Below are 144,179 nucleotides of genomic sequence, written 5' to 3' on the forward strand. Positions count from 1 at the left end.
TGATTTGATTCCAATGTGATGGTCAGCCACTTAGAGTTCTGAGCAAAGGAAGGACATGATTTGCATTTTTAAAAGATTTCTCTGGCAGCTATTGTGCAAAAAGACTATACATAGAAGAGAATCAGAGAAACCATTTAGGAAGTTGTGGCAGCAGGGAAACGATACTGGCTAGGAATGCAGTGGGATCAGAGGTTTCCGAATTGCTTTAGGCTTCACACAGCATTTCCCTCCAGCAGCCATACCTCATTACTTGCATGCTGTGCTGACGCCTCTATGTGTTTTTTGCTCTGCCATAAACTCCTTTCTCCTATCCACATACCTTGCCCCAAATAGAAAGAAAAAAAAAGCCTACTAGAATGATCTTTTCAGGAAGTCATCCGCAGTTCTAGGTTTGGGTTTGGTGTTCTGCCTTCACTGCATTGCACCTGTACTTAATTTACACACTGGATTGTAATTGTCTGTTGACATGTCTATTTATACCCCATCCACGTGCATGCTTCTTTTCAATCCCTCCCTTTCTCTCACACACACCAGATGTGATCTCTTTGAGGAAAGTGGCATATAGTAAACACGAAATACATTTTATGTTGAATAAATGAAGGAAAGAGCTTGCATGTTGAAATGAAAAGATTAGAAACTGGGAGCTATTTGGAGCCATACCTGGAAAGGCATTATGAAAACAGTGATATTTGGTCAACAGACCAATTCATTTATCCCTGATATGTGTTAGGACCTACTATATGCAGATATTTTACTAGATGTTGGAGATACAATAAAAAGACAATCAGCTTGATTGCTAGTCCAATCAAACACATCTCAATTGTGACTGCAAGAGTACATTATCAAAAACACCTAAAACAGGCAAACAAGGTGCACAGAGCCTCACACATTGTGAAATAATCCCAGATTTACTTTACAGAAAGCTCTCACTCCTGCAGTTGTGCTTCAATGATACAGAGTAAGTTTTTTAAGTGTATAACAAATATTCTCTATTCTATAAGGTATAGACAGAATTGATTTTGACAGAAAATATGGAAATGCATAATTATGAGTGACATGAAACCAAACCCAGTCCAGGTCAGGGACAAGCTATAAAATAAACTCCAGGCCTGTAATAGAATCAGGAATGTGCCCAGCATAATTTCATGTAATGGAACAGCAATAGAAAACAGTTTTTGTGTACGGACACAGCAAAGACCTAAAAGCAACTTACAGGCCAGGTGGCTTGTGGCAAATACTCTTCTCTTTTAAAAATATGAGACTGATGAAAAAACCATTCAGTGAACCCTGGATAAGCCAAGCTCCCAAGTGCATGATGAACCAGTCGGGGAGACTTGACCTTTCTGTTCTCACTACGACCAGGCTTTGCACAGGACTGTGGCCTTCTACTACCCACGTTGTCAAACAGCTTGCAGCTGGAGTAGATATCTTAATTACTGACATCCACAAATGCTATGGCCAGCAATTCTCCTGGGGATTTCTGAACCTACTCAGCCACAGATGGAAGAAAAGAATCTGCTGCAGGATAAAGAACTACTTGGGTTAAAAAGCATCAAGGCAATAGTGCATGCTGTGAAAACCATAACAGCATACTGCTCCTGTCTGTGGCTGCTAAGATGATAATTAATAGGGAGCCAGAAGGTGATTGCAGTCTCTAAGAATTGATTATTGAAGGACTAGAAATTCAGGGCAGTGCACTGCTTCAAAGCACAGACTTCAGAGTCAGACAAACCTAGGTTCTAATCATACAGCTTTGTGTTTTTTATTAACAGATTGTGAAATCTTAAAACCTTTGTCTTTCTTTTTTTTTTAGTAATGGACTTTAATAGCATTACATATCCTATCAAAATTTATCAACATTGTTTCTTGAATATAATAGTCAAAATATCTTTAAAATCTAAAGTTTCTTTCCAGCCCTGTTTTTCATCCATTTGTAATGCATAGTATTATAACATATTTCATGCTGAATTCATCCATATAAGATAAAATAATGAGCATGTTTTTTCTCTTTTCATTTATTCTGTTCCTACCCTGATTCCTTCAAATGCAAACAAAATACCTAGAAGAAATCTTGTGAACAAAGAGACTAAAAAAAGGAATTGAATTCAGACCTTTCGTATTCACGAAGTGATTATTAAGGGCATTTCAAAAGCATGTGTCTTCCTCAGCATTCTCTTAAATACCTTATGACAAATATCATCACCAGGCATCAACCAAACATGAGAAGTTATCAGTTTTATATTTAATCTACTTCTGGAAACTAACCTCTGACCCATTTTAGTACTGGTACTGGTGAGTGGGCACCTTTCATCATGCCCCAATTTCAATTTTTATCCTATTTCAGGTATTCTTTGAGGCTTAATTGTGTCAATTTCAGACTATTAGCCAACAGCATTGATTATGTCTTGAGATCATGTAAATGAATCTTTGAAACCTTTTCAAACCACTTGGGTGAACACTGGAGAAAACTGCATCATAATGAAAGAACATTGGATATAGATTATAACTATCTGAAATAGCATTAACAATAAAACTTGATATTCAGAGTATTTAATTTATTCTGGTATTTATTAACTTTGTATATATGAACAACTTATTTGAGCTCTCTGAATCTCAATCACCTATGACAAGGACACAGTACTGCCTCTCATATGGAGTTCTGAGAATTAAATGAGATGAAAATGCAGAAGTCAAGTGTCTAGTGTGGAAAAGGTTAAAGTTAAATGATCATTTTCAACATGGCATCAAGAACTGACCCTCTATAAATCTCAAAAAAAAGAAAAAAAATGACATGCTCTTTATGGTGGTTTACTTTAAAATTATGTGTCTTCAGACAATCTAATGAAGGCAAATGTCAAAATCAAGAACAAGGGATAGAAAAAGGAGGGGAACCAGAGTCCCGAAGTTAGATTTTAGGCACATACCTTCCGGTTACAGTATCTTGTACATTCATGTATATAAATGCTTCACAGAATCTCAGGGTCATCATAAGTATTCAAGAAATACTCTGGCTAATGCAACAAATGAATTATTAATATGTAAAAAGAGGATGAATTAAAAATGTTCATTGTATAACAGAGCTATAAGAAATAAGACTAGAAATATGAATTTTCAACATGTAGAAAGTTCTGAATTCTGGAGTCTTTACAAAAAAAAATAACCTACACAATGTATTTTGGTAGGCTATGAAGAGCAACAGAAGATTTCGGAGGCAGAGGAGGGTTAGCAGTTACTATTATTATTAACTGAACTTTGGAACTGATTAAATGATAGAACAAGATAAAATACCTAAACGTAACTCAAATTTCAAAACGGGGAGGTTGGTGATGCAATAAATACAAAGAGGGGAGTCAAGAGAAGGAACTGATTAAAGAAGAAATATGAGTCCTGTTTCAGTAACGTTGATTTTCATAGACTCAGTTGTGAGCTCAGAGATACAAATTTGGGAGTTAGCTTTATAAAAACTATGTATTCCAGCTGTATGAATATCCTGAGGAGTTATCCTTGTAGATTAAACAGGCCTGTCTTCATAAGGTCCATGTAACCACATACATTCACACCCAGTTTGCAGCAAAATATCAAGTCATCTATGCCAATGGCCCACACTGGCCAAGGCAGTGGCAGTTTCAGGGTATTCAGGGAATTGCCTGCCCATGCAGCAATGTGCCCTAGGCACCCGTGGGAGCTGTGATGGGCAGAGTGAGTTGATCAGTCAATGGTGTTTGTGGACTTCACTAAGGCAGTTGCATCTGTCAAATGCATCAGTGTGTGGGGAACACTAGGCAAGATTGGCTGTTGAGGGAAGTTTCCACAGATGATTCTTTCACTATATGAGGGAATCATGAAAAGGGATGCAGCTGTGAGAGATACCAAATCCATTTACTGTAACTAGGAGTACAGGCAGAGTGATAGCTCTCTGCTATTAACATAACGTGCTCCACACTGCCTTCAAGTACAGTAGTCCAGCAAGAGTAATCACTCTACACGAGGTTAGCAGTAGAAAGAAAGACAAATGTCCTACATTACAGACTCTCCATAGAATAATCATGCTGCAGGTGTGGTTACGTTTAGTGGCAGATAATTTGGTATTCTGGATTGCAGTGCAATGAAAAACATTTTTAAAAGTAGATGATAGGTCTCAGTATACTTTATAATTTGGAGAATTTAATTACAAGTATACATTCTTAGTCCAAATTCTTTTCCCAGTTTCCAACTTCCTTAAAGAACATCCAAAATCAATGTGCACATCAAATTCCACTTTTTCCTCTCCTGCTCCCAACATATATACATCCATAAAAAAAAAGAGTCTAATTTCCATTCTAACTCATTATTTCTGACCTATTGGGGAAGAGGTCAGAAATTCACATTGGAACTTTAATATGTGCAAATTGCAGCTAAGTTTAAAAATAACTCTTTCTTAGAGTTCAACCCCTGGCTTTTATACTGACACCCACATTTGAGCTCTCTGTGGTTTTTGAGTCCTAGCTTTGCCTGTGGAATTCTCCAAGACTGGCCACACTCCTTAGTGACAACCAGCTTTTTGAGACATCCTTGGATGCTTTCTTCTTGGTTGCATTTGTCTTTTCAGCGCTTAACACACATTGCCTCTAGAGAATACAGCAATGTTTCTCAAGGAAGGTTGACCTGGCTGGCATCTCTACACCTCTTAATTGTTCCCTGTAGATCTCATACATATCAGACATTTCATGAGTTAGCACTAACAGGGAAATGGTTCTATTATAAACTTTTACCAAAGTCAAAATCAGAAATCTCCAATAAGAAGATATTAAATGTATCAGGCAGTGGGCTGTAAAGAAATCATTTTTCCAGCATGGTAGAAGGTTGTACCAAAGATATTCCTCAGACATACCTATGCCCTAGCTAACCTTTCTCCTTGTGAAGCAACCCTCTCACATGCCAAGGATAACAACATGGTTTGGCTGACACTTTGATCCAAAATAAAATGTTATTTCACAAACATAACATTATATGGAAATCTGTAGATTGTATAAGTTCTTTATGAATATGCCAAAGTAGAAAATAACTGTGACACTCTAACAGTTGCCTTTGCCAGGTCTGTTAAGACCCTACCTTGTACAGAGTGACATCCACATGCTGCATGTCCTACATAGGTCCTCTGGAAACCATGCGGTCCATAAGACCACGTGCTGGAGACCAAGTGCTGCCACTTCCTCCTCTGTGTTGCCACTGGCTTCTGATTAGACACTGCAACTGTGTCTAATTAGGAGTATGGCTTGCTATCTGATATGGTTTGGTTTTTGTCCCCACCCAAATCTCATCTCAAATTGTAATCTCCACATGTCATTGGAGAGACCTTGTGGGAGGTGATGGGATCATGGAGGTGGTTTCTCCCACGATGTTCTTGTGGTAGTGAGGGAGTTCTCATGAGATCTGATGGTTTTTAAAGTGGTGGTTTCCCCGCTCTCTCTCTTCTGTCACCTTGTGAAGAAAATGCTTGCTTCTCCTTTGCCTTCTGCCTTGATTTTAAGTCTCCTGCACCATGAGGAACTGTGAGTCAATTAAAACTTTCCTTCATAAATTACCCAGTCTTAGGTATTCTTTTTAGCAGTGTGAAAATGAATACAGATACTTGGTACAGGCAGAGTGCAATACTGCTATAAAGAAAATCTGAAAATGGGGAAGTGAATTTGCAACTGATCAACAGGGAGAGGTTGGAACAGTTTGAAGGGCTCAGGAGACAGGAAGATGTGGGCAAGTTTAGGTATTCCTAGAGACTTGTTGAATGATTTTGATCAAAATGCTGATAGTGATGTGGACAATGAAGTCCAGGTTGAGGTGATCTCAGATGGTAATGAAGATGGCTTTACAAATGGCAGTTTCCCTTGGTCTCTCTCCCTCCTACCACGTTATGAAGAAGGAACTTGCTTCTCCTTTGCCTTCCTCCATGATTCTAAGTTTCAAGTCATGCAGAACTGTGAGTCAATTAAACCTCTTTTCTTTATAAATTGCCCAATATCTTTATAGCAAGTGAAAGGTATTCTTTATGTAGGTATTCTTTATAGCAGTGTGAAAACGAACAAATACACTATCTTCAATCTGTAATCCACCTAAAATGTTGCAGACACCCCGAAGATGCCAAATAAATACAACTATTGAGTAGCCTTCAAGACTCTCCACAGTACTATTCCAATCTCTATCTTTAGCCTTGCCATCTATAACTCCCTTGAGTGTATGTTATGTTCAGGTGCACTGGATTAAGGGTTGTCACTGATTACCATCCTCACCTTTCCACATCTGTGCCTATGCTCTGCTGCTCTGCTTGTGGGCTTTCTCCTTATGTCCACCTCTAAATTTCCAAGCCATGTCAACACTCATCTCAAAACTGCCTTCTTCACAAATCCTCAGTTATCCTTCCTCCATGCGTGCTGATGTGACTCTGATGAACCCCTCCTGGCACTTTATTAACATGGGTTATTACTGCATTTTCCTCAATCTGCTTTTGTATTACCATCACAGCCTCCTCCTAATTTCTGTCACCGGACTTAAATTCAGCAGTGTATCCTTTGGAACCAAAATGTTTGATAATTTAAATCATATATTTTCAAAAGGGGCAAAATCCCTTTTAAAAAATCAACACAGATGCTTCAACGTGAAGTCATAGCAGTGGTTCACAAACTTTAGTGGTCAAAGCCAAAAGGAACTTTTATGAAGTCTGTGATAGGTTCCGGAAATTGCATTTTTAACAAGCTACTCAAATGATTCTGATGCAGGTGGTACTAGTGCCATTCTTGGGAAATAACTGCCAGAGAGAACAATTACTAAAGGGAGCAAGGGCAGGTGGTAGCCAATGTGTAAAACAAACAATTATCCTCAATTTAAAACTTAACTAGTTCTGGCTTCACAGTATAGAAGGCTGGTCCAAGTACAGAAAGTGGTTAGCTGTCTACGATAAAAATATCATGCTTGAAAAGTGCAGTGAAAGGGAATTACACTGGACAACAGTTCCGCACAACTTAAGAAATAGAATGTAGAACTCTTTAAAAAATGAAATAAAATAAGTTTTATTCAACTGATTCTGTTGGCTTTAGGAATAGCAGACAAATTTCGCATACATACTGTAAGAGAAACTTACTTAGAAGCAGTCAATACAAACATCAAATTATATAGTATCTGTTTAGCGCTTAAAATAGCTAAAGTATCATAAGCTAGAGGAAGAGTTAAATATGTAGAAAATAATCGAATTTTATAATTACCTGCTTGCAAAGGAGGTATTTAATTGTACATAGGAATTATCTTTTAATTCTATTGTGATTTTCTGTTATTTAAAATCTAAAATATATGGAAAATAAAATTCACATTTATAATATAAAATATCAGCTTGTCCTAAGTTTCTTCGGGCCTAAAAAGGCTGTGAGAAGAAATAGAATCACAGTAATAGCAGTGATTCTAATTTTGCTCCTACTTGCACCGTTTGCAAAAGACTCCAGTCCCACTGCAAAGCCCTCTCTCCTACTTCTGGGAGAATTCATGGAGTGTCACACATGTGCAGAAATAGATCATTTTTTAGTTTGCACAGATGCTGAGTTGCTTGGCATCATCTGGGTACCATTGTGTTTGCCAAGTTCCTAACATTTTTTGTCAGTCATCACTGAGTCCCTCCTTGTCCATAAAACACTGTCATCTTTCACAGCCCAGTCATGGACACAACTAAGATGCTTAACATCCACGGTGTTTGCAAAATGGAGAAGGCTGATTCTCTTTTGGTTCACACTACATTAGAGTGAACTGTGAATACGCTAGCTTAGGACTGATGCTTTACAGAGTTTTCAACCCCTTTTGCTTACAAAAGCTTTAATTTTCATAGAAGTTAGATATGAATCTAAAGGTGGCTACACAAGGAACTCAGTATGAATTACACACATAACCACTGCCTCCCAGTGCATAAGTTTCTCCAAAAGCTTCTCATTTATCATGTGAATGAGCTTCTGTTCCTCCTCCACTACTAGCTATGGTCAATTTTGTTTATAACCCAACTAAACCAGTCACTAGCTATGTTTTGTTGTTTAAGAACTCTATTTTTATAATGCAAACATGCTACAGTGTGGGGAAAACATATTATATTGTATAAAATACAGACATCATACCTATGAGACATGGTCTTATTTTTTATTATAAAAGCTTAACTGAGGACCTACCAACCACCTGAGTATATTTACATACATTTTGTAGCTAATGGCAGAAATAAAATAATTTCCATAAGATTTAATCCTATTGCTCATTGGTAAATATTTTTATTTGGCCTGCACAGTATTTATAATTTAAAAAATAATTATTGAACAATGAGAATAATGATAGCTTATGTTCATTAAGTGCTTATTACATAGGGCGTCACATGAATTTGACTCTTTCAGTCCTCAGAAAACACTATGAGCCAGGCAGTATCGCAAAAGTGCACGTCTCCCAGGATAAAAATCACACTGCAGTCTTCACAGCCTTCGGGACAGCACTATTTTTAAACTCCGTTTTCGGCTGAGAACAATGAGGCCCTGAACAATTGAGTAACACCAGCATCACAGCCTAGTCAGTGGCAGAGCTAGGATACAAATGTAGTGTCTCTTGCTCCAAAGTTTGCCCTGTGCTATACTGCCCCTGGAATCAGAATATTTAACTTCACAAGGCATATTTCTAGCTCCTGTAGGAAAGTCAAATGATCTGGCAATAAGAGCCCATCATTTCTGCATGAGCCCAAAGGCTGAAGGGAATGATGGGTGCTCCCCACACCAGCACACACATAACCTTTTCAGCATAGCCTCTCCCTCTCGATCTCCTCCCTGACAGGGAGCCCTTCAGCATTATCCTGCCTGGTTGCCTTTCCTATAGGAAAACCAAAGGGCAAGTGGAAGGTTTCCCTATATGCGTGTCTCTACCCCAAAAGTTAGTTCTAAAGGCCCTCCCATCACACATCCCCACAGACCTTCATACATTATGTCACTGCTTGGCCCTAAGGGCATGTGAGTTTGTGAGTCTATCTAGGCTTTCAAAATAAGAGCTACAAAATAACAGCAAATCTCATGATAGTCTCTGTAGCTACATAATTTAGACTTCTAGACCAAGACAGTAAAGTATATAGGTTTTGATCACAAGTTTTGGATTAGACAGACACAGTTTAAGTACCAACTTCACCACCTAGTAGCTGTTACTCAGGATAATTAAATTTAAACCCTGAGCCTCAGTTTCTTTTGCTGCTCCATGCATTTAATAAAATAAATGACATGCCCAACACATTCATACTGAAGGGATAAATAGGTGATTAAAATACAAATGAAACTTTGTAAAGTGCTAAATGAGAACTGCTAGTTTTATTATTTTTCTACATTAGCTCTTAGGTTCATGTATGAGTCTTTGATACTTTAATTGGAAAAAGGAAAGCATCATTATTAATCACTCAAGTTTATCTATATGATGATGATTTTGCCCTAGGAGCTTCTAACCAGGATGTCATGAAACAATGGTTCAGTGACTTGATAAAAGCAAAGTGCAAGTTTATCAGTGCTAAACGCAAAGATTATCCTGCAGAGATAGCAGAGATACCTGGCCATTGATAGTTAGGTCCTGGTCCATGGCTTTATTCTTCTGAAGACTGTGATGACTAATTACTTAAATGTGCTCTCCCTCTAACATTAACCTGGAGAAAGGAACTATTTGCTTGAAAATATACTTATTGTTTCTTTCTTGACAAAGCACTTGTAGAAGGCGGAAGGTATCAAAAATGAAACTGTTGTTTCCATTATTTTTCCATGATACTTATCTGTTTGCATTATGATGCTGTGATATTTGACTGTTGCAATATTAGATAGTTGGAGCCTAATATTATTGAGGGCCCAGCTAAGTGTTTTACAGAAAGCCATCAATAAATACTTGCTCAAGTAGCAAATGAATATATAAATAATTGAATGCACTCCAGGAAGTTCACTATATTCACTCTCATTTGCATGAGATCACATATACAACTGGCCTCCACATCAAGAAAGGAAGAAAAATAAAACAGATTAAGTCATGGTATCAGCAGAGTACCCCTTACCTCACTAGACTAAGTTCCTTCTGCATTCCCAAGGTAAGCAATGAGATGCAAATCTGGCTTTGGCTATTCTTTTGAGCATATAATTTCTTAAAGGGAACTTAAAGGGGCCTCATCACTGTTTCCATTAAATATACAAAGATTTCCTAAAGTTGTACTCAAAAGGGGCATTTCTCATGGGAACTGGATATAAAATCAAACTCCAAATGTCTCCCTTATGCCACAGCATGGACCAGATGTTCCCAGAGAATATCTGAATATGTCAGGATCAAAGAGTAGTGTGAAGTAGGCATTAAATAAGAAGCCAAGTTCTGATGAAACATAAAAGGTTTTGATTATTCCATAAATGAAAAACCATCAAGAGATACATAAATGCACAGCTCAGAATACAGATTATATTTAGCAAAAATAATTTTCACAAATTCTTATATTTTTATTTAATTCTTAAAAACCTAGCATCTGTGAGATTTTTTCAGTAAATGTTGCCATTATTGACTATAAAATATAAAAATATTTAAGTATGTTCTTATCTAATGAAAGTGTCACAAATGAGTAATTTAGGGTAAGAAGACATGCCCAAATATAGCTTATGATTTGATGGTAAAAAAATACATGGTTTAAGTATTTCAATAAAAAATGAATTTTAAGATTTATTAAAATATGAATAATTAAAGAAAACTCTTTTACTATCTCCTGAGAAATCACAGGGATTCTTCATTGTTTTCTGAGAAACATCATATAAATGGATAATTGCTTAAAACAGGGAAAAATAATAACTTCCAATAATATAAAAGGGCTTAAAGCCAAATATATTTCATTCCTTTGCCTATGTAAAATAAATAAGCAAAAAATGAGATGAAAATTTTGTCTACAATGAGACTAAAAATGGCTATAAACCTCAAGTTATAGTCTGTCAAAAATGACTGCCAAATATTTTGCCATTTGGATTAAATCAAGGTAGAATTCTAAAACTCAACATAAAATATTTTATAGTTCAAATAGCACGTCTATTTTCCTGAAAGATATGCATGAGACTTCTGAGCACCTACATTTTAATTCTTTTCTTGAGAATATTAAGTCGAGTGGGATAGGAACATAAATAGAATAGTTGACAACCTATTATCAACATAATTAAATGAAGCTGGTACCTGCTGGAGCCCACTCATGCATTCTCACACCATTCATGGGCAAATAACAGACCTGCATAGACCCAAACCGCACTCAAAGTTAGGTATTTACCTGAAAAACTCCAAAATTGGACCTCCTAATAGATACTTTCAGGAAGAGGAAGAAACATACATTAAAAATCAAGGAGATAAATACCCCAGGAAGAATGAAGAAGAGTTATTTTAGAAATCAAGAGTATAAAAATCTAAGAACTACAGAAACATAGTCAACTTGAGTAAAAAAAAAAAAAGAGTTTAAAGAAGAAAAATATAATGTTTAAAAGGTAAGATAAGATAATAAAGAATAAAACCTCTTATTATATCTCACCATTTTGAGGGTCAGGAGATTCAGACAGGGTCTGCCTGGTCTTGTCTCTGATCTGCATATTGGACCTCCAATGAGAAGACTCAAATGTTTGGTGGCCCAAACAACTGGAGCTGGTTGGGTATCATACTTTCTATACATGGTCAGCTTAGTCTTCCTCGCAGCATGGTATTCCCAAGGTAGCTGTACTATATACAGTCCCCTTAAAGACTAGATCAGAACTGTCAAGTGTCACTTCCACTATACTCTATAGGTCAAAGTAGTCATGTTGCAGCCTAGATTCAAGAAGACAGAAAATAGAATTTCTCTCAATGGGCAGAATATTTTAAAATCGTGGATATCTTTATTCTGACAGAAGTGATGATATGCTTTTTGCCAGCAGTTAAGAACATGCCCTAACTTCAAAATTCTTAGAGTCTGCCTTCTCAGATGTCTCTCGGCATCAAGTGTTACAGATTGAGTTCTCCACAAATCTGATCGTGAGATAATTTGGGTGCATGAATCTTATTGTGAGGTGCTTTTGTGATCAATACCTTTTGGGAAATAAAGGAAGCAGTATTGAGTAGAGTGAGAAGTTGGGCTGTTCTGCAATCATAACAAGGGACAGAGCTGATCTTGTGTTTCAGGAGTTGGAAATTTGACCTAAACTGTTACAAGGAACTGGGCTTTTGTAACCTGACATTTCAAGTTGTTGAATGCTTCCATAGGAATTAGGCATTTCTCTCCAGCTGAGAGCAATTTCCACCAGTGCAGTGCCTCCAAAACTGTGAGAAAAAAGATTCTACTGTGTATACATCACCCAGTTTGTGGAATTCTGTTGTAACAACACAAAGAAATAAGGACAGTAATCTTAACTTTATCTTTAAGAAAATCCCTTTAGCCATGTAACATAATATATTTATGGGTTCCAAGGATTAGAGTGTGCACATCTTTGGGCGGCATTCTGCCCATTTGAGCACTATTTAAAGCAGCAACAGCTAACATCCAGAAGCAACTGATTCCCGTTATTATTTAATTTTTCTCAAAAGCACCGATCATAATCAAAACAATTTACTTATCATTTATGAACTCCTCCTAACATATAACTTCAAGGCAAAGGTTTTATGTTTTTTCATTCATTGCTATATTTCTAGTGTCTAAAAGGTGCCTAGCACATAATAGGTATTTAAGTATTTATTGGATGAATAGATTAAAAACTGATTGTCTATAAATACAAAGAAAAAAAGTAAATTGTTTGCATTAATGTATTTCAAATCTGGTGTAACACCTTAAAATTTGACAAAGATAGCTCAAATAGGAATAATATAAAATAATGGCTGAAGGTATGGACACTACACTATGGCCTTTATTTACCCCTGCAGCGAACAGCAGAATTAGTAGACAGGGTGAAGAACACATTTTTTTCTTTTTTTTATAGAGTCAAGGTCATATATTTCCCATGCTGGTCTTGAATTCCTGGCCTCCAGCAATCCTCGTACCTCAGCCTCCCAAAGCGCTGGAGATTACAGGTCTGAGCCCCTGCACCTGGCCTAAAGAAGTAACTTGATACTTCATTCTAAATAACCATTTGTTGTTTAAATGTTTTGCAACATAAAAGCATTTACTGAGGTAATTAAAATGTGTAAAGAGAATCATTTATTTCCTCAAAACGAAAAAGCAAACAAGAAAACTTCTGACCATAGTCAAATTGACAAAAAAACAAATTCTCACAAGAATCAGTGGGCCATTAAACATAATTTTAATGTTAATCTAATAACAATATTGGACAAATCACTGGAAAATACTGTAATCGGAAAAGTTGGGTGCATTAGTCATATAAGATATTATATTAGATAATACAGGTTTTATAAAAGTTGGGTATTGACAAATAGCAAGATTAATAGAATAAAATGTAAACTACAGAAATAGCACAGAATATGTATGAGACATTAACATATGAGAAAGAATTCAATTCAATCCTGTAAAGACTTTTCAGAGTAACATTTGAATACATTTGTGTGAAAAACGAATAAAAATGTGCCTGCATATTACTCCTCATACCCAAATAAATTCTAGGCGGCAAGTAAGTTTTAATTATAAAAATAAAAACTGTAATATTAGTAGAAAAACAAAGATAAATGTTTTACATTCTTGAGTTAGATAAGGCCTTTCCATGAAAGACGTAAATCCCAGAAGACAAAATGGAAGCAATTGATAAATGTAATTATGTAGAAATTTAAAATGTATGCACAACAAAATTTCAGCCTCATTAACAAAGGCAAAATATGAAGCGCAAATCTAATTAAAATATGACTCATTTGCATGTATTTTATACATAGATCATATATTTATAGGGCAAAAGGCTAATTTTTTAATATAAAATTATTTTTTGAAATGACCAAAACTCAGATATAAAATATAATCAAAGGAAATAAACAGCATTGCCTAGGAAATAACTTAAAAATAGTCAATTGACGTACAATTAAAGAAATGCAAATTTGAACATTTTTGGTAGCACTGTTCACCAATTAGAACACTAAATGCTAAGAAATGTTAATATACAAAACTCTCATGCACTGTAAGAGAGGTAATTTGTATCATCATTTTAGAAGGCATTTTAAATGTCTAGCCACCTATTTATCACCTGTCTATATGTATGTACATAGAGAATAGCAATTCCAGCAATAGCACAACATACCTGCAAGAATATAGCCATTTTAATAGGAATATGTTTGACCCCATTAGCTTCACTCGAATACGTATCATATACTCACACAATTGTGCAAAGACAAATTGAAGATTTATTGCACTACACTCTTTGTAATTACATAAAATGAAAAATAAGTAAATGTTCAGTAATAAAAAGTATTATAAAATAAATTGGTCTTCCATATGATAGCCTGCTACACAGCTCTTTTGAAGAATGAGGTAGCAAGAAATATTTGAACGATTTTGTATTTTTTTCCATTGTAAAATTCTCCCTTTCTATTTAAAAAATATCTTGGGGAAAATACTTCGCACTTACCTTGTTTCTCCTTTGTACTAGTCTGCTCTCAAGCTGCTAATGAAGACATACTCAAGCCTGGGTAATTTATTACAGAAAAAAAAAAAAAAAGAGATTTAACTGACTCACAGTTTTGCTGGGCTTCGGAGGCCTCAGGAAACTTAAAATCATGGTGGAAGAGGAAGCAAACAGGTCCTTCACACCACGGCAGCAAGGAAGTGCAGAGCAAAAGAGGGACAAGCCCCTTAGAAAACCATCAGATCTCGTGAGAACTCACTATCATGAAAATAGGATGGGGGAAACCGCACCCATGATTTAATTATCTACACCTGGTCCCTCCCACACACCTGGGGATTATGAGGACTACAATTCAAGATGAGATTTAGGTGGGTACACAGCCAAACCATACCATTCTCAAAGAGAGAAATATATTTACTAAGCAGAGTATAGCATTTTTGTACAGTTCTTATTGTCTTTACCCTTACACTATGCAGTCAAAATACTATTTTCCAAAGTTAATTATGTTAGTCCTGTTTTCCCTATTTCTTTCAACATGGTAACGTTAATGATCTGTAATCCAATTAGACTAATTAGTTATAGTTGACAGTCTATTTGGGGTTCAAGAAATGTCATGAACTTACGGTCTGTCTAGCTTTTTTCTTGTGCATATTTAAGAGTGACACTTGTTCCCGCTCTCTATATACCCAAGTGAGAACTAGAAGTTGTGATCTGCATTACTTTTCAAGTGAAGTGTTCTTTTAAATATGAAGAAAACACAAATAACTAATACTAAAAAAATCCCCAACTCATAAATACACATAAATAAAATCATGTCTAACACAAGTATTAAACTGAATTTTCAGGAAGAGACAATATTCTAAGTATATTACATGGATGTCCTTGGTTCCCTTGGTCTGCAAGCTTCCAAAGTTTTATTTAAGGGATACTCAGCCACATTTCAAATACTGCTCTCTGCTGTCTTTGTTGCCCTTTGGGCTCTCAATGATTCCCTCAACATAGTTGGGCCTCTATCAGCCTCAGTAATTGCCCAAGCTTTTTTGAGTTTAAAAAAAAAAAAAAAGGTAATTGAATGAATACAGTTCTACTGTGGCCTTCAGTGAACTTAGTTTCCTTTGTGGGTGTCCATTCAACTTCTTAACTAATGTGGAGCTTTAGGCAAGAATTTCTATGTTTGGGGAATCAAAGCAAGTGATTCTAAATCAGGCCGCACTGAGTTCATTTTAACTATAATTTACAGATGTGTTTAGATTTTTAAAATGTACAGCCGCATATATATAAGAACAGATTTTCTTTGTACTTAGGTTTAACTGTCACTCATAAAACACACATAGTACTGTGCTCTCAATAGAACGATTTGAAACACCTGACAACTGTTGAACAAACAGTAATTCATTAAAAGCTTGGAGAAGTTTTCTCTTCAGTGGTATGAATAGCTTTGCCTTTACTCCTGGACAGAATGCTAATGCGGAGAGCCTGTGATCAAAGTGTACTGGAAATGTGCTTTTAGGACAGGGATTCGCCCCACACTAGTGTTTCTGTTTGATTCTTTCTTTAAGTAAGAATGCCACTTGCAGCAGAGGGGAAAACTGACAATTCTGAATAAGGAAATTAGTCAAGGCTGAAATGTTTTCTGATATCTTGATAAATGTAAAGGTTTTTCTTTGTAGCCTAGCCTTTGCTACCTCATTTCTCTACTATGAACAGATCCAGTGGTTGGACAGCTACAGCTTCTCTTTCTAGCTGGCAGAAATGTTCCTGGAAGTTGACAAGCAGCCCACACAATATGGTGTGTGCTCTTATTACTGAAGACAGGCTGAAAATGCATTGCCCGCTCTGGTGCTCATTGTTGCAGCTGTTGCTAATGAGGGTTTTTTTTGTGTGTTTTTTTTTTCTTTTGTGTGTGTGTGAGTGTGATAATCAAATGAGACTCCTGTCCTACGACAAGTCACATATATGGTTGTTTCTTCAGGTGTGGATCTAGGAAACCCTTTCAGACCTGTCAGTCACAATCTTAATTATAAATGGCTCCATTTTGTGTGTGTGTCTTGATTTTACATTTTAACATTATTTCTAAATGCTTTTTAGAGGCACTTAACTCTCATTTAGCCCTGCTTAAGATGAAAAAAAGTGTATTTAAATAAAAAATTAGTCCACCTTCTTAATATCTCAATCTATTTTTTAATTTTATCTGTAACATGGAACTCTCACATGGAAATATATTTAATATTTAAAATTATCTTTTCAGATAAGAGCTAATAAAATGAGGAATATTTATATATAATAACAGATGTAGCAGGTTAAATCCAAAAAATGTAGTAGGATTTTAGGTCAGCGAAATCACATATACCTCTATTTGTATTTCAAAATGTTAACAGTTGGAACCAAATGGGGGCAGGAATTCCAAAAATAAACCCAAATGTATGGTCAATTATTTTACACAAAGGATCCAAGGTATTTCAAAGAAACCAAGATAGTATTTTTCAGAAAATTGTTCTGGATCAATTAGACATCTGCATGTCAAAAATTAAATAATAAAATTAAAAGTATTCTTGACTTCACCTCATAAAAAAATTATCTCAAAATCTATCATAGACCTGAACGTAACACCTAAAACTAAATACTCATGGAAGAAAACAGGACAAAATTATTATGATCTTGAGTTGGTCAAAGATTTCTTAGATGTGGTACAAGGAGCCCAAGCTATAAAAAAACTGATAAATTGGAATTCATCAAAATTAAAACCTTTGCTCTTAGAAAAATATTGTTTAGAAAATGAAAAGATAAGTCACATACTGGGACAAAATATTGCAAAAATAAACTCTCAAAAATCAATATTAAAAAAAAAACCCAGTGAAAGATGGGAATTAGTTTCTAACAGAAACTTCACTAAAAAGATGTCATATAGTTGGCAAAGAAGCACATGAAACATGTTGTCAACATCACTATTCATTATGGAAATAAAAATTAAAATCACAGTAAGATACCACTATATATTTATTAGAAGAGTCAGAATTAACAGAAGAAAAAATAACTTGTAACAGTCTCAGGATGCAGAATAGCTAGAACTGTTACACTGTTATATATTGCTGATGGAAATGCAAAACTTTGGAAATAAGTTTAGCACTATCTTATAATGTTAATCCTGGGACTCAGCAGCAGTCCTCCTCTAGGTATTATCCCAGAGAAACAAAGACATATCTCCACACAAACACTTATATTTGAATGTTCTTAGAAGCTTTATTCATAATTGCCAAAAATGAGAAACAAAGCAATGTCCATAACTGGTAAACAGGTCAACAAATTGTGGTACATCCATACAAAGGAATTCTACTCAGCAAAAAAGGAAGTATCTACTGATTCTCACAGAAATGTGGATCCTTTTCAAAAGCACTATGTTAAGTTAAATAAGCCAGATCCAGAAGGCTGCACATGGTACAGTTATGTTTATACGGCAACCTGGAAAAGCAAATCTATAAGGAATATAATTGTATCAGTGGTTACCAGGGGTGGGAGAGAAGGGGATGGAATTGACCATGAAATGATGTAAGAAAACTTTTTGGTGTTATTAAAATATTCTATATGTTAAGCATAGTGGTGGTTCTGTGATTTATAAATTTGACAAAATTCATAAAAAAGTACATCTGAAAAGGGTGAACTTTACTGTGAAAATTATATGTTAATAAACTATGGGAAAAAAGCAAATATTACTTATTTTAGGGAATATAATTTTATTTTCTATTTGCTGTTCTATAATTTCCAATTTTTTTTTGTTTTGTTTTTTGAGACAGAGTCTTGCTCTGTCCCCAGGCTGGAGTGCAATGGTGCAATCTTGGCTCACTGCAGCCTCCGCCTCCCAGGTTCAAGCAATTCCCCTGTCTGAGCCTCTTGAGTAGCTAAGATTACAGGCACCCGCCACCAGGCCCAGCTAATTTTTGTATTTTTAGTAGACAGGGCTTCGCCATGTTGGCCAGGTTGGTCTCGAACTCATGACCTCAGGTGATCCACCCACCTCGGCCTCCCAAAATGCTGAGATTACAGGCGTGAGCCACTGCACCTGGCCAATTTCCAAAATATTTTTTAAAATATTGTAGCATTTCAGCACTGGGAAGTTGCCTTGTTCTCAATATTGTAAAACAGTGTGATTGAGTGTAGAGTTTGAAGCAGTTTTCACTGTGCTGGTTGTTAATCCAATACACCTTTCACAGATGGAGAGAGGAAGAGGAAACTTTTCTTTGGAAGAATTCAAGATTTGTACCTAGAAGCAACTAAGTAGGGATACAAGAATGTAGAAATGAAGAATTCTCCAAAACCTGTCTATAACTCAGTGTGTATTTGACACACAAAAAAAACCTCTTCTTCATCCACTATCCCTCTAAGTTAACGACTGTATTCTCTTGTGATTTTTGAAAGACAAGAAGTCAAATAGAATATAATTATTTAAATTTTAGTATAAGAAGACTAGATATTGATCTATTATGGCCCTGAAGGCTTTTGGGAATCAAAGATTTATCCAGAGAAATAACCCTTGATAATCACTAAAGGGGCATTCACTCTTTCAGGCTGCCAGAGTATAGTGTGGGGGTCCCCAGCTCATACATGTATAGAGGCCAATCAACAACAGTAACGGGTGAAGCCAACTTGGTGGAACACATTAGGCAGGGTGGACAGTAGGACTGTCTGGAGAATGTGCTTCTTTCAAAAGCATCCGTATTGAAGTTTTAAACACACTGCAGTGTAAACAAAAAACTTCCTTCTGAACATGCCACCTCAATGCCCTTTTGATTTCTGGATTTATGCAGCATAATCAAAATTCAATGTTTTTCCAGGACACCTTTTTAGTTATTTTATTGTTTCTCTTTATTAGCATAAGTTCAAATTTTATGTATGCAAAATTATTCTTATTTTTCAGGTGACTCTCTGTTTCTCACACACACACATAACACACACACACACACACACACACACACTTTTACATGGAGGTCTAATCACAAAATCTTCCAAATTTCTTTAAAAATAGTCCTTAATTTGCAGATCCAAGAAACTCAACAAAACAGCAATAGGATAAAATATGAAATACTCATTAAAAACACAATAACCACACTGTTGACATCATAATACAGAGAAAATATGTAAAATGGTGAGGGGTTAAAAAAAAACAGGGCCAAGTGAAAGTTATGCTAGGAATGCAAGGTTAGTTTAACATTCAAAATTAATTAATGTAATACATATGTAATATTAATTGTATGAAAACAATCCCCATATTTTCAATAGAAAATGCATTAAACCAAATTCGATTACTGTTCATGATAAAAACCTCTCAACAAATTAAGAATAAAGTGGAAATTCCTCAACCAGAGAAGGGCACCTATGAAATATCTACAACTAACAAGTTGAAAGACTGAATGTTATCCATATACTACGAGAACAAAAAGGAGGAAACACTTTCGACCTCATTCTAAGAGGTCAGTATTACCATGATACCAAAGCCAAAAATATAACAAGAAGAGAAAACTGCATTCCTCATGAATAGAATTAAAAATATTTAATCAGATTATACTAAAGTCAATTCAACAAAATAAAAAAGAAGTTATCAAACAGAAGCAAATGAAGGTTGTATCAGGAATGTAAGATTGTCCAGGAAAGTAAGCATGTTCACTCTTCCCACTTTTATTTAACGATTTAGTTCCAGTAATTGCTATAAGACAAAAAAAAAATAAAATATCCAGATTGTAAAGGAAGAAGTAAAACTCTATTGCAGAAGATCTGATCCTATTTGTGAAAATAGGCACCCACACAATCAGAATGAATAATTGAAAAATAAAATTAGGAAAATAATTACATTCCAAATAGAACTTTAAAACCTTAGAAAATTTAAAGAAGATACATTTATAGAAAACTACAAAACACTGATAACTGAAATTGAGCAGTATTTAAATAAACCAAGAGATACTTCACGTTCAAGGAGTGGAAGTCTCAGCATTAGTCTAATGAAAATTCTTCAAAAATTAATCTAAACAATGTGATTCATGTCAAAATAACATTAGACTTTTATTTTCTAGACATTGACAGGCTTATCTGAACATGTATTTGTAAATGCAAAGGACTTGAAATTACTAAAATAACTTTGAAAAAGAAGAGTAAATTTGGAGGACCTGCACTACCCACTAACCAGTAATCACAAGAGTGGTTTACTGGTATAGTAATAGGCATATAGATGATGGAATGGAATTGTGAGTGCAGAAATAAACCCTTATGATCAATTAGTTTTTGGCAAAGGTTCCACAGAAATTCAATGAGAAAAAAATTAACAATGGCCTGAGACAATTGGATATCCATATGTAAAAATATAAATGTAGACAGTTACTGTGTCCCAAAATACAAATATTAACTCAAAATGAAACACAGACCTAAAAATAAGAGCTAAAATTCTAAATCTTCTAGTAGAAAACAGAAGAAATTTTTCATGACCATAGGTTAGCTAAAGAATTCTAAAATCTAACACCAAATTACAATCTATAAAATGAAAAAATTAATAAATTTGACTTTATCAAAATTTAAATTCTGTGACTTTTAGGCACCATCAGTAACAAAATGAAAAGGCGAGCACAGGCTTAAAGAAAACATGTTTTACTAATATATCCAACAATGGAATTGTAACTAAATTATATAAAAACTCTTAAAACTCAATAACAAGAAGACAAACAACATAATTTTTAAAAAGGTCCACAAATATAAACAAACATTTTACCATAGAAGATACATAAGGGAGTATTAAACATATGAAAATATGTTCATCATTGTGTGTCTTCAGGTAAATACAAATTAAATCCCAGTGAGCTATCATGATCCTCCCACTTAAATGACCATAACAAAAAAGAGAGAAAATAACAATTGTTAGTGAAAATGTGGAGAACTTTGCTCTTGCATTGCTGGTGAAACATAAAATGATAAATCACTTTGGGAAATATGTTGTCAAGATGACTTAGAAATCCTACTCTCATATACCTACCTAAGAGAAATGCAAACATATGTTCCCACAAAGACTTGTGTAACAAATGTTTATAGCCAAATTACTTGTTATTAAAAAAAAAACAGGAAAAAATTCAAATGTCCATTAACTGGTGCAAGGAAAAACAAAATGTGGTATACTCGTACAATAGAATATTATTCATGAATATGAAGGAACCAGCCACTGATACATGCTATTACATAAATAAACCTTAAATATACTATACTAAGTAAAAGAAGGCAGATGCAATAATCTACGTATTGTTAGATTCCATTTATATCAAAGCTTCATAAAAAGCAAAGCTATTGAGACAAAAAGCTGGTTCATGTTTATCTGAGAATGATGGTGGGTTCAGCGATCGACCTTAAATGAGCATAAGGGAACACTTTGGGGTAATGGAACTGTCCCTATACTGGATTGTGGTGATGGTTTCACAACAGTATAAATTAATTTTAAAATATTAATTTAACTATTATAATGTGTGAATTTATAGTATGTAATTTATATGCTTACCCCCACAAAAGTAAATATAAAAACAAATAAAAATAAAAGGGAAAATAATATATATGTCAGTATCGGTTATTTTCAAATTTAAAAATTCTGGATAAAAGAAAAACTAGATTCCTAAAATGTTAGAAAAAAAAAGCTTTTCTTTGCCTTTTTCTTTCCATTTGATTGCCTAGTTTAATGTTAACACATGAAAGAACTCGTAGCAGATTTTATTGGAACTCGTAGCAGCAGTTAGGTCTGCTGACTGTTTCTGTCCTACATTTATTTCTTACTCTAGTCTTTTTCCAGCATGTCTTGCTGAGCAATGGATTACGGCCTCAGAGCTATCAATTCAACAGATAGAATCTCACAAAGTGTGTTTCACCAGATGTTAATGGATGTGATTACCCCTCCTCACAATCTCAAAATATTTTAAGAACTGATAAGGGTGGATAACAGTGGCTAAAAATAAACAGGTTTCATTACTGCAGAGCCTCTCACAATCCTTAGGATGTTATTGTAATTTTGTTTTCTTTTTACAAAACATATATTAAAAGACCTTACAGGGTCACTCAGAGAACCAGCAATGCCAATTTCAATGGCCAATTTCAAAGCACAAGCACATGATGGAAATGAAAATGGAAAACATAATTTCAGCCTGCACTTCCCTAGTCAGAGCTCCATCACATGATAGCACTTAACTACAAGAAGGCTTTGAAATGTAGTCCAATACTAGGCACATGATAAGGAGGGAATGAGTGTGACAGACATCTAGCCGGTATCCCTGCTGAAAATGAGGAAACCTCAGCTGATTCTTTGGTTTGTGCAACTCATAAACTTCCCAGCGATAGATGGAATATGTCTACCAATAGGTATATACAATACAACACTACTTCTAGAGAAGGATATAATGGATCTGACATTTTTTCAAATCCCCATTTCTACTCTTCATCATCTCAGCCCTTTATCCTCTACTATCTATGTTTTTTAAAACATTTTGTCTGAACATGCCATATAAAATAATACCTTGTGGGTGGGGGTGGGGGGATGCTTCTTTTTAAAGCACTTAAAAATTTTTCTCTAAATGCTATCATGTTATCTACATTTCCTTTAGTAACATGACTAAAACTTGTGAAATGTTTTGTTTTTCACATCACTTTTACATGAAAAATTCCATTTAATCCTCATACTTTTCCTAGGAAGCATATATTATTGTCCCTATATTACAAATAAGCTGCAGATGGTGAAGCACAGTGTACTTTTTCACTGACACTGAGAGATTGTGTAATATATTTTAGGGAGTGTCTCATAGGTGTTTTTGGTACAAGTTTAAATCAGACAAGTTTAGGGGATATATCATCTTAGTAATTCAGTGGCAATTTTGAGAACCTGGGTATATGAAATGATGTCTACACTGAAAGGAAGGACTTACTTATGTATTCATTACATAATATCCCCAAATTCATAGAGTACTTCTTTTAGGTCCCTATGCTAAATACCAAGAATACAAAGAATTTTTAAAATCAACCTTTTATGTCCTACATGGAGCTTTAAATCTAACTTGAGTGCCAGAATTAGCATGGGCAACAATAAATGGTATGTGTGGATAATTGGGTTAATGCCAAATGAGTATGACAATAAGTCCTACAAGTGTGGATTTGAAATGATGCTTTGGGGTTGGAGTAATCAGGAATTGCTTCAAGAAGCTGTAAAATTGAGAAGAGATGAGGGCATTCTTTACTAAGAAGAGAGGGAGAAAGTAAGATAATCTAGGTAGAAGGAATGGCATGAACCTAAGCACAGAAGTAAAAAGTAGCATGGCATATCCAAACAGCATTGTGCAGACCTGTTTTACCTAGAAAGACTTCCTATCAGGAAAGTGAAGACGATAAGATTAGAGAAAAAACAGATGATGGAGGTCTCTGGATACCACAAAAAAAAAATGTTTAAATTTTCCATATGGGCAGTGAGAGACAACTATTTCAGAGTAATTTTCATATATCAAATTGTTCTATTTATTTTGTATCCTCTCACCAGTAGATAAGCTCTCTGTTCACTACACTTGGAGCAAAAACTGACACTCCGTATGTAATATGCACTCAGTTAGTGTTGACCATCTGGCTGATTGGCATTTAAGGTTTCTAGGCAAGCAAATTTCCTACACAATGTGGATGAATTTATAAGATTAACTTATAATGAGGCCTGAACAGATCTATATACTGAGAGACTATACAGAAAGGCGAGTTAGAAAGTTGTGGCAATAATTCAGGCATGAAGGAAGGTTGTAGCAGATAATCATAGACATTTGGGGACAAGGGATAGCTGAAAATCTTAAATAAGAAGCAAGCCTAATTGATACATAAGTAGTTTTAAATTAAAATACAAAAAGGAAATCCCAAACGGCAAATTAAGGACTCTGAATATCTCTTCTTCCATAGAAGCAACAAGAACACTGACAGTAATTGTTAAAATCCACGTTTTCAGAACTCTCAAAATTAATCAAATGGTTGAAAATTTATGGAGCATTTATTCTTTAAGAAACGGCTAAGTCTTGGTAAGAATTATGAACTGCAAACATTATACTCCCATCCCCTCTGCCCAGCTTTGCAGTAGTCTTGAAAAACAATGGGCTCACAACCACTATACCTGTGATAACCAGTTGCCCTGCAGCGACTAAAAGGAGCTCATCAGATTTGGAGCTTCATCCAAACACCATTTCTAGACAATTTTTACTATTTAATGTCTGAAAATTATCTGGAAAATCCCTTCACAAGGGTCTTTATTTGACTAGACTCATAGTACTCAGTGGGAAAGCCCTATGCCCAGGCTGTACATCAGAAATATTTAGGAGCAACTGTTTAATGTTTCAGCTTACTCGAGGTGACAAAACAAATTGGGACAAGAGGTCATCCAAAAAACTAAAAACAAAAACAAAAACACAATTAGAATGTAGTATCTAGAGAGAACTTTGAAAAGTTCTGAACTATTCCTGAGAATCTAGAAGACTATGTGCAAATAAAGGTTGTGTACATGCCCAAGAAATACCTAAAAAAGTCCTAATATCTTACCACTTTCTGACTTTGAGGTCTTTCTGTGCAACAATGAAGTGAAGGGCAAGGCAAAGTTGTAAACTGCTGGAGCGTTGAAGGCATGCCTCAACACAAATAAAGTGGCCCTGCCCAATGGGGACGAAATTTGTTACTTCAATGAATCTGAACAAATCTGTCCAATCATTACCTGACCATTAGGCTAATCGAGGAGAGAGTTCAGTGACTGCTCTTGACAAATAATATGGGATTTCCAGAATTCATTCAGAAAAACTACTAAACAAATAAGTAATCACAAAAAAACCTCTGGGATGACCAGGGTGGTCACATTATATGATATAAAATATCCAGTTTTTGTCAACAATGACAAAAACAAGATCTACAAAAAGTGGGAAACTATGGCCCATACACAGAGAAAAATATAGTCAATAGAAATCATCTCTGAGGAAGCCCATATTTTGAACTTAATAGAAAAATACTTAAAAGTAGATGTTATAAATATGTTCAAGCAACTAAAGGAAACTATGACTAAGGAATTAAAGATAGTGTGAGAATGCCGTATGGCCAAATAAGGATTGTCAATTAAGAGGAATAAATTATATAAAAAAATGAAATTCTGCAGTTGAGAAATGTAAGTGAATGAAAAATTTACTAAGGAGACTTAGTAAATTTGAGCTAGCAGAATAAAGATGAAGTGAACATAAATACATGTCAATCAAGATAGTCTACTATGAGAAAAAGAAAAAAAAATTATAAAATTGAATAAAGCTTCAGTTCATTATCCTTAGCAATCTAACGCAGGAACAGAACACCAAACACCACATGTTCTCACATACAAGTGGGAGCTGAACAATGAGAACACATGGACACAGGGAGGAAAACAACACACACTGAGGCTTGTGGATCAGGAGTGGGGAAAGGGAGAGTTTCAGGGTAAATAGCTAATGCATGATGGGCTTAATACATAGGTGATGGGTTGATAGGTGCTGCAAACCACCATGGCACACGTTTACCTATGTAACAAACCTGCACATTCTGCACAGGTATCTCGGAACTTAAAATACAATTAAAAATATTTTAAAGAAAAAAGCTTCAGAGACCTGTGATACGCCATCATTCATATCAACAGCCATATAATGGAATATCAAAAAAAATAGAGAAAGAGAAAGAGACAAAAATAATATTTGAAGAAGGAATAGCCACAAACTTCCCACATTTGATGAAAAACACTAATCAGCATATCCAAAAAGCTTAATAAACACCAAGGATGATAAACTCAAAGATAATAACATCTAGATTTACAATAGCTAACCTGTTGAAGATGAAGACATTACCTTCAAACTAACAAAAAAAGTAACTTATGTATAAGGAAGCCTCAATAAAATTGACAATTTTCAAAAATTGTCTTATTAAAAACATGGATGTTAGAAGCAAAGGGATGACATATTCAAAGGCTCAAAAGAAAAAAAATCAACCAAGAATTGTATGTTCAACAAAACTATACTTCAAAAATTAAAGAGAAGTTAAAACATCTCCAGATAAACAAAAATTGAAGGAAAGTGTCACTAATGTGCCCTACAAGAAATAGTAAAAGAAGTTTTTCAGATTAAAATGAAATGACACTAGACATTTATTGGGGAACCTGCCCCCGATTTCACATAGGTTCTTTTCTGTTTTCCCTAAGCATCGACCAGGTTGAGAAATAAAGAGACAGAGTACAAAAGAGAGAAATTTTAAAGCTGGGTGTCCGGGGGAGACATCACACATCAGTAGACTCCGTGATGCCCCGCAAGCAGTAAAACCAGCAAGTTTTTATTAGGGATTTTCAAAAGGGGAGGGAGTGTACGAACAGGGTGTGGGTCACAGAGATCACATGCTTCACAAAGTAATAGAATATCACAAGGTAAATGGAGGCAGGGTGACATCACAGGACCACAGGACCAGGACAACATTAAAATTGCTAATGAAGTTTCGGGCACCATTATCATTGATAACATCTTATCAGGAGATAGGGTTTGAGAGCAACCAGTCTGACCAAAATTTATTAGGCGAGAATTTCTTCTTCCTAATAAGCCTGGGAGCACTATGGGAGACCGGGGCTTATTTCATCCCTACAGTTTCGACCATAGAAGATGGCCACACTCAAAGGGGCCATTTTAGGGACCTACCCTCAGGGGCGCTTTCTCTTTCTCAGGGATGTTCCTTGCTGAGAAAAAGAATTCAGCGATATTTCTCCCATTTGCTTTTGAAAGAAGAGAAATATGGCTCTGTTCCACCCGGCTCACCAGTGGTCAGAGTTTAAGGTTATCTCTCTTGTTCCCTGAACATTGCTGTTATCCTGTTCTTTTTTCAAGGTGCCCAGATTTCATATTGTTCAAACACACATGCTCTACAAACAATTTGTGCAGTTAACACAATCATCACAGGGTCCTGAGGTGACATACATCCTCCTCAGCTTACGAGATGATGGGATTAAGAGATTAAAGTAAAAACAGGCATAGGAAATCACAAGGGTATTGATTGGGGAAGTGATAAGTGTCCATGAAATCTTCACAATTTATGTTCAGAGATTACAGTAAAGACAGGCATAAGAAATTAAAAAAGTATTAATTTGGGGATCTAATAAATGTCCATGAAATCTTCACAATTTACGTTCTTCTGCCATGGCTTCAGCCAGTCCCTCCGTTCAGGGTCCCTGACTTCCCGCAACAGACAGTCACATGCATCCATATGAAGTACAGAGCTCCAGAAAAGGAAACCACATAGATGAATACAAGACATTATAAATACAGTTTTGTTCGTAATCTTTTTTTACTATCTTATATGAAGAAAAAATGAAGCAATAATTATAATGTTGTGTTTGTCAGCTTATACTATTGTGAAGGAAAAGTTAAATTTGAACTCAATTGAACATGGACACAAACAATTATCACTAAGTCCTGGAACAGGTTGTGTGAGAGCCCCTTGAGGTGTTCATCCGGCACTGTTTTGGAGAAATCTCTATTTCAATCTATTCCAATACGTTTGTTATTGAAAAACAGTAGAAAATTGCAAAAACAAGTTGACCCTTTTGTGTTCCTTGAGTCATATATTTGTATGAAGGAAAAAGCCACATATATGGGAAAAAGCTGTATGTGTGTGTATATACATAAAATATACATGTGTGTATAGATATATGTGTATAAGTGTGTGTATACATGTATATGCATGTGTGTGTATGTATACACACACATACATATACACATATACACATACATATATGTATGCTGTGCATGCATACATATACACACATATGTATGTCTATGCATATGTATGCATAGATATACGTATGTATATATGTGTATATGTACATGTGTGTATATGTACACATATACATATGCATATGCACACATAGGCACATATGTACACACATACACATATGCACGCCATGTGCTCCATAACGATCATTTTTTCAACATTAGATTGCATATGACACTGGTCCCATAAGATTATATGTGTGTATGTATATGTATGTGTATGTGTGTGTATATGGGACCACTATCTTATGGGAGCACATACACACATATATGGTGCCTTAAAACAGTGGTCCATATATACACATATACACATACATATACAGCTATAACACATATACACATACATACATATGTATGCCATGTGCTCCACAACAAAAATTTGTTCAATAGTAGATTGCATATATGACAGTGGTCCCATAAGATTGTGTCATATTTTTACTGAAACTTTTCTGCATTTAGATATGTTTAGACACACAAATACTTGCCATTGTGTTACAACTGCCTACAAAATTGAGTATGGTAACATGCTGTATAGGTTTGTAGCCTGGGAGCAATAGGCTATGCCATATAGCCTAGGTGTGTAGTAGGCTATACTATCCAGTTTTGTGTAAGTACACTCTATGATGTTCACACAGTGATGAAATTACCTAATGATGCATTTCTCAGAACATATCCACATCATTAAGTGACACATGACTCTTGTGTGTTTGTGTAAATATAAACTTAAAAATCTAAAAGCACTAGAAAATATTTATTAAACACAGAAAATACATCAATGAAAAAATAGAGAAAACAAAGACACATAGAAGTATAATTTAAAAATCAGACAAATCTTACGTTAACAATTATATTGTAATTAATTGCTATGTAATTAATACGTAAATGTTTATACACTGTACACGGATTGTCAGAAATGATTTTTTAAAGACATTATCCAATAGCATGACATATACAATGGAAATGCTATAGATTCAAAGACATAAGTAGGTTGAAGGTAAAAGTATGAAAAAAGATATACCATACAAATAATAACCAAAAGAGAGCTGAAGTGGATACACTAGTAGCAGACAAAAAAAAAAAAAAAAAATTAAGACTGAAATGCCTATGCTAATATCAGAAAATGGACTTTAGAACACACTGTTAACAGAGACAAATAATGAAATTTCATAGTGATAAGAACATCAACCATCAATCAGGCATACTTAACAGTTATAAACATTCATGCACTTAACCACAGAATCCCAAAATAAGTGAAGAAAAGTTGAAGGAATGATAGGGAAATTGGCAATTCGACAATAATAACTGGAGACTTCAACTCCCCATTTCTTTTTTTTTTTTTGAGACGGAGTCTCTCTCTGTCACCCAGGCTGGAGTGCAGTAGCGCGATCTCGGCTCACTGTAAGCTCCGCCTCCCAGGTTCACGCCATTCTCCTGCCTCAGCCTCCCGAATAGCTGGGACTACAGGCGCCCACCAACATGCCCGGCTAATTTTTTTTTTTATTTTTTATTTATTTGTTATTTTTAGTAGAGACAGGGTTTCACTGTGTTAGCCAGGATGGTCTTACCTCCTGACCTCGTGATCCGCCCGCCTCTGCCTCTCAAAGTGCTGGGATTACAGGCGTGAGCCATCGCGCCCGGCCAACAAGGAAACAGAAGACTATAAAAACAATATGTAACAACTAGGCCTAAAAGACATCTATAAAACATTCTGCACAACAATAGCAGATTACAACTTCTTTTAATGTGAACGCAAAATATTCTATAGAAGAAAGCACAGTTAGGCTTTAAACAAGACTCAATAAGTGCAAAGGATTGAAATTATACAAAGTATGTTCTCTGATCACAATAGAATGAAAGTATGTATTGATAACAGAAGAAACTTTGGGCAATTCACAAATTTGTAGAAATTTGGTGACATCATTTTAAATAACTGATGGGTCAAAGAAATCAAAAGGAAAATTAGAAAACAGTTTGAGATAAATAAATACAAAGCATTGCACTACAAACCTTATGGAATGCAGCTAAAGCAGTGATCAGAGAGAATTTTACAGTTATAAATTTTACAAGTATAAATACCTAAATTAAAAAGAAAGATAGGAATTACATTGAATCTGTAGATTGCATTGGGCACTATGGTCATTTTTAACAATATTGTTTCTTCTGATGGATGAATATGGTTTTTTATTTTTTTCATTTGTCTTATCTATTATTTCTTTCATCCATGTTTTGTAGTTATCCCTGTAAATATCTTTCACCTCCTTGGTTAAATGTATTCCTATCCATTGTAAATGGGATTGAGTTCTTGATTTGGTTCTCAGTTCTCAGCTATATGTATTATTGGTGTGTAGAAATGCTACTGATTTTTGTGTACTGAGTTTCTATCCTGAAATTTTACTGAAGTAAATTATCAAATCCAGGAGTCTTTTGGAGATGTCTTTTCTAGGTATAGGATCCAATCATCAAGAGCTAAACAATGAGTACAAATGGACATATAGAGTGGAATAATAGACACTGGAGATTCTGAAAGGTAAGAGAGTTGGAGGAGGGTGAGGGATGAAATACTACCTATTGGGTACAATGTATACTATTGCGGTGATGGTATACGAAATGCCCAGACTTCACTAAGCAATATATCCATGTAACGGAACTGCACTAGTACCCTCTAAGCTATAACAATTTTTTTTAAAAGGAAAGACAGATAGAAAGACAAAATCAGTAGACTAAACTTCTGTATGAAGAAACTAGGAAAAGAAAAGAAAACTAAACTTAGAACAAGTAGAAAAAAAGGAAATAAAAAATACTAGAGTAGAAATTAATAAAATTAAAAAAAACAGGAAAACAATAGAGAAATACCAAACTTTGGCCTTAAAAGGGGTTAATGAAATTGACAAACTTCAGTTAGATTGAACAAGAAAAGGGAGAGAAAATTCAAAATAATAACATTACAATAAAAGAACAGACATCTTGACTAAATTTATAGAAATTAAAAGGATTATAAGGGCATAGTATGAACCATCATATGACAAGTTGAGTAAGTTAGATGAAATAGGTAAGTTCCTAGAATAACACAAACTATGAAAACTGGCTTAATAAGAAATAGAAAATCTGAATAAACTTATAAGAAGGAGTTGAATGAATTTAAAACCTTTCCACACAGAAAAGCCCACAGTCAGGTGGCTTAACTGGTAAATTCTATCAAATGTTAAAATATTGATACCTCTTGTTTGCAAACTAAAATAAAAAAAAAAGATGAGAAAAGAACACTTCACAAATAATTTTATGAGGTCAGCATCGCCCTAATACCATGACTGGACAAATATCTCACAAAAGAAGAAACTACAGAGCAGTATCTCTTAGGGATATAGACTCAAAAACCCTAATGTGAAATATTAGCACATCAAAAACAGTAATATATATATATATATAATTTATATAAGTAAGTAATATATTCCATGAGCATGTGTGATTTATCCCACTATTGCTGAATGGTTTAACATCTGAAAATCAATGTAATAAAAAAAAATAAAACAATAAGTGACAAAAGCACATAATAATCCCAATAGACACAGAGAGAGCACTTGATAACATTTAAAGTCGTTCTATGATAAAAGCACTCAAGGAACTAGGAATAGAAAGAAACATCCTCAGCCTGAAAAAGGGCATCTTAAAAAATTGACATCTAACACTATATTCTATGGTTTAAGACTGAGTGCTTTCTACCTAAGATGAAGAACAAGTATTTCCACTCAAATCACTTTTATTCAACCTTGTAGTAGAGGTTCTACCCAGAGCTATTAAGCAAGAAAAATAAACAAAAGATATCCAGATGGAAAGAGAGAAGTTAAATTGCATCTATTCACAGATGACATGAACTCATATATAGAAAGTCTTAAGGAATCATTATATTTTTTTCAAGGGAAAATCAACTATCAGACTGAGAAACAAGTTCATGAGGCTGCAGGATACAAGATCAATCTACAAAAATTGATTTCTATATGCTAGCAATAAATAACCCTAAGATAAAATGAAAAATATAATTCCACTTAAAATAGCATCAAAAATAATAAAATACTTATGAATACACTTACAAGTGCATTTTACTATAAAAATTACAAAAAAACTGATGAAAATAATTGAAGACCTAAATAGATGCAATAACATCCCATGTTTATGAATCAAAAGAGAATATTCTGAAAATGGCGATGCTCCTCCAATTAATCTACACATGAAATGCAATCACTATCACAATCTCAGCTGGATTTTTTTGCAGTAATTGACTAACTGATCCTAAAATTTATATGAAAATACATCGGTCCCAGAATAGCTAAGACAATCTTGAAAAAGAAGAAAATGATGGAAGAGTCACATTTCCCAATTTCCAAACTTACTACAAAGCTACAGTAATCAAGACTGAATCATATTGACATAAGGATAGACATGTAGATTATTGGAATAGAACTGAGAGTCCAAAAATAAACCTTTACATTTATAGCCAATTGATTTTGACAAATGATGCCAGTACAACTGGATATCTAAATACAAAATAATGAAGTTAGACATCATACCTCAAACCACATATAAAAATTAATTTAAATGGATTTACACCTAAAAATAAGAGCTAAAACTATTAAATTCTTAGAAGAAACATAAATGCAAATCTTTGTTCTCTTGGGTTAGGCAATAGTGTCTTATAAGTGACACCCAAAGCAACAAGAAACAAAGAAAGATAAATTAGACTTCATCAAAATCAAGAACTTTTGTTTTAATGGATACCAGAAAGAAAACATTTGTAAATTACATATTTGATAAAGGACTTATATCCAGAATATATAATGAATTCTTACAATAAGTATAAAAAGAACTCAACAATAAAAGGACAAAAAGCCATTTTTTTGAATAGCCAAGGTTTTGAAGACACATTTCTTCAAAGAATGTATACAAATGGCCCATACTCTCAGGAAAAGATGCTCAGTATCTTTAGTCATCAGGGAAATACAAATCAAACCACAATAAGATACTACCATGATATAGAGAAGGCTTAACTTTGGCAACTGCCTAACTCCCACTTTCATAGTGTTTCCTTCCCCTCCTGATCCAATCCTTCATTTAGTCTACAAAATATAGTTCAGAAAGGCAACAGAATTGTACAAATGCAGAGGGCACCATTTACATTACATTCTATTGTAACAATGCTCCCTGGATTAGTGCAATGTCTCAGTATTGCCTCCATACGTATGAAATTAGAACAATGAGAAAACCTTAATGGATACCATGGCATCAAATTCTGTTGACCTGATAACATCTAATTCCTCTGGAGGAGTAGATGTGCCAATGGCAGTTGCCAATTTCAACATCTGGATTGTGTTGAAGACATGGTGAGGAATCTAAAGGTCATTGGTTTCCTTTTGTCCAGGACATCATCTTTCTATGGTAATATCTAGTGATATTTTGACCATAGAACTATTGATTAAGTTATAACTTTATTCAGGCAAATGAATAAATGTCTTTCTACATAGCTAGCCAGGAACCAGTCATTTCATAGGGTTACTTCTAGAGGTGGCTAAGCTCATTAAGTTTGGTTCTACTACTTTCACAAACAGAACATGGCTTTTGCCTTACAATTCACCAAATATACCGATTCCTTTATTATAGCAGCTGTGGATGAAATATCAGCTGGAGAAGAGTTTGATCTCAGCAACTTGTAATATTAAGGTAGTAGCCATAATGATGTCAGTGAGATTCATTAGTAGAGCTTGCTTAGAGGCATTTATCTCTTGGACCCCAATCACACATGAGGGAATTTTGCTGGGAGAGTTTGGTCCATTTTATTTAATTGGATTCCCGGTGATGTGTAGCATAACTTCCCTGAAAATAAAACTATGAAAATTCACATCTCACTACTTCCCCTTCTCTAAGTTCTAGATTTTTATTGGTTTAGCATCTTCTTAGTTTTCATCAGAAATCCTGGAATTTCTTAAAATTTACAGAATACAATTACACCTTCTAAATGTATACAAAATGAATGGAGATGATGGAAAGAACTGTACTACATAAAAGCATTCCTAAGACTTTCAGCTGACACAGGGTTGGGGCTTAGGATTCTGGGAACTTAAAAGTCCCTAGAAATTAAAGTGTTTGAAATATTAACATGTTATGTCTATGATACCTAGGTGATTTTAAATCCTCCAGTTGCAACGTGTTAATATAATCCATTAGTAAATTTCTGTTAGGACATGTGCTTTATCATTGGGAAGGCTGGCCTTTAAATAATTCTCCACCACTCTACACTAGGCATGAGTGAATTATATTTCAGCATAGGGGATCTTTTTTAATTTAAAAGTGTTTTATGTTACTGGATGGCTGGTGAACTTTTGAGACTTGGAGATTATCAGAATTCCAAATAGCATATCTCTCCTTTCAAATTGTTGACCTAAGGTAAGTCATTCAATCTGTTAGACTTCAGTGATCTCATCTTCAGAACAGGGTGGGGTATACATACCTCACAAGATCATTCGAGGCTTAAATAAGATAATGTATCTAATGTATGTGAAAACAACTAGCAGAGTAACTTACACGTGAAAGGGCATAATAGAAGTTAGTTAAATATTAATAAATATTAGTTTCAAACATTCATCCAACAGTGTTGGTCAAATGTCCATGAGATATTTGATAAATAAAAATTGACTTTGGGTTGAGGAATGTAATTGATTGTTCCTGAAGGTTTTTTGAAGGACTAAGATTAATTGTTAATAGACGTATCTCACATCAGCACATAGAGAGCAAATGAAGACCTAAGTGACTAAAATATTTCAGACTTCAAATCCATTATTAGTTCTGGAGTCTGAGTTTTTCATATCCATTTTCTTTATTACAGAATTGCAATACACAGTGGTTAGCAGCTTGAGCTCTAAAATCAGACCTCAAGGAGTCAAGTCAAGGCTCTGTCTCTTTCTAGCTGTTTGACCTTGGGCAATTTACTGTGATTCAAGGTTTGCATTGGTAGGGTAGTAGTACTAATAGAGCGATCTCCTAGGGTTGCTGTGAGGTTTAAATACATTAATTCATGTTAAGCCTGGAACATTGTAAGCTCTTGTTGACTTATTGACTGCTTTTGCTTTTATTGCATGAACTTACTTAGGCCTCCTCTTGATTTAGCTATAAAAATACAGAGTAAGGTAGTAAAAAGCACTATTTTAACTTCCTAAAAGCTGTTTAGTTTGACTCTTAGAATTTTTTTGCCTTTAATCTTCTTTGATGAAGGCTTTAAACATTATTGCAGCTTTGGAAGGCATTTTTTAAAAAACAATTATAATTTTTCATCTTTTTTTATAATTCACAAAGATTTCCAAATCTCTTGAGAAAATTTCTCACATTTTAAATCAGAAACAGGGTGGGGAAGGGAACGTGAATCTTTAACAGGTTGAGAGACAACTTTGTAAAGAACAGATTCTCTGACAATGGGAACAAAACACCATAATAGACAACCAGAGTGTCGTCTTTCATTTTTTGACCTTTAATTGAAAGATTGAAGATAAGTAGTTCCTGTGAGACAGCAAAAGGCTGATTCACTTACCCCATAGCCTAAAGTAAAAAAGCTTCCTGGAAGCCTTACTATATATTATGAATCACCCTCTTGTCACTCTAAGAAGTTCGTAGCTAAGTAAAATGCTAGAAATGGATTGATGGTGCTGTGACAGGCACCAGAACTGGAGGAAGAGGTGAAAGTCCTCTAGATAATACATCTGGGTCTCCCTCAGGCATTTTTTTCTGTAAAGCTGATGTTTGTGACCTGAGGCTGTCCTGTCTCACTGTATCAGGAATGATTGCTCTTTAAAATTTTTCACTGTTTTAGGGCATACCAATCTGTACGGTAAGGTTCTGAAAAGCCAAGTACATTTTATTGTCCTTTCAATTTAAATATTCCTGTGCCTTTTGGAATTATCTGGAGGGCAGGAGCATCCAAAAATAAACCCTAAAGCACTACTGGTCTTTGTTAAGGAGGTCATTGAAAATCTCATAATAATCTAAGTCTGGAAAAGAAACGACTGAAGAGAAAAGACTGGATTCAAGGCACTGTTTGACATGTCACTTTAACAACTTACACAATCACCTATCATTTTTTTGTCACCTTTCCTCTAAGCCAATGGAACTTATGTGTCTCTTTGTACAGTATTCAACTATAATTTAGCCATATTTGTTGCTAGTCCTTTACAGATTTTAAAGCTTTCATGAAAAAGGCCTACTTAAATGTGGCATAGTTGATAGACACCTCATCATGCAAATTAAGGGATCATTTGTTCCCTCCCCCAGATTTTCCTAGAATATTCTGGACTCATATAATATGCAAGGCATTATGATAAATGCCTTATACTGAGTGATACAGGAATTAAGGAGTGCATCTAGGTGATCAAAGATAATCAAAGATGTATGCAAATTATATAATAAAAAGCAGCATAAGGTTGGTACAATGTGAAGGTGCAAAAAATTTCAGTGGGGTCTACTTAAGGGACAGTTCAATTGTTGTGGAGAATTCTAGAAAGCTTCCTGGATCTTGAATGCTATCAGAGAACTGGAAGAGATAAGGACAAAGAGAGAAAGAAAGAGAATCCTAGGTCTATGGATCTTAAGATGACATTATATAGAGGAAGGAAAATCCAATCTGGTTTTTGGAAGTGTGAGCAACCCCATACGGCTTAAAGGTGGAATAAGAGAACTGAAGTAGGCAATAACTTTAGAGAAAAGGGTTAAGTAAGGGCAATGGTGCTGTATCTGTGAAAAAAAAAAATACATCTTGGGGCCCAAGAATCACTAAGCTAAAGGGAAGAGTCAAGCTGGGAACTTCTTAGGGCAAACCTGCCTCCCATTCTATTCAGTCATTCCTCTACTCCCTAAGATAAATGCATATGTGATTGCCTCATTTGGAAAGGCTAATCAGAAACTCAAAAGAATGCAACCATTTTTCTCTCACCTACTTGTGAGCTGGAAGCCACCTCCCTGTTTCCAGTTTCTTTCTGGAAGTACCAATGTACATCTTACATATATTGATTAATGTCTCTTGTCTCCCTAAACTGTATAAAACCAAGCTGTGCCCGACCACCTAGGGCACATGTCATCATGACTTCCTGAGGCCATGCCATGGGTGCATGTCCTTAACTTTGGCAAAATAAACTTCCTAAATTGACCCTGACCTGTCTCAGATACTTGGGGTTCACATATTTAATATTAAACATGCTATTCAGCCATATTTAGCCATATGAACCATACAAGACAGGTGACATGTTGTAATAAAAATTGCTTGGGTTATGTTATTAGATAGATATAATGGGTCTAATGTGGAAGACTAAATAGTCCCGCTACTTACTACTCACTGATTCCCAATACTTTCACGATGTTAATCAATTTACTTAATCTCTGAGCCTCAGTTATCTCAGTTATAAAATGAGAATCATGCCTCATTGAAATGAGAAAGTTCCCTGACCCCCACTCACAGGATGTGTGACAGGGGTGTAGCTCATCTCTTTGGCTGACATGTGCACTCAAACCCCTTACGGGAGGGGTAACACACAAACAGGCAGGTGCAGAAGCTGGGGCAAGCATCCGCGGGATCCGCCATCATGGCAGCCTCCAGGGATGGGAGTCTGTGACTCCCGAAGCCCAAGTTGGCATATGTTACAGTGTGCTCTATTAGCCTTGCTGTCCATGGACAGCTTAAGTGTTAACCAGCTCGGTGCACTCTTGGTACCCAGCTCCTTGTCTGGCGACCAGGAAGAATCAGTTAGCACACGGACGTAAAGGATGAATGCGGGGGTTTTACTGAGTGGTGGAGGTGACTCTCAGTGCGGGGGGCGGGGATGGATTGCTCTCAGGGGGAGCTGGAAGGGAAATGGAGTAGGAAGATGATCTTCCCCTGGAGTTTGGCCATCCATTGGCCAATCTCTCCAGCCATCCCCAGTTGAACACTTCTTGGCGTACAGACACTCCTCTTCTCTCTGCTCCACTGTTCTGCTCTTCTTCTGCTCTTCTGTTAGTCCTATCGTCTTCTTGTCTGCTTGTCTGCTCGTGGAGCCTGGGGTTGGGGTTTATATGGGTACAGGATGGAGGGACATGGCGGGCCAAAAGGCAACTTTTGGGCGTGAAAACAGAAATGCCTGTTCTCATTTAGGGTCATGGGTTTCCCAGCTTGAGGGTGGGCCTTTGCCAGGGAACCACCCTCTTCAACCCAGTATTTTCCTGTTTTGTTTCCTGTCCCTATCATCATTTTAACAGTTGCCTAAGGTTTACAGGTAATATATAGGAAATACATGAAATATGGTTGGCAATATTTAGGCATATGTCAAGTATGATTAATAACAATAAGCATTCACACTAGAGCTTGTTATTTTATAGAAATGTATCAAGTTGTTGTTTTCTGTATAATTATTATGCTCATCAGAATTTCAGCTCCTTCAGGACATAGACTTTTATTATATTTACTGCTATATCCTTAGTGATGAGAACATTTTCTGGAGTATAACAGTTGATTGCTCAATATTTGTTAAATTAATGAATGACTAATAACCATACTCAATTTATTAGGAGTGATTATATTCATCACTGTCAAAATAAAACTTTAGGAAGACTAAACTGGAAGTTCTATGTAGGAAGGATTAAAGGGAGAAGTAGTAGGGACCTTTATCAGGATACTGTCAGAGGAACCTAGATGAGAATGAATGTATGATTGTTCTAAAAACAGATAGAATTAAGGGGAAATATTCAAGAGACATTATGGTGGATGAATGAAATGCTGGAATTTAGCAAATGATCATATAAAGTTGGGATGAGGAGGGGGCCGTAAAGGGATAGGCTGTCTTGATGTCAATGAAGGAGTCCATGATGCTTAAGGTTTTGAGCCTCAGCCTTTAGAGGGATATTGATCTTAATTTACCAAAATGAGAATGTCAGGAGAAAGAGCTTATTTGCAAAGGAAGGCAAGCAAGTCAATTCTAGATGGCATATATGTAGATATACACTTATTGTGTGTTTTCTAAGTCAGATGCTATGCAAAGAGCTTCATATTCATTATCACTTTAAGTCCTTCTCAATGGTCATATGAGGTGGGTATAAAGATTACCAACTTTTTACACAAGAGACCAAAGCATACATTACAGTGACTGAATAACATTTCCAGGTCACATAGAAAGGATGTTGGGATTGCTTGTAGGCTGTCTCAACTCCAGAGATTCTAACCAAAAGGCTCCTTGCATAGTTTGGGTTTGTGACGCTATTGGGACATCAGGGAGAGGAAGGAATATAAGTAGTCCAAGAACTCAAGTGAAAGATTTGTCATTTCACCTTTGTAATAGTGTAAAATGTGTCCTGATGAGTTTTTATTAAGAAATTCCTTTCAAATTATTTTTGGAAATTATTACACCATAGAATCCCTTGCCAAATATTCCGTATTTATTTGCTCAATTACACACATTTATTTAATTCTAAGCAGGAGTTTGCAAAAATAAGATTCAGTTAATATCTGCAGTGGATGTGGTAGAGGCACCAGTGGAGAAACAGACAGTAATGGGAGGAATCCTAGGTGATACTGACCTTTCCCCCAGGCTGAAACTGACAACACTCACCTGATATTTTACCATCAGCTTTTCAGGTTCTTATTTTTCACATGAGTTTCCTCAGAAACTATTAGATATATAATCATCTCAATTCTCAGTGGTCAATTTTCAATTTTAAAATATAAATGGTGGAAGCAGTTTTTAGGTTGCACTTAGTTGATTCATGAGATGAACATTAACAAATGTCCCTGAGAATACACCTTCTGTCTCTATTTATCCAATCAAGCAACTCATTATCATTCTAGTGACGTTTACAACTTTAGCAACATTTCTGATTTATCAGAACTTTCCTCTTTGCTTACATTTTTGCTATCATGTTATATCCCAACAAATGCTTAATTGTTAATCAAATTCATTTTTAGAGCATAGTGTTTTCAGTATCAAACTGGATGCTGCTGTCCAGGCCTGAATATCACCTACCAAATTGATGGAAATATGATTTCAGGAGCCTGATGACCGAAGAAATAATTTACAGTTGATTTTACTAGACAGGAAGTAGTTCTGTGTTCCATAATCTACAGTGACACTAAAGTAGTCTCTATTTAGCTACAAGGCCTTATGGGTCATTTTTTTTAATGGATTTTGCATTATTCCCTTAATAAGTAGACAAAGTTAGTCTAAAACAGACTATGGGGTTGTATCTGGAATATGTCTTAAGTCAGGGGCTCAATTAAAAAACCATTATTGTTAGACATTCAGTAGGCTTGAATATGAGGCTGGTTGACAATACAAAAGCTTTTTTGTATAATTATATGAAATTTTGCCTTTCTCTTTTTAATCTCATGATTTTTTGAGATTTTTGATTTGTATCAGAGTAAAAACAAAGGCATGCCTTCTTCAACTCTGTATCCTTCACAGTCTGTAGACAGATCCCTGCCCCTGACATGTCCTCAGTGAATGTTTATTAAATTTGGTGGAAGTTGAGATTCTGAAATAATTTAAACAGAAGAGCACAGAAGCTATGTTTAAAACATATACTATGATCTGTCTCAGGTGAGGCATCTTGTCATCTAAGAATACTTGGCTCTGGTGCAAATCAACATTGAAGTAATTTGGTTGGCATGCAATACTCTCATGTTCCTTGACTCAAGAGAACCTGAAAATTGCCAGCACAGAGGAAGATGTCAGCATGAAGCAAGACTATTGAGCAGGGAGCACACATATATTGAGGAGTGCTGGTGAGGAAAGTCAGGATTCACTTCTTAGGAGTCATGTTTTTCATTTGTTTTCCCACCAGAAACTCACCAAATATTGTGACCCTAGCCTTCTGCTGGAACTTCGAAATGTGGCAAGATAGACCCTAAACTGGAGTTTGCTAAACAGCTTCTTTTCTAGAACATTTTAATGACTTTAATAATGACAGCAATAGTTTCTTCCAGTAGAGTCAAGAAAAGGGGGATACAAAGGAAGATCCTTTAGAGAAATGGATTTGATTCACGGTGGTAACAGGTCCCCAAGTGTCTTTGAGGCTCTTCTTTGACTGCCATGTTAAAGAGGTTCATCTTGACACCTTACCAAGCTCACTACTTCCTAGGTGCAGAAAGCATAAAGCATATTGCAGAGCCTGAGTATGATGCCAAAACACAGTGGAGGCATGTGGGTGTTTAGGGGCTAGATTGTTATTACTCCAGCAGCTACACAGTTATTGGAGGAGGTGCCCTTTTCCTTAGGATTAATTGGGTTTATATCACAATGGGGGTGAGTGAATGAGTTAGAATCTTTAAGCTTTTTCTAGCTTAGTGAAAGCTTGCTTTGTCCTGGAAAATGAAACTGAAAATTAAAAAGGCTTTCTCATCTTTGAAAATCTTTTTTTTCTCTATTTTTCAGTAAATGGCAGAGCTACTCAGCAGAACTGACATTCTAAAAGGGTGGTGACAGTAATAGCGCATAAAAAAATGAGGCAAAAATCTCTATTTGAACTCCATTCATTTGGAATTTATTATTACATCCAGACAGACCAGACATAAGTTTACTTTTAGAAAGGGTTACTACTCAAAAACATAATAATATACAATAAAATGTTATCATAGATGGCTCTCACCAATTTAGGTTCCTTTTCAACTATCTTAAGCAAGAACATTTGCCAACAATTAATACAAACTTTAAATAAATAGAAAACATAAAAAATAGAGGTGATGTTGATAAAATTATTAATATGTCAGAATGTTCCCCATTAAAAGGTTGATTATTTTTTATTAATACCCATGTTGGTACCAATTATTTTAAAGACAGTATCATAGAGAAAGGATTTGTATCAATTACTTAGAGGGAAGGTACTTGATGCCAATCTGTATGAAAACGACTGACATTTATTGAATACCTAATATATGCCAGCACTATGCCTACATTATTGAATTTAATTATTACAACAAAGATAGCAGGTGGGTACATTTTTATTATGTTTTATAGACTAAGATACCATAACTTAAAAAGTTAAAAGCAGTTTGCCCAAGGCCAAATGGCTAATATGTTGCTGAGACAAGGCTGGGAGCCAGGTCTGTCTAATACTGAATCATGTGCCTTTAACTCCTTTGACACAGTGATTCTTGATTTCTGCTTACAAAGTGATTTCCAGGTACAATCCCTAGCATAGCAGCATAAAGACAGTAATAAAGTAGGTTAAAGAAAGAAATGCTGTATAATGTACATATGCACATGTAGCCTGGCTGAATATTGGTCAGATTTTAAAATCCATGTTATTATAATTAAATATGAGGATTTGTTTATGTGTGTGTAGTTGGTTTTGAAGCACTGAAGTCAAAAGGGCATAAATGTAGTAAATAAATGGCCAGTGCAAACGTGGGTGAGGCAGGAGGGAAGGGTCACTTATACAGATAGTGGAATTAGAAAGCAAAAGTTCAATTTCACAGTCGTTAGCCTCCTAAGACCCTGTACACTTTAGGCCATTACTTACTGTTCAGTACTGAAGACATTGGAGACCACATTCCAAAAGAATTTACATAAAGAACCTAAAAGTCTGATACTATTTCAAAATCTAAAATATTTCTCCATTGCTGTATTTTTAAAAATCAGATGGAAGAGGTAACTTTCTTTTGCTGTGTTTTCATTTAAAGATGATTTTATTTTGTTGATGGATAAAATTAGAAACTTTACTGGGCTGGTAATAGCCATAAACAAAAAATGCATTTCTTTAAAATAGTATAAAATCAGATACTCACTAATTCGGACTTTCATACCCCCCAATAATTATGAGCTAAATAAACTGTTACGTTGCTACTAAGTAGAGTCTGGCTCTAAACTTCTTTGGCATAGCATACTACTGTTGAACCACACATTTCAAAACTCCACTTAGGCTTTTACCAGATAGACTGTAAGAGCCTCAAAGGACACAAGACTGGCCTTGCTGTCAATAATTCATGCACTAAAGTCTACCCATATGCTTTCATTTGATAGACTGCAGGATATAAATGATCTAAAAAGTGTGAATTAGTGCATTAAAAGAAAATTCAATCTCAGAGTAGGATCATTTTTACACTTTTCTATTTTAAAATTTAAGACCTGATCACAGTTACGGGAAAAGTTGATTCATTCATCTCCCTGAAGACCTCCACACACCCCTTTTAAAGACAGAAAACTAAAGAGAAGCGAGGGGAGGGCGGCTGATGAAAACCAAAGCTGGACCTTATTTATCACTGGCTAACAGAGGACAGAGGGAAGAGTGCATGAACACCTATGCCCATCCTCATAAGAAAATTTAGGACTGAATAGGATTTAATCCTTAACTCTTAATGCTAGTCATTCATCAAGCTAAACTATCTGAGTAATTAAGCATGCACCATCTGGAAATCTAAACCTGAACGTCACAGGTTTAGAAAATGAGAGCCAGCAAAGTGGAAAGGGATGAGTGGAAAGTGCATGCTAAAGAAGTGACTTGGTGCTACTCTTTCATCCAATGTGTATTTGTGACTAGATACCCAGAACTTGATAAGAAATACCGAAAAGGAGAAGAAACAAGTATATAGCAGAGACTCTGTCTTAGAGGAACTCAAATCTAGCTGAGGTGATAAGACATACGTAAATATAACACAGTTAAGTGACTATATGCTATGGAGAGGGTTATGTCCCACAAATTTTGTATGTTGAACCACTAACCTCTAACATGACTGCATTTGGATATCAGGTTTTTAGGAGGAAATGAATGATGTCATAAAAGTGGGATCCTAAGCCAATAGAATTGGTGGCCTTATAAGAAGAGGAAGAGCAAGCTCTTTTTCTCTACACACACACTAAGGAAAGGGCTTGGTGAGTGCACAGCAAAAATGTGGCCATCTGCAAGCCAGGAAGAGGGCCGTCACCAGGAACTGAATTGGCTGGTACCCTGATCTTTGGCTTCCTAGTCTCCAGAAGTGTGAGAAATACATTTCTGTTAATAAGCCACTTGGTATGTGGTATTTTGCTTTGTCAGTCCAAGCTGACTAATACACTATATAAGGCAGCAAATGATTTCCAACCCATATAAATGTCATAGAGAATTCGATGAGAACCATTGCTGAGGCAATCAGGAAAGCCTGGTTCTAAAGGAAACAGAATGCTTTAAGAAGCAAAGCAAGGGCTTGGGTAGGTGAAAGTTAGACAATGTGAACACGAAAACAGAGAAGTAAGCTGATAATGGATGCTCTGAGCATAGCCAAGTGGAGGTTCATGAAGAGGAAAGGAGAGAGAGAGATGGAGTCACAGGACTGAGTTGGAACCAGACCATGGGATTTTTCAGCACCAGGCTCAGGAATCTGATGGAGCAGTGAAACAAACTACAATTTTAGGATTTGATTTGGAGCTGTTGTGTATTGAAAGATTGGAGAAGGGGTAGATAGATATAAAGCAGGAAGACCAATTTCAATGTTTTAGATTAGTCTAATCAGGTGATGAGGAGAGTCTTACCTCTGATGGTGACAGCTAATCAGAGGTTTTATCATCTTATGAATTAGGAAAGAGTAAATAGAATTATTATGTTGGCAGGGCACCCAATTCTGAGTGGGCTAAAAAGGGCAATTTAGAACACAGCAATGATTGAGCCTGAATAGTTCTGAAGGAAAGCACAGGGCCATACACAGAGTGACATTTAAGTTTGTTGTTGAATGGGACTACTGGGACTTCAGTTAACTGTCGTAAAGATTGACGACTAACTAATTTGTTCTTTAATCCAGACCTGTATCTTTGACTGCTGCAGGAGTGTTTTTCCAGTGCCTTACTGGATGTGCCATGAGTATGTCAAAGTGAAAAATTGCCCAACTGAAATAAACTTCTATACTCTCGATCTCCACAAATACAACCACTATGAGCTCAGGGGCCCAAAATTATTCTTCTTCCTCTTCCCATCCCATATTAAAGGGGTCAGGTGATTAAATTATGCCAGAAACCTCAGTACAATGCTGCCCTTCCCTGCTGTATGATGTTCCACAGACATTTTCAATGACATGAGCTATTAAAAAACTAACCTCTTGGTCTTCCTGCTTCTAGCCTTACCCCCTTTACAACTTTCTCCAATATCACAAAGGCTTATTTTTCTAAAATGCAAATCTGCTCATGACACTTCTCTGTTTAAAATGAGTCATTTTTTCCTCATTATTTGCAAAATAAACACAAACACCTTAGCATGACATTATTCAAATCTGGGTTGACTACCTTTACAGACTTACATCTCTTCAGTGTTCCTCTTGGTACATCGTCCTATCATATAATTGAATTAAAAGATTTTTAAATCCATGAATATATACGCTATTGGATGAATTGTGACTCCTCAAAATTCATAGGTTGAAGTCCAATCCCAAGTACTTCAAAATTTGACTGTATTTGGAGATAGGGTGTTTAAGTTCAAATGAGGTCATCAGGGTGGGCCCTAGTCCATTATGACTGGTGTCCTTATTAGAAAAGGAAATTAGGGCACAGACACATATGGAAAGAAAATGATGTGAAGAGACAGGGAGAAAACAGCCAACTACAAGCAAAAGAGATTGGTCTCAGAGGAAACTAACATTGCTAACTTCATGATCCTAGACTTCTCACATCCAAAATTGTGAGAACATAAATTTATGTTGTTTAGGCCACACATGGTGTTTTGTTATGGCAGCCTTAGAAAACTAAGACAAAATTATACTCATTTAAGTGCCTGCTATGGTCTGAAGGTTTGTTGCCTCCCCCAAGCTGCTTCCCACCTAATTCATACATTGAGATCCTCATGCCTGAGGTAATGGTATTATAATAGGATATGGGGACTTTTGTAGGTGATTAGTTCCTGGAGGCAAAGCCCTCATGAATGGAATTAGTACCCCTATAAACGAGGCCTGACAGAGAATCCTCATCCCTTCCACCACGTGAGGAGGATACAGCTAGAAGGTACTATCTATGAACAAAAAAGTGGTCCCTTACCAGACAGTGATTCTGCTGGCACCTTGATGTTGGACTTTCAGCCTCCAGGATAGCAAGAAATACATTTCTGTCATTTATAAGCTACCCAGTTTATAGTATCTGTTAGAGCTGCCTGGACAGAACAAGAGAGTGCCCACATAATACTTATGACTCCAAATAATGGACCCTGGGTTTCAATCCTTTCTACAAATTACTCGCATTTACTTTTCCACAGTACAAGTTACAACTTTCAACTCCAGCAGTAGTCCCTGCTTTTCCTAAAATGTGTCTCCATAGAGATAAAGGCTGTGATAAATTCCAACCCACTCCCCTTGTTTCTTACTAACAGAACCCCAAATTTATTCAAGGTAGCAGTGAACCTGGCTGGCTAAGAATATCAAGTTCTAAGCCACCTTACAACTAGAGTGGCCATATGATACTGTCTGGCAATAACATAAAATCTGAAGAGGCTGAGTGAGCCTTCAGGAAAAGTTTTGTGAAGATACCACTTTGCTGTCTACTCAAGAATCTCTATCCCTTCTTTCTTGGAGTAAGGATGTGATACCTAGAGAAGCTGCACCCATCTTGCAATGATAAGAATGAAACACTTGCAAAGAATGGCAAGTAGAAATCTGAAAAGAGTCTGGGTCTGATGACACCCTTGAGCAGAAGCACCTGCCTTGGTCTGCCTAAATCTGGATTCTCCATTATACAAGAGAAGTAAAACTCTGTTTAAACTAGTGGTAATTGGACTCTGTATTTTTTTCTGCCTACATTTCAAACTAATAAGATGAGTGAGGAAATCCATGCTTGTGATAAACATATGAGAAAACAACTGTATTAGTTTTCAGGATTGCTATGGCCTCAAACTTAGTGGCTTAAAACAACACAAATTTGTTACTTGCGGTTCTGTATGTCAGAAGATTGAAAGAGTTCTCGCAGGGCTAAAATCAAGGTGTTGCTGAATTGTATTTCTTTCTGGAGGCTCTAGAGAAGAATTCCTTCCCTTTTCCTTAGTCCATGCCCCTTTTCCTCCATCTTCAAAAACATTCTTCTGTAGTTATATCTCTCTCTAACTCCAGAAGGAAAAAGTTGTCTGTTTCTAAGGACTCATATGATTAGATTGGCCCTGCTTAATCCAGGATAATCCCCCTAAATTCTGGTCCTTAATCACATGTGCAAACTCCATTTTGCCGTGCAAATAACATATTCTTAGGATCTAGAGATTAAGATATGGACATCTTTGGGTGACTGTTATTCTCCCTACAACAAAAACACAAAGAAAACTATAAAAATTGCGAATTGCATTACCTTGTTTCCTGATATAACACAAGTTTCTTGTGCAGAGCCATACAAATAGTAGAAGGACAATGAAAAAATAGGTATTTTAAAAGACATGGGAAGAATTATATCAATTTTGGATGTTCCATACTACAGTAATACCATTATATCAGCAATAATCTACCTTTCCAGGATGGATAATGAGCCTGAACATCCCTTAAATTGGGAAAGCTAAAAATTGAATTAGGCAGAAATAATGAAAAATTTCTATTATTCACACATGGGTTGTTGCAATTTTTCAGCAGGACAGATTACGGAGGTAGAACGTTTTTTAGAACAAATGGCTGCTTTTCAAGAAAAGAAGTAGTTTCAGAAATCAGAAGGAAAATTTTATACAAAAACTTATGTAATGATAAATATTTAAAAATCCTCTACAATTTATCATTGCGTTTTTACCTTTATTGTCCAATTTAATCCTACATTTCTCTAGTAATATGGTACAACATTAAAAAGGCATTTTTGATTATTATCTTTTAGTTTATCTTGCAAATATGTTAAACCAGTACATCATTTGGTTCTTTTGCAAAAATTCCTTTTGGTTTCCATGCCTTTGCCATATCTGCTGTCAACAGACATGCTTGGGTTCTCATAATTTAGTGTTTAGATTACCTAGTTTATTTGATTCTAAGCTCTCTTTCCTACAATGCAGTCTATATGCTGCTGCTAGAACAACCTCAGAAACAAAATTTTACAAGTATTCTAAATTTGTAATGAATACATTCATTTAAGGGAAGCTTGATTAATCATCCACACTTTGCTTTAGCACTTCCCATGACAAATAATACTACGTTTTGCAAGGTTCTCCATACTACTTTTTGACTTTTTAGAAAATGTCCATTCTTATTTTTATTTAACTTTCTATTTTCACTTGAAATCCACATACATTAAATTAAGTCTCTCTTCTACATACTAAATTTTCAGATATTTGAAGAGAGTTCTCATGTCTCTCCTAAATCTTGTCTCAGTTAAGCATTTTCTGTTTCTCCATCTCTTCCACATTACAGCTGGAAATTCAACATCTTTCTGCCCCCCTTTTTTGGATATATCATAGTTCAGTAAAGATACACTGAAAACTTTACTGCTTAAGTTGAGTATTCCTAAAACCAGGAGAGTGCAGTGTATAGGGGAGAAGGTAGTAGCTCTGGTCTTAGTTTTTTATATTGTCTTCAATTACTGAGTTCTGTTACTTTCATGTTATATTTTCTTCCATGACTTTTCTTATAACCTACAGAAAATATAGTCCCTCCAACACTGATCCTTAATAATTTTAAATATTTTTTTCTTATTGCACATGTAACATCTGTTTACTATAAATAATAAAGATGTTTAAAAATAAAATAAAAATCATAATCTCAGCATTCAAAGAATTATCAACCACTAGAAACTAAGTGTAATAATCACATTTCCTAATTACATTAATAGCAATGATAATAATATCACATTAATAATCAATTAAATGATTTGAATTAATCTTCTCACCAAGGACAACTAGAATTGATAAGGATCAATGACAGAGCGAGTGAGAAAGAGAGATAGGTACAAAGAGGTATAAAGACATATAGATATCCTTGACACTAATAAGATGAAGAATATTTTACTGGGACCATATCCAAAAGAACATAGAAATCAAAACAGGTTAACCAGCATTTGGGGTGGCATTTATTTTGGTAGTGTTTGACAAGCACTTGTGACAACATACTGGGGCATGGAAAAGAAAATTTTTGGAGTCCAGGGATCAAAAAGCATGGAATTGCAGTAAATTCAACGATTTGGGTTGGGATTCTAAAGGGCTACAGTTTAGGATAAGAGTGAACTGGAAATAGAGGCTCTCCCAGACACTGCAAAACAAAAACAAAAATAAAATAAAACACAAGAAAAACTTTAAATATTCTTAATTCCCAGATTGCTGATATCCTTAAATAATCAGCAAGAGTAAATGTGAGTTATTTATACTGGATAGTAAAATTATTCTAATCTTCAAATTATATCTACAAATAAATTTCTTTTTAAAATTTATTTTACTTTAATTTCCAGGATTCCTGTGCAGAACTTGCAGGTTTGTTACACAGGTATACGTGTACCTTGGTAGTTGGCTGCACCTATTGACCCAACCTCTAAGTTTCCTCCCCTCACCCCCCACCTGCCAACGGGCCCTAGTGTGTGTTGTCCCCTTCCTGTGTCTGTGTGTTCTCATTGTTCAACTCCAACTTATGAGTGAGAACATGCGGTCAAGTTTGGTTTTTCTCTTCCTGTGTTAATTTGCTGAGGATGATGGCTTCCAGCTTCATCCATGTCCCTGCAAAGGACATGATCTCATTCCATTTAATTGCTGTATAGTATTCCATGGTGTACATGTACCACATTTTCTTAATCCAGTCTATCACTGATAGGCCTTTTGGGTTGGTTCCATGACTTTGCCATTGTAAATAGTGCTGCAATAAACAGCTGTGTGACTGTATCTTTATAGTAGAATGATTTATATTCTTTTGGGTATATACCCAGTAATGGGATTGCTAGGTCAAATGGTATTTCTGGTTCTAGATCCTTGAGGAATTGCCATACTGTCTTCCACAATGGTTGAACTAATTTACATTCCCACCAACAGTGTAAAAGTGTTCCTATTCCTCCACAGCCTCGCCAGTATCTATTGTTTCTTGACTTTTTAATAATCACCATTCTGGCTGTCATGAGATGATATGTCATTGTGGTTTTGATTTGTATTTCTCGAATGATCAGTGATGTTGAGCTTTTTTCATGTTTGTTGGCTGCGTAAATGCCTTCTTTTTAGAAGTGTCTGTTCCTATCCTTTGCCTACTTTTTGATGGGGTTGTTTGTCTTTTTCTTGTAAATTTGTTTAAGTTCCCTGTAGATTCTAGATATTAAATCTTTCTCCTATGGGTAGCTTGCAAAAATTTTCTCCCATTCTGTAGGCTGTCTGTTCACTCTGATGATAGTTTCTTTTGCTGTACAGGAACTCTTTAGTTTAATTAGATCCCATTTGTCAATTTTGGCTTTTGTTGCAATTGCTATTGGCGTTTTCATCATGAAGCCTTTGCCCATGCCTATGTCCTGAATGGTATTGCCTAGGTTTTCTTCTAGGGTTTTTATGTTTTTGGGTTTTACATTTAAGTCTTTAATCCATCTTGAGTTAATTTTTGTATAAGATGTAAGGAAAGGGTCCAGTTTCAGTTTTCTGCATATGGCTAGCCAGTTTTACCAGCATCATTTATTGAATAGGAGATCTTTTCCTCATTGCTTGTTTTTCCAGGTTTGTCGAAGATCAGATGATTTTATATGTGTGGCATTATTTCTGAGGCCTCTGTGCTGTTTGATTGGTCTATATGTCTGTTTTTGTACCAATGCCATGCTGTTTTGGTTACTGTAGCCCTATAGTATAGTTTGAAGTCAGGTAGCATGATGCCTCCAGCTTTGTTTTTTGCTTAGAATTGTCTTGGCTATATGAGGTCTTCTTTGACTCCCTATGAAATTTAAATTAGTTTTTTTTCTAATTCTGTGAAGAATGTCAATGGTAGTTTAATGGGAATAGCATTGAATCTACAAATTACATTGGGCAGTATGGCCACTTTCATGATACTGATTCTTTTTATCCACGAGGATGGCATGTTTTTCCATTTGCTTATATCTTCTCTTATTTCCTTGAGCAGTGCTTTGTAGTTCTCCTTGAAGAGGTCCTTCACTTCCCTTGTGAGCTGTATTCCTATGTATTTTATTCTCTTTGCAATGATTGCGAATGGGAGTTCATTCATGATTTGGCTCTCTGCTCGTCTATTGTTGGCATAAAGGAATGCTTGGAATTTTTGCACATTGATTTTGTATCCTGGGACTTTGCTGAAGTTTAAGGAGTTTTTGGGCTGAGTTGATGGGATTTTCTAAATACAAAATCATGTCATCTGCAAAAAGAGACGATTTGACTTCATCTCTTCCTATTCAAATGCAGTTTACTTATTTCTCTTGCCTGATTGTCCTGTCCAGCATTTTTAATACTATGTTGAATAGGAGCAGTGAGAGAGAGCATCCTTTCTTGTACAGTTTTTCAAAGAGAATGCTTCCAGCTTTTGCCCATTTAATATGACACTGGCTATAGGTTTGACATAAATAGCTCTTATTATTTTAAGATATGTTCCATCAATACCTAGTTTATTGAGAGTGTTTAACATGAAGAGATGCTGAATTTTATCAATGGCCTTTCTGCATCTACTGAGATAATCATGTGGTTTTTGTCTTTGTTTCTGTTTATGTGATGGATTACATCTATTGATTTGTGTATGTTGAACCAGCCTTGCATCCCAGGGATGAAGCCAACTTGATCATGGTGGATAAGTTTTTTGATGTGCTGCTGGATTAGGTTTTCTAATTTTTACTGAGGATTGTCTCACTGATGTTCATCAGGGATATTGGCCTGAAGTGGTGTGTGTGTGTGTGTGTGTGTGTGTGTGTGTGTGTGTGTGTGTCTTCCTGGTTTTATTATCAGGATGATGCTGGCTTCATAAAATGAGTTAGGAAGGAGTCCTTCCTTTTCAATTGTTTTGAATAGTTTCAGAAGGAATGGTACTAGCTTCTCTTTGTACCTCTGTTAAAATTCAGCTGTGAATCCATCTGGTCCTGGGCTTCTTTTGGTTGGTAGGCTGTTAATTACTGCCTCAATTTCTGAACTTGTTATTGGTCTATTCAGGGATTCGACTTCTTCCTGGTTTAGTCTTAGGAGGGTGCATGTGTCCAGGAATTTATCCATTTTCTAGATTTTTCTAGTTTATTTGCATAGAAGTGTTTATAGTACCTCTCAGCAGAAACTCTACAAGCCAGAGGAGATTGGGGACCAATATTCAACATTCTCAAAGAAAAACATTTTCAACCCAGAATTTCATATCCAGCTAAACTAAACTTCATAAGCGAATGAGAAGTAAAATCCTTTCCAGACAAGCAAATGCTGACAGATTTCATTACCACCAGACCTGCCTTGCAAGATTTCCTGAAAGAAGCACTAAATATGGAAAGGAAAAACCGGTACCAGCCACTGCAAAAACACACCAAAATATAAATGCCAATGGCACTATGAAAAAACTGCATCAACAAGTGTGCAAAATAACCAGATAAGCATCATGATGACTGGATCAAATTCACACATAACATTTCAATACTAACCTTAAATGTAAATGGACTACATACCCCAGTTGAAAGACACAGATTGGAAAATTGGATAAAGAGCCAATACCCATCAGGTGTGCTGTGTTCAGGGGACCCATCTCACATGCAAAGACACTCATAGGCTCAAAGTAAACGGATGAAGAAAAATTTACCAAGAAAATGAAAAGCAAAAAAAAAAAGCAGGAGTTGAAATCCTAGTCTCTGACAAAACAGACTTTAAACCAACAAAGATCTAAAAAGATAAAGAAGAGCATTACATAATGGTAAAGGGAACAAAGCAGCAAGAAGAGCTATCTATTCTAAATATATATGCACCCAATACAGGAGCACCAAGATTGATATAACAAGTTCTTACAGACCTACAAAGAGACCTAGACTCCCACACAATAATAGTGTGAGACTTTAACACCCCACTGTCAATATTAGACAGATCAATGAGACAGAAAATTAACAAGCATATTCAGGACTCCAACTCAGCTCTGGATCAAGAGAAACTAATAGACATCTACATAACTCACCACCCCAAATCAACAGAAAATATGTTCTTCTCAGTGCTACATGACACTTATTCTAAAATAAACCACATAATTAGAAGTAAAACACTCCTCAGCAAATGCAAAATAAGTGAAATCATAACAAACAGTCTCTCAGACCACAGTGCAATCAAATTAGAACTCAGGATTAACAAACTCACTCAAAACCACACAATTACATGGAAATTGAACAACCTGCTCCTGAATGACTCCTGAGTAAATAATGAAATTAAGGCAGAAATCAAGAAGTTATTTGAAACCAATGAGAACAAAGAGACAATGTACCAGAATCTCTGGGACACAGCTAAAGTGATGTTAAGAGGGAAATTTATAGCACTAAATGCCCACATCAGAAAGCTAGAGAGATCTCAAATTGACACCATAACATCACAATTAAAAGAGCTAGAGAGGCAAGAGCAAACTAATTCAAAAGCTAGCAGAAGACAAGAAATAACTAAGATCAGAGCAGAATTGAAGGGGATACAGACATGAAAAACTCTCTAAAAAATCAATGAATCCAGGAGCTGTTTTTTTTTAAAAAAATTAACAAAATAGATAGACTACTAGCCAGACTAATAAAGAAGAAAAGAGAGATGAATCAAATAGCAACAATAAAATATAGCAAAGGGGATATCACCACTGACCCCATAGAAATTGAAACTACAAAAAAATTTCTACGTATAATATCTGTTAGACAATCAAAATAAACACATCTATCATCTGTATGATTAGAAACTTTAAAAAGCAACAAATAAACAGAAAAACAGAGCTCTAGATATTGGATATAACATATATTTTAATTAAGATGTAAGCTGAGAATTTTGAAAGATAAATAGGAAAAATATAGAAGGGATCATAACTGAAAGATAAAATAAATTCTAGAACTGAATAATACCAGATATAAAGTTAGGAACCCAGTAAATCAATTTAACAAGCTTATCTCTGTCACAATCATAAGAGAAAAAATCCTTAATAAAATACAAGAATATCAAATGCAACTATACATAAAAGGGATAACACATCATGAAGTATGTTGTATTCACAAGGTTGATTTAACCTTTGAAAATCAATCAATGTAATTCATACCATCCCCTTAACAAAACAAAGGAGAAAAACTATGATTCTTTCAATAAAGGCAGAAAAAGCACCAGATAAATTTCAACACCTGTTTACTGTAAAAAATCCCAACAAGCTAGGAATATAAGGAAATTTTCTTAATCAGGCAAAAAGTTCTACAAAAAATCCTACATTTAAAAAGTTCTACAAAAAATCCTACATTTAACAGCATACTAAGAATATATTTAACAATTTCCCCCTGATACAGGAACAAAACAAGAATGTTAACTAACTTGATTGGCTTTAGGTATTTTACTGGAAGTCTTGGTGAGCAGAAAAGTTATTCATCAGGATCAAGTGAGATTTATCTCTGGGATTCAAGGATGGTTCAACATGTATGCCAATCAAAAAATGTAGTACACCACACTAATAAATGAAGAATAAAATTTACGCTATCATCTCAAAAAATTTAGAAAAGAACATTTCATACAATTCATCCTCCTTTCGTGAGAAAAATTTTCAAAAAATGAGGTGTAGGAGGAATGTACCTCAAGATAATAAAGGTCATATATGAGAAGCCCACAGTTAACATTATACTTAATGATGAAAAGCTGGAAGCTTTTCCTCTAACACCAGGAAAAAGATATAGATTTCCAACTCATCACTTCAACATAGTACTGGAAGTCTGAGCCAGATAAATTAGGCAAGAAAAATAAATAAAAAGTATCCAAATGACAAAGGAAGAAGTAAAATTTGTTCTATTTGCAGATGATATGGTCTCAATAAAGAAAACCCTAAAGTCTACACCAAAAACTGCTATAACTTATGAACAACTCTGTAAAGTTCCAGGATGAAAAATAAAAATGCAAAAATCAGTAGTGTTTCTACACACTAACAATAAACTATCTAAATAAAAATTTTTTAAAAAAAATCTCATTTTCATTAGCCCCCAAAATACTTAAGAATAAATTTAATCAAGCAAGTGAGAGACTTGTACACTGAAAACTATAAAAGATTAATAAAGGAAATTAAAGGCACAAATAAATGGAAGATATTCAATGTTCATGGACTGGAAGAATTAATACTGTTATAATGCCTATACTACCCCAAAGCAATCTACAGATGTAACCCCTATCAAAATTCCAATGATGTTTTTTGTAGAAATACAAAAACAATCCTAAAATTCCTAAGGAACCACAGAAGTCTCCAAACAGCCAAATTAGTCTTGAGCCAGAGGAACATAGATGGAAACATCACACTACCTGGTTTTAAAATATACTATAAAACTATTATGCTCAAAACAGCATGACACTGGCATAGAAACAGAAAATATACCAATGAAATAGAACATAGAGCCCAGAAATGAATACATGGAATTACAGGCAATTTATCTTCAACCAAAGTGCCAAGAACACATAATGGAGAAAGGACAATCTCTTCAATGAAAGGTATTGGGAAAACTGGATCTCCACTTTCAGAAGAATATAACTGGACCCTTATTTCACAGCCTATGCAAAAATAAACTTAAAATGGATTAAAGACTTAAACATAAGATCTGAAAACTATTAGAAGAAAACACAGGGAAAAAAACTTCTTGACACTGATTCGGGTAATGTTTAGTTTTGTGGGGTTTTTTTTTTGGATATCATATCAAAATCACAGACAAGAAAAGCAAAAGTAAATAGGATTGCATCAAACTATAATGCTTCTGTACAGTAAAGAAAACAATCAACAGAAGGAAGAGACAACCTACAGAATGGAAGAAAATATTTGCAAACCATATATATGATAAGGGGTTAATATCCAAAATACATAAAGAACACAAGTAAGTCAATAGCTAAAAAACAAATAATCTTTTTAAAAATGGGCAAAGGACCTCAATAGACATTTTTCCAAAGAAGAGAAACACATGGACAACAGCTGTAAGAAAAGGTGTTCAACATAATTAACTATAAGGGAAATGCAAATCAAAACTGCAATGAGATATTATCTCACATCTGTTAGAATGCCTATCATAAAAAAGACCAAAAATAAACTCCAAGAATTGTAGACAATGATATGTAGAAAAGGGAACTTTTGTATACTGTTAGTGAAAATATAAATTAATATAGCCATTATGGAAAATAGTATGGATTTTCCTCAGAAAATTAGAAATAAAACTACCATATGATCTAGCAACCCTATTCCTGGGTATATCTCCAAAGAAATTGAAATCTATATTTTGAAGAGATGTCTGTGTTTATGTGCTCATTGAAGCAGTATTCACAATAGCCAAGATATGGAATCAATTGAAGTGTCTGTGGACATATTAATGGACAAAGAAAATGTGGTATATTGTATACAGTGGAATATTATTCAGCTTTAAAAAGAAGAAAATCCTGTCATTTGTAACAATATGGATGAACCTGGAGGACATTATGCTAAGTGAAATAAGCCAGGTGCAAAAAGACAAATACTGTATGATCTCACTTATAAGAGGACTCAAAAGTTGAACTCATAGAAGCAGAGCATAGAATGGTGGTTTCTAGGGACTGGAGGGGTGTGGGAAATGGAGAGATGTTGGTCAAAAGGTATAATGTTTTAGTTAGATGGGATAAATAAATTCTGGAGATCTAACATGCAGTATGGTAATATATATATAAAATATTATCTATTATATATATAATATTTTATATATTATATATTATACATATATAAAATATTATATATAATATATTATATATATATTGCTCTGTTACCCAGGTTGGAGTGCAGTGGCATGATCTTGGCTCACTGCAACCTCCACCTCCTGGGTTCAAGCAATTCTCATGCCTCAGCCTCCCAAGTAGCTGGGATTACAGGCATGCACCATGACACCCGGCTAATTTGTTTATAGTTTTAGCAGAGATGGAGTTTTGCCATGTTGGTCCAGCTGGTTTCAAACTCCTGGCCTCAAGTGATCTACCCTCCACAGATTCCCAAAGTGCTAGGATTACAGGTGTGAGCCACCACACCCAGCCATGAATATAATTAATAATACTGTATTATATACTTGAAATTTGCTAAGAGAGTAGATCTTAAGTGTTCTCAGCACCAAAAAAGATAATTAGTGAGGTGATGAATATGTTAATTAGCTTAATTGTGGTAATTATTTCAAAATGTATACATATGTCAAAACATCACATTTTATACTGTAAATATATACAATTTTTAATCGTTAATTATACCTCAATAAAGCTGGAAAAAGTAATAATGGCTCTTCTTGATGTTATCTCTCTCTAAAGATTACTAGGTCTTTTCTGAGAGGCAGAAAGACCTCTGGAAGAACAGAGTGATCCTAGGGAGGCATGGCTTTAGACTTCCTTAAATGCTGCTTCTCTTAGGATTTCTTTTTCTTACACCCAGAATATGATACTTATTCCTTTTGTGGGCCATTCCTCCTAGGACGTGACCTTTCTGGAGTCTCATCTGAAAGCCCAGGGTATTCATGAAAGTTCCTCCACCTTTGAAATGCTTGAGTACCAACCTCTGTCTTTACAGCATAACAGATATGTTAAAATTTCCTCTCAGCCTTTTAATCTTCTAGATGTTATGTTCTATTGTGTTTTCTGTTGTTGTTTTTGGTTTGGTTTGGTTTGATGACTTTCCCTGTACACACACAATTTAAGTATTGGTCAAAGACTCATAGGAGTAGGCAGACAGATTTTGGAACTCCATCATTGCATTGCCTTTCTGTCCAGGACTTGGCCTGTAAAATGCTAGAAGATCCGAACTCTGTCTTCTCAGCCAATTAATTCTGCCAATCTCCTTTCTCCAGCAACAAAGTTCTGAAAATGTCCTCAGAAGAAAAAGCTTAGATGAATATGAAGCTCACCTACTGTGCTTGCCTCCTCTTGAGGATCATAGACTGAAACTCTACCTGCACTGGTTATGCTCCAGTGCCTTCCACTAGCTTTTTTATTTTCGTTTTTTACCTACTTTTTCCAGCTTTTATATTCCCACCTCCTACTACTCTTCCAAGACCCTCAATAGGAAAGTTAATCTGACATAGACTGTTATGTCATAGCTAGAACTCAAAGTCCATTTGTTTTCTTTACATACGTAGTGTAAGAACCTTAGGGCTGAAGAAACACATCATCTGTTGCCTAATTCATTTCTCAGGTCACAGTTTCTGCTCAAAGTGTTTTTTGATTGCTTCATTTAAACTTGAATAAAAGGAAGAAAAAATGCAGACAACAGTTGTATGTGAAAATCACTTTGTGATAGTGAGAGAACTTCAGTTAAATCCAATATTTGGGTCGTGAGGAATTGATCCAGGCATTCCTTCAGGTAGTTGGATCCATGGGAATCATCCCTCAGTGAATTGTGATTCTCCGATGTCTGTGTTCCTTTCATAAGCAGTGTTGGGCAGCGATGATAATCCCTTTTGTCATTTTGACATTGTGAATTTGTAGAATATATATAGTAGAAATAGCATAAATATAGATCTACTTCTCTAAAGTGCTTTGGAAAATTTTATTCATAACAGATGAGAAAACTTAGAATCAGAAAGGATAGAAAAGGTAGAGAATGGAGCCAACTTTCATGGAGTCTCTGCTGAGAATCATTACAGAATCATTGTCCAAGCTTCTGACACACAATATCTTTTTAATTTTCACAGAAATCCTAAGAGTAGATGTTTAGTAATTTTTGAAGAGACTAATTTTTTTATTCCAGTTTCTCAGGTAATAATGCAGAGGTCCTGGAACTTGAATGCATCTTCTAACTTATACTTCAGTGCAGATTCATATACAATACTAACTAGGCACAGTGACCATAGAGCAAGGCAGTCAAACACCTCCTCCATGTAAAATTTGAGAGGACTAGAAACAAAATGCACAACAATAACAAAACTGTTGATTAAAAGCAAATTTAAGAAGCTCTTTACAATGCATAGTCATTAGAAAAGAATTGACTATGTGTGTGCTTTGGAAAAACTCTCTCAAAGGTACACACATTATTCAAATGCTATACTCAAGTATTGCATATAGAGCTTGGAGATTTCTTGGAGAAAGATACTATAAAACTAGAAAATATAAATCTGACACCACCTGCTGTCCAATATTTTTCTCATATGTTCTATGCTATTTAATGGGAAAGTGTTCTCATTTGACTTAGATCAGGGCTGTGAATTGCAGCAGAAACCTTCATTAGAACAACAGAAATAAAAAAATACATAAAAAATTACAAGCTGTTTTAAAATATGTTCACAGAAGTCAGCTGGTCAAGGGATTTATTGCATTACAATCCTGAGATTTTGGCCTTTGAACAAAACCATAACCAACATGAAAATGGGAAAATCTTTTACAGTGCATAAAAATGATTTTGCTAATTCCAGGTAATGGTATCAGTAAAGGTTGTGCTCTTTGCATGTGAAGCAGCATAAGGATCTTTGAATTTTTCACCTGTATTTTAACTGCAAAACTAGATCTTTATTAGGTTTGAATATGGAGGACTCTGGGGAGAGCTAGACAGAGAGATGAAAAAGTGTGTCACATTCTGGCCCTCAAGGCTGATTTGCTCCTCAGTGTGCTTAGTAAACATCACGATGGGAGAATCACCTTCTCTGGGGAATCCCAGACACAATCAAGTCTGTAATTTCACCAGGTTAAGCAAGGAATCTTGACTTTTAGTAGAAAAAGTGTTTTTAAAAGCCATATTTTTCTTCTAAGGTTTAAGACTTTTCTGTTGAGATACATACTTCAAATCCTAAATTTGTTGACACTGAACTCCTTTGTGGAGCTGACTATACTTGCAAAAATCTAAGGCTATCATGTCTGTTCCAAATGAATGCAAAGTAAGCACAATAATCTAATAAAAAAAACTAAGATTTATAGTGTCTTCTTCAAATAAGTTGTAATTATCTAACACATTGCCTCATTTATCACAACACATTCAAATAGAAAAAAAAGTTTTCTGAGGGAGAAAACAAATTCAAAAACATTCTTGCCAACACATTAAGTATTTATGTAAATTCTAACCTACCACACTTTCTAGAACTTATCCTTTAAATATCAACAGTAATTAATGAAATACAACAGAGTGACTGGTAAGATGCTTCCAGTCTCATCTTTAAACATTTGCTGGAGAGAGTTAAGAAAGTGGGATTGGGCAAAGAGAGAAAGCGAATCATGATCTATTCCCAGCAAAAGGTCCAGCCCATTCTTCATGGTTCTCCAGAGCCCAGAAAGCCCTTCAAGGTTTTTCTGACTTGGGGAAACAGGGAAGGGCTTATTCCTCTTGCATTGGATCAGTCATTAGATAGGGGTTGTCCCCAAGAAAGTGATATAACCTTGAGTAGGGCTGTTCTTTTCAACCGAGGGCAAGTCCCAGAGAGAAGTTGAGCTGAGGTCTGTCAGCCGGCAACACTGCTGAAGCTGAGGGAGTGATTTCATCCTGGGCAGCCCTCCCCTACCCATAGCCTTTGTTTCTCTCCAATAAACTACATGTACTATATCCTTGCCCCAGGATCTGCTTCTGAGGGAGCCCTCTCTGCAATAGTTATGTTGTAAAGTAGAAAGGATTCCCAAGATGTCTGCCATTAATCTCACTAGCATTACAGGAATGCAAAGAAATTCAGTGGAAAGCACAGAAGCCTGGAGTCAAAAGAGCTGGGTTAGAGATGTCTCCATAGCTAAGTGCTTCAGCTTGAGTACAGCTGCTGATCTTTCTATCACTTTTCTTATCTGTCAAACTAGGAATAACAGTAATTCATCTCAATCTATCTCATAGTTGTATTAAGCTATCAAATGAGATAAAATTTGGCAGAGCTTTTTGCATTACATAGTGCTTACACATATTATTTAAACATAAAAAGCCATTACAGCAAACTCTATGAAACAAACTAGGTAGTTTTTAAAATAATTGGGTTGGATGAGTGCCTGATAGAATTTCTATTTCCATCCTATAAAATATGGAGATAGTGAGAGACGTTCGACGTCTTTGTAGAAAATTTAGAAACAGAAAGCTCTGTAAGAATGAAAATAAGATAAATTATGTTTGAATCTTAGCTCTACCACTTTAAAGCTGACCTTTAAATAAACCACTTAACTTCTTAATAGCTAAATATCCTCATTTATAAAGTGGTAAAATAATATTAAGTTGTTTATGTAAGATCCACTTTTACATATAAGAAGTGTTCAATTATTAATCATTAATTCATCAAATATTTATTGAGGACCTATGTGTGCCAATCATAGTACTAGCTGTCATTAGCTATTTTTGTTTTTAATCAATGATATTGTTACTATTGATACAGGAGGGGGACAGGGAAGTGCTGGGTTCCCTGAGAGAAAGGCGAGTCCCTGGCTAGGGCTCCACCCCCACGAACGTAGGTGAGGACAGGCACTCCCGCTTTCACGCCCAAATGTTGCATTTCCCAAGACCACCCTGGCCCACCAGGCCCCCATCCTGTGCTTATAAAAACCCCCGATACCCTAGCAGGCAGACAGAAGCAGGTTGACAGCGAGAGGAACACATGGGCGGAAGAAAACAAGCGGCTGGAAGTTGAGAGGATGTCAAGGGGGGCATGCCGGGGAAGAGCACACCACTAGATGCCGGCGGCCACGGACTGGCCGAATGAGGCGGAGTTTGTTTGGCTGGAGCCGTTGGAGGAGAGCCAGGACCGCCAAGCGGCCCAACTCCAGGGGAAAACCATCTCCTCTCTGGATCCCTCATTGGCTGAGAGCTGCTGCCACTCAATACAACTTTACACTCATTCTACAAGCCCATGTGTGATCCAATTCTTCCGGTACACCAAGGCAAGAACCCAGGATACAGAAAACCCTCTATCCTTGCGACAAGGTAGAGGTTCTAATTTAGCTGGTTAATACAAGCCACCTATAGACAGCAAACTAAAAGAGCACCCTGCAACACACACCCACTGGGGCTTCGGCTGTAAACATTCACCCTGAGACACTGCCGTGGGGTTGGAGCCCCACAGCCTGCCCATCTGTATGCTACCCTAGAGGTTTGAGCAGCGGGACACTGAAGAAGTGAGCCACACCCCCATCGCATGCCCTGTGAGGGGGACAAGGGAACCTTTCCTGTTTCACTATCATCTTTATTATTATGCTACATTAATCCAGAGAGGAAAAGGAAAATATTACACCATTACTTATCTCCTGGTGTCCCTTAAGCCTCCAATGCTTTAGCAGGTTATTTTCTGCAAAGAAGTTCTTAAATTTTATTCTAGTTGAGCCACAATATTACACGAAATTGAACAAAGTTTTCTGCTTATTCAATAATTAGTAATTGTTAAAACTGAAAAAAGTCACATTTATCTTCTGTTTGTTTTTCTGTTTTTTCTTAAATCTTGGGCAGTAGAGAAGGCGTAGTGAGAAGGCCTAAAGCCTGGAGTGAAATGATTTGATTTTATTTAAATCTTCTGCTGTGCAGCCTTGGAAAGGTTATTTCATCTCTCTCTGCTTCTGTTTATTTATCTGTGAAATGGGATAAAATACTAGTACCTACTTTCTAAAGTTGTTGTGGGGCTGAATGAGTTACTATGTACACTGTGATTAGAAGAGAGCATGGCTCGTAATCAGCACTCAACAACCGTTTCCTCTTCTTATTGTTAAGTACAGGAATGCAATGTTGGATGGTCTCTAATTTGCCACACATGTAAATACTGTTATTTTAAATTTACTGCATCAGTATTCCATTGAGTCCTACAAAAACTACTATGACCTCCGGATAATCCATCATGTTTTCTTCAGTTAACAATTAGAAAAGAGTTCAGACTTCCTTTCTCCCTGAGCAATGCAAACAACACAGAATCATGACCTTCATCTTACAGAATGAAGGTTACATGGACAGGAATGAAGGTTACATGGATAATAACCAGCAAAAATATTTATTCAACATTTTCTGTGGATTTTTGTGTAAATGACATTTTTATGGGACATAGATTGGAAAGTGACGTAACTTTAATTACGTATCTGTAATGAGTGTAAAGATTTTACAAAACAAACTGAAAACTATCTGATAAAATATTCCAGTGAATATTATAAATATTTCAACAGTATTAGAATTCACTATCTCTCAGTGTTGTTTTTATTCTTCTTCTTTGCTAACACTATTTCTTCATCACTATGTTAATGAAATATTTTTTCACTGATTCTTTGTTCCACTGCCATGTCTTTATTTAATCATTCAGCATTAACTTTTATTGACCTCAGAACTTATTATCTCTGTGCTCTCCATAGTATAAAGTACTGTACTACTGTAATTATAAGCTATAATTTGATTCAGTATTTCAATCGCTTTTTAAATTGTTATTTGCAAACTCTTAGTCTCATTATATATAAGTCAACTGTTAAAGTTAGTCATAGCTAACTTTTATTGAGTTTATATTATGTGCCAAGTATTGTACAAACCACTTTACATGCTATTTATTATTCACCAAATCCTCTGAGGTAAGTATTATTACCTTCCATTTACAGAGAAGAAACTGATGCTCAGATAATTTAAATAACTTTTTTTTAAATTAAATAACATGTTTTTATATCTGGTAAGTGTCAGTAGTTCTACTCAAATCATCTTTAACTGAAGTTCAGGACTGTGTGGTCCTCTTGAGATTTCAATACTTTATTACACATAAATAACACTTAGATTATGTCTGATCCTAATTTTATAATATCTAATTTATTCTAGCAAATTGTCTATTTCCTCATAACAATATAAATATACACCATGGCTGAAGGGACTTTGTTATACTCATCCTTGTTTTTCCAGCAAACAGCACACTGCCTGGTATATAGTGGAAACACAATAAATATGTATTAGATGAATAAAAGAACAATAACTGATAAAATTTTAAAAATTACTTTTTGCCTGAAAATTGGTATCTGAAGAGGTAGAAATGCTGTGCTTCTGCCATCTGTCTAAAGGAGCAGTCACAGCTTCTGTTGTAAGCAGATATTAACAATACAGGGAAATCCATCAAAGCTGATAATTAGTGCAAGATTTACTTTAAAAACAACACTTTCTATTCTGAACTAATTGTAGACACCTAGGAAATTGCAAAAAGAATACATAGAGTTCTATGAACTTTTTTAAACACATAATATATAATAACTGTAGAGAATGTAGGGAAAAATAAAGATACAAAGTTAAAAGTAATGACTTTTTCCATAATGAAAATAGTAACCATTGCTGACATTTTAATGCACTGCCTCCCACAATTGCCTATGTTGTCTATGTACAGGCATTTCTAAAGGATTGGAATCAAATTGTATATGATTACTCTCCTAATAGTTTCACTTGGTATTATGATATGAGCATTTTTCTATTATATTAGGTAGCCTTGAAAAATGACACCATGACTCCTAACTCCTATTGCTTTAAATGAATTTACCATAAATAATTTAATTACTCTATTTGAGTATTTGATTTGTTCTTAATATTACTATCATAAATAATGCTGCAATAAACAGAAAAATCATTTATGACAGAGTTGTTATTGACTTAGGATACATTCCTTCATGATAAAATATTTAATAAATAATATAATTATTTTAAATATTATTGATTCATGCCGACACATTTATAACAAAAGAGAATTCATTGACTTTCATACAAGAAAGTTTATGAGTATGATATTAATTAACTCTTATCAAAAGTAGATCTGTCTTTTTAAAAAGCTTTGCTAAGATGATAAACAAAAAGTAATATTTTAGACATTGTTACTTGGAAACCATACTGCCACTGGCGGGGGCCTGCCTTGTCCTGGAAAACATCTGTTAGTGCATCTGGGGCCAGATAGCTAAGCCAGACCTGGGACTACAGAAGCCCAAAGACTTCAGGCTTCCTTTCAGAAACTACTTCATCATACTTCTCTAAATACTCATATTTGATGGACAGCCCTGAAGAACGTTCTAGGGAAATTAGACACCAGGGAGCCATCTTATGGCACTTGATAGAATCAGACCAGTGAGTAGAAGCAGATCTTCCCACGTACAAAGATATCAAGCCATCATACCATCTTAACCAGGTCTTTGTGATAAGTAGCTTTCAGCAATGATAGGCATAGCTGTATTTTAGGAATAAATACTTCCGGGAAATGCCGTCAAGTCACACAACCCTCTAAGGGATTCCATATACCTTCAGCTGTCTCAGTCTTCTGGGGAGCCAGGGGATCTTTCTTAGCTTATGTTTCTGCATGGGGGATCCACCTATAATCAACCCAGGCTACTGATCTGACATGCAGACTGCCTATGTCATCCATCCATGGATGGTATTTCAAAACTCAAGCAGCTCAGCTCCTTAATCTTTCATGTGGGGCTATCTTGCAGACAATCTCTGGGTGGGACGTATACCCCAGCTACCTCAGTCCCTTTAATCTCATAAACGACACCTCCAGACATTGTAGTACAGCAAGATGCCAGTCTCCTACTAAACGAACCTCTGGCACTTCAACGAGAGATTTATCCAGAGTAATTTCTCACGTAAGGGGTAATAATGGCTATCAAAATTGGTTTCTGAGTTTATACCCAAGCTTTCCTGCCATCCAAAACTATGCCCTCTCAACCTTATTTTAGCCCATTCCCAATTCCTCTGTGCCCCCAGCCACAATGTGATTGCTGCTGCCACAGTTTTGAACACTGATTTACCTCCCCTCCTACCGCAAACTACTCCAATAATTAAAGAACTATGTAGTCTAATGAGCCCTTCCTGCAAGTTCTGCCTGGAGACAGTCATGTTTTAAATGTAACTTTGTAAATGTACCCCAGGTATACTTACTGAATTGAATAACACATACTTTTCTAGTTCACAGTATTCCTATTATCTACCCAGGCAGGGCTTCTCCTTTGCTTTTTAACTCTTTATTCCCCAAACAGGCTACATTTTATCGAAATCCATAAGGTATGTTATAGGAGAACTTCAGCTTCTCTTGTGTTAGAATAACTAGCATCAGACTTGCCTTTCTGCCATAAACAACTAGACTACTAGATAAAAGTATATTGAACAACTCTATTAAACATTTGACTACGGAAAGCCATTTTAGACATTAGACTTGTATACACGGCTGCCATCCCTGAGAGAAAGAACATACATGAGGTGAGTTCTGTGATTATCCTAATGTTTTACACATAGGACCATTCTAGTGTACCAGAGGAAGACAGGCAGCCCAAGCAGAAAACTTTAGTCACACTGAGTTGAGGAGACAGAGATTAAAGGTGGGGAGAAGAGACGAAGGTGGTCAGAAGGTATGGGGCAAAGTATAGCAGAGGAGGAAGATTGGCAAATTATCGTTTCAGATATCTGCACAATGATCCCCTTGAGTCTCTTCCAGACAATAAATGGTAGCATACATAATAAAACTCCACAAAGTTAGGCGAGGCAAAGAATAATCAGATGAACAATTCTGAGAGCTGATAGTAAAATTCTGGCAATCCAGAGTGGAAAGATCTTGTAGAATACCCAGGAAATTCATGAGGTACCCCCAAAGAGTAAGGCAAAATTAGTAAGGCTAATCTAGAATTGCTGTAATAATTTTCAAAACAAAGCCTCAAAATGATTAAGCTAGTCCACAAGTTATACAACTGCTACCCACAAAAAAACTTAACTCTCTTTTAAAAGGACAACAAAGGCCGGGCGCAGTGGCTCACGCCTGTAATCCTAGCACTTTGTGAGGCTGAGGCCGGCGGATTGTCTGAGCTCAGGAAATCCAGACAAGCCTGGGCAACACGGGAAAACCCTGTCTCTACTAAAATACAAAAATGTAGCCGGATGTGACGGCGCGCACGTGTAGTCCCAGCTACTCAGGAGTCTGAGGCAGGAGAATCGCTTGAACCCGGGAGGCGGAGGTTGTGGTGAGCCGAGATCGCGCCACTGCACTCCAGCCTGGTGACAGAGCGAGCTTCCGTCTCCTTAAATAAATAAATAAGTAGACAACAAAACACACTCAAAAATGTAATATTCTCAATGACAAGCATCTAAGAAACATAGTAAACAAAGCAGCTGAAAAAAGCCGTAATCTAGAGAAAAATCAGTCATTAGAAACAGACTAGTCCGGGCGCGGTGGCTCATGCCTGTAATCTCAGCACTTTGGGAGGCTGAGGTGGGCGTATCACCTGAGGTCGGGAGTTCAAGACCAGCCTGACCAACAGAGGGGCGACACCGTCTCTACTAAAAATACAAATTAGCTGGGCGTAGTGGCGCATGTCTGTAATCCCAGCTACTCGGGAGGCTGAGGCAGGAGAATCACTTGAACCTGGGAGGCGGATATTGTGGTGAGCAGAGATCGTGCCGTTGCACTCCAGCCTGGGCAACAAGAGCGAAACTCCATCTCCAAAAAAAAAGAGAAAAGAAAAAAAAAGAAACAGACTCAAACATGACAGAATGATTGAATTAGCAAAGAACTTTGAAAAAGTTATAAATATGTTCAAGGACTTATTAACACAATGAGTAAAGAAATGAAAGATGAGAGACAAGACCAAACAATCTCTAAAACTGAAAATTAGCATATTTGAAATTAAAAAGAAATTACTGGTTGGACTTAACAGAAGATAAGACAGAACCGAAGAAATAATCAGGTGGGTCTTATCCTAGAAATGCAAAGCTACTCTAACATTAAAAAGTAAATATTATAATTCACCATATTGACAGGATAATGGGAAAAATATTACATGCTAATCTCAATATATTTCTAAAAGACACTTGGAAAATAGTAACGCACATTTATAATAAAACTATCAGTAAACCAAGAATAGAAAAGAACGTATTCGTCTGAAGACCACTTAGGGAAAACATATAGCTGACAGATGGAATGCTGAAGGGCTGAACCCTTTTGTTAATGAAACACTTGTTTCTCTAAGACTAGAAACAAAACAATGGCTTCCGTTTCACCACTTTTATTCAACATAGTACTAAAGAATCTAGCCAATAAATGAGGCAAGTTAAAAAATTCACATAGATTTAAAATGTAGAGGTAAAACAATGTAAAGATTTCATGGTAACATATGTAGAGAATTTAAAAACATCTACAAAGAAAGCAAATGGAATTAATAAATAAACTTGTAAAGTTTTAGGATACGAGATTATTATACAAAAATCAATTATATTTCTACATACTTGTGACAAACAAATGGAAAAAAATTTTTGAAAGAATTGGTATATATAGTGGACACACAACAAATACGTATTGGATTAATAAAAGGACATTAACTGATAAAATTTTATAAAATTTATATATATTTATAAAATTTGATCAGTTAGTGTCCTTTACAATGGCATGAAAACCATAAAATGTGTAGAAATAGGTATTACCATGTGCAAGATATGTGACAACTCTAAAACTTAGCTGAGAGAAATTAAGCCCTAAGGAAACAAAAAGATATGTCATTTTTATAGATGGGAAGATTCAATACTGCTAAGATATTAATTCTCCCCAAATTTATCTGAAAATTAACACTGGGTAGTTATTTAACACTACTCAGTTCAAAATCTCAAAAAAATTTTGTGTAAAGATTTAAATGGAAATGCAAAGGACTAAAATATACAAACTAACTAAAAAAAAAAAAACTAGAAGACAGAGTTTACTCAGTGTATGGATCTATTTTCAAGACATAAAGCTACAATAATGAAGGCAATATAATGTTGGTAGAAAGACAGGCATACAGATCAATGAAACAGAAGAGAGAGACCGAAAATAGATCCGTAAGTATATTATTAATTACTTTTTAACATTTTGACATGAGTAGCAAAAAAAATTAATGGAGAAATGATAGTGTTTTTCACAAATTGTGCTGGAAATCCTATATTCATACGGCATAAACAAATGAACCTTCACCTTTACCTCACACCATACACAAAAATCAACTCAAAATATAATTAGCACAATTAATCTTTAGAGATAGAAAGTAGGTGAATGAGTGTCTGTGGTTGAGGTGGGGGAAAATTGACTGCAAAGAAACATAAGGGAACATTTTGGCATTGATTGAAATGTTCTATATCTTTATTTTAGTGGTGCTTATATTCTTGTGTATATCCGTCAAACACATGAAGCCATATCCTTAAAGTGACTGACTTGTATTGTTGTTCATAAATTATAGCTAGAAAGTTAATTTTAAAAAGCTAAAATGATGTGCATACTCCTGTAAAATATATAAAGGTGTTTTAAGTGTATCTTTCAAATTTGCCTAAATGAGGTTGTGCTGTAAATCTCATTTTAAAAACTTTTTTGTCATGCAGTAGTTTTCCAAGACCTACCCTATGTTGTGTTTATTGTTTATTTTGTCTGGTTATTTAAATTTATAGGAATAAAATTATGATATTTCTACCATATTTAAAAAAATTTGTTATTTCTCTAATTATGTTCCTCTTCTGTCCTAATATTGTTTATCTGCGCCTTCCCTAGGTTAAAAAAAAATCTCAGTTGAGTTTTTTATTTTACTATCTTTCAAGAAACAAGTTTGTCTTTTAATTATCTTCTCTTGAATATTTTGTTTCTCTTGTTATCTTTATTTTCTTCCTCATTTATTTTGGGTTCACTTCCATTTCTTACTTAGCAAGCCATGTAGTTGATAAGCTTTACCCTTTATTCTTTTTTGATAGAAATGTTTTATAATATAGATTTCTCCCTAAAAATACATACAGTTTCAGTTGTACCCCATAGTTGTTATAGGTCATATTTACGTGATTGTATTAAAAAATCACTATTGAAGTAAAAGTCAAGTTTTACATTTGTCATAGAATTATAGTAAATAACTCTCATCAAAGCAAAATTACCTTTGGATTTTTACCTCTCTACTGATAAACTATACATATAATACTTTAATATCGATGATATAATGGAGTGGTAATTATAATTAAAATATAATAAAAATATAAAACTCACATATTAGACTTATATATTTAAAAATTTACCAAGAACTTTTTGGAAAATATAGTTATATTCATGTTTAATATGAACAAAAGAGTACTGTCTTGAGTAGCCACAGATTCTTAAACTGATAATTAAAGAGCAATAATCCAAGCTCATTTTCATGAAAGAGAAAAGAAGTCCAAAGATATTTTGGGTGTGATTCTAGAAGTCCAGCTAGTTTATTTAAAAGTTAAGTTAAACTTGAAGAAATCTTTTCTATTTTCAGAATTTGAAACTGGCATGATAAACAAGCCCATGAAGGAAAAGACGATTTCTTTTAATTAACTGTCCTTTGTTCTACTGGCAAGAATGAGCCTCGGATGGAGTTGGAAGAAAATGAACACACATTGACAATCTAAGTGAAAGCCTGATTTAAGAAAAATTAATGTTCTGCTTAACGTTTATTTATCAAATCATCAATTGATGGACACTTAGGTTGATTCCATGACTTTTCAATTATGAATAGTGCTGCTATAAACATACAAGTGCAGGTATCTTTTTGATATAATAATTTATTTTCCTTTGAGAAGATAGTAATGGAATTGCTAGATCAAATGGTAGTTTTATTTTTAGCTTTTTGAGAAATCTAGATACTGTTTTCCATAGAGGTTGTACTAGTTTACATTCCCACCAACAGTGTATAAGCATTCCCTTTTTTCTGCATCCTTGCCAACATCTGTTATTTTTTGTCTTTTAATAATAGCTATTCTGATGGTGTAAGATGATATCTCATGGTGGTTTTCATTTGCATTTCTCTAATGATTAGTGATGTTAAGCATTTTTTCATATGCTTGTTGGCCATTTGTATGTCATCTTTTGAAAAATATCTATTCATGTCATTCACCAACTTTTTAATGAGGCTATTTTTGTTTTGTTATTGTTGTTGATCTGTTTGACTTCCTTGTAAATTATGGATATCAATCCCCTGTAAGACTTATGCTTTGCAAATATTGTCTCTCATTTTGCAGATTGTCTGTTCACTGATTATTTCTTTTGTTGTGCAGAAGCTCTTTAATTTAACTAAGTCCAATTTGTCTATTTTTGTTTTCGATGCTTGTGCTTTTGGGGTCTTAGTCATGAATTCTTTGCCTACACCAATGTCCGGAAGACAGGAAGATATTCTCTTAGGTTTTCTTCTAATATTTTCATAGTTTTAGGACTTACATTTAAGTCTTTAGTCCATCTTGAGTTAATTTTTGTACATGGTGAGAAATGAGGGTGCAGTTTTATTGTTCTGCATACAGAAATCCAGTTTTCCAGGCACCATTTATTGAATAGGTTGTCCTTTCCTCGGTTTGTTTCTGTTGACTTTGTCAAAGGTCAGTTGGAAGTAGATATTTAACTTTATTTCTGGATTCTCTATTCTTTTCCATTGATCTAAGTGTCTGTTTCTACTCAAGTACCATGTACCTTGTACCATGTACATGTATTGGTTATATAGCTTGTAGTATAATTTGAGGTCAGGTAATGTGATGCCCCCAGCTTTATTCTTTTTACTACAAATTGCTTTGGCTATTCAGGGTCTTTTTTGGTTCCATATGAATTTCAGGATTTTTTTCTAATTCTGTGAAAAAATGACTTTGATATTTTGATAGGGATTGTATTGACTCTGTAGATTGCTTTGTGTATTATGGTCATTTTAACAATATTAATTCTTCTGATCCATGAGCATAGAATGTTTTTCCATTTGTGTTATCTACAGTTTCTTTCATCAGTGTTCTGTAGTTTTTCCTGTACAGATCTTTCACCTCCTTGGTTAAATATACTATCCGGTATTTTATTTTATTTTATTTTTTATAGCTATTATATATAGGATTGAGTTCTTGATTTGGTTCTCCACTTGATTGTTATTGTTGTATAGAAATGTCACTGCTTTTGTACGTTGATTTTGTATTCTGAAACCTTAAATAATTCATTTATCAAATCTAAGAGCTTTCTGAAGGAGTCTTTAGGGTTTTCTAGGTATATAATCATATTGTGAGCAAACTGAGATAATTTTGCTTTCTCTTTTCCAAGTTGAATGATCTTCCTTCCTTTCTTTCATTCCTTCCTTCCTTCCCTCCCTCCTTCCTTCTTCCTTCCTCCCTCCCTCCCTTTCTTCCTTTCTCTCTTCTTTTCTTTATCTTTTTCTTTTTTCTTTTCTTTCACCTAATTGCTTTGGCTAGGAATTTTAGTAATATGTTAAATAGGAGTGGTGAAAGTGGTCTTGTCTTTTTTCAGTTCTTTGGGGAATTGATTTCACCTTTTCCCCATTCAGTGTGATGCTAGCTGTGGGTTTGTTGTATATGGCCTTTATTATTTTGAGGTATGTTTATTCAATGCCTAGTTTGTTTAGGGTTTTTATCCTGAATAAACATTTAATTTTATCAAATGCTTTTTCTGCATCTACTGAGATGATCATGAGGTTTTTGTTTTTAATTCGGTATATGTGATGAGTCACATTTATTGATTTGTGTATGTTGAACTATCCTTATATCACTGGAATAAAATCCACTTGACCATGGTGTATTATCTTTTTGATGTGCTATTGGATTTTGTCTGCTAGTACTATGTTAAAGATTTTTGCATCTGCGTTCATCAGGGCTATTGTTCTGCATTTTTTGTTATTGTTGTTCTGTCCTTGTCTGTCTTTAGTATCAGGATCATACTGACTTTACAGAATGAGTTAGGGAGGATTCCCTCCTCTTCAATTTTTTGGAACACTTTTAGTAGGATTGGTACCAGCATCTTTGTATGTTTGGCAGAATTTGCCCGTGAATCCATCTGATCTTTGACTTTTTTGTTGTTGGGAGATCTTTTATTAGTGATTCAATCTCACCACTCATTATTGGTCTGTTTAGAATTTCTATTTCTTCTTGGTTCAATCTTGGGAGGCTGTTTCCAGGAATTTATCCATTTTCCTCGAGGTTTTCTAGTTTGTGAGTATACAGGTGTTCATAGAAGTCTCTGATAATCTTTTGCCTTTCATCTGTGTCAGTTGTAATGTCTCCTTTTAAAATTCTGATCGTGTTTATTTGGATCTTCTCTCTTCTTGGTTAGTCTAGCTAGTGGTTTAGATTGTTACTTTCTAAGATGGACTTAATTTTTAATAGACTTATTTTTTAGATAACGTTTAGATTCACAGCAAAATTGAGTGAGTGGCAGGTACAGAGATTTCCTATATACCCTCTGGCCCTACATATGCACAGCCTCCCCCATTACCAATATTCCCCACCAGAATGGTACAATTGTTACAATTAATGAACCTACATTTACATGTAATTGTCACCCATAAGCCATAGTTTGTATTTGAGTTTACTCAGTGTTGCACATTCTATGTGCTTGGAAAATTGTATAATGACATAGATCCACCATTACAGTACAATACAGAATAATTTCAGTGCTATAAAAATCCTTGGTACTCTGCCTATTTATTCCTCCCTCTCCTCAACCTTTGGCAAGAACTCATCTTTTTACTGCCTGCATAATTTTGCCTTTTACAAAATGTTGTATCATTGAAATCATGCAGTATGTAGCTTTTCCAGATTGGCTTCTTTATCTTAGTAATATGCATTTACATTTCCTCCATGTGTTTTCATTGCTTGGTACCTCACTTATTTTGGGGGATGTATAATATTCTATTGTCTGGAGACATCACAATTTATCTATCTACTTACCTACTAAAGGACACCTTGGTTGCTTCCAAGTTTTGGAAATTACGAATAAAGCTGCTATAAATATCCATGTACAGGTTTTTGTATGGACGTAAGTTTTCACTTCTTGGGTACATGTCAAGGTGCACAAATGCTATATCATATGGTAAGAGTATGTGTAGTTTTATAAGGAACTGCAAAAATGACTTCCAAAATAGTGGTACCATTTTGCATTCCAAACAGCAATGAACAAGACTTCCCATTGCTCCACATTCTCACCAGGATATGGTGTTGTCAGTATTCGACCTTTTTTTTTTTCTTGAGAGAGAGTCTCACTCTGTTGCCAGGCTGGAGTGCAGTGGTGCGATCTCGGCTCAATACAATCTCCACCTTCTGGGTTCAAGCGATTCTCCTGCCTCAGCCTTCTGAGTAGCTGAGATTACAGGTGCGTGCCACCACACTCAGCTAATTTTTGTATTTTTAGTAAAGACGGGGTTTCACCATGTTGGCCAAGATGGTCTCGATCTCCTGAGCTCGAGATCCACCCGCTTTGGCCTCCCAAAGTGCTGGGATTACAGGCATGAGCCACTGCGCCCGGCCTTTTTTTTTTTTCTTTTGACTACTCTAATAGGTATGTAGTGGTATCTCATTGTTCTTTTAATTTGCATCTCCCTGATGACATATGATGTCCAGCATTTTTTCAAATGCTTATTGTGAATAGAGCTATATTGTTATTATCTATCCCTATCTCTTCTCAAGTGAATTGTCTGTTAAGGTCTTTAACTCATTTTTAATTGATGTATTTGCATTCTTATTGTGGAGTTATTTGCATATTTGTAATAAGTCTTTTACTGGTATGTCTTTTGCAAATATTTTCTTAATCTGTGGCTTGTTTTTTCATTGTCTTGACAATGTCTTCCACAGAGTAGAAATTTTTAGTCTTAAAGAGGTCCAATTTATCAATTCGTTCTTTCCTGGATTGCTCCTTTGGCATTGCAACTGCAAAAATCTTCACCAAGCCCCAGGTCATCTAGTTTTTCTCTTATGTCATCTTCTAGGAGTTTTATAGTTTAGCATTTTACATTTAGGTCTGTGATACAGTTTGCATTAATTTTTGTAAAGGGGGTATTGACTGCATCTAGATTCAGATTTTGTTTTTTGTTTTGTTTTGTTCTGTTTTTTGTACGTGGATGTATAATTGTTCCAGCACCCATTATTTGAAAAGACTATTGTTTTTTCAATTGTATTGTCTCTGCTCCTTTGTTAAAGATTAGTTGATTATATTTAAGTTTATTTCTGAGCTCTCTGTTCTCTTCCATTGATCTGTTTTTCTGTTCTTTTGCCAATACAACACTGTCTTGATTACTGTAGCTTTATAGCTAGTCTTGAAGTTGGATAGTGTCAGTCCTTCAACTTTGTTCTTCTTTGATGTTGCATTGGCTATTCTGGATCTATTGCCTCTCCATATAATTTGTATTTAAGTTTATTTCTAAGCTCTCTATTCTCCTCCACTGATCTGTCTGTTCTTTTGCCAATATCAGCTTGTCTTGATTACTGTAGCTTTTTAGTCATGAAGTCAGATATTCTCAGTCCTTCAACTTTGTTTTTCTTTAATACTGCATTGGCTACTCTGGATCTTTTGCCTCTGTGCATAATCTTTAGAATCCAGCTTTTCAATATACACAGTATCAGTGGAGTGCAGTGTCTCACACCTATAATCCCAGCATACCAGGAGGCTGAGGTGGGAGGATTGCTTGAGCCCAGGAGTTTGAGAATAACCTGGACAACATAATGAGACCCCATTTCTACAGAAAATTTAAAAATTATCTGGGCATAGTGGTGCTTGCCTGCAATCTTGGCTATTCAGGAGGTTGAGGTGAAAGGATTGTTTCAGTCAAGAGCTCAAGACTATATTGAGCCATGATCACACCACTGCACTCCAGCCTGGGCAAGAGAGAGACACCTAGTCTAAAAAAAAAAAAAAAAAAAAAAGGAAAAAAGAAATCACAGTATTCACAAAATAACTTGCTGAGATTTTAATTGGGATTGTGTAAATTAAGATAAAATTATATTGATGAATATGGAATATACTCACATTAGTTCTTCTTTGATTTCTTTAATCAGTGTTTTTATAGTTTTTCTCATATAAATCTTGTCCATATTTTATTAGATTAACACCTAAGTTTTCACTTGGGAAGGTGTCGATGTAAATGCTATTATATTTTTAATTTCAAATGCCATGTGTTTATTTCTGATACATAGGAAACCAATTGACTTTTCTACATTAACTGTGTATCCTGTAATTCTGCTGTAATTGTTTATTGATTCCAGAATTTGTTTTGTTTATTCTTTCAGGCTCTCTACATAGATGATTATGTTGTCCGAACAATGAAAGTTTTCTTTCTTTCTTCCTAGTCTGTCTACTTTATTTCCTTTTAGTATATTATTGCATTAGCTAGAAACAATTTTTTTTGCACACTCCTTTGGAACAGAGCTAAGCTTGTCAGTTTTTAGATTTCCCTTGAATTTGTCCAAAAAGTTTTGGAGCAAGCTGTTTGTTTTTTCTATTATATAAAATCAGTTTCCAATGGACTGAAAAAGTCTTAGTAAAATCCAGAGAGCCATGTCAATACTGAGTCCCGCTGCATGCACTACTGTCTCACACAGTAAGCGATCTAAGCTGGAACCTGATGATGTGCAGCATCACGTGCAGGTGTCCAAGGATCAGACCAAAGTCAAGGTCAGCAGTGTTTCATAGCTTTTCCATGAGGCTGAAGCTCACCACAGAGCCCATCTGGTAGTTTTGGCTCAAGTAAACCACAAACTAGAGAAATATCTGAGAATATTTACTGAACCTAAATTATCTCAAACCAGAATGGATCATCAGTGGAGCTGAATAAATGGAAAAACAGCGACTGATTTAAAGAATTTGTAAATTCCCACATTATCTAATATTCCTTTTTTTCTTCTTTGCCTTAAATTTTTTATTAAAATATTTTATATTTTTAATTGTACAATATGTAATAAATGCAAGTATGTTCTAATTGTATTTATTTATAATAATTTATAATGTAGAAATATTATAAAACATATAAATAAAATTAGAAAAAATTTCAAATAAGTGGAAAGAATAGTATCATTGAACCCCATATTTAATAATTATTAACACTGTGCTAAGTTTTTTTTCTCCTCTCTTTGCATTCTCTCTCTCTTCTACACACACACACATATATATACACATATGTGCATTTCCTAAATCATTTCAAAGTAAATTACAAATTTACACTTCATCATGTATCTACAAAAAATAAGGTTATCTTCCTAGATTATAATACACCAGTATCACACATAACAAAATTAAAATATTTCTAATATAAGCTATAATTAAGTCTATTCAAACTTCCACAGTATACTCACTATTATTTTTTGGAATCGAATTAAGAATGAGCATTACATTTGGATGTTATATCTCTTGACTCTCGTTCTTTGCACATTTTCACTGGTGTTTTATATACATACTCTTGACTCTTTTCTAATTGAAACAGGACTCATCTATTATTTTTACATTTTATTGTTGCTGTTGAGATGAGACATACATACAGCAAGGTATACATAATCCCATAAATTTTCCTTTATTGACTCATCCAGCTATATCCAACAGACATGTTGCTTTGTTATTCATTCATATTATCACTCATTTTAAAGTATTTTATATTTTTCTTATGATTTTTTCTTTGAACCATGAATTATTCAGAAGTGTATTGTTTGACTTTATCTATTTTTACTTTTTAAATATTTTGAATTATATATGAGTAATTTAAATTATTGATTCAACTTACATATGAGGTTTACATATATTTTTATTGGAGAGTGCTGCTCTATATCTTTGTTAATTTTTTGACCATCTAATTTATCAGCTTAAGAGACATATGTGTTGGGCTTGTATAAAGTTAAGGAGTATTACCTGCGTTCCTAATTTTCTGAATATTTTCATTACAAATATTATTGCACTTCATTGAATTCTTTTTCGTCTATTGCAATAATCATCTTTTTCTCCTGTAGTCTAATAGAGTTGCAAATTATATTGGAAAAAAGTAATACCTCTTTGTTGTTTTAGGTTGAGTCTTAAATTTAACAGTGAAATTGAAAATTAAAGACAGAGAACGAGAATTTCAAGTGAGTGAGAAAATGAAACTCAAGACAGTGTGGAGTCACTGAAACCAAGGTTAAGGGTTGTTTCAACTTTATTAAAAGAGAATGATGAGTGATCAACTAAGCAGAGTACTAAAAATATGTCAGGTAAATCATAAAACCCAGAAGGCAAATCTAAAAAGTCTGATTTTACTGTGGTTTTATGAAATAATTCAAACTAACATAGTTTGAAGATAGAGTAAGAGGTGACAAAATAAGATCTAAACTTGATCGTCCTCACTTATTTTCCTCTAACCCAGAGGTTTGCTTTCTAAGCTAGAAGAAAATCTGCACCATGACATTTCTACCTTCTTTACCCTCAGAATCATCTATCAACCTCTGAAGACACATGCTCCAAAAACAAAATTTTCCTTCATCTCTCAGAAAAATAGCATATACTAGAGAATTAACTGGTGCAATTATAATTATTTGACTATTATTCTAACATGGGATATTAATGATCAGATATTACCTTTGATTTCAAGAAACTGTTGCTATAAACATAAAGCAGAAAATTCTGAAGGAAAAATGTTTATTGTTTTTACATATTAATATTATTTTGCAAAGTAAAGCTTCCTGTGATGTGACTTTTAGGCAGAGAAAAATATCACATTTCATAATTGAAGCTATTTTCCAATATCTTGCAGATAGTTCACTCTTATATTACTTCCCTATAACAACCTAATTCCCATTGATATTTTATTAAGCTATCTCCAAAACTGAGATGTTAATCAAGATTTGGATGGGAAAATGATGTAAATCCTTATGTTCAACACCATGACTATCTGGTTTATTTCTACATAATGACTTAAAAGATCTTACCCACAGGCTTCAGACCAGAATTAGTGTAATATTCCATTTTCAAGTCTACTGTGTAGCAACCCAGTCTTCATTCTGCATTAATGTTAGTGTTATAAAAAGAAGCATTTAAAATCAGTAATAGGATTTGTAATATTAATGAATAAATTTTCTACTCATTTGTATTTCTATAGTTCCATTAGAGTTCCTGTTTGTCCATTTATTTTCTCAAACCTAGTGATAATAGTTTTGTGTCATATAACGACAGGGATATGTTCTGGGAAATGCTTCACTAGGCGATTTTGTCATTGTGCAAACATCATAGAATGTACTTACATAAACTTAGATGGCATAGTCTACTACACACCTAGACTATGTACCACAGCCTATAGTTCCTAGGCTACAAACCTGTACAGCATGTTACTATACTGAATACTATAGGCAATTGTAATACAACAGTATTTGTGTATTAAACATAGAGAGGTTACAGTAAAAATACGGTATTAAAATCTTATGGAACCACCATCATATACATCGTCTATCATTGACCAAAATGTCATTATGTGGTACATGGCTGTAATTTGAACTTTGAAATATTAGATGGTGATTCACAAGTAGTTTTCCAATGTATCACTTTTTGTTCTTTTCCTTTTTAAATTTCTGGAAGACTTTTCTGCTTATCTGTTTTTAAGAATAATGCCTCATGTGCTTGAAATTACATAATCGAATAAGTAAAAAATAAAAGACCATAAATATTGTACATGAATCTTTCATTGTATCTAACAATTTATTGTGAGAACTAAGTTATTATTCTTAACATTAAAACAAAACGCAAGCTGGAATGCCTTTCCTTATTTTTAATTTTTATTATGTATAATAGAAAAAATTCCTAATCACCATTTAGAGTAGAATGTAATTGTATTTGTAGAATATATCTAGAAACATGACTTTTTGTGATTGATTTCATACTAACTTGCAAATAAAAATTTTCACCCTAGAAATGCATTTGTAGTATCTTTCTAAATTTTGGAGGCCTTACTTAATGGATTAAACTGTTAGAAATTATGATGTTATGTGGCCTATATTGCACTACTGAAATAACAGGAGCAAAATTATACAGAAATGAAAATGCCCAATTTGTTACCAAAAAAAAACCCTTTTAAACTAAAATTACTTACCTTGAGTTAATAAAGCAGAGTAAGCAGATATGTCACCTCTGACATATATAATCTAAATATACAGGAATGCCAGATTTTAAAAATGACAAAATATTATAAATATTACAGCTTGAAACCAAGAATAAAACATCTAATAACTCAAAGTGGTTTACTAATGTTTCAGAAGACAACATCCAGGACTTACAGTTTTATCCTCTGTATGCAAGAGGTGTTCAAGCTAAGGGCCTACTGTACACGAAGCCAGGATATCTCAAAATTACTCTACATAAAAATCTATGTACTAACTCATAAAAGCAACAAGGAGGCTGCCACCTTTCTGGAGCCATGGGTAGAAATAAACAAGGCCATTGAACCTGGCGCCTATGCTACACCCATGTGAGGGCCAAAACACACAGTTGTTATGATAATGGATCTCATGACAAGTACCAAACATAAAAATAGTCTATAATCAATAAAACATATGAGTCCTAACAGAGGCAAAATATTAAGTCATCTCTGTAAAGTCACTTCTATAACTTGGGCACTCCCATAAAAAAATGTCAGTGACGTTATCAAAAATCACAAACTGCCACTTGTGAAATACAAGATAATTCCAAATGAGAATTACAAGATTATTCTAAAAGTGACATTTAGACTAAGAATGTTTTAAATATTCAAAGATAATAAAAATGGAACAGAAACCATAAGGCAAAAACAGAACAGTATGTGATAAATTGATTTTCTCTGTACTTAGTGAAATATTTCATTCAGAAAACCTACTACATGTCCCAAAAGTCTGGGATGAGTTTCTGAATCTAATCTGGAAAATCATAAAAGGATGGAGATGAGTGGACCTCCTGATCTGAAAGTAGGTTGAAGGCAAAGTGCTACACCATTTTGATATACACTCTCATTATGTTTTAGGGCCAAGCATGTATCAGTGATTTCCTTGGGCCAGATGTAGGCGAGGTGGAAGAAAGAGCATCACTGGAGGAATAGACATAGTTAGAATTGGGAAGCTTAAGACAGGGACAGCAAAAAACTGCAATCAGGATACATTCTCCCTAATCTGGGAAATGCAGATGGGAGTACCCTACAAGTTAAGCAGGGTGGGGGAGAGAAACGGCAAACTACTTGAAGACCCATCAAAGTACCCAAAAGAGAAAGATTTAGCTGTATAAGCCTGCCCCTGTCTACACTCCTGAAGGCTTACCTGTAAGGATTGCATCAAACCCCTAGATGCTGGCTGGTTTTAGGCAGTGGAAGATCTTGGAGGGTAGAGTAAAAGAACCTGGTTAATTTATTCCCCTGGCATTCTCACAGCTGGGCTGCAGATTGGCAGTGCCTGTATTTCTCCACTTAAGGTCAAAGCTGTTGGGTGTGATCTCAGGGATGGTAGTGGCTTTACAACTTCACTGAGGATGTTTCACTTTCCCTTAGAAAACACTCCTTTCACTACACTCTTGGCCATCACTCCGTTTGCACATGTTCCCTGCCAGGACATTAACTGATACAGACCTTTATCTGTTAAGTCAGAACTTTGCCTGTCTCCTTACACCTTCTCCCTACTCAACTTCCTTCCACCCTGCAGGACACAGAATCAAGGTTAAGAAGCCAAGGAAAGCCCTGTAGAAACTCAAGGCAGAGAGAAAACAAAGCATATATCTGCTTTTCCAACCTCAAGCTTTCCTTATGCACCCGAACCAGGCTAGGAATGGGAAGAAGTTTCAACACTAAATCAGGTTTGGAGTTTTGACTATTACGTAGGACTGGAATGATTCTACAAGACTGGAAAATTTAATTACCAAATTAAGACAATACTCAGTGCATTAAATAACCATGTAACTCTGTTTTAACCAAGGGCTGCTAGAAATGCCATAGACTACCCAAATTTCTGTCTAGTACTTGAAAAGAGTAAATATCCAGATCATCTGTTAAAAGGAAAGGGAGACACATGGGATTGTTTCACCATTAAATTCCACAACCTATGCTTGTCCAATTTATGACTTACAGGTAGAAGCAAACATAGGTTTTAAGGCTATACACCAAAATCTTGATGGTGGTAGCCCTTGGAGAGATAGCAACTAAAGGTGGCTAAATATTATACCTTTATCTACTTTATATTTTTAACAGAAAATATATCTAAGCAGGAATGTTAATATTTTTAAAAGTTTTGAATGGTGGGTGCTTGAATGTTTATTATTATTGTTATTATTATTATTTGAGATGCAGTCTCTCTCTGTCGCCCAGGCTGGAGTGCAGTGGCACGATCTTGGCTCACTACAACCTCCACTTCCTGGGTTCAAGCAATTCTTCTGCCTCAGCCTCCCAAGTAGCTAGGATAACAGGCATGTGCCACCATGCCTGGCTTTTTTTTTTTTTTTTTTTTTTTTAGCAGCCATGGGCAGGGCGGTCTCGATCTTCTGACCTCATGATCCACCTGCCTTGGCCTCCCAAAGTGCTGGGATTACAGGCATGAGCCACCGTGCCCGGACTGTTGTATTTTTACTGGTACTTTTTCCTCTCTTTAAACTCGGCCTCAATGTGTTCTTAGTCTTCCCAAATCCTTCTTTTGTCAAACCCTCAAAAACCGTTGACTTACACTGTTAGCCTGAAAAATGGCCCTACTCTTGGTCATTTCTTAGTTTACAATCTGCTTTGAAATTTCAAGTGTCCTTACAAAGGCAGAAATTCAAAACTGTAGTGCAATGATATAAATGCCAATGGGGAACTAAATGACATTTTTAGTTACAGCTCATTTTGCAGTTATAATTAGGGGCAGTCAGACATGGGCCTGTAACTCAAGAACTTAATGGGAATCCCTGAAGCAGAACTATTGAACTGACAAGTGAGTCTGTAAGAACTAGAAATAACACACCCCCAACAAGGATCTTTCACTGAAATGACTTCCTAAATTTAGAAGTTTACAGTTGTCTGTTTTATGGCTACTATTTAGAATCAGATTTTTTTTCTACACAAACCACTCCAAACCCTTCAGTCAATGTTAAATTGCTGTTTTACAATTTTATTGGTAGCATTTTGGGCCTTTGACAAGACCATCCCCATGCTCTGAAAATGATCAATGTGCATTGTACTTGATGTCACCTAAATTGGGCCATCAATTGGCCAATTCTAGCTAGACGTCAAAACTTTAAAAAAGTAAATCTAACACTTAATAAACACACACACACACACATCCCAGAAAAACTAGAAGTGTAATATCTTTCTTGAAATCGATTGATGAGACACCAAAAAGGAATTATGTTTTATAACAAGGAGCAAGACTTTCTAAAAACCATCTTTGCCCAATTCTATTCTAAATCCCTCTTATAATATGGCACCTATTTCTCAAACTCTCTTCTATCTCTTCTGAAACTTCAACCCATTATTATAATCTACCTCTACCCACTGCTCATATTCTTACCCCGGCTGCCACTCCCCAGATCTGTTTTGTTCTCCCATGAGAATCTTCACATTCTTTCTATTCTAAATAAATGTATCCTCTTTTAGTAATTCTTTAGTTCTTCTTACCCAATGCTCTAATCAGAGTATTAAAATCTCAAGCACTTGTTAGATTATAAAAATAATTTTCCTAGGAGAATTTAGAGAAAAGAAACATAGGATTGCCAGGTTTTGCCAATAAAAATACAGGAGACTAAGTTAATATAAATTTCAGATAAACAACAAATATATTATTTAGTATAAGAGTGTCCCAAGTAAAATAATAAACATGTCCCAATATAATTTGGACATGTTTATACTAAATATATACTTGTGATTTATTTGAAATTAAAATTTAACTGGTATCCTGTAATTTACCTGCAACCTTAGAAGAGAAGATTTTTAAATATGTTTTTATTTCTGACCTTGTGACACACATAAAACACAGAGATCTAAGCAACACTTACGGTTCCTCATCTCAGCATGTTCTGATGTTAAGTTTTTGTGATAGGACTACTTCCAATTCATATATCACTCTGGCTTGGTGTTGGTTAGTTTCCTAAGCTTTTCACTTCCATTTCTCTATATATTTGATGACTGTGGTAAGACCCTGCAACTCACTTTGGGAAAATACCCTTGTTATTCATGCTCTCACTTTTTATGTTCACGATCAGCAAAGGGACAGCAAGTGCAAGAAAAATGTAAAAAATGTGATTTCTATCAGCCCAAAAGTAAAAGGAGGGGCTCTCATAATTGTCTTCGCAGCCAAAACCTGAATTACTAACACTAAGATCTCCTCAGACTCCAGGGGAGAAAAGCAAAGGAAGGAGAAACTCAACTTCTAAGATGCTTTGAAGCTTAGTTTGGTCCTGAATACTTTGCAGATGCAATCCCTATGCTGAATTAGATATATGATCCAATTTTCCTCCTTAATCTTTTTGCTCAAAAGAAAGAAAAAAATCCTTTAGTTACTTAATAACTAAGGATTTTAAACCAATTGACCTAAAGCTCCCTGCTTTAGTGGTTTTTGTGCTAATGTACTTGGGCCAAATTATTTAAGTTGTAAAGAGACAGACTTAAGACAAATCTGCTGTTGTTATATGTCATTAATAATCCCACAGGCCATGTGCAGCATTAATTTAAGCAGTAAAAACAAAACACTTCTTGGAACAAATAGCACAGCACACTTAATTTTAGAAGTTTTATAAACAAAGATTGAGTGAAAACTGGTTTCGACATCTTTGGCTAGAGGTATATTAGCAAAAGTATAGATTTGAAAGAAAAGAAGAAAGCAATGAGCTTCTGCCCACAAAATTCATTCGTCTTAATTCATTAGCATATTCTATTGTTCAGAATCTTTAGTTTGACAGAACACGGGAATGTACTACTGAAGGCTCACCCATGGCACCAGCTGACTGACAATTCTGTGAATTTCGGTGCTGTTTTAAGAAGGATATAGTATACTTCTTAAAGTGAAAACCAAAATATGGTTCCATTTTCTCTATGTGATATTAAGTACCAAAAGAAGAAAGTAGGATTGCCTTTTCTCTCTATTATCCCTACTATCTCAGTTGCAGAATCTACAATTCCTTTCCTTATGACCTTGAGCTCAATGTGTTTAGCTATCCTGAGGTCTAAGAGAGGAATGTTTTAATATCAAACATTATCATGGTTCAAGTGATTTGAATGCCACTACCATTTCTTGAGGATTTTATTTTTATATATAATGGTAAACCAACATTCAGAGAAGGGGGCTATTGTACTGGTCAGGATGATTGATCATAATTACCAGGGGCAATTGTATTGATGCTATGCAGCAGACACAAGGAACACCATTTGGATGCAGGGAATTTATTTTTTTTTTTTTTTGCCCAATAGTCTTAATAATGGGGAACTGCAACAACCTAATAAAGACAAGACCACCAAGTACTTAGCTCTTGCCAGAATGAAATGCTGTGTCACCCAACAGGTAAGAAATGCCATTCACTTGATATGTTAGCAGATATTATGGACAAAACTGAATGACTGTTAAAAGAATACAGGGATGATTCCATTGATTTATTCAGGTAAAATTTACATTGCCAGCAAATGGGGCAGTTATGATTTATGTTAATTTATTGTTTATATATTCCTTCATTTTTTCCCATTATATAAACATGGCAGCTAACATTTTTTATTTTAAATGGAAATACAATTAAATTGACATCACTCCATAATGATATGGTAATTGATGTATGAATCAAGGATGAACAGATACTGAAAGGAACAGGTGTGAGACGTAATAGACTTCCATTCGTGTTCCGTATCTGCTTTCTACTCTTCTTCATCTTGCAAATGCTAAATACTAGCTTGAAAATTTTAGGCCAGATACTCAACTTTTAAAATATTAAGTTCAACGTGTATTTTACACATATAAAGAAGACACATAATATTTACATTAGTTTTGGATCGTAAGTTTTAAATGAGCACCCATGAAATCTCTACCCAAAGAACTATTATAGAATATTATCGCATTATTAATGAGGTAATTTTCACTTCTTTGCTTCTAGTTATTTAACTTCCAAAAACATTTCTTTTCTCATAAATAAAAAATATAATAAACTATCCATCATCAAATCCCATTGGTTCAGTCTTCAAAATATATCCAAAGTCTGATAATATCTTACCACCTCTACTACCCAAACCCTAGCTTCCCTAGACCAAGTCACCATGATCTCCTGTTTGAACTTTCTAAACAGTCTTCCATCTTTTCCATTTTTCTCCCTCTCTTCAATTCTCCCCATAAAAACCAAAGTAATTCTTTTAAAATATAAGTCAAATGATATAATTCCTCTGCTCAAAACCCTATAATAATTTTCCAACTCATTTTTTAATAAAGCTTAACTTCTCACCATGGTTTGGAAGGCGTCACATGGTCTTTATCATGCCTCTCTCTCTAACCCCAACTCTTCTCTCTCTCACCTCAAACATTCCACTTCAGTCACCCCAGTCTTCTCTCCATTTCTTCAAATTTTCTTGTTAACTCTCACTTTTAAATTTATTATTCCCTCTGATTGAAATGTTCGTCTTTTACATATATATCTCCAAAGCCCATTCACACACTTAGTTCAGTTCTTGGTCTTTTCAAAAGCCATCTTCTCAGGGAAACATCTCATGACCCTACCTAAAATAGCACTCACTTATCCTATTGTCTCATCATTCTTTATTTCTTTTCCCTAGTTATACTCTATAGATATGTTACATATTTTTCACATAGCACTCACTTATCCTATTGTCTCATCATTCTTTATTTCTTTTCCCTAGTTATACTCTATAGATATATTACATATTTTTCACTTACATATATTACTTATATAATATAAACACCATAAAGACAAGACCTTTGCCTGTGTAGTTCATATCTATAGTTCCAGCCGTCAGAATAGTGCCTGGCACAAGATATTGATCCTTGATACCCCAGAGCTTGAAGTGTCAGAAGCCCTCAGATCTTTTACTGCAAGAAGCCTTATGTGCTTACTCCCAATGTGCTAATATCATTGCTTAAGTGTGCTGTCATGTGATAATACAAAATTCTAGGAGGACTTGATTAGAGAGAATAAATAAATATGAGATACCAACTCATACTCGTAGGAGATACAAATTATTGAATAAATTCATGCAAAAAAGTTTATGACAGTGATGCAAAACCTATAAATACACAGGAGAGGAATAAACATATGATGTCAACACATGTTTAATTCACGCATAAATATATCTAAAATATAAATGCTGCAGGCATTCAATTTGATGCACTATGGGATGATATCAGAAAGTCTTTTGAATGAGATAAAATCAATACACAACTATCAATATCAAGATTTTTAAAACGTGTGAGATAATGAACCTCTAAGTGATCACTAAAATATCAGGAGAAATTTCAAAATAAAGCAAGAGGTTCAATCCTGAAGATATTTTATTCATGTGCTGTTGGCCTCAAAATACTGGGCCTTTACAGGAAGACTGCTGAGGAATTGAAGACAAATGGAGAAGAAATATGCTACTTATAGGTTTACAATCAGATTTATGCTCACTCTAAAGAAAGCTTGGCCCTGGAGAAGAGCCACATAAACATGTCTAAAATAATTGAAGGTATTTTGAGGACAGATACTATAAAAGGGCTTTTTACGAAGGGTCTATGTAAAAATAGTTCCTCAGTGAACCAATTCTTCATAAAGACAATTAGAGATGCTTGCCCTTTCAAAGAAACATTTTGAGGATGTTCATATGCTACAGCAGAGCAATCCTTTTATATCTGTGTAAGATTTCTCTTATTTTTGAAGTCTCCAAGGGTAAAATAAGAGTGGTTATATCAGCTACAATCATCAGCATTTACTTTTACTTCTGCTAAGTCCCGCAAGAAAAAACAAAAACATAATACAAATAAAAAATAACAAGCACAGGGAACAGAGAAAGATGCAGATTATGACTTGAGAAGCAGCAGTACAATGAGCAGCACAATGCCGCCAGTTTCCTCAAAAAGAGGACTGTAAATAAGCCTTGGCATACCTGTAAGGAGGGAGATTCCCGAATCTTCATTTAACAAGACAGAGCTCAGTCACTCAGGCGAAACGTGTTTGTATGTGAGGTACACAACATCAGTAACTTCTTAAACCATCCACAAAGTTGCACAAAGGCAATTGCACTGTGACTTTTTAATGTGAAGCTAGTGCAATCACCTTTTGCTTCTCTCAAAACACTTTTAATAATGTCCTATCAGAATTTTCATCTTTGTTAGAGACTCTTTATGAATTGCCAGCATAAAATGGAACATCAAAGATACACAGGAGTCAATCATCTATCCAACAAACAATAAGCAGTGATAATTTTGTCCATATATACCATTACATCATATTCCATCAAAATTATCAAGAACTCCCAGTGTGCCAAGTAATTTCTGACAAACTTTGTGTCATGTTATAATGGAAAGGTATATATAGAAATGGCAGTCCTAAGAGATCCTTGTTGGTATATTTATGATGAATGTTGCATACTAAAGATCATTATAAAATTATTTTTATTCAAAATTCATGTAGCAGCCACTAAATAATAGATTTTATTACATATTGTTTACACTTCAAGAAGATAGGAGGGTCTGAGTTGAATTATTCATTTTTTCTAGGGATTATTTGTGTTTTCTTTCAAGAAACATTTAATATTTAACACGTAATTTTTCTTATCTCTTATAATCTCAGATATTTTAATAGTGTTCTTCAGAAAAATATACCCAAGATCATAAAATTTAACAGGAATTAGAAAAGAGAAGATGTTTATGTTTAGAGGAGAAAATAAGCAGAATTAGATATGCTCAGATATCTTCCCCTTTCTGTGAGTCAAAATATTTATTTCTATGCATTAATCTCATTATTGTAGAAGGTTGTGTATCATCATCATTTGATTTTTAGAACCTCAGACTTATATGGAATCATTTCTTTGAGTTTGACTTCTTTCAATGTTTATGGGATTCATTTATGTTGTAGTATGTATTGATGTCAGTATTTTATTATATGAATGTGCCATGAATTTTTTTGGTATATTATCCTATTGTTGAACATTTGATTGCTTCTGATTCTTGGCTATTATGAAAAAAGCTTGCAAGAAATTCTTTTACAGCTCTTTTTGTGGATAGATGCTTAATTTTTCTTGGGAATATAAGTGAAAGTGGAATTTCTGAGTCATAGCAAATATTCTAACATGATAGACATGCTCTATACCTTGATTGAAGTGTTGGTTAAAAGATTGCATATTTTTTTAAACGCATCATCCAACTATACATATAAGATATGTATAATTTTTTGCATATAATCATGCCTTTAAGTAAAAAATATATTTAGAATGTATTTTCCATTTTTTTAACACAGCTAATCATTTATTCATAATACCAAAATTCAAGCACAAATTATCCATCTCATTTATGGAGTATTTTATGGTATTTAAATAGTTTTTATGTACATTATTATAGTCTTGAATTTAGTGGCAACTTTATTTGCTAAACCAGAGAAAATATTAACACTCATTTGTAGATAAGAAAAGTGAGGTATCGAAAGACTAAATGGCCTAATTCACATAGCAACACAAATTAGGAGAGCTCAGGGTCATTGGTCTAGTGAAGCCAACAACCACCAATATGTCATGGAGTCGTTTTGTAGAAATTCTTCTGTATCATATTTATAACATTTCCTAAATAAGTAGGTTACAAAAAAGAGCTTCCAATCATAAGCTAATGCACTTGACTGCTACTTCAAAACTAGAGCAATGGTAGGAGACATTGCCCTTTAAAGATCTCCTAAATATACTTACAGTTAACAATTGCATTTATTCTTTTATGTTCATTAAGGTTGTGCTAAGACACATGAAGTTTTGCATTTGCATGCTCGTTGTTGGTAACATCCTATGCAACTTTTAGGAGACTGAGGTAGAACTGGCAGACATTACTCAATTTGCTAAGCCAAAAAGGATAACAGCATTCTAGTAATAAAGCTGTGCTAAGAGGAGATTTCATCTTCAGTGAAAACAGCTCTTCTTGACATAATATCTTTTTGAATCAGTTGTATTATCGTACAGCTATCATCTTTATGGTATGTGAATCAGCAAACCCATTGTCTGTGTATCTCCTTCCCACCTCTCTATACCCTTCTCTGCTACCCTCTGGATTGTTCAGCAGATTTGCGTGCACAGCAGGCAGTAATGGGGCAGGCTATTACTTTCATGTCCACACCCTGAGCCAAGGTCACAATTTCAGTTTCTTTTCTTCATGTATATAATTAGTTTTACAGAAAATGTGAAACCGTGACTTGTCATCTTGTTTCACACCCTCTGGTAAAACTTATTAGTTTAGAAGCATTGATCTAAAACAGAGTGTCTTTTTCCCTCCTAGCATCTGCCAATCCTTCCCTATTTCTGTGTGTTTACATAAATCAGGGACAGGAGACATGCGGATCCTAAATATGAAGGAATCCGGTTGGGTGGGGACTACAGAAAACGAGACAGTTCACTGTTCCTCAGTATGACAGCAGCTACTTAACTCCAGCTAGTTATTCTCATGCAGAAATAAGTGGATTATTCTACTACACCTTTCTACTTTTTAAAAGAAACTCGAAATACAGATTTCAATATAAAATCTCAAAATTCTCAGATGTTGCAAACTAAATCAATTTTTTTCCCAACTTTTATTTTAGGTTCAAGGGGTATATGTGCAAGTTTGTTAAATGAGTAAATTGTATGTCTCAGTAGTTTGGTACAGATAATTTTGTCACCCAGGTGATCAGCATAATACCCAATAGTTAGTTTTTCAATTCCCACCCTCTTCCTGCCTCCATTCTCAAGAAGACCTTGGTGTCTATTATTCCCTTCTTTGTGTCCATGTGTACGTAGTACTAAATCTGTTTATTTTAAACCTTATTGAGCACAAACAAGTCCATCAGTGGGTCTTATTCAATCCAAAATCACTATCTACAACCTCTGCCCCAATAATTGCATAACTCTTACTGTATCCGGAGTTTGTTACTTCCGATGGGTTTGTGGTCTCACTGACTTCAAGAATGGAGCTGTGGACCTCGCAGTGAGTGTTACAGTTCTTAAAGACGGCACAGACCCAAAGAGTGAGTAGCAGCAGCAAGAACAAAAGAACAAAGCTTCCACAGCGTGCAAGGAGACCCCACCGGATTGCCGCTGCTGGCTGCAGTTGCCAGCTTTTATTCCCTTATTTGTCCCCACCCATGTCCTGCCAACTGGTCCATTTTACAGAGTGCTGATTGGTCCATGTTACAGAGTGCTGATTGGTCCATTTTACAAACCTCTAGATAGCTACAGAGTGCTGATTGGTGTGTTTTACAATCCTAGCTACAGAGTGCTGATTGGTGCATTTTACAATCCTCTTGTAAGACAGAAGACTTCTCCAAGTCCCCACCCCACCCAGGAAGTCCAGCTGGGTTCACCTCTCATTACTAACCCTTAACTTGGAGCCATCCTTTTTTCTACTGGTCCTCCATCTCTTACTTAACTGTTTATCCCCAGTTAGAGGACATCACAGGGAATCTCCAAGCCTATCTTCACATTTTTACTCTAACGCTAATAACCCTGAATCCAAATCCCCCTGCTCTTCAAGTGTCTTTAATTTTTTATAAACTTTGACTCTTTACCTTTCTGTTGGGACAAGATAGCTGAATCTATCTCTCTTAGCTCTTCCCAACCTAATTCATTGCATTTTGATCACTGTGTCTGAGGTGCACCTTGATTACTCTGGATCTCTACCAAAAATGCATTAATTATTAGTTGTAGTTGTTTGCCTCTTATTTTATATAGGCCAACATCATGGTCCTACTTAACATGTGTTAATCCCACTTAGCTGTCTGAGCTCAGTAGGCATTTTCCCATAAACCAATAAAAGAAATGAGAGTGGCTAATAAATATATGAAAACCAATGAGCCAAAATAAAATGTCAGAAATATCTTCAATTCCCTTAAACAATTCAGAGAATGTCACGTAGTATCACTTCCCAAAGTTTGCCAAAACTTTTTCGCTAGTACAACTATTTGCAGTTTGTAGAGTCAAGATGGGTGAAGTGATTCACATAGTTTATGTGGTAATCTTGGTACTCCATTTTTTCCATTTCCTTCTCTCCCGCCTAACCCTTTTTCTCCCAAGTTGTTGGGCAACATCTCATGTTTCAAAACAATGATACTCTTATTTCCATCAATGCTTTCCTTTGAAACGATGTGATCTCTCAGATCCTTCCCTGTGCTCACCCTTTCTTTCCTCTCAAATATGCAATATTTTGTTCTTTCCCCTTACTCTATCTAGATTGATGGTTTCACTTCTTAGGTCATGTAAAATATAGAACCAACCACAACCAAATAACCTCAACTTCCCACCAAATTTTCACCCCACACCTGTACTTGTGCCCATATACTTTCTTCCTTCCTGTTTAAATATATGAACCACTTCTGATTTTATCTAATGTCCACCTCTCCCTTTATGCACTAGATACCATTTTTGTTCTCTATTGCTTACTTAAGTTCTTTGCTCCTCCAGTTATGCTCTATCTTCTGGATCTTCAAAATTTCTTCCATATAAAAATTTTTTCCTCACGCCTGTAATCCCAGCACTTTGGGAGGCCGAGGCGGGCGGATCACTAGGTCAAGAGATCGAGACCATCCCGGCTAAAACGGTGAAACCCCGTCTCTACTAAAAAAATACAAAAAATTAGCCGGGCGTAGTGGCGGGCACCTGTAGTCCCAGCTACTTGGGAGGCTGAGGCAGGAGAATGGCGTGAACCCGGGAGGCGGAGCTTGCAGTGAGCCGAGATCCCGCCACCGCACTCCAGCCTGGGTGACAGAGCGAGACTCCGTCTCAAAAAAAAAAAAAAAAAAAAAAAAATTTCAAAATCTAATTTAAACATGCTGAAATATCTCTATCTATAAATAAACTTCCTTATAGAAGGTCTCTTTTTTTCTTTATTTAAAAAGGTTCTCAAATGGACCAATTTCTCCTACTGTCTCCATTTAATTTCCATTCCATTTAGACTTTCTTTGTCCCTACCCCATTGAGACAATTCTTGTCAAAATCGCAATGACTCTACCTTACCAAATGCAATGGTCAATTGTAAGTCTTCAATTTATTTATTCTATCTGAGCCATATGAAATATTTAGCCACTCCTTCCTTCTTGAAACAATTTCTTCATTTGGCTTCCAGAATTCAATATTGTGATTTTGCCCCTGCTTCATCGTCTCATCTTTTTCAGTCCTTATTGCCTCAGAATGATGCACATTAATAGTAGCAGTAGGATAATCATTGTTCTCTTTCTTTTCTCTGTCTATAATCATAGACTAATATTGCATTGAATTCTATGGATTTAAATACAATCAATATCAACGTATTGATATTTAAAATTTGTGTTTTTAACTTTTACCATTTCTATAAGATTCAGAATGATATCCCGACTACACACTTCAATCACTTTTGTAATAGTGTAGAATATATAGTAAATCTGAAAATACACATACTTTAGGACCCTGTAACGTTGCCTCTACATCACAATAATAATTCACAAAACATAAATGTATAATTTTGTTTACTGAAAGCCATAGATTAGAATGTTCATGGCAGTATTTTTTGTAATAGCCCCAAATTTTAAACTATGCAAATGTCTACCAAACAAGATTAATAAATGAGTTGCAGTATATGTATATGATAAAATACCGTACAGTACTGAAAATAAATGATCTCTAGCCACATGCAGGAATATAAATCATTGGCACATACATAACAATAAGAAAAAGAAGTCAGACACATAAGTGTATCTAATAAATGACTGCATTAAATAAAGTACTGAAATAGGCAAAAGTAAATATGCCTGTTAGAAGTCAAGATGTTTTAATAATTGTGATCATATATTTAGAAAGACCTAAGGACCCCACAAAAAAATCTATTAGAACTGATAAGCAAGTTAAGTAAAGTTTCAGGATACAAAATCAATATACTCAAATCAGTAGCATTTCTATATGTCACAGTGAATAACCTGAAAATGAAATTTTAAAAGTGATCCCATTTGCAATAACTACCAATAAGATTAAATACCAAGAAATTAACTTAACCAAAGAAGTGAAAGATTTCTATAATAAAACTATGTAGAACTAATGAAAGAAATTGAAGAGAACAACAAAAAATGGAAAGATATTCTATGTTAATAAATTGGAAGAATCAATACTGTTAAAATGTTCATACTACCCAAAGCAATCTACAGATGCAATGCAATACCTATTAAAATACCAATGACATTCTTCATAGAAATAGAAAAAAACTATCCTAAAATTTACATGAAACAACAGAAGACCCAGAATAGCCAAAGCTATCCTAGGCAAACAGAAAAAAACTGAAGGAATCACATCACCTGACTTCAAATTATACTACAAAGCTATAGTAACCAAAACAGCATGATACTGACATAAAAACAGACACATAGACCAATCGAACTGAATAGAAAACCCAGAAACAAGTTCACCTACCTCCAGTAAACTCATTTTCAAAAAAAGTGTCAAGAACATAAACTGGATAAAAGAGAGCCTCTCTTCAATAAGTGGTGCTGGAAAACTGGATATCCATATGCAGAAGAATGAAACTAGACTGCTTTCTCTTGCCAGATACAAAAACCAAATCAAAATGGACTAAAGACTTAAATCTAAGACCTCAGACTATGAAACTACTACAAGAATACATTGGGGAAAATCTCCAGGACACTGATCTGGGCAAAAAGTTCTTGAGTAATATCCCACAAACACAGGCAGCCAAAGTAAAAAGGGACAAATGGACTTCTATCAAGTTAAAAAGCTTCTGCAGAGCAAAGGAAACAATCAACAAAGTGAGAAGATAGTCTACAGATTGGGAGAAAATATTTGCAAACCACTTATCTGGCAAACGATTAATAGCCAGAATACGTAAGAAGTTCAAACAACTCATCAGGAAGAAATCTAATAATCCAATTAAAAATGGGCAAATGATTTAAAAAGACATTTCTCAAAAGAAGGCATACAAATGGCAAACATATGGATACATATGGATATCCAGTTATATGAAAAGGTGCTCATCATTGATTATGATGCAAGAGAAATGCAAGTCAAAACTACAATGAGATATTATCTTACCCAGTTAAAATGGATTATATCCAAAAGATAGGCAATAACAAATCCTGGAGAGGACCTCATACACTGCTGGTGGTAATGTAAGTTAGTACAACCCCTATAGAGAAGAGTTTGGAGGTTCCTCAAAACACTAAAAATCAAGCTACTATATGATCCAGCAATCCCACTGCTGGGCACATAGTCAAAAGAAAGGAAGTGAGTATATCAAAACGATATCTGCACTTTACAGCACTGTTCACAATAGCCAAGATTTTGAAGCAACCTAAGTGTCCATCAACACAGAAATTGATAAAGAAAATGTGGTACATATGCACAATGGTGTACTCTTCAGCCATAAAAAAAGAACGAGATCCTGTCATTTGTAACAATATGAATGGAACTGGAGATCATTATGTTAAGTGATATAAGCTAGGCACAGAAATACAAACATCACCTGTTCTCATTTATTTGTGGGTTCGAAAAATCAAAACGATTGGTCTCATTGACACAGAGAGTAGAAGGATGGTTATCAGAGAATGGGAAAGATAGTGAAGAGGTTAAGGGAATGTGGAGATGGTTAAATGGTTAAAAAATAGAATGAATAATACCTAGTATTTGATAACACAACAGAGTAGAAGGACGGTTACTAGAGGATGAGAAGGGTAGTGAAGGGGTTAGGAGAAGGTGGAGATGGTTAATGGGAAAAAATAGAATGAATAATACCTAGTATTTGATAGCACAACAGGGTGACTATAGTCAATATTAACTTAATTATACATGTTAAAATAATTACAAGAGTATAATTGGATTTTTTGTAACACAAAGAATAAATACTTGAGGGGATGGATACCCCATTCTCCATAATGTAATTATCATGCACTGCATGCCTGTATCAAAACATTTCATTTACTCCATAAATATGTACAACTACTATGTACCTACAAAAATTAAAAATTTAAAAATTAAGATATTTTTATTATTGAAAGAAGATATTAATGGGTCTGTTGAAATGATGGAGATTTTTTTCTTTCTTGATCTTAGTCTTTGTATACAGGTGTACCCTATAAACATTTAAATGTTAAAAATGAATTTCAGAAAAGAGATAAGCACATACATTATGAAGAATCATAAAACTTTGTTGACAGGTATTAAAGCAAAGATAAATAAATGGAGTTGTAGTCTATGTTCAGTGATTGAATTCACTCATTATCACAAAATTATCAGTTTTCCTAAATTGACCTATAAAGTAGATGCTATTACAATAGCCTTTTAAAAAAATTACCCTTGCAACATAATTTTAAAATATATATTAACAGGAGCTAATTATGAGCATGAGCAAGATACACCTAAAGATGAAGAGGTGTGGGTCACGCTCCAAGAGCAGGTTTTACACCAGTGTTATATTAATTCTTGACAGACAAATTGACCAGGAAGCATGATGGAGATCTCAGAAATAGATTTGCACATGTAAGGAAATTTGATATACAACAGGACATTACTGATGACTACATGGGAAATATGGGTTCTTCAATAATTTTTGCTAAGAAAATTGGTTTTCATTGCAGGAAAAAATGTAATGAAATGTCTATATCAAGCCAACAATATCATATGGTTGAAATAGTAGTGGGAGTAGAAACTACAAGCTTTTGTAAATCATTATAAAATATCTATAAGACTTGGGGTAGGAAAATATTTCTTTAAAAAATATCACAAAATGAAAAATACTGCTAAATGTTATCATACTGAAGTTAAAAATATCTTTTCACCGAAATAAATGATAGTGAATATAAAGAGGTAAACTACAAACTAGGAGAAAATTTTTAGTAATCACGTAATTGACAATGAATTAGTAGCAAAATATATGCAGAAATTTTACACAGAATTTAAAAAATCAAAAAGAAGAAACTGTACAAAATGCACTTTAGATAAGTGGAAATGTGAATGACAAAAATATATAAAAACAATGCTCAACATCGTTAGACATCAGCTAAATGTGGATTAAAATCATGATACCCAATATATTTGGAAAAATAAATAAATTAGGATGAGAACACAGGCTGTCCAAGTTGTAGGACAGCAGGAACCCTCACATACTACCACATACTGAGGTAATATATATTAATACTATCTCTCAAGGAAATAATTTGAAATTGCCTAGTACAGTTGTCTCTCCTTATCTGCAATATCGTTTTCCATGGTTATCTGTGGTCAACCATTGTTTGAAAATATCAAGTGGGAAATTCTAGTAATAAATAATTCATAAGTTTTGAATTGCACAGCATGACACGCATCATCCTGTTGTCCAGCATATCCATGCCACATACTCTACCTGCCCATTAGTCACTCAGTAGCCATCTCAAGTGTCAGATCAGCTCTTCCCATATCACAGTGCTTGTGTTTAAGTAACTCTCACTTTACTTAATAATGGACCCAAAGCACAAGAATAGTAATGCTGTCAGATTGTTATAATTATTTTATTTTATTGTTAGTTATTTTTAATTTTCTTACCATGCCGAAGTTATAAATTAAACTTTATCATAGGTATGTATATATGTATGTATAGGAAAAAAACATAGTTTATAGGATTCAGTACTATTCAAGTTTTTAGGTATCCATTGGAAGTCTTGGAATCTACCCTCCACATATAAGAGAGAACTACTGTAAATATGAAGATAAAACTAATCTTTTATAATTTCATACCTATGTACAATCCTTGCAAAATATATTTATGTACTACAGGAAACATATAAAAGAATATTTATATCAGTGCTGTTCATAATAGCTAAAATGGGAAACAACGCAAATGCCCTTGAATGATAGAATAGGTAAATTGTTGCATATACATACAATAAAATACAGTGCAACGATGAAAAAGAATGATCTACAGATGCAATGTTATCACAGGTGATTCACAGAGGTATAGTAAGGCACAAAAAATGCAAGTCACAAGATATGTCCTGCAATATTAATTTATATCAAGTGGGAAAAAAGTCAAAATCTCAAAAAATTTCTTAGAACATAACGTCCATGGCAAGCCTGTGAAAAAACAATGGGGGGATGGAGAGGGAAGAGCTTCTTGTTCCTATGTTCTAGTCACTTTTCTTTTTGTCTTTCTTATACTGATGATTGATAAATAGGTTTTCATTTTGTTATTATATTTTTAAATTCTTCATTTACATTACACTGTGTGCCCACATTTATATATTTAATATATCACTAAATAAAAATAAATACTGAAATGTGACAACCTCAAAAGTTTTTAGAGATATTCCATGTGAAGATAATGATAGTAATTTGGCAATGTCTACTTCTCTTCTTTGAATTACTCAAAAGCGACAAGTGGAATTGTTTTAAATGAAACACTCCATTAACTATATAAAATGGACACAGACAACAACCTCAAAACATAATTGAGCAAGAAGTGGTGCCACAGACAGTAGAGAACAAGCAGGACTGTTCTCGGGAGGACGAGGAAAGCAAATACTGAAGCTGCTGATAACAGACAGACCAGAAACCTTCTCACAGGTGAAAGACACATCTTAAGGTACACCCACTGGCATGTACTCATACTGGGATCTAAAATATTCCGGGATGAGTTTAGTGTTTGCAAAGCACAGGAAATGGAGCTAAATAAAAGCCAGACAGACCAGCTATATTTTCGTTAAGTAGGCTGCCTCAGTGACTTCAAGGAAGACGGAAACTGGTGTATTGAGCAATATCTCAGAACTACCTATTGTTGTCATTAGGCAGCAGAAAGAAAAGGCCACATAAACTCACACACCAAACTCTGAGAAATGAAAGACATTTCAAATGAAAGACATTTCAGCAAGCCACACTTTCTTTAAACAAACACCTAGGAAATAGCTATTATGGGGTAAAACAATACTCACCTGTTACTTAAATAATTAGTCAAAAAAGGAAAAAAGCAGAAAAATTTGCATGACTCTACCACATGGAAAAGGAAGAAAACATAGAAGAAGATGAAAATCGTGGCCAAATTTCACAATAATTTATTTTTTTTTAATCAACGAAGCCATTGCTTCTTTGAAACAAACCACAAGTGTATAAAGTAGAGAAATTCAGGAAGCCAATAGCAAAAGAACTTAGCAGTGAGTAGGCATGTTCAGAATAGAAGTGTAAGATAAACGTAATATTAACCATTATAGAAATTAAGCTAAATTTGAAAAAACCAAAAGACAATATTAAAAATGGAATAATGATCATGATTATAGAAATGAAAAAATAAAGTGAGCAAAATAAAACCATTATAATGAATAAATGATTAAAATACCTATATAGAAAATGCTGGTTATAGAAGAGAAAAAGGATAGTGTACATTTGTAAAACTGAGTACCCAAAATTTTCTAAAAATCTGATATAATAACTTCATTGCTGCCTAACAAAATACCCTAAAATTCAATGACTCCAAACAAGCACCATTTCATGTATTCAGTTTTTGTGGGGGAGGAATCAGAAAGGGTTCGGCTGGGTAATTATTTTGCTCTCTGTTCTGTCAACCGCAGTCAGCTGGTGGCTGTGCTGAATTACATGTTCCAAATATATTTGGCTCTTACACACAGCCTATCTTTCTACACGGCTAATTTGGGCTTCATCCCAGGGTAGTCTAACCATCTGACCAGCCCATAGTGGTTGGCTTCCAAGCAGGAGTGTTCCAAGTGAGGTAAAAGCAGAAGTTGCAGATCTCTTGAGGTCTGGCCTCAGAAATTGTACAGCCTCACTTCCATCCATTCTATTGGTCAAAAACAGAGAACCTGCCCAGATTCTAGGTGACAATATTTCCCACCACTTGATTTTGGTGGGGAGTGGCAAAGAATTTGCACCCATCTTCTACTACATAAGTATATAACTCAAGAAAATAATATAAGAAATAAAAGAAAATTTGAATAACATGCTGAAAATACATCCCGTGTTCCAGGAAAAACTGAACCTAAATAATCACCATCAAACCATAGGCTTGTCATTTTCACAGACTCCAAATTATACAAATTGCTAACACTTACTGAGTACTTACCATATGCCAGACATAAGGTTGCCAGATTTAGCAAATAAAAATGCCCCATGCAATACTTGGGACATACTTACACCAAAAAAATAAAATAAAATAAATACAACAACTCATTGTTTTTCTGAAGTTCAAATTTTAACCAGGCATCTCTTATTTTATCTGGCAATGCTTCTAAGCACTATTTAAGAAATCTACTAGAGGTGGAATTCCAGCCAAACAAAAAATAATTATAAAATGAGGGAAAAACATCTAGCAGTAAGCACTGAATTTATTTAATAGCAAGCTAAAACAAATATGGGGATGAGTTTACTAAAATAAAGTGTAAACATATGCTCTGAGTATGTAGAAAGCCTGTAACTAACAAACATTTGAAGGTGAGGATGGGGGTGAAAAGTGAGCAGCAGTCTACAGATGCAGAGTTCTTCATTTTTACCAGGAAATTAGAATTTATGTTATTCCATTGGCGCAAAAGTAATTGTGATTATTGCTATTAAAAGTAATGGCAAAACCGCAATTACTTTTGCACCAACCTAATACAACTGACTACTTAAATAATAGGTCTATACTCATAATGCTATAATGGTAGACATTATGAAAAATCATAATTAAGTAGAAGATGACATTGTAGAGAAATGAGAGGAGAGAAAAGGAAATATGCTAATTTTATCATTGTTTATAATAGGCATATCAGTCAGGGTCCCAACAGAAAAGAGATAGCATTCTTAAAAGAAGAAAACTTAAGACAGGATTATTTTCAAAGGGATATTTTACAACATGAGGGTTTAGGGAAATCGCAGGGAATGAAGCAGGAACCAGGGTTATTATACCTATCTCAGAAAGAAGGAAGAAAGCAGCATTGCTAGAATTCAGGAGTACAGAGTTATATAGAATTGGTCCCAATAAAAAGAACAGTGGTGGTAAGTCAAGGGCACAGATTTTCCCTCCTCCCTCCAGCCTATGGCTTGCCAGAATTCATCATTGGCTGAGCCTAATCAGAAGCCAGAGGTTATGGGAATTTATTTATATGGTTCCTAAGGGTCAGACTTCTCAATCAAAGAGAAGAGATAGAAAGATGGAGAGTGAATCTCAAGGGGAAAACAAGATATTTGGTGTGATAGTGTGATAGCATACACTGTCTGAAGAAGTAGATCACTTGGGGGATTATATAATGGTATAGTTATAAAAGTACCACTACGGCAAAAATAAACATATCAAAGGAAATAGACATCAAAAAACAAAGCAACACCATAGCCACATTAAAGATTTTTACAAGCTATTAGGATGGTGCAAAAGCAATTACTTTTGCACCATCCTAATATAAAATAGAAAGCAGATTATAAGATAATTTGAGATAACAAGCGTATATGCTATACCAAAAAAGGCAAAAGACTTATACTCAGTAAAAGAAGCCATTCATATCAGCTTACAAAGAAAAATGTTCCTTGCATTATTTTTAAGACATAATTTAAAGCAAAGAGTATTGTAAATAACACGATTTGCAAAGAAATGCCAGTAAAGTACAGACAAATGAAAAAGAGTGAATGTGACCTTTATATCAGATAAAATAAATTCTTGTAAAAGGCATTAAATGAATCATAGGCACTTTCAACTCCTTATGGATGAAATATTCTATGAAGAAGTAACAGACAAAGATTTGAAAGTAGCATCAGCAATTATAAAGCTAAGATTATAGGAGCTGAAAAATAAGTGATAATAAAAAATAAATTAACAAAAGATTTTTTTTTTTTGAGACGGAGTCTCTCGCTCTGTCGACCAGGCTGGAGCGCAGTGGCGCGATCTCAGCTCACTGCAAGCTCCGCCTCCCGGGTTCAAGCCATTCTCCTGCCTCAGCCTCCGGAGTAGCTAGGACTACCGGCGCCCGCCACCGCGCCCGGCTAATTTTTTGTATTTTTAGTAGAGACGGGGTTTTACGGTAGTCTCGATCTCCTGACCTCGTGATCCACCCGCCTCGGCCTCCCACCGTGCTGGGATTACAGGCCTAAGCCACCGCGCCCGGCCAAAAGATTTTAATACTTGAATCTCATTCTATGATAGATCAAATGAGTGATTTTTTAAAACTCTAAGTACACATGTAATCTAAATGACATAATCAATAAATATATCTCTCTCTATAAAATGATTTGGGAAGTGTTCATGCCATTCCTATTTTCTGAGTTTGCATATTAACATTGCTGATAATTTTCAGCCTTAAATGTTTCATGAAATTTATGAGCAGAGACATCTGGCCCCCCCAGAGAAATATTTATGTTTATCAAAACTTACTCTAAAAGAAATAGGAAATCAGAAAAGAGAGTCATAAAGATGAAGAAATTATCAAAGAGCTACTTCCAAAAAAGCACCAAGTTAAGATAATTTTAAGAAGAGTAAAACATCTCTCAAGACCAGATAAATTAATACTATTTAAATTTTTCTAAAGCACAGAAAAGGAAAACTTCTGAAATTTTATTTGAAGTTAACAAAATTTTAAACTGGCATCAGCAACAAATATTGCGATAAAAAATAATGTAACAAATCTCCCTATGACAATTGATGATAAATCTTAGGTGAAATATCAACAAACAGAAACCAGCAACACATTGGAAAATACAATAAGGCCAAGTGAAATTTTTCTAGGAATGCAAAGATGTTAAAAAATAATAAAAAATAAAATGGAAATCTACTTATATAATTAAACATATTAATAGTTTGAAGTGGAAAATAGTTCCCACAGATTAGACAGAAATTCATAATATTTATTTTTCAATCTTGATTTTTAAAAATTTTAATAGAATGACATTATATTATGATATAAAATAGGATGATATGATATAAGGTATCATATCAATATGATCCATTGTCATTACTATTATTTAACATTGTTCTGAAGGTGTTATTAGTATAGTTATAAAGCAGGGAAAAGAGGAGGATGTAAAATCACTACTAATTTCAGACAATATTATTTTATATCATAAAATGAAAAAACTACAACTGAAAATCAATAACAAATAAGAGAATTTTACAAGGTAAGTGAATATCAACTTGATGACATTCAACGCTATAGATAGAAATCTATAGCATTCATATATAATGCAATGACAGTTTAAAGGTAAATAATTTTCCATTTCTGATAGCAAAAAATGTTGAAATATATAGAAATAAGTGTATTAAGAAATATGCAAGACATGTACAAATAAAACTAAAAATTTTTCTGATTGAAAGTAATATAACAGAAATTCACATAAGGTTTTTTTAAATAGGAAGGCTTCACATTGCAAACATAAAAACTTTACATATGATAATCTTTAAATGTAACCTGATAATAATTTTAATAACAACCACATAAGCAAAGCTATGTCAAGGTAATATGGAAAACTTAAAAAGCAAGGATAGTCAGAGAACTTAAGAAATGGGAAGAATATTGAGAAATAATTAGCTTATACAGATATTAAAACTTAATATAAGTATAAAGTAATTAAACTAATGAGGAATTTGCTCATGTAAAATAAAGATACATCAATGAGATGGAATGGAAAATGTAGTAATAGATCCAAATGTAGACAGGAATTTAGTATAAGATAAAGTAGGCTTGATGGCTCACAGTGCTGGCAAAGGCATGAGGAAAGAAGCACCCGCACATATTGCTGTTGAAAATCTATCATCTATCACAGAATCTAGCAAATGCAAATGCGCAAAGTTCTCTTTTAACCAGCTATTTCACTAGAAGACACCCTCACATCTACTCACACAAGTGTGAAATTGTATATGCTCTCTGTTATACCTAAGGTACTGCATATAAGATTTAGAAATAACCTAAACCTTCATCGATAGAGGGCAGGCAAGTAGGAGAAAATATATCCTCATGTTGAAAAACTATTTGGCCTTAAAGGAGAATTAGAGAGCTCATAATGATACAAAATTATCTCCAAGACAAATTTTAAGTGAGAAACAAAGCTCCATCCATTAAAGTAACACATGCAACTCTCTCTCTCTCTCTTTTTATATATATATTTGTATGAATAAAATATTTTTGGAAAAATATTTAAGAGACAGAAAGCATTTTTTTCTTTATTTCTTCTTTGAAACTGGGTCTCATTACGTTGCCCAGGCTTGTCTCCAGCTTTTGAGCTCAAGCCATGAACCCAGAGAATTCTCTCACTTCAGCCTCTGGAGTAGCTGGGATTACAGATGTGCACCACCATGGCCACTGCAAGAGACAGAAAATACTGTTGCCTATAGTATGCAGAATGGCTGAGGTCAGAGGTGGATTGAAGAGTGTTTTCTAAATACTTTATATGTTTGAATTTTACACCATGTATACGTATTACCTATTCAAAAAATCAAATACACACAATTTAAACATTTTAAAAAAGAAATTCACAAAGTGAGTAAGAGCAATTCTTAGTCACAGGAATAAACTAAAGCATTATCATAAATATATCAAGTATATTATAGGAAGGGAGATTTCCAACCCCTAGAATTCTTGTCATATCCCTACCTGCTCACTCTGCAGACTTAGTCTAAGAAATTGCCTGGCTTACAATGCTCTATGCAGCCTCCAAATATTCAAGACATCTGGAAATTCAGCATCTTCTGGTTTTATTGAAGATTTTTTAAAAGTTGACAAAGGTTTTCTTTTTTATTCTCTCTAAGTTACTGCAGTTAATAAATAAAGACACAAAGAAAATATATTTGATGGGTTGCATTAAAATTTCCATGAGCATAGAGATTTGTGTTTTGAGAATTTTATTTCAGGAACCTGGGTCTGGATGAGAACCAAGTACCCACTAGCAGATGCATCTGGTGATTTCAGCAGGGGCCCTATTGGAATGATCAGAGACTCCTTTGTGGATGTTTGCCTCTGATACAAAGCAGTCTTAAGACAGGATAGATTTATGTGTATTGGCAGAGCCAAGTAGCAAATGGAATGTGTTCTCACAGTATGTCTGGCCTGAGCCTGTGTGATTAAATCCTGACTTTGATGAATCCCAGACCTTCAGGGAAGAGAAAATAAAGCCAGAAGACAGTTGGTTAATAAGAAATTACTGAATCAGCCAAGTTCTAAGATGTTGCAAAAGGACAACATTTAGAAGATACACAGAGAAATTGAGATAAAAAATTAGAGAATAAAAATTATACTTTTCCAAAAATAATAGTCCCTCTTCACCTCCATTTTGCTTCCATATCATTGTGCAACCAAACTTATATTATCACCCAAAGTACAGCACTTATTCCAAAGCATTACAAGATTTTGCTTATGTACCTTCTTTTTCAATAGTCTGTGGATTCCTTGCAGAGAAGGAAAGCTTGTTACTTTTTCTTACATAAGCAGGGTCTCCTGTAATGTGTGATACACAGTCAACATTCAATATTTTGTTGAGAGAGGGAGGCAATGAATAGATCAACTTGTAGATGGATGGATAAATACCAGGGACATCAATCTTACTAATGTGATTCCATAGTATATTTTCAAATGATGTGATATAAAATTGTAGAATAAGCTAATTTTATTTTATACACATTATAAAGATACATATGTATCAAAAAGATGTGATAATTCAAAAAGTTAGAATTAAGATTTGAAACAGATCTAGAAACTATCCAACATGAAGTACTGCTCAGTACTTTTAAGTATTCTCAGTGGGTAGGTCACAGGTGCTTGTGAGCTTTGTGTAGACTCGTACAGAATCTTTACAGAGCTCAGTAAAATCTTGACTAAGTAAAAGGCTTGAGGAGTTGAGTGCTGTGATAAAATTAGCTGTGATAAAATCACCAACGATTTATATCAGCATCTAATAAAATGTCTCTAAAATCTAGAAACCCATTCTTCATAGTTCCCTTAATAAAAGTACACTATAAAATGACATTTTGATCAATGATGAACCACATATAAACAATGGGGGTTTCATAAGATTACAAGATACAGTTTTTATTGTATCTTTTCCATGTTTAGATATGTTCAGATAAAAAATATTCACCATTGCATTACAATTCCCTACAGTATTCAATATGGTAACATGCTATACAGATTTGTAGCCTAGGAGCAAGAGGCTATACAATATAATCTATGTGTATACTGGGCTATACCATCTAGGTTTGTGTAAATATACTCTATTATTTTCACTCAATGGCAAAATCACTTCACAATACGTTTCTCAGAATGTATTCTGGTCATTAAGCAATTCATGACTGTATTTTTAAAGGTGTGGTTGTTACAGTACTAATGGCCATTGTTCAGAACATTCATTTTAATTGCCCACAATTCTAGATAATTAGACTGGATATATATTGATACCAGGACAATGTCTATTTTAAGCTATGATTTAGTTTCCACCTCCAATTAAAATGGGAAAACCATGAGAATGTGATCTAAAAATCTTAAATGAAATATTTAAGAATATGCAACAATGCATGTATACCACACATTGAGCTGTGTCCAGGAACTCAGCAATGGTATAATATTAGAAGTTTATTAGAAGTGACATCAATAAAAATGGTGGAGTAAGGACCTCAGAAAATATTCTCCTTCACAAAAGTAATGAGAATATTCTTAAAAATATCATCAGAATAAACTTTTTCAGAACTCTGGAAATTAACCAAAGGCTTACAGAAAACTAGAGAGCACTTATTCAAGAAAAATAGCTGAATGTCTGTAGGCCAGCTTGTGGCAATTTAACCTTCCCTATTCTCATATCCCCCACCTCCAAAGCTTTTGATATCATTGAATATGAACAACCTGTGAATGCAGTGAAAGTGAGCAATATAGTAATCACTAGATGGGGCAGAAAAGGGTTTGATCTTCAAAGTCTCACTTTCAGAGCTTTTTATTATTTGACATATCTGGTGGTTCTTTGGAAGATTTCTTTTGCAAGGCTATATTTATTTAAACTGACCTGTGAGTTGCAGAATATGAACAGCCTTTTCCTGGGGCTAGGAAAAGCATTTGCCTAAAAAACAATTATAGACAAATGTTGAACATCACAGCTGCCTGATATCATTGATAATAGTTGAAACACACAATAAGGTCATCAAAATATTAAAATCCTGGGAAATGAGATGTCAATAGAGGACTTGAAAATGCTCTGAAAATTTTCTGGGAGTCTAAAATGCCCTGGATATCAAGATTTTTGCATTCCCAAAGCTATGTAAATGTTTAAGAAAGATGTGAAAAGGCTTTACATTCTCATCTCTGGCCAATGCTCTTCACAAGCAGGAAGTGAAGGCTAAGGCAGTGTTGTAAACTCTGTGAGAGTTCAAGAGATGCACTTAGATGCACACACAGCCACTTGACAAAGATTTGAAGAATGATTGATTCCAGGCATCTAAGAAATTTCTGTTCCATCATCAGCAGACTGCTATGCTAATCAAGCAGAGATTTCACATGACAAAGACAGAAATTATTTAGGCAGATACTGAGGGTAAGGAAGTCCTCAGTAATGTTTTCCTTTTGATGAAAAGCAGCCCCCAAATCATTTCTTTTCTAACAAAAAGCAGTCTGTAAAATCAAGCTGCAGACATAGACAAGCAAGTTGGAAGCTTGCACGGGTGAATGCTGGCAGCTGTGCAAATAGGAAAAGGCTACCTGGAGACTAGGCATGTTCAACATGGTGGTTCTATCTTCCCTTTTTCTTGCCAACCATTTGTGCAGTAGGGAGCAGACAACATGGCATCAGCCAAGTGGAAAGCCCATTTGCATAATAAGAAGATTAGGATGGGGTGGCCAGCTTCCTCATGCTATGTAAGTATCACACCTGGTCCAACCAATCTGTGAGCCCTATGTAAATCAGACATTGCCTCCTCAAGCCTGTCTGTAAAATCCTGGGCATTCCACTGCAGGGTGGAAGACCCATTCAAGAGCTCCTATCTCTCTCTGCAGGAGAGAGAGCTATTCTCTTTTTCTTTTGCCTATTAAACCCTCTACTCTTAACTTCACTCCACATGTATCTGTGTCCTTGATTTCCTTGGCATGAGGCAACGAACCTCAGGTATTTACCCCAGACTATGACACTGCTTCAAAAGTATGGCCTGTAAACAACAACAACAATAACCAAATCAATTAAATTGTCACTGAGAAGGCCCAGAAGTTTTACTTATTTGACAAATATTTTAAATAAACTTGTTTAGTTGTGTTTGAAAAACTGAAAGGAAACTGATAGTTTGAATTTGTGCCCCCACCCAAATCTCATATCTAATTGTAATCTCTAATATTGCAGGAGGGGCCTGGTAGGAGGTGACAGGATCATGGGGGTCAATTTCCACCTTGCTGTTCTCTCATGATAGTGAGTAAGTACTCATGAGATCTGGTTGTTTAAAAGTGTGTAGCACTTCCCCCTTCACTCTCTGTCTCCTGCTCTGCAATGTTAACATGTGCCTGCTTCCCCTTCACCTTCCTCCATGATTGTAAGTTTCCTAAGGCCTCTGTACCCATGCTTCCTATACAGCCTATGTAACTTTGAGTTAATTAAACCTCTTTTCTTCATAAATTACCCAGTCTCAGGTAGTTCTTTATAGCAATATGAGAATGGACTAATACAGAGACATATTTAAATAATGAAAGGAACATATAAAAATAATGTCTCACCAACTAGAAGAAGGCTGTAATAAAGATATTAAGATTATAAAACAGAACCAAATGGAAATTCTAGGGTTGAAAAATGCAATCACAAAAATTGAAAATTTACCATAGAAGTGAAACATAGATTTGACCAGCTAGAATAAAGAATATATTTCCTAGAAGATAGTTTAATTCATTACACAGTCAAAGGAAGTAAAAGAAGAAAAGAGTAAAGACAAATGAACAGAACCTCAGAGTATCATAAGGCATCATCAAAGATACTGATATTCACCCAATGGAAGATCCAAAAGAATAAAACAGAAGAAGAACAAATGAATATGGAAAAATAATGACTGAAAATGTCCAAAATCTGATGAAAAATGTTAATCAATACATTGGAAAAGGTCAATAACTGCAAAGGGAAAATAAATTCAAAGAAACTGAAACCTAAACACCTCATTACCAAAGTTTTTAAAGCCAGCAAGAGTGAAGGCACTTATCATGTACAAGTGATTCTAAATAAACTTAACAAGCTGATGTTTCATCAGAACCCCTGGGGGTCAGGAAGCAATAGGATGATATATTCAAAGTGCTGAAAGGAAAAGACTGTCATCAAGAATCCTATATCAGGTAAAATTTTCTTTAAAAGTAAAGGAGAGGGGCCAGGCGCAGTGGCTCACTCCTGTAATCCCAGTACTTTGGGAGGCCAAGGCAGGAGGATTACTTGAGCCCAGCAGTTCAAGACCAGCCTGACCAACATAGTAAGATCTTGTCTCTAAAAAAAAAAAAAAAAAAAAAATTAAATGAGGTGGGAGGATCGCTTGAGCCCAGGAGGTCAAGGGTGCAGTGAGCCAGGATCATGCCACTGCACTTCCACCTGGGTGTCAGAGCAAGATCTTGTCTTAAAAAAACAAGTAAAGGAGGAATTAAGATAAGACACTCCAAGAAAAAAAAACTGAGTTTATTGCTACCATACTCATCCTACAAGAAATGATAAATGGAGCCTTCAGACTGAAACAAAGGTAATTAGGCAATAATCATGTTAAAAAGGAAGCAAAGAATCTGAATAGACCTGTATCAATCAAAACAAGATATTTAAATAGTCAAAAAGTATATTTAAAAATTCTCAACATCACTAATTATCAGGGAAAAGCAATTCAAAACCACAATGAGATATATCACCCCAGTTAGAATACCTATTATAAAAAAGACAAAATAAATGTTGGCTAAGATGCAAAGAAAAGAGAATTCTTGTGCACTGTTGGTGGAAATGTAAATTAGTAAATCCATTATAGAAAACACTATAGAGGTTTCTCAAGAAAACTAAATATACAACTACCATATGATCCAGGAATCCCACTACTGTGTATTTATTCAAAGGGAAGGAAATCTACTGATTTTGATTGCATCAAAGGGTGCAGTTAATACCCTCATATTAATTGCAGTACTAATCACAACAACTAAGTGATAAAATCAACCCAAGTGTCTATCAGTGAATGAATAAATAAAGAAAATGTGGTATATATACATATATATATATATATATATATATATATATATATATATACACACACACACACACACACACAAAATACTATTCAGCCATTAAAAGAAAGAAATCCTGTTAACATGGATGGAAATGGAGATCATTATGTTAAGCAAAACCAAACACAGAAAGACAAATATCACATGTTCTCACTCATATGTGGGAGCCAAAAAAGATGAATTCATGGAGGTAGCGGGTATAATGATAGTTGCTAGAGGTTGGGAAGAGTTGGGGGGGCTGCAAATACAGGTTGGTTAATAGGTAAAAACATATAGTTAGATAGCAAGTGTAAGTTCTAGTGTTTGATGGAACAGTAGAGTGACTATAGTTAACAATAATTTATTATGTATTTCAATATAGTGAGAAGAGAAAATTTGAAATATTCCTAATACAAAGAAATAATAAATGTTTAAGATGAATAACTATCCTTATTTGATCATTACACAATGCATGCATGTATCAAAAATCTCATTTACCCCATAAATATGTAAAATTATTTTGTATCAATAAAAATAAATTTTTAAAGAAATACAGGAAGTAAAGACCTCTGATAAAGGTAACTATATAGGTAAACGGAAAAGGGAGTGTAAGTGTACTTTTTGTTTCTAACTTTTTTGTCGTATCTGATTTTTTAAAAATAACTGGATAAAGCAATAATTATAAATCTATGTTGTTAAGCATACAATGGATAAATATTTAATTTATGGAAAATAACAGCCAAAGGAAGTAGGTGGCAGAGAATGAAGTTCATAGGAGCAACAATTTTATATATTATTGAATTTAAGTTGATACTATCTGAACCAGATTGTTATATGTTAAAGTGTTATTTTTAAATTCCAAGAAAACCACTAAAAAAACTCAAAGGAAGTAGTAAAAGAAATGATGAGGGGATAAAATTGCTAAACTAGAAAATGTCTACTTAACACAAAAGAACTCAGTAAGAAGAGTAGAAAAAAGTATAATACATATAAAAAACAAATAGCAAAATGCTATGTGTAAATTCTACCTTATCAGTAATTACATAAAATATAAATGGATTAAATAATTCAAATCAAAGGCAGAAAATGACGGACTGGACTAAAAAACACCAAGATTCAAATATGTATTGTCTATCAGGATAGGCTTTTTAGATTCAAAGTACAAATAAGCTGAAAGTAAAAGGATGGGAAAAGATATTCCATGCAAAAAGTTACCAACAGAGAGCTAAAATGGCTAAACTATTATCAGACAAAATAGACTTCAGGGTAAAAATTGTTACTGGAAATAAAGACTAAAGATAAAGCAGTAAATCCATCAATAATATATAACAACTCTAAACAAATATGCACCTAACAATAGAGTCCCAAAATACATGAAGCAAAAACTGACAGAATTGAAGGGAGATGCCACTATGAAAACGCAATTAATTATACACACCATTGACATGAAAAAATAACCATACAGTCAGGTCTACATAACAACCAGCCAACAGCACAATGGCAGGATCAAATGTTCACATATCAAAACTGACCCTGAGTGTAAATGAACTAAATGCCCCATTTAGGCATAGAGTGGCAAGCTGGACATCAAAGCAAGATGCAACGTCTGCTATCTTCCCATCTCACAATTAAGAACACCTATAGGTTCAAAATAATGGGATGGAGAAAGGTCTATCATGCAAACAGAAAACAAAAAAGAGTGTGCATAACGATTGTTATGTAAGATAAAACAGACTTTAAAGCAACAATAATCAAAAGGGACAAAGAGGAGCATTAAATAATCATAAAAGTCTCAATTAAACAAAAAGACTTGATCCTAAACATATACTCATTCAACATTGGAGCACCAAAATTCATCAAACAAGTTCTTAGAGATCTATGAAGACATCTGAGCAACCGCACAATCATACTGGGAAACTTCAACACCCCAGTAACAGCATTAGATAGATCACTGAGGCAGAAAACTAAGAAAGATATTCTGGACTTAAACTTGACACTTGACCAATTGGACATAATAAACATCTACAGAATACTCCACCCAACAACAATAGAATATACAACATATACACATGGCACATACTGTAGCCATAAAGCCAGTCTCAATAAATTCAAAATAATAAAATTAAAATTATAACAACTGGTGCAATCAAAGACCTCAGAGCAATAAAAATAGAAGTAAATACAAAGAAGATCGATGAAAACCACACAATTACACGGATGCTAAACAACCTGCTTCTGAATGACTTTTGGGTAAAGAAAGAAATTAAGGCAGAAATCAAACATTATTTGAAACTAGTGAAAATAAAGACACAACATACCAAAATCTTTGGGACACAGCTAAAGCAGTTTTAAGAGAAAACTTTATAGAATTAAACACCTATATTAAGAAGTTAGAAAGATCTCAAATTAATAACCTAACATCACACCTAGAGTAACTAGAAAAACAAGAGCAAACAAACACCAAAGACAGAAGAGGAGAACAAATAACCAAAATCATATTAAACTGAATGAAACTGAGATGTGAAAATCCATACAAAAGATCAACAAAATAAAATCTTGTTTATTTGAAAGATTAAATATCAATGACAAACCACTAGCTACATTAATTTAAAAAAGAGAAGATCTAAATTAACACAATCGGAAATAACAAGGGGGACATTACAACTAATCCCATAGAAATACAAACAACTCTTAGAGACTACTACTAAGAACACAACTATGAATGCAAACTAGAAAACCTAGAAGAAATGGATAAGTTCCTATAAACACAGATCCTCCCATGATTGAACCAGGAAGAAATTAAAATTCTGAATAAACCAATAATAAGTTCCAACATTAAATTACTAATAAGAAGCTTACCAACCCCTCCCTCCCCCAACACACACACACACACACACACACACACACAAACACACACACACAAACTTAAAAAAAACTCTGCACAAGATGAATTTACATCCAAATTCTACCAGATGCATAATGAATAGCAAGTCCCAATCCTTCTAAAATTATTTCAAAAAATCAAGGAGAAATATCTCCTCCCTAACTCATTCTATAAAGCCAGCATCATGCTGATACCAACACCTAGAAGAGACACAACAAAAAAAAGAAAACTTCAGGCCAACATCTCTGATAAACATAGACACAAAAATTCTCAACAAAATATTAGCAAGCCTAATCCAGGAACACATTGAAAAGCTAATTCACTGTGATTAAGTAGGCTTTATTGCTGAGATACAAAGTGGGTTAACATGTGCAAATCAATAAATGTGATTCCCATATAAACAGAAACCACTTCATCATCTGAATAGATGCTGAAAAAGTCCTTTGATAAAATTCAACATTGCTTCATATTAAGAACCCTCAAAAAATTAGGAATCAAAATAATAAAAGCCATCTATGAAAAACCCATAGCCAATGTCATACTGAACAAGTAAAAACTAGATGCATTCTTCTTGAGAACTGGAACAAGACAAGAATTCTTATTCTTACCATACTTACTCAACGTAGTACTAGAAGTGATAACCAGAGCAGTCAAGCAACAGAAAGAAATAAAAGCATTGAAATCAGGAAAGAGGAAGTCAAACTATCTCTCTTCACAGACTATATAATTCCATACTTAGAAATTTCCATACAATCCACAAGAAGATTTCTAGAACTAATAAGTGACTTCAGGACACAAAATCAATGTACAAAATGTACAAATTTTGTACAATGTACAAAAATTAGCATTTCTATACACCAAAATGTCCAAGCTCAGAGCCAAATCAAAAATACAATTCCATTTATTGAAATACAGTAGGCACTAACAGAATAAAGTATCTAGGAATAGAGCTTACCAAGGAGGTGAAAGATCTCATAAGATTACAAAACACTGCTGAAAGAAATCAGAGATGACACAAACAAATGGAGAAACAGTCCATGATCATGGATAGGAAGAATAAATATAGTTAAAATGGCCATGCTGCCCAAAGCAATCTAGAGATTCAATGCTATTCCTATCAAGTTATCAACATCAATTTTTATGGAATTAGTAAAAACTATTCTAAAAATTTATATGAAACCAAAAAAGTGCTTAAATCTCCAAAGCAATCCATAGTAAAAAGAACAACCTGGAGGCATCCCACTATCTGACCTCAAATGATACTACAAGGCTAGAGTAACCAAAGCAGTGTGATACTGGTTCAAAAACACACATCAACCAAAGGAACGGAATAGAGAACCCAGAAATAAAGCCACACACCTACAACTTCCTGATCTTCAACAAAGTTGACAATAACAAACAATGGGGAAAGACTTCCCTATTCAATAAATGATACTGGGAAAAATGGCTAGCCATATGCAGACAATTGAAACTTGACTCCATCTTTTACAGTATACAAAAATTAACTCAAGATGGATTAAAGACTTAAATGTAGACATAAAACAATAAAAATCTTTTTTAAAAACCTAGAAAATACCATTCTGGATATCAGCCTTGGCAAAGAAGCGATGACTAAGTCCCTAAAAGCAGTTGTTATAAAAATTACATTGACAAGTGAGATCTAATAAAATTTAAGAGTTTCTGCACAGCAAAAGAAACTATAAACAAAGTTAACAGACAACCCACAGAATGGGAGAAAATATTCACAAACTATGCATCTGACAAAGGCCTAATATCCAGAATCTATAATGAACTTAAACAAATCAGAAAGCAAAAAATAAATAACTCCATTTAAAAAATGAGCAAAGGACACTTGAGCAAGGGACACGAACAGATACTTCTTAAAAAAAGACATACATGCAGCTAAAAAATATATTTTTTAAATGCCATCTAAACTAATCATTAGATAAATGCAAATTGAAACCACAATGAGATACCATCTCACATCTGTCAGAATGGTGGTTATTAAAAAGTCAAATAACAACAGATGCTGGCAAGGTTGAAGAGATAAGAGAACACATACACTGCTGGTGGGAATGTAAATTATTCACCCACTGTGGAAAGCGGGGTGGAGACTTTTAAAGAACTTAAAATAGAACTGCTATTTGATCCAGTAATCCCATTATTGGGTATATATATAAAGTAAAATAAATTATTCTACCAAAAAGACTTATGCAGTATACACAATAGCAAAGACATGGAATCAACCAAGGTGCCCATCAATGGTGGACTGGATGTAGAAAATATAGTACATACACATCAAGGAATACTACATACCCATAAAAATAAATGAAATTATATACTTTTCAGCAACATGGATGCAGCTGAAGGTCATTATGCTAAGTGAACTAATGCAGGAACAGAAAACCAAATACCAAATCTCACTTGTAAGTGGGAGCAAAACATTGAATACACATGGACACAAAGATGGAACAAAAGATACTGGGGACTGCTTGAAGGGAGAGGGTAGCAGTGAGAGTGGGTTGGATAACTACATAGTGGGTACTATGCTCACTAATTTGGTGGTGGGATCATTCATACACCAAGCCTCAGCAACAAGCAATTTACCCATATAACAAATTTGCACATGTACCTGGAAAATAAGTTTAAAAAAAAAGAATTGAAGGGAGAAATAGACCAAAAAAATTAATAGTTCCAGAATTTAATGCTTCACTTTCAATAATGTATAGAACAACTAGACAGAAGATCAAAAGAGAATAGATCACATAACCAATACTATAAACCAAATAGACCAAACAGACCCATATAGAACGTGGAAAACTAACAAGAGCATAATATAAAGCCGTATTAAGTACACATGAAACATTCTGTAGGATAAATGATATATTGGTCTACAAAAACAACTCTAAATCAAGTTAAAAGAATTGAAATTTTGAAAGCATGGCTTCAATCACTAAAAATAATATAAATCAATAATAGAAGTACATTTGCAATTCAATATGGACGTTAAGCAACACACTGCTAAACAATAGGCCAAAGAGTAAGTCACAATGGAAATTAGAAAATATAGTGAGATGAATTAAACAAAAATACAACACACCAATATGTATAGCATGCAGCTAAACCACAACTTAGAGGAAAATTTATGGCAGCAAACACCCAGATTTGAAAAAAAGAAAAATCTTAAATAATCATTCATCTTAGGAAGTTAGAAGTAAGAAAGCGAACTAAGCCCCAAGTAAGCAAAAGAAAGAAAATAATAAGAGTTTCAATGCAAATAAGTCATATCGAGAATATAAAAGCATTAGAGAAAGTATGCAAAGCTAAAAGGTGGTTCACTGAAAGGTGAACAAAAATGTTGAAGCCAAAGCTAGATTGACCAACAGAAAAATAAGAAATTGTTTCATTACTAAAATCAGAAATGAAAGAGTGGGCATTAATACTGACTTTTAGAAACAATATTATTAACAATTACATGCTGAAAAATTAGATAATTTAAATGAAATTCATACGTTCCTAAAAAGACAACACAAACTATTGAAACTAACATAAAAAGAAATTGAAAATCAATATAGACCTATAACAAGTATAAAGATTGAAATAGTAATTAAAAGAATTCTCACAAACAAAATCCCAAGACCAGTGGTCACTGGTGAATTCTATCAAGTATTTAAAGAGGAACAAACACCATTCCCCCCAAACTCTTATAAAAAGTAAAAGAGAAAGGAAGGTTTTCCAATTCATTCTATCAAATTATTAATAGCCTAATAATAAATTCAGACAAAGGCATCTACAAACCAAAAGAAAACGATAGAACAATATCTCTTATGAATATAGATGCAAAACCTTCAAACAAATATCAGCATTTCAAATTCAGCAATATGTAAAAAGGATAACATACCATGACCAAATGGAATTTATCCCTGGAAAGCAAATTTATTTCAACATACAAAGATCAATCAATGTAATACACTATATTAATGGAATAAAAGACTAAAATCACATGTTCATCTCAATAGATAATAGACAAAAGAAAACATATTTCAAAAACTATAGCAAAAGTATTTGACAAAAATAAAACACTCATTATTAGGAAAAAAGTAACTAGAGATAAAGGGAACTTTCTTAATTAGAAAATGGAAGTAAATAAAAAACCCATAACAGCATGCTTAGCAGTGAAATACTGAAGTATCTCTCCTCATGATCAGGAGGAGACAAGAATCTTCACTCTCACCACTTCTATTCAACTTTGTGCTAGAGGCCCTAGGGAAGACAACTAGAAAAGAAAAGGCCAGGTGCAGTGGCTCATGCCTGTAATCCCAGCGTGTTGGGAAGCTGAGGCGGGCAGATCACGAGGTCAAGAGATCGAGACCATCCTGGCCAACATGGTGAAACACTGTCTCTACTAAAAATACAAAAATTAGCTGGGTGTGGTGGCCGGCGCCTGTAATCCCAGCTACTCAGGAGGCTGAGGCAGGAGAATCGCTTGAACCCAGGAGGCAGAGGTTGCAGTGAGCCAAGATCCCACCACTGCACTCTAGCCTGGTGACAGAGTGAGACTCCATCTCAAAAAAAAAAAAAAAAAGGAAAAGAAAAATAATTAAAAGGCATGCATTCCAACTGGAAATAATGAATTGAAACTGTTTCTATTTGCAGATGACATAATCTTGTAAATGGAAATTTATTTAAAAATTACTGAAAAATTATTAGAGCTACTATTATTAGACTGTTTGGTGCTAGTCTAAAGATTAACATGAAGCTCAGTGAAATAGAATTGGGAGTTCAGAAAATATCCCAGACACTATGGCAACTTGGTTGTTGGCTATGGTGCCAAGAATAGTCTTTTGAACAAATGTTGAGGACAACAAAATAGACACATGCAAAAAAATTAATTTGGACCCCTACCTCACATCTTATATAAAATTAACTCAATTTGGACAAAAGTCCTAAATCTAATAGTTACAATTATAAAAATTTAAAAATAAAAAATAATGTTAAATATTTGTGGCCTTGAATTAAGCAGTTGTTTCTTAGATATAGCAACAAATCAGAAGCAATGAAAGAGAAAAAAATGATAAATTGGCTTTTCTCAAAATTAAAACAGTTGTACTTGAAAGATACCATCAGTAAATTACAAAAGTAAACCACAGAATAAGAGAAAGTATTTGCAAATTATATATCTGATAAGAAAGTTATATCAAGAATATGTAGAGGGCTTTTACAACTCAACAATAAACTACAAATAATTTAAAATTTTTTCAAAGGATTTAGACATTTCTCCAAAGAAGGTTTATTTTTAATGGCAAATAAACGCATGAATAGGCTTTTTAACATCACTGGTCATCACAAAAATCACACTAAAATGTGATGGCACTTCACACCTACTATAATACCAAAATCAGGAAAGGACATAACAAAAAAGAAACTATACACCAACATCCCTGAATAACAGAGATGCAAAAATCCTCAACAAAATACTAGCTAATCAAATCTAGCAGCATATCAAAAAGATAATCCAACATGATCAAGTGGGTTTCATACCAGGGATGATTAACATACACAAGTCAATAAGTGTGATCCACTTCATAAAAAGAATTAAAATAAAAAATCACATGATCATCTCAATAGATGCAGAAAGAGCATTTGACAAAATCCAGAATCCTTTTATGATTAAAACCCTCAGCAAAATCAGCATAGGAGAAATATACTTTAAGGTAATAAAAGACATCTATGACAAACCCACAGCCAACATTATACTGAATGGGGAAAAGTTGAAAGCATTTCCCCTGAGAACTGGAAGAAGAAAAGGATGCCCACTTTCACCACTTCTATTCAGCATAGTATTGGAAGTCCAACCAGAGCAATCAGACAAGAGAGAGAAATAAAGGGCATCCAGATTGGTAAACAGAAAGTCAAACTGTCGCTGTTCACCAATGATTTAATCATATACCTAGAAAATCCTAAAAATCTCACCAGGCCAGGCACGGTGGCTCACACTTGTAGTCCCAGCACTTTGGGAGGCCGAGGTGGGTGGATCACCTGAGGTCTGAAGTTTGAGACCAGCCAGGCCAACATGGTGAAACCCCATCTCTACTAAAGATACAAAAAATTAGCCAGGCATGGTGGCAGGCACCTGTAATCCCAGTTACTGGGAGGCTGAGCCAGGATAAATCACTTGAACCCAAGAGGCAGAGGATGCATTGAGCCAAGGTCATGCCATTGCACTCCAGCCTGGAAAACAAGAGTGAAACTCTGTCTCAAAATAAAATAAAATAAAATAAAATAAAACTCATCCAAAAAGTTCTTAGAACTGATAAATGAATTTAGTAACGTTTCAGGATACAAAATCAACGTACCCAAATCAGTAGCACTACTATACACCAACAGTGACCAAGCTGAGAATCAAATCAAGAACTTAATCCCTTTTACAATAGCTGCAAAAACAATAAGATACTTAAGAATATACCTAATCAAGGACATGAAAGACCTCTACACGAAGGAAAACTACAAAACGCTGCTGAAAGAATTCATAGGTGACAAAAACAAATGGAAACACATCCCATGATCATGGATGGGTAGAATCAATATTGTGAAAATGACCATGCTACCAAAAGCAATCTATAAATTCAATGCAATTCCCATCAAAATACCATCATCATTCTTCACGGAACTAGAAAAAGCAATCCTAAAATTCATATGAAACCAAAAAGAGCCCACATAGCTAAAGCAAAACTAAGCAAAAAGAACAAATCTGGAGGCATCACACTACCCAACTTTATAATATAAGGCTGTAGTCACAAAACAGCATGGTACTGGCATAAAAATGGCACATAAATCAATGGAACAGAATGGAGAACCCAGAAATGAAGCCAAATGCAGCCAACCAATCTTCAGCAAAGCAATCAAAAACAAATGGGCAAAGAATATCCTATTCAGCAAATGGTGCTGGGATAATTGACAAGCCACATGTAGAAAAATGAAACTGGATCCTCATCTCTCACATTATACAAAAATTAACTCAAGATGGATCAAAGACTTAAATCCAAGACCTGTAACCATTAAAACTCTATCAGATAACATTATAAAAACCCCTTCTAGATATTGGCTTTGACAAAAACTGTATCACCAAGAACCCAAAAGCAAACACAACAAAAACAAACAGATGATACTTAAACTAAAAAGCTTCTGCACAGCAAAAGAAATAATCAGCAGAGCAACCAGACAACAAACGGAGTGAGGGAAAATCTTCACAAACTATGCATCCAACAAAGGACTAATATACATAATCTACAAGGAACTCAAGCAAGTAAGAAAAAGCAATCCCATCAAAAAGTGGGCTAAGGACACTAACAGATAATTCTCAAAAGAAGATACACAAATGACAACAAACATATGAAAAAAATACTCAACATCACTAATTATCAGGAAAATGCAAATCCAAATCACAATGTGATACCACCTTACTCCAGCAAGAATGGTCATAATTTAAAAATAAAAAAAAAAGATGTTGGCATGGATGTGGTGAAAAGGGAACACTTTTACACTGTTGGTGGGAATGTAAACTAGTACAACCACCATGGAAAACAGTGTGGAGATTCCTTAAAGAACTGAAAGTAGATGTACCAATGGATCTGGCAATCCCACTCCTGGGTATCTACCCAGAAGAAAGGAAGTCATTACACAAAAAAATACACTTGCACATGCATATTTACAGCAGCACAATTCACAATTGCAAAAATATGGATTTTTTTCAGCCCAAATGCCTATCAGTTAATGAGTGGATAAAGAAATATGGTGTGTGTGTGTGTGTGTGTGTGTGTGTGTATGTATATATATACACACACCATATATATATACACACACCATATAAAGAAAATATGGTGTGTATACACACACACACACACACACACACACACACACCATATTTCTTTATCCACTCATTAACTGATAGGCGTTTGGGCTGAAACGCCATTATATATATGGGCTACACACACCATATATATAATGCAATTTTTTCATTCCTTTTTATGGCCAAGTAGTATTTCATTTTATATATATATATACATATAGCATATACATATACATAATGCATATGATATATATTATCATATATATGTATATATGTATACATATACATAATGTATATACTTCAATATATATACATGTAAAGAAATACTACTTGACCATAAAAAGAAATGAAAAAATGGCATTTACAGAAATCTGGATGGATTGGAAACTATTATTCTAAGTGAAGTAACTTGAGTGGAAAACCAAGCATTGTATATACACACTTTTAAGTGGGAGCTACGATATGAGGATGCAAAGGCATAAGAATGATACAATGGACTTTGGGGACTCAAGGGGAAGGGTGGAGGGGAGGAACAAAAGAGTACACATTGTGCATTGTGTACAGTGTACACTGTTTTGGTGATGGGTGCACCAAAATCTTAGAAATCACTACCAAACAACTAAACCATGTAAGGAAACACCACCTGTTCCCTAAAAATCTATTGAAATAATACATAAATAATAAATAAATAAATAAATTACCTGTCTGAGATATTCTATAATGGCAGCAGAAAACACACAAAGATAGAAAATTGGTACTGAGAAGTAGGACTGTTACTAACAAATATGTGAATATGTGAAAGTGGTTTTGGAACTTGGTAATTGGTAGAGGTTGAAATAATTTAGAGTACCAAGCTAGAAAAAGCCTAGATTGCTGTGAACAGATTATTAAGGGCAATTCTTTTGAGAGCTCAGAAGATTACCTCAGAACTATGGAAAGTCTGAATCTTCTTAGGGATTACTTAAGTGGTCATGACCAAAATGCTGGTAGAAATAAGGACAGTAAAGGCCATTCTGTGAGGTCTCAAGCAGGAATGAGAAACAAGGTATTGGAAACTGAAGTAAAAGCTATCTTTGTTATGAAGTAGCAAAGAACTTGGTGGAATTATGTCCATGTCCCATGGCTTTATGGAATGCAGAAATTAAGAGTAATGAACTAGAATATCTCTGGAAGAAATATCTAAACAGCAAGGCATTCAGGCTACTGAGTGGCTACTTCTAACCACATAAGTGACATGTGAGAGCCAAAGAATGAATTAAAGATGGAATTTATAATTAAGAGGGAAGCAGAGTGTAAAGATTTGGAAATTTTGAACCCTGGCCATGTAAAGAATTAAAAATAATGTGTTCAGGAGAGCAAACAACGTGTGGAGCCAAATGACTATTTGCTGAAGAGATTACCATGAATAAAAGAGTGCTAGGTGTTATTCATCAACACAGTGGAAGAAAAACTTAAAGGTATTTTAGAGATCTTCAAGACTGGCTCTCCCATCATAGGTCCAGAGCACTAAAACATTAGAATGGATTCAGGGGACCACACCAAGAGAATCTTCCACAGGCTCATTTCCCAGAAGAACCTGGGTCTCTGTTCCCTGCATTCCAGCACATCACTTCTCAGCCACCACAGCCATGGCTCAAATGGGCCTAGGTGCGGCTCAATCCACTGTTTCAGAAGGCACAAGCTATAAACATTAGAGGTCTCCATGTGGTGCTAATTCTGTAGGAATGCAGAACGCAAGAGCTGCAGGGGCATGGCTTTTTCCATCTATATTTCAAAGGATGTCATGAACAGCTTGAGAAACCAGGTAAAGACTTGTTACAGGGGCAGAGCCACTACAGAAAGCCCTGACTAGGGCAATGACAAGCAAAATTGTGGGGCCTGGAGCCACCACATACAGGCCCAATTAGGGCAATGCCTCATGGAGCTGTGGGAGTGGGGCCACTCTCAAGACCCCAAAACTGTAGAGCTACCACCTTGCAGCATCATCCTGGGAGAGCTGCAGGCCTGGGATTTCAACTCATGAGAGCTATTGTGTGGACTGAGCCCAGCATAGCCATGGTGGTAGAACTTCCTGAGGCCTTGGGACTTTCAAACTCATTAAAATGTGACCAGGATGCGTGATAGGGAATCAACAAAGATGACTTTCCAGCTTTCAGGCTTTAGTGTTGTGCACCTTATTGGGATTTGGACTTACTTGGGACCTGTGACTCCTTTTGTTTTGCCTATTTCTCCCTTTGGAATGGGAATGTCTATCCTATGCTTGTCACACCATTGTATTTGAGAAGTATTAACTTGTTAATTTCACAGGCTCACAGCAGAAGAGGAATTTGCCTCAGGATGAATCATGCCTCCAATCTAACACGTATCCCATTGGATAAATCTAAACTTTGAACTTTTGAGTTGATGCTGGAATGACAAGACTTTTGGAATTATTGAGATGGATTAAATGTCATTTGCATTTAAATAAATACAAAGAACATAAATTTGGGTGACCAGGGAAAGAATGCTATAGTTTGAATGTGTCTCCCAAAGTTCTTGTGTTGGAAAGTGATACCTAATAAAAGGTGATTAGGTCATGAAGGCTCTACCGTTATAAATGGGTGTGATGGTTAATACTGAGTGTCAACTTGATTGGATTGAAGGATGAAAAGTATTGATCTTGGGTGTGTCTGTGAGGGTGTTGCCAAAGGAGATTAACATTTGAGTCAGTGGGCTGGGAAAGACAGACCCACTCTTAATCTGGGTGGGCATCATCTAATCAGCTACCAGCAGAGCTAGAATATAAAGCAGGCAGAAAAACGTGAAAAGGCTAGACTGGCCTAGCCTCCCAGCCTACATCTTTCTCCCATGCTGGATGCATCCTGCCATCGAACATCAGACTCCAAATTTCTTCAGTTTTGGGACTCAGACTTGCTCTCCTTGCTTCCCAGCTTGCAGATGGCTTATTGTGGGACCTTATGATCATGTGAGTTAATACTTAATAAACTCCCCTTTACATATATATAAAATAGGATATAAATATATCCTATTATTAATAAACTATCCTTTACATGTATATATAGATGTTTATTAATAATAAGATATATATATATATATATATATATATATCCTATTATTTCTGTCCCTCTAGAGAACTCTAATACAATGGGCTAATGTCATTGCTATTGGAGCAGGTTAATTATCACAAAAGTGGATTTGTTATAAAAGTGAGTTTGACCCCCTCTTTCCCTCTTGCTTTTTCATAATCCCTTTCTCTTTTATGCTCTCTTGCTCCTCCACTTTCTACCATGGTATGACACTGCATGATAGCCCTTTCCAGATGACAATACCTTGATGTTGAACTTCCCAGGTTCTAGAAGTATGGGAAAAAATTTATTTTCTTTATAAATTACCCAGTTTCAGATATTCTGTTGTAGCAGTACAAAACAGACTAAGACAGTATCCATCAAAAACATATATCAAATGACATATAAAGCTCACTAAAATGCCTATAAACAAATGATGGCACTTCATAAAATATCACCCACATACCAGTTGTTAGAAACATGTGACAAAATATCATGGGGGAGGAGAGGTTGAGACATAGAAACAAACTTCAGGTCATATAAATATTAGAGTTTCAAATCGGCACTTTAAACTAATTCTGATTAATATATTAGAATAAATTACAAGTGGGAAATTGTATCAGAGGACTCATACTGATAAAGAAGAGCAAATATAAATTTTAAAACCTAAAATTATTATAAATGAAAATGACAATGTAGTATATCAGATTAAAAACAGATGAAATTCAGCAGATAAAAGCATTAGTGAATTGATGATAATTTAATAGAATATATTCAGACTGAAGTACAGAGATAGCAAAGTATGACCAATAAAGACAAGACAGAAAAAGACATGTGGGTTACAGTCAGAAAATTGAGAAGACTTGTAGAAGTTTCAAAAAGATAGAAAAAAATTAATGGGTTAAAAACAATAGATGAAAATATACTGTCCAAGAATTTTCCAAAATTGATGGAAAAAACCAGACACTTAGAATTTTAGGTAGCTCAATGAATTGTATTAGGTTGGTGCAAAAGTAATTGCAACTTTTGCCATTACTTTCAATGGCAAAAACACAATTACATTTGCACCAACCTAACAACAACAACAACAACAAAGTACAAAGAAAACCAAACCTAGGCAAAAAGCCAACCTGCTAAAAACTAAATATAGAGAAGAAAATCTTGTAAGCAGCCAGAGAGAAAAAATACAGACATATGAACTTCAAAGAACAATAATCAACTCATCGCTTACTTTCCAACAAAAATGATGGATGCCAGAAAAATAAAAAGCCATTTCTTCTAAGTGCCAGAAGAAAAACACTTCCAAACTAGAATTCTATATGGAGTGATAATATTCTACAAAAATTAATGTACAACAAAGATATTGACAGCAAAAAGGAACACTGGAAGAATTTATTCCCTGCAGAACCCTCCTAACTAGAAGACTTACTAAAGGAACAAAGTAAATTCTTTTGGCAAAAGAGTAATGATGTCCAATGGAAGTTTAAAAAATAAATGCTGAACAAAGAAAATGGTATATATGTGGTTAAACATAAATATTGACTGTACTGCACAATGATATTATTTAATATAATATAATATAATATAATATAATATAACATTGGTGTATGACTAGAACATATGCCCCAAAGCACTTTAGTAGACAGATAAATGGACTTAAGTGTTCTAAGTTTCTTGCTTTGACAATAAAGAAGTAAATGTTCAATTTATTTTAAGCTTTAATTAGTTAAGGATTCATGCTATAATACCTTGGGTAACCATTGTGAAAATAATTAAAAAATTTATAACTACAAAGTCAACAGTGTAGAAATACAGAAATAGGATTAATAATTTATTAATCCTAAAAGAAAACAAGAGGGGAAAAAAAGGAAAAATGGTGCAATGAAAAATAGTATGATGACAGATTTAAACTCAAATATATCTGTAATCATATGTAAGTAGATTAAATTCTCAAATTAGATTTTAAAACTATATTGCATAAATTTAAGAACACAGAAAAGTGGAAGATAATATAATGAAAAACATATTGGATGAAAAAACTAACCAAATAAAAGCTGATATTGCTGTACTAATATTAGTCACAGGACACTTTAACATAAAAACCTTATTAGGTATGACAAGAATATTCATTATTAAGTATAAAAGTGAATAATGAGAGGTTGCTTTATCCACAAAGGTATTATAATCTTTATGTACCTAATAACCTAATTTCAGTAGTTAAAACAGATATAGGGAAATCCAAAATCATAGGGAAAGATTTTCACACGTATTCTTTAGTATTTAATAAAAAGAAAAAATTTGTTGATGAAACTCAATTCAATTGACACATATGGAATACTGCACCCAACAAAGGCAGAGTACATATTCTTGTCACTTGCACACAGAATATTTACCAAATGTAACCAGGTATTTAAACATAAGAAAATGCTCAATGTTCCTTTCTGACCAAAGTAGAATTGAACTAAAAATTTGTTTAAAAAAATGTATATATATATACATATATATATATACACACACACATATATATGTAGATAGATAGATAGATAGATAGATAGATAGATAGATAGATATAGATGTAGATATCTAGATATATCTCCAGAAAAACCTCAAGGTGTGTGTGTGTGTGTGTGTGTGTGTGTGTGTAACCAGAAAAACCTCAAATGTATGGATGTTTTTTCATGTGGTTGTTTTTTTAGAGATAAAGTCTTGATCTATTTTCCAGGCTGAGTACAGTGGTGTGATCATAGAAGCCAGATAATTATTCTTTTTCTAAACTTTTATTTTATGTCCAGGGTACATATGCAGGTTTGTTATATAAGTAAACTTAGGTTATGAGGGTTTTTTGTACAGATTGCTTCATCACCCAGGTACTAAGCCTAATACACAATATTTATCTTTCCTAATGTTCTCCCTCCTTCCACCCTCTGCCCTCAAGTAGGCCACAGTTGCCTGTCCTTGCCCTCTTTGTGTCCATGTATTTTCATCATTAAGCTCCCACTTATAAATGAGAACATGTGGTATTTGGTTTTCCGTTTCTGTATTAGTTTGCTAAGGGTAATGGCTTTCAGCTCTATCCATGTTCCTGCAAAGGACATGCTCTCATTCTTTTTTATGGCTGCATAGTATTCCATGGTGTATATGTACCACATTTTCTTTATCCAATCTTCCATTGATGGCTACTTAGGTTGATTCCATATCTGTGCTATTGTGATTAGTACTGCAATAAACATGTGCATGTGTCTTTATAGCAAGATGACTTATATTCCTTTGGATATATACCTAGTAATGAGATTGCTGAGTGAAATGGCAGTTCTGTTTTCAGCTCTTTGAGGAGTTGCCACACTGCTTTCCATAATGGTTGAACTAATTTCCATTCCCACCAAGAATGTGTAAGAAAGTCTGTTATTTTTTGACAGTTTAATAGTAGCCATTCTGACTGGTGTGAGATGGTATCTCATTGTGGTTTTGACTTATATTTTTCTGATGATCAGTGATGTTGAGCTTTTTTTAATATGCTTGTTGGCCTCATGTATGTCTTCTTTTGAAAAGTGTCTGTTCATGTCCATTGCCCATTTTTTAATCTGGTTGTTTGTTTTTTTTTCTTGTAAATTTGTTTACGTTTCATATAGATGCTGGATATTAGACCTTTGTCAGATGCATAGCTTGTGTTTTTTTCCCACTCTATAAATTGTTTAAGCAGGGTTAGTTCAACATATGAAAATCAATAAACATAATTCATCAAATAAACAGAACTAAAGACGAAAACCACATAATTATCTCAATAGATGCAGAAAAGGCTTTTGATAAAATTCAACATCCTTTTATGTTAAAAACTCTCAATAAACTAGGTACTGTAGGAACATACCTCAAAATAATAAGAGTCTTTTATGACAAACCCACAGCCAACATCATACTGAATCAGCAAAAGCTGGAAGAATTAGCCTTGAAATCCAGTACAAGACAAGGATGTCATCTCTCACTACTCCTATTCAGCATACTATCAGAAGTCCTGGCCAGAGCAATCAGGCAAGAGAAATAAATAAAGGGCATCCAAATAGGAAGAGAGGAAGTCAAACTATTTTTGTTTGCAGATGACATGATTTTATATCTAGAAAACCCCATAGTCTTGCCCCAACAGCTCCTTTAGGTGATAAACAACTTCAACAAAGTTTTAGGATACAAAATCGAGGTATAAAATTACTAGCATTTCTATATACCAAAAACAGCCAACCCAAGAGCCAAATTAGAAATGCAATCCCAAGCACAACTGCCACAAAAAGAATAAAATACCTAGTAATACAGCTAACCAAGGAGGTAAAAGATCTCTACAATGAGAATTACAAACCACTGCTCAAATAAATCAAAGATGATGCAAAGAAATATATTAGGTTTGTGTAAAAGTAATTGTGATTTTGCCATTACTTTTAATTGTTTTAATAGAAACATTCCATGCTTATGGATAGGAAAAATCACTATCATTAAAACAGCCATACTGCCCAAAGCAATTGACAAATTCAATGCTATTCCTATCAAACTACCAATGACATTCTTCTCAGAACTAGAAAAAGACTATTTTAAAATTTATATGGAACCAAAAAGGAGCCCAAGTAACCAAGGCAATCCTAAGCAAAAAGAACAAAGCTGGAGGTATCATGTTAACTGACTTCAACTCTACCACATGGCAACAGTAACAAAAACAGCATAGTACTGGTACAAAGACATATAGACCAATGGGACAGAATAGAGAGCCCAGAAATAAGGTGACACACTTACAACCATCTGATCTTTGATGATGCTGACAAAAACAAGCAATGGAAACAGGACCCCCTACTCAATAAATGGTGCTGGGACAACTGGCTAACCATATGCAGGAGTTGAAACTGGACCCCTTTCCTCAAATCATATATTAATATAAACATCAACTCAAGGTAGATTGAAGATTTAGATGTAAAACCCAAAAACTATAAGAACCCTGGGAGACAACCTAGGCAACACCATTCTGGACATAGGAACTGGCAAGAATTTCATGATGATGACACCAAAAGCCACTGTAACTGTTTTACTCCGGTCCATTTATCAAATGACTTGAAATGCTGCCAGTTTTGAGTGGGGTCCAGAACAGGAGAAGGCTCTGCAACAGGCCCAGCTGTGCGAGCTGCTCTGCCACTTGGGCCATATGACCCAACAGATCCAATGGTGCTTGAGGTGTCAGTGACAGATAGGGATGTTGTTTGGAGCCTTTGACAGGCCTCCATAGGTGAATCACAGTGGAGGTCTCTAGGATTTTGAATCAAGGCCCTGCCATCTTCTGCAGACAACTACTCTCCTTTTAAGAAACAACTCTTGGCCTGTTATTGGGCTCTGGTGGAAACTGAAAATTTGTCTATGGGTCATCAAGTCACCATGTGACCTGAACTGCCTATTGTGAACTGGGTGCTTTCTGACATATCTAGCCATAAAGTGTGATGTGCACACCAGCATTTCATCATCAAATGGAAGTGGTTTATATATGATTGGGCTCCAGCAGGTCCTGAGGGCACAAGTAAGTTACATGAGTAAGTGACTCAAATGCCCATGGTCCCCACTCCTGCCATCCTGCCTTCTCTTCCCCAGCCTGCACCAATGGCCTCATGAGGTGTTCCCTATGATCAGTTGACAGAGGAAAAGAAGACAAGGGCCTGGTTTACAGATGTCTTTGCATGATATGAAGGCACCACCCAAAACTGGACAGCTGCAGAAATACAGCCCCTTTCTAGGACATCCCTGAAGGACAGTGGTGAAGAATAATCTTCCCAGTGGGTAGAACTTCAAGCAGTGCACCTTGTTGTGCACTTTTCTTGGAAGGAGAAATTGCCAGATGTGCAATTATATGCTGATTCATGAGTTGTAATCAATGGTTTGGCCAAATGGTCAGGGACTTGAAAGAAGCATGATTGGAAAATTGGTGACAAAGAAATTTGGGGAAGAGATATGTGGATGGACCTCTCAGAGTGGTCAAAAACTGTGAAGATATTTGTATCCCACGTGAGTACTCAGCAGAGACTTTTAATAATTGGATAGGATGATCTGTTCTTGGACACCATTGAGCCTCTTTCCCCAGCCATCCCTGTCATTGCCCAATGGGCCAATGAACAAAGTGGCCATGGTGGCAGGGAGGGAGGTCACACATGCACTTAGCAACATGAACTTCCACTCACCAAGGCTTACCTGGCTAAGGCCACTGCTGAGTGCCCAATTTGCCAGCAGCAGAGACCAACACTGAGCCCTCAATATGGCACCATTCCTCAGGGTAATCAACCAGCTACCTGGTGACAGATTGATTATATTGGACCTCTTCCATCATGGAAAGGGCAGTGGTTTGTCCTCACTGGCATAGACACTTACTCTGGATATGTGTTTGCCTATCCTGCATGCAATGCTTCTGCCAAGACTACCAGCCATGGACTCATGGAATGCCTTATCCATTGTCATGGTATTCCACGTAGCATTGCCTCTGACCAAGGCACTCACTTTATGGCTAAAGAAGTGTAGCAATGGGCTCATGCTGACAGAATTCACTGGTCTTACCATGTTCCCCATCATCCTGAAGCAGCTGGATTGATAGAATGGTGTAATGGCCTTTTGAAGTCTCAATTACAATGCCAACTAGGTGACAATACTTTGCAGGGCTGGGGAAAAGTTCTCCAAAAGTCTGTGTATGTTCTGAATCAGCGTCCAATATTGGTACTGTTTCTCCCATAGCCAGGATTCATGGGTCCAGGAATCAAGGGGTGGAAGTGGAAGTGGCACCACTCACCATCACCCCTAATGGCCCACTAGCAAAACTTTTGCTTCCTATTCCTGTGACATTATGTTCTGCTTGCCTAGAGGTCTTAGCTCCAGAAGGAAGAACGCTGCCACCAGGAGACACAATGGTTCCATAAACTGGAAGTTAAAATTGTCATCTGGCCATTTTGGGCTCCTCTTACCTCTAAGTCAACAGGGTAAGAAGGGAGTTACAGTGTTGACTGGATAACTGACCCAGAATATCAAGATGAAATCAGTCTACTACTCCACAATGGAGGTAAGGAAGAGTATGTTTGGAATACAGGAGCTCCCTTAGGGCGTATCTTATTATTACCATGCCCTGTGACTAAGGTCAATGGGAAACTACAACAGCCCAATCCACAAACAGCCTAGACCCTTCAGGAATGAAGGTTTGGGTCACTCTACCAGGTAAAAAACCCATGACTTGCTGAGGTGCTTGCTGAAGGCAAAGGGAATACAGAATGGGTGGCTATTATCACGTGACCAGTTGAAGAACTGAGGATTGTAATTGTCATGAGTATTTCCTCCTCATTTTGTTAAGAACATGTTTGTGCATGTATACACTTGTACTAAGAAAATATCTTCATCTTACTCCCTTTATTTTTCCTTTATCATGTGACATAAGATTTATTGACTTCATATCAACATTTAAGTGTTGTTAACTTTATGTAATAGCATTGGAGTTGGGGACTCATGCATTTCTGGTTGTACAAAGGATAGCTGTATTATGTTAGGTATAATTATGTCCTTAATATTGTCTTTATTTGAAGTTTATATATGATTTCAGGAGATGTGTATGGGTTCAAGTTAACAAGGGGTGGACTTGTGATGGTTAATATTGAATGTCAACTTGATTGGATTGAAGGATGCAAAGTATTGTTCCTGGGTGTGTCTGTGAGGGTGTTGCCAAAGGAGATTAACATTTGAGTCAGTGAACTGAGAAAGGCAGACCCACCCTCAATCTGGGTGGGCACCATTTAATCAGCTGCCAGTGTGGCCAGAATAAAAGGCAGACAGAAGAACATGAAAAGACTAAACTGGCTTAGTCTTCCACCCACCTCTTTCTGCTGTGCTGGATGCTCCCTGCCCTGAACATTGGACTCCAAATTCTTCAGCTTTGGACTCTTAGATCTTCAACCACAGACTGATGGCTGCACTGTTGGCTTTCCTACTTTTGAGGTTTTGAGACTCAGACTGGCTTTCTTGCTCCTCAGCTTGCAGGTGACCTATTGTGAGACCTCAACTTGTGATCCCTTGAGTTAATACTCCTTAATAAACTCCCCTTTATATATACATCTATCCTATTAGTTATGTCCCTCTAGAGAACGCTGACTAATCCAGCAACAAAAGCAAATATTGACAAATAGGATCTAATTAAACTTAAGCCATATACTTTTAAATAACACAATAGCTTAAGAAGATAACAAAAAAGCATTAGAAAACATATTAATTGAATGATAATTGAAATGTTACATAAAAAATAGAAAAACTTTGAGCTACACAGCTAAATCAGTTGCTTAGAAATATAGAAGTTACAATGCATAAAAGAAATAAAGTGTGGAAATTAATATAAGTATCCATCTCAAAAAGTTACTCAATAACAGCAAAATTTTTTGAATTTTCAAAGAAAATTCATAAATTGAAATAGGAAAATGACTGAAGCTGTTAATAAAAAAGATAAATGTACAATTGGGAAAATAGTAACAAATGCTTGGTCTTTGAGAAGACCAATACAATTGATAAATCCACAGCAAGGCTAATAAAAAGAAGAAATCCACAGACAATGAGTATCAAGAAGTTTTTCACAAGGGAAATCCCTGCAGATTCTAAAGACATGAAAACAATAATAAAAGTAATCTTGCAGGAAATGTAGCCAATAAATTGGACTAATTCACTTTACTACAGAAAACTGGCTTAAGAAGAAAATCTAACCCTACTTTATTAAATAAATCAAAATCGCACATAAAATGTTTTTACAAATACAGCATAAGGCCCAGATGGCTGCCTTTTAAGTTCTTTTGAAGTTTTTAAAATTAAATAGTGTCAACCTTCTAAAACTTCAGAATATATATACATATAGACACATTTTAAAAAACATATTATACACACATTAAAAAAGACAACACTTTCCAACCCATTTTATGTGTCCAGCATGAATTTGATGTCAAAAGCTGACAATAACGTGAAAAGAAGCAAAAATTTCAGACTAATCTCCCATTATTAACACAAATTCTACTTCAAATAATAGTAAATTGAATTTCATAATATATATAAAATATGAACATTTGAGTTATTCCATGAGTGCTAGTTTGGTCCAACATCAAGAAATAATACTACATAATACAATTCACTATATTATCAGCAGAAAACAAATCATGAAACCATTTCAACGTATACCATAAAACTCTTCACCATTTCAGCATCTGTAATACAAACTCTTAGCAAACTGTGGAGGAAAGGAACTTGCTTATACTGATAAAGAGTTCCCACAAAATATGTTAAACTTAATGGTAAAAAACTGAATTTAATCCATCTGAGACAGTGAACCACGCAAGAATAACTTGCTATCACCACTTCTATTTAATATTATACAAGAGATAACAGCAAGTGCAGCAGGTTAAGTAATAAAAATTATAGGTAGACATGTGAAGCAGTTTTGAACCCAAATGTCATCCAGGAGATGACTGCAGCTGATCCCAGCCAAGCCTAGAAGAACTATAGCCTACTTGCACATCCATGAGAATGAATTAATGCTCATTGTGGCAAACAATTAAGTTTTGGATTATTTTTATGTAACATTATTTCAGCTGAAACCTGAACAATGCAGCTTTCAAAGATTTAATGGACAAATGGGTAATTCTTAACTTAAACCTGTAAACTCATAAGGCCTTTGAGAAATTGAGCTAGAAATCATAAAAAGACAGGAGAATAAAATAATACTGGACAATTAATGTAAAATTATAGTATTTTAAATGAATTAATATATTTCTATTGCATGTCATTGTTCTATAATTTTTCACAATTTTTTTTCTTTTTTAAAAAACATTTACTTTAAGTTCTGGATACATGTGCAAAACATGCAAGTTTGTTACAGAGGCATACACGTGTCATGGTGGTTTGCTGCACCTATTGACCAATGCTCTAAATTCTTTCCCCTCGGCCCCCAGCCCCCAACAGGCTCTGATGTGTGTTGTTCCTCTCACTGTGTCCATGTGTTCGCATTGTTCACCTCCCACTTATGAGTGAGAACATGTGGTGTATGGTTTTCTGTTCCTGTGTTACTTTGCTGAGGATGATGGCTTCCAGCTTCATCCATGTCCCTGCAAATGACCTCATTCCTTTTAATGGCTGTGTAGTATTCCATGGTGAACATGTACCACATTTTCTTTATCCAGTCTATCATTGATGGGCATTTGGGTTGGTTCCATGAATTTGCTATTGTAAATAGTGCTGCAATAAACATATGTGTGCATGTGTGTTTAGAGGAGAATGATTTACATTCCTTTGAGTATATACTCAGTAATAGGATTGCTGGGTCAAAAGATATTTCTGGTTCTAGATCCTTGAGGAATCACCATACCGTCTTTCAAAATGGTTGAACTAATTTACATTCCCACTAACAGTGTAAAAGCATTCCTGTTTCTCCACAGCCTCGCCAGCATCTGTTGTTTCCTGACTTTTTATCAAACGCCATTCTTACTGGCATGAGATGGTATATCATTGTGATTTTGATTTCTATTTCTCTAATGATCAGTGATGTTGAACTTTTTTTTCATTTGTTTGTTGGCTTTGTAAATGTCTTCTATTGAGAAGTGTCTGTTCATATCCTTTGCCCGTTTTTTTACGGGGTTGTTTTTTTCTTGTAGGTTTGTTCAAGTTCCTTGTAAATTAGACCTTTGTCAGATGGGTAGATTACAAAAATTTTCTCCCTTTCTGTAGGTTCCGTGTTCACTCTAATGATAGTTTCTTTTGCTGTTGCAGAAGCTCTTTAGTTTAATTAGATCTCATTTGTCAATTTTGGCTTTTGTTGCAATTGCTTTTGGCATTTTCCTCATGAAATCTTTGCCCATGCCTGTGTCCTGCATGGTATTTCCTAGGTTTTATTCTAGGGTTTCTGTGGTTTTGGGTTTTATATTTAGATCTTTAATCCATCTTGAGTTAATTATTGTATAAGGCGTAAGGAAGGGGTCCAGTTTCTGTTTTCTGCATATGGCTAGCCAGTTTCCCAGCACCATTTCTTGAATAGGAGATCCTTTCTCCATTGCTTGTTTTTGTCAGGTTTGTCAAATACCAGGTGGTTGTAGATGTGTGGCATCATGTCTGAGATCTCTGTTCTGTTCCATTGGTCTATATGTCTGTTTTGGTATGAGTACCATGCTGTTTTGGTTACTGTAGCCACGTAGTATAGTGTTAAGTCAGATACCGTGATGCCTCCAGCTTTGTTCTTTTTCCTTAGGAGTGTCTTGGCTATACAGAGTCTTCTTTGATTCCCTATGAAATTTAAAGTAGTTTTTTTCCAATTCTGTGAAGAATGTCAATGGTAACTTGATGGGAATAGTATTTAATCTATAAATTATTTTGGGCAGTATGGTCATTTTTATAATATTAATTGCTCCTATCCATGAGGATGGAATGTTTTTCCACTTGTGTATGTCCTCTCTTCTTTCCTTGGGCAGTGGTTCTCCTTGAAGTAGTAATCTATTCTTTCACTTGAAGTAGTTCTCCTTGAAGAGGTCCTTCATGTCCCTTATAAGTTGTATTCCTAGGTATTTTATTTTCTTTGTAGCAATTGTCAATGGAAGTTCATTTGTGATTTGCCTCTCTGCTTGTCTATTGCTGATGTAAACAAATGCTTGTGATTTTTGCACATTGATTTTGTATCCTGAGACCTTGCTGAACTTGGTTATCAGTTTAAGGAGTTTTGGGGCTGAGGTTGTGGGGTTTTATAAATAAAAAGTTATGTCATCTGCAAACAGAGACAACTTGACTTCCTCTCTTCCTATCTGAATACCATCTATTTCTTTCTCTTGTCTGATTGCCCTGGCCAGAACTTCCAATACTATGTTGAATAGGGGTGGTGAGAGAGAACATCCTTGTTTTCAAAGGGAATGCTTCCAGCTTTTGCCCATTCAATATGATATTGGCTGTGGGTTTGTCATAAATAGCTCTTATTATTTTGAGATATGTTCCATCAATACCTAGTTTATTGAGAGTTTTTAACATGAAGGAATGTTGAATTTTATCGAAGTCCTTGTCGGCATCTATTGAAATAATCATATGGTTTTTATCTTTGATTCTGTTTATGTGATGGATTTTGTTTATTGATTTTTGTATGTTGAACTAACCTTGCATCCCAGGGATGAAGCCAACTTGTTCATGATGCATAAGTTTTTTGATGTGCGGCTGGATTTGGTTTGCCAGTATTTTATTAATGATTTTCACATAAATGTTCATCAGGGATATTGGCCAAACATTTTTTTTTATTGTGTCTCTGTCAGGTTTTGGTATCTGGCTTCATAAAATGAGTGAAGGCGGAGTCCCTCCTTTTCAGTTGTTTGGAATAGTTTCAGAAGGAATGGTACCACCTCCTCTTTGTACCTCTGTTAGAATTTGGCTTGAATCTGTCTGATCCTGGGCTTTTTTTGGTTGGTAGGCTATTGATAACTGCCTCAATTTCAAAATCTGTTTCTATTCAAAAATTTGACTTCCTCCTGGTTTAGTCTTGGGAGGGTTAATGTGTCCAGGAATGTATCCATTTCTTCTAGATGTTCTAGTTTATTTGCATAGAGGTGTTTATAGTATTCTCTGATGGTAGTTTGTATTTCTGTGCAGTCAATGGTAATATCCCTTTTTGTTTTTTAATTGCATCTATTTAATTCTTCTCTCTTTTCTTCTTTATTGGTATAGCTAGCCGTCTATCTATTTTGCTAATTTTTTCAAAAAGCCAGCTGCTGGATTCATTGGTTTTTTTGGAGGTTTATTTTGTGGGTTTTTTTGTGTTTTTGGCTCTATCTTCTTCAATTCTGATCTGATCTTAGTTATTTCTTGCCTTCTGTTAGCTTTTAGATCAGTTTGCTCTTGCTTCTCTAGCCCTTTTAATTGTGATGTTAGGGTGTCAATTTGAGATCTTTCTAGCTTTCTGACATGAGCATTTAGTGCTATAAATTTCCCTCTTAACACTGTTTTAGCTGTGTCCCAGAGATTCTGGTACATTGTCTCTTTGTTCTCATTGGTTTCAAAGCACTTCATTATTTCTGCCTTAATTTTGTTTTTTACCCAGGAGTCATTCAGGAGCAGGTTGTTCAACTTGTATGCAGTTGTTTGGTTTTGAGTGAGTGTGGTTGTTTGGTTTTAATCCTGAGTTCTAATTTGATTGCACTGTGGTGTGAGAGATTGTTTGTTATGATTTCTGTTCTTTTGCATTTTCTGAGGAGTGTTTTACATCCAATTATGTGGTCAATTTTACAGTAAGTGTCATGTGGCACTAAGAAGAATGTATATTCTCTTGATTTGGGGTGGAGAGTTCTGTAGATGTCTATTAGGTCCACTTGATCCAGAGCTGAGTTCAAGTCCTGAATATTCTTGTTAATTTTCTGTCTCATTGATCTAATATTGACAGTGGGGTGTTAAAGTCTCCCACTATTATTGTGTGGGAGTCTAAGTCTCTTTGTAGGTCTCTAAGAACTTGTTTTATGAATCTGCGTGCTCCTGTATTGGGTACATATATATTTAGGATAGTTAGCTCACCTTGTTGAATTGATCCCTTTACCATTATGTAATGCCCTTCTTTATCTTTTTTGATCTTTGCTGGTTTAAAGTCTGTTTTGTCAGAGACTAGGATTGCAACCCCTGCTTTTTTCTTGTTTTCCATTTGCTTGGTTAAGTTTCCTCCATCCCTTTATTTTGAGCCTATGTGTGTCTTTGAAGGTGAGATGGGTCTCCTTAATAAAACACACTGATGGGTCTTGGCTCTATCCAATTTGCCACTCTGTGACTTTTAATTGGGGCATTTAAATGTAAATAGAGGTAGCCCATTTACATCTAAGGTTAGTATTGCTATGTGTAAATTTTATCCTGCAATCATGATGCTATCTAGTTAGTTGGCACACTAGTTGATGCAGTTTCTTCATAGTATCATTGGTCTTTATATTTTGGTGTATTTTTGCCATGGCTGGTATTGCTTTTTCCTTTCCATATTTAGCACTTCCTTCAGGAACTCTTGCAAGGCAAGCCCAGTGGTGACAAAATATCTCAGCATTTACTTGTCTGGAGAGGATTTTATTTCTCCTTGCTTATGAAGCTTAGTTTGGCTGGATATGAAATTCTGGGTTGAAACTTCTTTTCTTTAAGAATGTTGAATATTGGTTCCCAATTTCTGCTGGCTTGTAGGGTTCCTGCTGAAAGGTCTGTTGTTAGTCTGATGGGCTTCCCTTTGTAGGTTACCTGGCCCTTCTCTCTGGCTGCCCTTAACATTTTTTCCTTCATTTCAATCTTGGAGAATCTGATGATTATGTGTCTTGGGGTTGATCATCTTGTGGAGTATCTTAGTGGTTTTCTCTGTATTTTCTGAATTTGCATGTTGGCCCGTCTTGCTAGGTTGGGGGAAGTTCTCCTGGATAATATCCTGAAGTGTGTTTTCCAGCTTGTTTCCATTCTCCCCATCTTCTTCAGGTACTCCAGTGAATTGTAGGTTTGATCTTTTTACATAGTCCCATATTTCTTGGAGGCTTTGTTCATTCCTTTTTATTCATTTTTCTCTAATCTTGTCTGCATGCCTTATTTCAACAAGGTGGTCTTCAAACTCTGATATCCTTTCTTCTGCTTGGTTGATTCTGCTATTGGTATTGTATATACTTCATGAAGTCCTCGTGCCATGTTTTTCAGCTCCATCAGGTCATTTATGTTCTTCTCTAAACTGCTTATTCTAGTTTGCTGCTTCTCTAACATTTTATCAAGGTTCTTAGCTTCTTTGCATTGGGTTACAACATGCTTCTTTAGCTCAGTAGTTTTTTATTACCCATCTTCTGAAGTCTACATCTACCAATTCATCCATCTCATCCTCCATCTAGTTCTGTGCCCTTGCCGGGGAGGCATTGTGACCATTTGGAGGAGAAGAGGCACTCTGGCCTTTTGGGTTTTCAGCTTTTTTCAATTCTTTCTCATCTTCATGAGTTTGTCTAGTTTCAATCTTTGAGGCTGCTGACCCTTGGATGGGGTTTTGGTGGGGGCTTTTGTTGTTGTTGATGCTGTTGTTGTTGCTTTCTGTTTTGTTTGTTTTTCTTTCAATAGTCAGGTCCCTCTTCTGTAGGGCTGCTGCAGTTTGCTGGGGGTCCACTTCAGGCCCTATTCATCTGGTTCACTCCCATGCCTGGGTGCCTGGAGGTGTCATTCAAGGAGGCTGGAGGACAGCAAAGATGGGTGCCTGCTCCTTCTTACAGTATCTCTGACCTCAAGGGGCACCAATCTGATGCAGGTAGGATTGCTCCTGTATAAGGTGTCTAAAAACCCCTGTTGGAGGGTCTCACCAGGTTGAGTGCGTGGAGAACAGGACCCATTTAATGAAGCACTTTGTCCCTTGGTAGAGAAGGTGTGTATCAGTTGGGGAGGCCCACTCGTCTGGGCTGCCCAGATTCCTCATTACTACCAGGAGGAAAGGCTAAGTCTGCTGGTTCACAGACACTGTGGCCACCCCTCCCCCTAGGGTCTCAGGCCCACAGAGATCAGCTTTCTGTCCCTGAGCCTCTGACTGGAGTTGTTGGAGTTCCTGCAGGGAGGCCCCACCCAGTGAGGAAGGATGAGTCAGGGTCAGGCCTGAAGAGGAGCTCTGGCTGCAGTCTGCCACAGCCAGAGTTTTGGGCTGTAGGAGACACCTCTTGAGACCAAGCTGTCCAGCCTCCCTGGCTCCAGCAGGGAAAAAGCACAGTCTGGCGATATAGAGATGGATGCTGCCCTTCCCTCGCCCAGGGAGCTTAGTGTGTTAGGCAGTTATGAGTCCCAGTGCTGGCTGCTGCCCCTCCCACAAGAGCTCAAAAGGCTTAGACAGCAGGTAGCTACAGCTGTAGTGCTAGTCTCCCCTCCTCCCAGGAGCTCCGCAGGCTTCAGTAATTCTAGCTGAGGGGCTGTTGAGAATCTGCCCTGCTCCAGGGTTGGGACCCTAGGCCCTGGTGGCGTGGGTTTGCAAGTGGGATCTTCTGATCCGTGGGTTGCATAGTTCCATGGAAAAAGCAGTTTCCCGTGCTGGGTAGCATGCTCACTCACCACCTCCCTTGGGTGGGGGTTTGGGGGTCCCCTGCCCCATGTAGTTCTCAGGTGGGCCGCCACACCACACTGCTCTTCCTTCCTCTCTGTGGATCATGCCAGCCAAGTAGTCAGTTCTGATGAGAGAACCTGGATACCTTGGTAGCTGGTGCAGGATTCACAGGGTATTATGATTCTTTTTAATGGAAGCCTCTGTTTACCACTGCTTCTAGTCAGCCATCTTGGCCCTGTCCCCCTTTTCGCAGTATTTCAGTGCATTGACACATAGAAATATATGTGTGATTGGGGAATGGAGTATTTTCCTTCAGTAGAATGAATGCAAAACTTCCCTTTTCCCCTAGTGGATGATGAAAACATTGACACGGTTCTTTTGCTTCCGGTGACATTTTGACTCCAACCCTCTCTTGTTCTAAGCATACACAGAGATTGCAAGAAAGTGCATGAAGAGCCTGAGAACAGATATAAGAACTGAGATCTTTGCTTTTCTTTGGAAATGTATGGAGCAACACAAGCTACATTTTCAGCACGCACACATATGCACACATATCTATGACTCTGCCATAGCCTTCAGTCTAATTGCGTGATTTTCACAATGTTTCTTTTCACATGTAGTCCAAGATACAAAGTGCCAGTTTTTTCCAGCTGGGAGATCCCCAGAATTATATCCACCAGAACTGCTGTACAGATATATTTTTATTACCTCTTCCTCTCAGTGCTGCCAGTAGCAAATGATGTAGTAAATCCATTCCAGGCTTTCACAAAAAATGTCCCTTAGCATTTTGCAAGGCCGAAACACAGATAAGCACTATTTTTAATTTAAAAGTACAGTCAGATGTTGAAAAGAAAAAGGGCTATTCTTATAAAAGGATCAAATAAATATATTCTTTTAAAAACTTATTTTTCTTTGTCCCAACTTATAAAAACCATTCTTTTTTTTTTTTTTTTTTTTTTATTATACTCTAAGTTTTAGGGTACATGTGCACATTGTGCAAGTTAGTTACATATGTATACATGTGCCATGCTGGTGCGCTGCACCCACTAACGTGTCATCTAGCATTAGGTATATCTCCCAGTGCTATCCCTCCCCCCTCCCCCCACCCCACCACAGTCCCCAGAGTGTGATATTCCCCTTCCTGTGTCCATGTGATCTCATTGTTCAATTCCCACCTATGAGTGAGAATATGCGGTGTTTGGTTTTTTGTTCTTGCGATAGTTTACTGAGAATGATGGTTTCCAATTTCATCCATGTCCCTACAAAGGACATGAACTCATCATTTTTTATGGCTGCATAGTATTCCATGGTGTATATGTGCCACATTTTCTTAATCCAGTCTATCATTGTTGGACATTTGGGTTGGTTCCAAGTCTTTGCTATTGTGAATAGTGCCGCAATAAACATACGTGTGCATGTGTCTTTATAGCAGCATGATTTATAGTCCTTTGGGTATATACCCAGTAATGGGATGGCTGGGTCAAATGGTATTTCTAGTTCTAGATCCCTGAGGAATCGCCACACTGACTTCCACAATGGTTGAACTAGTTTACAGTCCCACCAACAGTGTAAAAGTGTTCCTATTTCTCCACATCCTCTCCAGCACCTGTTGTTTCCTGACTTTTTAATGATTGCCATTCTAACTGGTGTGAGATGATATCTCACAGTGGTTTTGATTTGCATTTCTCTGATGGCCAGTGATGATGAGCATTTCTTCATGTGTTTTTTGGCTGCATAAATGTCTTCTTTTGAGAAGTGTCTGTTCATGTCCTTCGCCCACTTTTTGATGGGGTTGTTTGTTTTTTTTCTTGTAAATTTGTTTGAGTTCATTGTAGATTCTGGATATTAGCCCTTTGTCAGATGAGTAGGTTGCGAAAATTTTCTCCCATGTTGTAGGTTGCCTGTTCACTCTGATGGTAGTTTCTTTTGCTGTGCAGAAGCTCTTTAGTTTAATTAGATCCCATTTGTCAATTTTGGCTTTGGTTGCCATTGCTTTTGGTGTTTTGGACATGAAGTCCTTGCCCACGCCTATGTCCTGAATGGTAATGCCTAGGTTTTCTTCTAGGGTTTTTTTGGTTTTAGGTCTAACGTTTAAATCTTTAATCCATCTTGAATTGATTTTTGTATAAGGTGTAAGGAAGGGATCCAGTTTCAGCTTTCTACATATGGCTAGCCAGTTTATTTACAGATTCAATGCCATCCCCATCAAGCTACCAATGACTTTCTTCACAGAATTGGAAAAAACTACTTTAAAGTTCATATGGAACCAAAAAAGAGCCCGCATCGCCAAGTCAATCCTAAGCCAAAAGAACAAAGCTGGAGGCATCACACTACCTGACTTCAAACTATACTACAAGGCTACAGTAACCAAAACAGCATGGTACTGGTACCAAAACAGAGATATAGATCAATGGAACAGAACAGAGCCCTCAGAAATAATGCCGCATATCTACAACTATCTGATCTTTGACAAACCTGAGAAAAACAAGCAATGGGGAAAGGATTCCCTATTTAATAAATGGTGCTGGGAAAACTGGCTAGCCATACGTAGAAAGCTGAAACTGGATCCCTTCCTTATAAAAACCATTCTTATTTGTAATATTGTCTTAATCATGATTATCTACATTCTTGTTTTATGCATTTTTTTTTTGACAGAGTCTTACTCTGTCACCTTGCTCTGCACCTGGAGTGCAGTAGCATGACGTCGGCTCACTGCAACCTCCACCTCCTGGGTTCAAGCAATCCTCCTGCCTCAGCCTCCTGAGTAGCTGGGATTACAGGAACCCACCACCTCGCCCAGCTAATTTTTGTATCTTTAGTAGGGACAGGGTTTCACCATATTGATCAGGCTGGTCTCAAACTCCTGACCTCAGATGATCCACCCGCCTTGGCCTCCCAAAGTGCTGGGATTACAGGCATGAACCACTGTGCCCAGGCTATGCAGATTTTTACACTTATTTTGTTATACAAATATGGGCACCACCACACGTTCCTGCTATAGAGCTTCCTAATAAGATGTCAACTGAAAGAAAAACAGACTTCTGCTAATATCGATGCCAGATACTTAAGGGGTCTACAGAAACAAAGAAAACCTTTTATAACATTTAATATCTGTAAGTATATAAATGTTTTTAACATCTTTAAACATAGGAAATCCTGCATATCCAAATGTATCTCTTGTAGTTGTAAATAATTATGGCATTCATTCACATAATCAATACCCAATCACAGTATATCCTTGGTAATCTCTTGGCTCTGTATTTTATTCTGTTGAGAAGATGAAATTAGGGATACTTTGAGGTTTTTTTTAATAAAAAAATCCAACAGATGTAAGTAGGACATGCTTTTTTTCAAATTAAACCTTTTATTTTAAGATACTCATAGCTGCACATGCTATTGTAAAAAATAATAGAGAGAAATCCCATGTACACTTTACCATTTCCCCAAAAAAGAATCTTGCAAAACCATAGTATACTTTCACAACCTGGATCCTGGCACTGATACACTCAAGATAGAGAATACTACACTATCACAACCCGGATCCTGGCACTGATACACTCAAGATAGAGAATACTACACTATCACAACCCGGATCCTGGCATTGGTACACTCAAGATAGAGAATACTACACTATCACAACCCGGATCCTGGCATTGATACAATCAAGATAGAGAATACTACACTATCACAACCCAGATCCTGGCATTGATACAATCAAGATAGAGAATACTACACTATCACATCCCGGATCCTGGCATTGATACACTCAAGATAGAGAATACTACACTATCACAACCCGGATCCTCACACTGATACAATCAAGATACAGAACACCTCTATCACCACAATCTTTCCTCATGCATTTTTTTTTTTAAGAGATGGGGTTTCTGTTGCCCAAGCTGGAATGCAGTGGCACAATCATAGCTCACTGCAGCCTCAAACTCCTGGGCTCAAGTGATCCTCTACCTCAGCTTCCCAAGTAACTGGGACTACAGGAGCGCA

The sequence above is a fragment of the Homo sapiens genome, chromosome 15 (genome assembly GCF_000001405.40).
Source record: "Homo sapiens chromosome 15, GRCh38.p14 Primary Assembly".
NCBI classification, from domain to species: Eukaryota; Metazoa; Chordata; class Mammalia; order Primates; family Hominidae; genus Homo; species Homo sapiens.